Source organism: Convolutriloba macropyga, chromosome 3 (genome assembly GCF_964194025.1).
Source record: "Convolutriloba macropyga chromosome 3, txConMacr16.3, whole genome shotgun sequence".
NCBI classification, from domain to species: Eukaryota; Metazoa; Xenacoelomorpha; order Acoela; family Convolutidae; genus Convolutriloba; species Convolutriloba macropyga.
The window spans coordinates 76,961,602-77,096,650 of record NC_134470.1 but is presented as its reverse complement, the minus strand read 5'-3'; the positions used below and the strand labels follow the sequence as shown (position 1 = coordinate 77,096,650).

The following is a 135,049-nucleotide window of genomic DNA, read 5'->3' as shown; positions in this document are numbered from 1 at the left end:
ATGTGCGAGTTTTTAAGTTAGCAGATCTGAGCAATGCCAGGTTCTAGAACGGCAAAAAATTGTATGGAGGTTATGCGACTTTGAAGCTCATCCCCGTACCCTCTCCACTCGTAATTAAATAGATAAACATATATATATATATATATATATATATATATATATATATATATATATTATATATATAAATTTATATATATATAAATATTCATATATATATATATATATATATATATATATATATAAAATATATAAAATTGCATATATATATATATACAGATATATAAATATATATATATATATATATATATATATATATATATGTATATTTATTAATATTTATATATATATATACACATGTATAAATATATATAAATATATGTATATATATGTATGTATATGTATATATATATATATATATATATATATATATATATATATGTATATATATATATATATATATATATATATACATATATATAAATTTTTATATAAATATATATATATATATATATATAATATATATGTATATGTATATATATATATATATATATATATATATATATTTGTAAAATTATATAAATATATATATATATATATATATATATATATACATGTATATATATATATATATATATATATATATATATATATGTAAATGTATATATATGTATATATATATATATATATATATATATATACATGTATAAATCTTAAAACAGCTAATCTTATCTACTTAACCTTTTTTTGAAAGGAAATAATTACTTCTATGTTTTTTTTATTTTTCTATTTTTCCACTTTTCAGTTTTTGAGGTTTTTTTATGTAGATTTTTTTATTTTAAATTTAATTTTTTTTAAATTTAATTGAATCAATTTTGGTTGAAAAATGTCGTTTTTTACGTAAGGTTTTTGATGAAAAATGCATAATTTGAATTTTTTTTCCATTTGTTAATTTTCGAAAAAAATAGTTTTCATTTTTTTCGAATTTTTGAGTTTAATTTAAAAAAATAATTATTTTTATAGAAATGTTAATTTTTATAGAATATTTTTATTGAAAAAAGTTGTTTTTTACATAAGGTTTATAACAAAAAATGCAGATTTTTATTGTTTTTTTTTATTTTTCTATTTCTCACTTTTCAGTTTTTGAAGTTTTTATGTATACTTTTTTTTTGAAACAAAAAATCGTTTTTCTTAAAACAAATTTCTTTCAAAAATGTCGTTTCTTACATAAAGTGTTGAACAGAAAATGCAAATTTTGCTGTTTTTTTTCTATTTTTCCATTTTTCGAAGTTTTTTGAAGTTTTTTTATGTAAAAGTATTAATTTAAATTTTTGAATAAAACTTTGTTTTACTGAAATCATTTTCAAAATGTCGTTTTTTACATAAGGTTTATAAAAAAAATGCAAATTTTGCTGTTTTTTATTTTTCTATTTTTCCATTTTTCAATTTTTGAATTTTTTTCATGCAAATTTTTATTATTTTTTTTTGAAAAAAATTGTTTTACTTAAAATAAATTTCTTTCAAAAATGTCGTTTTTTACATAAAGTTTTTAGCAAAAAATGCAGATTTTGATGTTATTTATTTTTCTATTTTTTCATTTTTCAGTTTTTGAAGTTTTTTTAATGTAATTTTTTTTTTGAAAAAAAAATTGTTTTACTTAAAATAAATTTCTTTCAAAAATGCCTTTTTTTACATAAAGTTTTTAACAGAAAATGCAAATTTTGCGGTTTTATATTTTTCTATTATTCCATTTTTCAATTTTTGAAGTTTTTTATGTAAACGTTTTATATTAATTTTTTTTGAAGAAAAATGTTGCTTTACTATAATGAATTTTTTAAACCAATCATATCATTTGTATAAACTATCTTAAAAAAACCTAGGACCAAGAAACTCTGTTCATTTTGTGTTTTGTCTCAGTTGAATATCAGTGGTCTTAAAAAATGCAAAATACTCCAACACTTCCTTTACTTCCTTCAACATCTTTTCTTTCGACATTTCATTCTGATTTAGATTTCGTTCCCAACAAAGAGGAGTCGAAATTTAGAACAACAGTAACCGATAACAACATCGAATTATCCTTTGAGGTGGATTGCACAAGAGTAACAATAAAAACGCAGACTACTAGCTTAACACTTCCAAAAGATTTGCGGAGAACTTTAGAGGCTGCTAGAGATAACCTCCACTTAGCCGAAGAAACACTAAACAATTCAGTACTTTCTCTCCCCACTTATTTTCAAGTCTTTGAGCGAATTCGAAAAGAACAAGGATTTCATCCACTGAAAGACTGCAAAGGTATTTTGTTCCCGTACTTTCGTGCTATAAATCACTACGGTATATGATGGGTAGAAGACATGTTCTCCAAACATGCTGATACATGTTCTACAAAATCAGAAATCTTCGATCTAACCAATTTCCAAGACCTCATTCTTCCTCCTATCCAGGAAAATGACAATGATGAGAACCAATTACTTCATCAAAATGTTCTTTTCTCGAACTATAAGTGCTCCCAATATAGGTCTTAACAGTTGCTTGTGTTCAGTGATAAATTCTCCGTCACGTGACATCAATTGTCACGTCACGTGATGTTACTAAAAATAGAAATGACAAAACTATTACGTCATGATGAACACTCAAATCTCATTGGTTACGACTGCTTTTACATGATCTCATTGGTTACGAAGTTGCAATAATTCTTGTTCTTACTAAAATTTTATTGGTTCGATTTATAAAGCTCTTTCTTGAAGATTATTCAATCATTTGTTGCTTTTTGTTTTCAATATTCAGTTACCTTTTCTATTCAATTCTTCCTTTCTTGCTTTAAAAACTCATCTTTTACTTAATTCAAACGGCAAAGATGGATCAAAGTTCAGTCTCAGCTGACAGCAAAAAACCCTACACCTTCCCCTTCCGCAAACGAAACCATAAAGGAAAACCAGTTTTTCCTTCTTCGCAGTTTGATTATCATAATGAAAGCATATATTCATTATCAAGGAAACAACAACCTTTGGTCTTTCCATGAATACAGCAACCAGAAATTTCAAATCAGCATCCCAGAGGAGACTATCAAGACAAGCTCGAATTGGACCCACTTGAAAGTCTTTCGCAAAAAGGTTGAAGGTGAATTTGTTTTACATCAGTTTCTGATGCTGTCGGACTGGGAATTGAAAATTTTCATTCAAAAATTACCTGAGATGTTAAAAGAAGCACTACAATTTGAACCCTCAGAAGTTACTGCAAAGTTGATGATTGACAAAACTTTGTTCCATCCAACTGATGTGGAGGAAAAAGCAAAATTCGATGTGTTCTGGGAATTGAGTGAGACCGCTAGGCGAAAAGTATGTGTGACCAGAACATTTTACCAAGATGATCCGGATCGGTGTTATTTCACCATCAAGCTCTTCACTAGAGTGACTGAAGAGGACAGTTTCAGAAGGAAATGCTTCCTTTCTGTCAGAATTGGGGAGTTGCAGAAAATAAATCGAATGAGCAATGAAATTATTTCAGTGCTGAACAAAGTCAAAGACCAGACAAAATCGCAAAGTGCAAGTAATTGTAAATTTTTATAATGTATGTGATGTCTGTCTTTTTTCATTTTTTGAATTACATTTTTTCAGAACAGTTGCTTGATATGAATATTGAAGAAATTGTAGAGTTCGAAAAAGAAATCAGTCAACTTTTTGTTGGAAATACAAAAAGGAAAAATTATTTTTTGGCTGTCTGTCGAAGTTTTGACAAAAATGTAGATCTAGATAAAATCAACAGAGAAGTTCCCTTTAGAGGACTAATAGGGGTTGGCGATTCAAAGTTAGAAAAACTTTTGAATTGGTCGAAAATTTTTCGTTTACATACCACATTTCATGATTTGATGATGGTTCCATTCCTTAATTCAAAAGTTAACTTTTGTTTCTTGGGACATATAACAGGTCTAGCATATTGTTGTTTTCTGAAATTGTCACCACGATTCCATTCAATCAAAGTGTGAATCATTATTTCCTAAACACGAACAAAAATCAGTTACACTCTAATGACAGATCATAACAACCACGCAGCTGACTTTTTTTTCGATAATAACAATCAGTAGCGACCTCCTTGGAAATTTTATGGACGCACTTGCTCTCGAACAGCTTTTTTGTCAATATTCCAGTGCGTAGTTGTATTAATACTTCTTCATTTTTCAATTATCAACCTTATTTTTGCCAGAACTTGTGACGAACGAACAGTTTGGATTGCTATTCTTTCAAGTGCTGTTGGTTATATACTTCCTAATCCCAGAGCATAAAATGAACAAGATTATATCAACAAAGGAACGCGTTCTGATGTATCTTGTTGGTCCTTCCGGATCTGGGAAAACTGTTTTCATTATTGATATGCTACAAATGAAAACTTTTCAACCCCGGTTTGATCGAATTGTGTACTTTTATAAGCACTTTCAGGCAATTTACGATACAATGATGCAATCAATTGCAGGCATAGAATTCTTTCAGGGTGTTGACTTTGAATTAACTGAGAAATTACCAGCTGACGGCACAAAATATTTAGTTATATTCGATGACTCAATAGAAACTCTTTCCAAGTCGGAAAAATTCAACGAAATTGCGACAACCGGTAGACATCAAAATTTAAATTGTGTTTATATCAAACATAATCTCTTCCACAAAAAAACTGGACGTGATGCCGAGCTTCAGACTACACACCTTGTGTTGTTCAAATCACCCAGAGATGTGCAGCAAATTGATATATTGGGAAGACCACTGGGTCTGGGAAAACAACTAAAACAATGGTATGATGACGCTACACAAGAGCCATATGGGCATCTTATGATTGATTTGAGACCATCTACACCTGATTTTTTAAGATGTTGTTCAAATGTAACTTCATTTTCTTCAGATTTCTTCGTACCGAACAGTCGTGCTCGTATTAGTGATATTAATGATAAACGAACAGAATTATTATACTCTGAAGCTCTTTCGGAATCTCAACAAGAAATTTCAACCAGCTTTCCTTCTACATCGTCCTAAGGAATTCATCAGATTTCTCTGTGATTGTATTGTAAACTTGATTAAAGGAAACCTCACACGATTAAGAAGAAATCAGTTCCCTCGTTTTCAAAAACAACTTAGAAAGCTCACATCAAAATCAACAACCCTAAGTTTCAGAAGACTTATATTGGGCTCAAAAGCTGGAATAACAATATTAAGTTACATATACCAACCTTGTATGAACAAATTTTCAACTTCCTTCAATTAGTGAGGTCAAAAGGTTTGTTCTTGTTCCAAAAGAACTGTGGGGGACCAGAAAAAGGAAACCATCGGAAACCTACAGCGAGATCTATAAAAAAGAAGAAACAGTTTTCCCAGTTATCAAAAAAGTGAAAGAAGAACGTTCCGAAGAAACCAATCGTCCACCTAAAGAACTTAAAACTGACCTGGAATTTCACTATAAGAGCTATCCTGAGACATTGAAAACTTTGAAAGAGATATACGAAAACAAACGGTTGAAAATTTCACTTTCCAAAACAATTATTGTGACAACGTTGACACAGGAGTTGACATAAAAACATTCCTTCATTCAATTAAATTGAAGAACGCTCCAGTTGATCCAAACTATTTCCTAATTCTTAAAGTTCTAAATCTGAGACAACATCTGGTTAGAAACAACATTTTGAGGACACAATATGGCTCAGACTGGTTCAATTACAGTTTCAGAGAGAATCAAAATGCAGAAGTGGTATAACGAGAGGGGACCAGCAGCTTTCGGTTCTATCAACAACCTAATAAAAGCAAGTGGAATCAGTCGCGAGAGAGTTACAGAATTTTTACAGTCAAAATACTCTTATACGAAGTACAAAGGAATCAGAGGAAAATTTCCCCGGCTAAATGAGCATGCTCGCTATATTGATGAGATTTGGTGCTTGGAACTTGCGCAAATGGGTAAACTATCACGATGGAATCGAGGTATCAACTTTTTACTCGTTCCTGTAGATGTTTTTTCTCGATACCTGCGAGTAGAACCACTACGGAGAAAAGGAGCAGAGGCCGTGAAAGCAGCTTTTATCAAAATGTGTTCAAAGAAGAGCGAGCTCAATTTCCCAAAAAAATATGGCTAGATCACGGAAAAGAGTTTTTTGGAGATATGTCCAGTTTCTGCGAGGACGTGGGAATCAAATATTATCACACTTATAGTGAAACGAAAGTAGCTTTTGGCGAGAGAGATATACGAACCCTGAAAAACTTAATTTACCGCTACCTGGAAGAAAACGACACATTAACTTATATCAAAGAACTGCAAACATTTGTTGACGTCATTAACTCAAGAATCAATTAGAATATTGGGTTGGCGCCCAAAGATGTAGTGAATGCTGACTTTTTGACTGTCATGTACAAGCGAATAAAGCTACGAAAAAATACAAAGCCCAAGTTTCAAGTAAGAGATAAAGATAGGTTGGCATTAGCAGAGGGCAAATTTCAGAAAGGATATAAACCTCACTATACACATGAAATTTTCTTAGTTCAAAAATAACACATTAGTGCCCTTCCCGACATATTTTGTTGTTGACCAGAAAGGTTAAAACATTGATGGAATTTTTTACGAACAAGAATTGTCAAAAGTTGCATAATCATATTTCATTTAGTCGCGCTAGAAAATGGACGGTTACAATCTACCTTATTTTAAAGGAGTTCCTCGTCAGAGGGGGCGTGGCTTTGGAGCCTTGGCTAGAACAGTCGCTAAGACAACTCTTCTCATTCTCAAGAAATACTTTTTACCTGCAGCAAAAAAAATTGGACGAGATGTAATCGAGTCAGCAATTCCCAAAATTGGTGGTGATTTATCAGGACAGACTTCAATTAAAAAAGCAGTAAAGAAAACTGCAAAATCAACAATAAGGAAACAATTTGGTGGAGGTATAAAAAGAGGAAAAACACTAGACAAAGTATTACTCGACAAAAAATTCGGAAAGACTTTCTGAAGAACCTTGACTAATCATTTTCCCAAACAAACGTCACACAGAACAGTCAAACATCATGAATTCGTTTTATCTAGAACTGATATCCAACGCTTCCTCTCACGTTTGTCCTCAAAATACAATGGCTTCGTTCATTAATTTTCTTCCAGACAAAAATGAACTGGATGGATCTTGGGAAGTAGCATTAGTCGAAGTATCATATCCCGGTATATGTTATAACATTGAAGGAGGATTGATGACATATCACTATGATGAGAAATTGAAACATGTTTTTTCCATTCAACCAGCAGTTTTTAACTCTATGGATGAATTTGCGAATAATCTTACGGATACACTTCAAAAAGCACGACGTCCCAAAAACTTAGATCCTCAATTTTCTATCGACATCAACAAAAACACTCGAAGGCTAACTTTTTTCAATGGAGGACCTCAAAATGTATCATTCAGCAAAAGTTTGGCTGCTAACTTGGGTGTTGAAGCTGACAAACCTGTTCTGCCTTATTCGAAGGGATCATACAATACTAAAACCTGGGCAACGGCAGATCTCCCTTTTGATATTACTGGAACTCATACAGTTTTACTCTACTTGGATATAGTTGAACCCAATTCAGTCGTTGATGTGAAATGTCCTCTTCTACGCTCCTTTCCATTCAAAAACCGAGATAACGATAAAATTTTTAAGAGATCTCAGCTTCTGAGTTATCGGAGTTTCGAACACTTGAGATTCCACAAAATGATCAAATCAAATTTCCAAAGTATACATGTAGAATTCAGAAACGCAGCTGGACACCTTGTTCCCTTCTCCCCTATTGGTCAAGTTCAGCTAACCTTACTTTTCATGAAAAAATCTTGATCATTTCCTCAATTATCATTATGAAAGACTGTCGGCTAAAATGAATTCCTTGTCTCACTCTATGCTAGACTTTTTTGGGAAAGTTCCAATTTTAGACCCCATTCTTTGGTCCAATGAACAACAAATATTTCCAACAAATTCCTTAAACGAGTCAGCAATCGAATTTCAATTGGATACTGATCGTAATAATTTTACTGACTTGCGATCTACTCGATTATTCATCAGAGGAATGGTTATTAAAGGAGATCGAACACGTTTAGATAATGCCGAAGAAACATTATTGGTAAACAATGCTCTTCATTCTCTGTTCTCTAATTGCGAAGTATATCTAAACAATGAACAAGTTCACAGTGCCAATTCTCTTTATGCTCATCAAGCTTTTGTCTCTGCTGAATTTTCAGGGACAAAAGGAACGAAGGAAAGCTTATCTCAATGCCAAGGATAACGATACGAGAATGAGCAAAACGATTTTACAAAAAGAGCATTAACAGATACTGTTTTTTGAAAGGATAAAGATGATTTTAGTCTTTACGGTCCGTTAGCAATAGGTCTATTTGCTTGTGAAACTTTACTTCTCCCAAATGTCAACCTCAGACTGAAATTGATCCGGTCATCTCCAGCATTCTATATGATCGATACTGGTGGGCTGCACTCTGAGGCTATAATTTTGGAAGCTTGTCTTTTTACTAGACAAGTAGCAATCTCAGATAACTGGATGAGAAGTTTCAAAAGCATACTGCTACGAGAACCTGCCATATTTTACTATAATGAAGAACTTCCAAAAACCTTTATCATTCCCGCTGGACAAAATCAGTTTATACAAGAAAATATATTTTCAAACTAGCCAATTCGAATGGTTGATATTGCTATGAATCTGAATAATGAGTTCAGTGGAACATAAAACACGAATCCGTTCCATTTTCGTAAATTTGATCTTCGACAAAAATTGTGCGTGGGAATCAAACTATAGTTAACTTGCAAACAGAAAATCAAGTGAGAGCTTATGCTGAAACGATGAAAGCACTCAAATTTGATGATGACAGTCCTAACATTCAATACAAGGATTTTGAAAACCATTTTCATATATTTTTCGATCTTACTTCAACACAGGAGGCCAATGTCGAAATGCATTTTCCTGATGTAGTTGGAGCAGGAATTCGTTTAGAGCTTTACTTTGCTAACAAATTGGCTAATACTATAGAATTTTTTGTTAGTTGTGAATGTATAAGTTCAATTGCAATTGACAAAGAGGGATCAGTCACCAAAAAAGGATAATCAACAAATCTTACATGTTGTCAACAGGTTCCCACACATAAAGTTCAAATATCTCGGTTCCTTCCCCGCAGATCTTCGACCAAAAAACTTACCTACAAACACGTTTTGTAAAATCAACACAGATCCAGCTACTCAACCGGGCTCGCACTGAATTTTGCTAGCCAATAAAAATGGAAAGTTGTTCTACGGTGATTCGATGGGAGAAGTTTTGGAAAAATATGGCATCAGGACAAAATCAAACTTTGGTTCATTAGGACAGGAAAAACTCCAAGATTCAGAATTGCGTGGTAAATTTGCTATTTAATTTGCACATGTGTTATTTTCTAAAGTCTCGTCTAAATATTAAAACGATTTTCAAATAGTAAAATTTTTTGCTGATGTTTTGTAAATTTTGACAACCAAAATCTTTTATTGTTTAAACATTAATCCGTAAAATGAAGCAAATGGTTTTCGAAACTTTTTAAAAAAAATTGTAAATTTTATACTTTATTATTTGTATGCGTATTTGTATCTAATTTAGTTATTTTATACAACGATTTTTTTACAAAAGACATTTTGTGAGGTAAACAGTGAATTAAAAAAGATATAAAACAAAAGAAGGCTAAAAATTTACAAAATCTAAAGAAAATGACTTATATATCTAAAGGAGTAGTGTGAATTCCGTCTTCACAGACTTTACGCTTGGGATAAAAGTATGACAGTCCGACTTTTGTGAGTTCGTTGTGCATTTTCTTATTGTAGGCTACGCGAAATCCCCTGTTCGTTGAATATACTCGCTCCTCATCAAACAATACTTTTCTGTATTTGGCTAAGGGTTCCTCGATGTTGTTTTTTGTTGAGCCCCTTACTGGATAATTTTACAGTATCTGATTGCTCATCGTAGCAGCAATAAGTTTTTGAGCACAAAGCAATCATTTCTGAGCATCTAAATTCTTCTTTGAACAAGCCTGAAGCTGAAGTTCTCTTGTCAAAATTCGCATGCTTGTTGCAACATTCACGTGGGAAAAAGTTGCTGCTTGAGTTTGCTGCAAAATTATTACTGCAGTCGCTTTGTCTCATCCAGTACCACAATGTTTGCATTTCTGGTCGAATGATTTTGGCAATTCTTTCCTTACTAAGCGCCATGTACAGACTGTCGGTATCCATTTCAATGAGTTTGTACTTATTTTTGTCGCAAAAAGTGGAGAAGAAATTGTACTTGAGTTGTAACATTGTAAGTTTAGCGTACTGCAGAATAAAAAAGGCAACAATTATTGGTTCCTTGTGCTCGATACGTGTTTTGCTCATTTCTTCCTCATAAATTTCTTCTGGTAGTTCATTTAGGGTCTTGAAAAATCTGTTGTTGATAAACTTATCAACTTGCAGCCCCATGAAATATTTTGTGGTCGTAGGCTCTGGTGCTCGTAGGTCTTGTGGTCGTTGAGTCTTTGTTTCGGTCTCCTTCGCGGCGAGCATCAACAACGTTTTGCACAAAGGACTGGAAGCATTCTCTTGGAGTATACTGTAAAAACCAGAAGACATCTGTTAGGACTAATCCTTTTTCAAGGTAAAACAGTAACAGCGGAGTAATAATTGGTCCTCTGTCGAGCTTGAAACTAGAGATGAGCATTTTTCTTGGTTTTGATAATAACTTGTGTCGCTCAGCAAATTCTTTCAAATGGTGCCCGATGTCGTGTCGTCCAACTTCACAATTCTTAAAAATAGGAGGAAAGTCTTCAAAGTAAGGGTAGGTACAAGTGTTCGCGGACTTCGAGATTGCAATCGACCACACCAAACAAATCTCCTCGTTTTATTTTTCAACAAGAGCATTTTTTGAAAGGGGTGGCTGAAATGGATATTTCTTGTTGACGAACTCTTTTACTCCATCTGTGTTTTCCCTCCTCCACTGTTTCCACTGACACTCCCAAATTTCAACAACCGTGTATCCTAATCCCTGCAGATACTCTCTTCGATAACTATCTCGTTCCCGTGTCTTTAATCCGTTCTCTATATCTTCAAATAACAATAGCTTTTCTTCCTGACACGGACAAAAGTGAAGGTAGCATCCCATTGCCTCAAGCACTGTGTTGCAATGAGAGCAGAAGCCATCGACGAGATAAGTTCCATTTATTTTCTGAACTGAGTTCTTGCGGAAGAGATAAGCCTGAGTTCTTGCGGAACCATAATATAAACGTCTTCCAGTCGATCAAAAATAGTTTCTGCTAATTGAAAAGCTCCTGAGGGATACCTATGTTGTGTGTTTTCGGAACAATTCCTCAGATGGACCATCAAATTGTTTGATCTATCGAAAAAGTGATCACATATGTAGCAGCGGAATTTTTTGAGGAACTTGTTGATGTCCGCTGTCTAACAGATATGATTTTCATATCTCAGCAACGAAGTTGTCTGTGCTCGCTTTAAGCAGGATCGACTAGTTAGTTCAGATTGTTCTTCAAAAAATACTGAATAAAATTGAATATTTCTGTCGGTTATCTCTTCAAGTACAGGAATATGGTCTTCATGTATTCCTGGAAACGTTTCGTCACCTCTCCTTGTCGCTGAGAGTGATGACTGCATCAATTTCAACGTATTTTGTTGTAGCTCATCACTACCGTACAAATCGTAAGCCAAAGCACGGAACATACAGAGGTTGTCTTGATAGGGCTTTATTTCACAATCTGAAACAAAACAATTAACGTAACCGTTCCTGAGCAAAATAGATGGAATATTTTGAGTCATACAGCCTAGAGGAACACCACTGAAAAAAAAATACAAAGAATGTGACATTTGTTACACAATAAAACTTCCATTTCGTGTCTGGACGTTGGTTTATTAGATTGGGTAGAAAATCTTCACTTCTCAACTTCGATTTGATAAAATTGAGATCTGAGTCATCCGAGAGAACCAAAGGATTTAAAAAATGGGGTTGTTATCTTCTGCGTAAAAGTATTGAAATTCGTCCGAGTTATGCACACTTTGAAGAACAAAACCAAAGGAAATGTTAATTTTCGCTGAACTGGGTAAGTCGTTGTAAACGGAATTCAATTTTTTGATCACTGTTTCGTGGCTGGGTTCAACGAACTTGAAGTTATGCACTTTCTTTCGAGACAATTCAAGCACTGAGTCTTGTAAAAGGTGTTGAACTGTTTGAAGTTCACTATGAAGAGCGGTAGAGTCTCCATAGATGAATAAGTCAACGTCCTCGTAGGTGCTAGGAATTGAACGTTGAAGACTGTTTCGTTTGTGACGGAGATGTTGATAATATGTGAAGAAGGATAAGGAACAGCTGCTACAAGAAAACTTTTTCTTGATAAACAGAGACAGTGCATGTACAGAAGCAATGTGTTTCCGCAGTTTCTCGTCGTCCGGAAATGACTGGGTGCAATGTGCGCAAACTTTTGCGTGACGCTTCTGATGTCTACTCATATTGGATTTCAAAATAAACTTATCGCAAGACTTGCAAAGTTCTTTTTGGTCCGACTTTCGAGGCATCTCTGAAAATAAAATAAATTGTAAGATTAGAAGTGAGAAAAAGAGGAGTAAAAAATTGTTAAAATGGAAGTTGCGATGAAATAAAATTTTTATCAGAAGTTGTAGAGATTAGTGTACTCAACTGCACTCAATTCTTTAAATCAGAAAAAAGAAAATAAACGAAATTGAAAAGTTCTTTGTTGAATATGACGTAATTATGACGACAAAATGACGTAATTGTGATGACAGAATGACGTAATTGTGACGTTATTATGACCTAATTATGACAACACTTTGATGTAATTGTGGATTTCTTTGATGTAATTGTACTTTTATGAGTAATTGTGACAATAATATAGTGACTAGTTGTCTAATCACGTGAGAATTTTAGGCACATTAACAGATGACGCAGTAAATTTGTTATTAGGAGAATTCACAAATCAGAGGTCATTTACCTCCAGACAAAATTAATGCGATCACGTGAGAGATTTCGTTATTACAATAAAAATTTTGAAACTTGTAAGGTTCTAAAATTGCGAAATTGTGGGAATAATGGGAAGAAATTCGAACAGTTAAGGAAAAATTTGGGTAAATTGCTTTGAACTTTGAGTAATTTTCTGAAATATGCTGATAAAACTGGGAGTTTTCAGCTCAAACTTGTTAATTTATGGCCACGAATTGGGTATTTTTGGTAGGATTTGGGTTGTTTTTGATAAGAATTGGGTATAATTTGCCACGAATTGGGTATTTTTTGGTAAAAATGGGTGTTTTTTGATAAGAATTGGTAATTTTTGGGAAGAATTGGGTATTTTTTGAGAAGAATTGGGTATTTTTTGGGAGGAATTTTGTTTTTTTTTGCCAGGAATTGGGTATTTTTGCCAAGAGTTGGGTATTTTTTTGTCAGAATTGGTTATTTTTTGGTCAGAATTGGGTATTTTTTGGTCAGAATTGGGTATTTTTTGGGAAGAATTGGGTATTTCTTGCCAAGAATTGGGAATTTTTTGGCCAGAATTGGGTATTTCTGGTATGATTTGGGTATTTTTTGATAAAAATTGGGTATTTTTTGATAAGAATTGGGTATTTTTTGGTTAGAATTGGTAATTTTTTGGAAAGCATTAGGTATTTTTTGGGAAAAATTGTGTATTTTTTGCCAGGAATTGGGTATTTTTGCCAAGAGTTGGCTATTTTTTGGTCAGAATTCGTTATTTTTTGGTCAGAATTGGGTATTTTTTGGTCAGAATTGGGTATTTTTTGGTCAGAATTGAGTATTTTTTGGCCAGAATTGGGTATTTCTGGTATGATTTGGGTATTTTTTGATAAAAATTGGGTATTTTTTGATAAGAGTTGGGTATTTTTGGTTAGAAAAGTTTATTTTTTGGGAAGAATTGGGTATTTTTTGGGAGGAATTGTGTGTTTTTTGCCAGGAATTGGGTATTTTTGCCAGGAGTTGGGTATTTTTTGGACAGAATAATGTTATTTTTTGGTCAGAATTGTGTATTTTTTGGTCAGAATTGGGTATTTTGTGGGAAGAATTGGGTATTTTGTGGGAAGAAATGGGTATTTCTTGCCAAGAATTGGGAATTTTTTGGCCAGAATTTGGTATTTCTGGTATGATTTGGGTATTTTTTGATAAAAATTGGGTATTTTTTGATAAGAATTGGGTATTTTTTGGTTAGAATTGGTTATTTTTTGGGAAGAATTGGGTAATTCTACCAATAATTGGGTATTTTTTGGCAAAAAATGGTAATATTGTCACAATTTACGTTTATCAGCACAAAATCGTGAAAATTCTAGTGAATTACAATGAAAAATGATAAAATAGTATTCTCCTTATGTAAATGAATGAAAAAAAGTTATAGTTGTGATAACTGTGCGCGAATGAATGAAATGAGAAAATGCTTAAAAGTAAAAGTTCCGCAGATATATTTTATTAAGTAGATAAGATTAGCTGAAGTGCATTAGAGCGGATGCATTTCCCTGGGGTAATTAAGATAATTACCCCTGGGTAATTATGATAAGATGACAGGTCTAGTGTTCTCACTCTCTTTTTTAGGTACGTTTTTGGAAAATTGATGAAAATAGGCTATACGTAATCTTTATACATAGGTACGTCCTTTTACCCCCCCCAGGTCTGCTTACATATAACTACTTACATGTATAAATATATATATATATATATATATATATATATGTATATGTATATATCTGTATATATATATATATATATATATATATATTTATATAAATTTTTATATATATATATATATATATATTTATATATATATATATATATATATATATATATATATTCAAATATATATATATATATATATATATATATATATATATATATATATGTGTGTGTATGTGTAGTTGTTTAAACTGCCGATAACATAGTTTAAATGAAAAAAGAGACATCCCAATGCAATGCAATTTCCTCAAACCAGTACACACACTTTTTAGCCGATCATGAGTTATTAAGTTGTTTTCAAATCAAGAAATCAAATTTATAAAATTAGAGTTATTTTCTCAGTTTTGAAGAAGTAAATTTGTCCCAAATATATCATGACAAAAGATTCTATTCAAATTTTTGATACAAAATGTACCTCTTTTTCACTGTGAAAAAGTTCTGCAGGACAACGTACACTTCTGGAGTTTTCAGTTATAGAAAATGTTACAATTGATATTTTGATATTCCAAAGATTCAATATCCAAGCAAAAACTTTTGTGAAACACATATTTCTTCAAATCGGGCAATAATTTGGCAATATAAATCTCTTTTTTTGCCAGAATCATGCAAGATCTGGGAATTTCTGGGAAATTTTTGCTTTGTACGTCAATCAACGTTTATATGTTGGGCTCCGGCTAAAGCTCAATAATTTACAAGCAATCAGAGCCGACTGAAAAATTTAATCGGTTTTTCAAGATACTTTATCTCATGCATAACAGGTGTGTTCCAGAAATAAGCTGATTAGATATCAAAGATAATTACCTGTCAAATAGATACCTCTCAGGAAAAGTCAACTATAAAAGTTGTCTGGCTTTGTCTAGAATTGAAAGAAAGAGACACCCGTTCCCACACAACTTAATTTTCCAAGATATCCGGCAGGAAATGAAGTCACCTGCCATTAAGAGATGAAAGGTGACAAAATGTCGGCACCAGGAAAGTCATTAGTACCTAATGCGATATCATCCCAAAGCTGAATTTCAAAAAAAAAATAAGTCAGCTCCATTACAAGTTTCAACCGGTAAAAAAATTTTTTGTGCAAATTCACAGACTTTCAAAGCTGCTTTTCACTTTTGTCTGCTAATTCAGTGTAAAAGTTGCGCGCGAGTATTCAGCGGGTGTAAGTTGAAAATTTTGTGAGAAGCCGACGAACAAGATAAAAATATGATTTACTGAATGTTTTGAGAGTTCAGACCTCGGTGTTCAATGTGTTGAAAAAAAATATTTTTTCATCTCTTCTATAAATTCCGGTTTTCCAAAATTCCTGAATTGAGCGTTTTCGTAATGATTGCTGACGTAATTTCCTCATATTTTTTAGTCAGTACATTTTTCAGCATACATTTCACATTCTTTTCAAAATTCAGCACATTTAGCGTGTTTTTAACTAACTTTTGCATGCAGTTAAAAAAGATCAGTTCGAGCACTTATTTTCTATAATATCAGCACATCAACAAAAAGATGAAAAATCTACGCTTTCAGCACACTTCTAACCTAATATTCGAAAATTCCACAGAAAAATCTATATGTTTCGGCAAATTTAACACTTCAAGATTTTTACGCTGAAAATTTTTTCAGTGGCTGTGAGTGCATTTCTTATATTTTTTCTGCAAAATCATCCACCGTGGAAGACGAAAGAGCAAAAATAAATATAACTCACATTAAAAAAGTCACTGTAATGAGGAAAATATGTATAAGCATGATCGGTGAGCATATCGAGAAACGTATACAAATTGGCATTATAATTTGGGATCAAGTTTGTTAACTTATCTAGGCTTTAAAAATCCCACAGATATCAGAATAGTTACTCAAAAAATGCCCAACATGTTTTCTCTTTACTAGAAAAATTCTGGTTTGTTTGCTGTAACTTTTAGGCAATAGTGTAGAAATTTAAAGTTCTATTTGCACTAAAGTAGAAAAACTAAACAAATGCTGCTTAAAAATTTTGAATTAATTATCCAAATCCCCGAAAAAAACGGCTAATATAAAAAATAAACATATGAATTAAGAATTCAGAAAAATATGAATTAAATATTTTTTTACTTTATATATATATATATATATATATATATATATATATAATATATTAAATCTTGAAAGTGGTTTTTGTAATTCAAATTTAATTAACAAAACCAGAAAACTTAACCTCAAAACAATACTTAAAACTAGTGAGAACTCCTCTTTGCTCTTCTGTAAACTAAACACCTCTTTGCTCTTCGATTTAATTTATTTACACAAATAGTCGAAACTTATTGTTTTCTTTCTGGAATGTTTGAAAATGATGTAAGGAAGGTGTAAAAAGTGTGAAGGATAGATGATGAAAATGAAAAAGAATCAAGATTTTTTAAATCACGAATAACGTGCAAAATAGATGTTGAAATTTAGAAAAAATTGTGAGACGATATCTGAAACTGTTAAATGTTTGCGAGACATGTGTAGAAATAGTGGAGATTTTGTTGAAATTGCTGAAAGTGTTGAAATTGTTTTCATGAAAACTTCAAAAAAAATTGCACTTGAGCTGAATTTTTGGAAAACAATTGTAAAAATGCTTAAATTTCTGTATGATAGATTTTTTTGTAAGATAGGAGCTGAATGTGTTGAAAATATGGACAAAAATATCTGAAGATGTAGATTTTTTCACTAAGAAATCTAGGAAAATGTGTAAAGAAATTTGCTGAAAATGCTCAACATTTCAGTATAAATATGTGCTGAAATCCAGGAAGATGTGCATAAGAGCTGTTCATTTTGTGGGAAAAAGTATAGGACAATTTCTGAAAGTGTTAAATTTTTGTAAAAAAACTGCTAACAAATTGATAAAAGTAGCTAACTACAACCCTAATGCAAAAAAATAAATCAAAGTTCTTCGTAACTTGTGGAAAAGTGAAGAAAAAGTGTTTCAAAAGTGTCTAAATTAAATAAAATAATCCCTTGAAATGAAAAAATTGTGTCAAATTATTGCTGAAATAGAAAAATTAAGTGCTGAATTTTTGTAAGAAAGGCAAAAAAAGCAGCTGTAAAAATTGTCACAGGAAAATCTTGCAAAATTATACATCTATGAATTCAAAAATATTGAATCTACGTAAGAATTGCCTTGAAAGTTCATCACAATTGCGGAGAACTTTGGATATTTTTAGCTAAAAATTATTGATTTTCAGCTTCTGTCAGCGCATTTCTGACATAATTCTGCAAAAAAGCATCGCCCTGGGTGACAAAACTTACTTATGCTGGAAAATTTTTTAACGATCTGTAAGATATCGCAAGTTCCATCGAAAAAAGAACATTTTTGGGTACCGTTAAGCAGCTATAATCTTAACTAACGATGACTTTCGAGTGAGTAAACAAAAAACCACTGCACAGAACAGTAAAATCAGTCAGGTTTAAGATAACCAATTGTAAAGATATGATAACCCAGGATCAATTCCCAGAGCAAATTTATCTCTGATTTCCGTTCTTAAAAAGTCTGATTTAAGTTACTTTTCCGACAGAAAATTATAAATTTCATTTTTATTATTATCATTTTTGACTTTAATCCTCATCCATGCAGACAAGAAAAAAAATTGAATATTATGCAAGAGTTTTGCAAGTAGAATTGAAATCTTTCAAAATTTTGCGTTCTTCCATCTTCAGGGAGCAGACTGTCTGACATCAAAACAACATCTTATTAAAACAACCCTGAAATTAGCAACCGCTGATCATTAACCTTGAAATATTTGATGTAATGTAAACTTTCTTTATTCTGAATTGTTTTTTCTTTCATTCTTTTAGAGCATTTACGTTTTTTTGTAAAAAAAAATAAAGATTTGTTTGCATTTTCTAATTAACTCCCTAACGGTGCTTTACGATATCGGTTTGAGAGCAAAGTTGTTACACTGCCTCTAACTGTTAGTATCACCACGATCCTTTCACGAAATTCATTGTTCTTTTAAACACTATATCAAGTCCTCACAGTTTTTCTACATTTGGCGGAAATCGGATTCTGCATAAATTTAAACCGAAGTGTGGCTAAAAATTACCAAGGTGTCTCGGAAACCTCATCTGATGAGCCCGAAATTCGCTCCACAAGAGCTTGAGGATGTCATGATAGCAGATATCGTTTTAGGAAGGTTGAATTATAGGTGCAAATTGAAAGACAAATAATTCAAATTTTTCGCTTTTTACAAGCTGCAAGTAAAATTTAGCCCAAGTACAAAAGGTCCACCACTGTCATTGTTTCTTAAAACTATATACAATAAAAATAAGCATAGACCAGAAAAATATAAATTTTTGTAGTTGCAGGAGAGTTAAAATAAAACTTTCCTGATTAACTTTAACCTAGTTGATCCGACCGAACTTTGTGGGGAAGCAACTGTTTTTTTTTGTTTCGTCAATTTTTTCCGATCGATAAATTCTTCGCACACAGTTGTGAGTGCAATTATCAGAAAGCCTCTAGAATTTCAAACTAATAATACTTTTTTCAATTTTTTATTGGCGACCTTTGTTACCTCCGAATATAGTTGGCCTGCAATCACCTCTAAGCAGATTGAACTTCAACTTACTCAAAGCTACGTCATGGCTCTAAGTTGAAAATCAATTCTGATCTAACTGTTAAACGGTAAAAACATTTTGTGCCGTTATAAACGTGAATATAATTTCTGGTCATAAACCAAAGTCTGTTCGCTTAAATCTGTCTTTGATCATCGTGCGTTTGTGGAGTACCAGAACTCTCTTGGCTTTCTACAGTTGCAACTCTTTCTTCTGGCTGTGAAATTTAATAGTACGCCCATGAGTGATTAGGGTCACACCCAACTTCGGTCAGTAAAATCTCCTTTCTTCAAATAAATTAAGGCAATAGATTTTTCTTACAAATATTTAACAGAATTTAATTAAATTTGGTCCTGATTTCTCGATAGAAGTTTTAAAAAGTGATCTCGGTTTCTCGATAGAATGTTTAAAGAGTAGATACAAAATAGTTTAAAATTTTAAAATTCACTGTTTATAAAAACATTATTACTATAATTTACTCAAAGAAAAGTGATTTAATTCACGATTTCCACGTTTTAAAAAGTTGAATAAGGTTACCTCATTTTCAAATATTTAAATTTTTGGAGATGTTATAACCGTATTCAACATAATTACAATCAGGAAATTGTGAACTAAAAGTGTTGTCGGCATTCTTTTGTGGTGCCCATCTTTTGAGCCCAATGGCTGTTGCTCGCCTATCTTCTGTCTCATTGGAAATTTAAAATCAAAACCTACGACAAGATGGCATGCAAGTTTTTTGCTAACTGCTGGACTATGATTTGTCGTCAAATTCAGAAGCAATTATTTTTCAGAAGTAACTTTGCGGCTTTTATGAACCATAAGGGTTCTTTTTCCAAAGGCACGAACTCTTGCATAAAAAACACATTTTGATGAAAAATTAAGCATTTGTTTGTTCTCATGGGTTTTAAAAAATTAAATCAAACCTTAGATGAAACATGAAACATGAAAAATCTTTACCAACATTCGCTTGGACCCTCAACTTTATCAGTGGAAGTCACGTTTTCTTAGAATCAATTTGAAATAATTTAAAAGAAAGCTTAGTTTTTTTTAATATTTCGACATGCAACATCAAATGCTATATCTGAAATTAATCGAGGTTGCACTCCTTGAAAAATTATTTATACTTATTTTATTTCAAACAAAATACAGATTTGTTCAATATATTCTGATTTCAGGAAGAGCAGGTTTTCAATAAATGAGAAATTATATAAAATATTTGCAACAAAAATTTCATTTCAAATTATTAAATTAGCGTGGGAATTCTTTTCAAAAGCTATCCAATCTGTTCACGTTACTTAGATTTTCAATTCACTCCAGTCACTGTTCGAAACTTCTGCTTTTTCGACTCTCTAAACAACAAATCTTGCGAAACAACGATACAAAATGAATGCACCATTTTTTGAGCGAAAACTATGTAATGGGCATCAAGTCAACGTTCAATGAAAAACAAAGTGGCGCGCGCTAATCTACGTTTTCAAACCAAATATGAGTCATTTATTAAATTCAAACTTAGGAAATTGCCTTCGACTTATGTTTTTAATAATTTTGCGCAGCAAGAACTATTTTTGAACTAATTAAAATTGTTCACAATTGGAAAATCATGCTGTTGACTTACATGAAAGAGGTATTTTGCTGAAAGGTCATTGCTCAAACACTGCTCTGCGGTACTCAAAATTTTTTTATAGCTGGTCAGCAAAACTTAAAACTTAAGTTAGTGCTTACTTTTGTTTCAAGAATGTGCGCTTTAGAGGCAGACTTTGAGCAAAAATTTCTGATGAGTACGGTCTCACCAGTAACCACTGATATAAAAAACTGAGAACTTTTTTTAGTATCTAAGCACTATTAACTAGCACATTTAAAGTTTTTGATATTAGTTAGAATGGTAACACAGGGCATTTGGAGGAACTTCATTTTCTGTGTTCATTAAAAAAAAACGAATGTAAAGAACAATCTAATATAAGTTAAAAATTAGATAATTATAACTGTTGACAAAATTCATGATGATTCAGACTATCTTGAAATTTAAGAATAAAATTTATTAACTTTGCTTTCAGCGTCTGTGATAATTGTACTTTATCTACTGAACATAAAATCTAAAGCAAGAACACATGATTTTTTTGCAAAATTGTTCAGAAAATATTTCAACGTGCAAAACACTGTAAGACAAATGGTTACGTTCCAAGATTATCAAAGCAACAGAGACAGCTCAAAGAAATTCAATACAAATTTCCGAATTTTCAAAAAGAAGGTGAGCATTACTAAGAAGTATTAAAGATTTTTTATTAACATCAGAGTTTTTGAAAAGCAAGATGTTGTATCGCAAACCACCTCTATCCCTTCTTGACCATCAGATGTTAAAATGACAAAACTCATGATGATTGTTGAGCGACATTGTAAGACAAATGGTTACGTTTCAAGATTATCACAAAAACAGAGACAGCTCAAAGAAATTCAATACAAATTTCAAAATTTTCAAAAAGAAGGTGAGCATTACTAAGAAGTATTAAAGATTTTTTTTTAACATCAGAGTTTTTGAAAAGCGAGATGTTGTATCGCAAACCACCTCTATCTTTTCTTGACCATCGGATATCAAAATGATCTGCTAATTATAGGGACATTTTAGATGCTGCAGAAACTTAACAACTTGTATTGCATGGAGGCTCATCATAACTAAATAAAGTGTAATTTTGGGTGCTATTATGACACCAATTTATATTCATTTGAAATTTTTTTGACCGGTGCAAAAAAGAAAAAGGGTTTCATTGATTTTGAAATTATCGCAATGTTTAACAATTGGGACACGTGAACCATCTTTGGAGACCCGTGGGAGTCTTTTTTTCTCATTGCAGAAATCTGAAAAAAATATTTTCAGATTTTTATTAGCAACACAAATAACAAAAATAGTGAGGATTATTGATCAAATCTTTAGTCCCCCAAAAGTTGTGAAAAAAAATTAAGTGAGCCATATGGGAACGAGCTGATGTAAAGGCACCGAGCCTCCTGGTAGATAAATTTGAGAAAAAAATTTAAAAAACAAAGCATATGTACATTATGTTCTTGATATCTTAGATAAATAATTTTTTGATTTTGTTAGATTTTGCGTTGTGATGCACAAAATAATTGCATATTCAGATATTGCAATCTTTTCACCGTGTTAAATTTGACTGGAAATTAAAACGTTTTTTCTTCTCTCTGTTGAGTTTTTTAACGGATCTATTATGTCTGCACCCCCCCTCCAGGCTCAGCTTAGTGGGAATACATATTTCATGCCCCCAAGGCACACGTACTATTTTTTACGTAGTATCGTTCTGCATAACAACATATAAATTGTAATTGGGGGCATAAAAAACACGGGGGGGGGGGGTAGATCCACGTTGCTTTTAGAAGACTTGTGAGCGGCGGATGGTTATCTTATATTTAAAATTCGAGAAATTTTCGGGATTTACCAGTTTTACATCTAGCAATGTAGCAAGCTATTCGGAGTTGACTAGTGTTTCATGAAATTGACACACGTCATTTTTATGGTACTGACGTTGTCATCGTCGAATGATTTCAGAAATATTGTCCAAAAATTTGGAACCTTGAACCCAATATGCTTTACTTAATTTTTTATTGAGTACTTCAGACCAGACAAAATAAATTACAATTAGCGCTCGATACTTTGTGACAAAAATCGGGACGTATTCTGTTTTGCCCCCCCCCCCCCCCCCCGCAACTAGCTTAGTGGGCTTATATCCTTTACGCCCCTATGCGCACGTGCTTTTTTTATACATAGTAACGTGCTATATAACAACAAATAATGTTACGGGGGGGGGGCAAAAATACTGGGGGGGGGGGGGCGCAAAAACACTGGGGGGGGGGGCAAAACAGAATTGATCCAAAAATCGTGTTTAAATGTTGCGTTTTCCTCTGATCAAAAACTTGAACCGAATTTTATCTTTTTCACTCTTTTTATATTAACTAAATTCCTTGACCTAAAACCGTTTAAAATCTAAATTTTTAGTTTTTGCAAAAAATGTGAACCAAACAATGTTTTGCACTAGAGCGAAGCCTAATTCCAATTTTTGCGGAAGTTATTCCAATTCATCCACCACAGCGATTTTTTTGTCACATAGTCGTCAAATGACAAAAGATTTAGTTGTAAGTCCTTCAAAACTAGTCACACATTGTTGTTATCGCATCAGTGCGCTTTCAATGAACTCTTCACGCACTATGGTCGGTCGTTCATTCAAAATTGACGGTCAAAGGTTTGAACACAATAAAAAATGAAGAATTTTGTGAGCAAAAAATGTGATTATTGATTCAAAAACGTGAACATTTAAGTACGGCAATCATCAGAATTAAGTTCACGACATTGAATGCGATTAGAATGCATTAACTGTCAAGGATGTCTGCAGTTATTGATGCACAAGTCCGAGAGATTATCTTTTGTGGCAGTTGTAATTTGAGGGGAGGTTGTAGGCACTGGTTGCCTAATAAATTGTGGGTGTGAGAGACATAGTTGACCATATTAGAGGGGCTTAATCTGGTGTTTGAGAACGCCCAAGGCATGGAATGAAAAATAGATGGATGATCGAAAGACCAAAGTGATGAAATTCAAGTGCACAGTTTTGGCTAGATTAGAAAGCTTGAACCAAATAAAAAATTCGATGTAAAAGATTTCCACAAAAAAAGACAGCAGTTACATATATATAGCTGTTATTACATTATACATATATTACAGATATTAAATATTATACAGATATTATACATATTATATTATATTATTGTTCCGACCCCACTTGTGGGGGGGAGGAACTATATACTCAAATGGGTTTTTTTTGTTCAGTCAATTTTGGCCGATCGATATATTAATCGTAGAAAAATGTGAGTGGTATCGTTAAAAAGCTCGTCCAGCGTAGAATTCAAAATTAAAAAGATTTTTTTTAAATTCGTGTTTTTCGAGGAGTTATTGAGGATTGAAGTTTTGTGCGAAAACGGGATAATTAGCATGATTTTGGTCACATTTAGTGTAACTTTTCTTCAAAATAACATCTTTTTAAATAAAAATATTAATTCAAAATTTGATTTCAAGCCAAAAAATCAAAAAATCTCGAGTCCCTAATAGACGAAAGGCGATTAAAAGTCTAGTTATGGTCTCATAGGGAGGTTAACTATCAAAAAAATTCAAATTATTTTTAGAGCTCTTTTTTTTAGAAATTTTTAATATGTTTTTTGTTTTCTTAAGTCACCTAGAGACTTGTCACTTCTCATATCGAGGTTCCGTTAATAACAAATCTGATCTACAGTCTAATGAAGCCCAATGAACAAAAAATTCGTTTTCAGGGAATCGCTCGTGTATTTTTTGGCTTCGACTCATAGTTTTCGTAACTTTAAATGAATTTTTGATTTCCTTTTTGAGGTTTTCTAAACTTTTGGAGTCCTATTGCATAGACTCTTTGACTATAAGTGCAATTCGTTTCGCAAGGAGCAATAATTGAACCTATCTAGAGCTTTGAGTGGACAGCTAACGGCTGTCAAGTCTTTAAATTGATTTTTCGAGAATTTTTTTAACATTAACCGATCCTAAATTTCTTTTCGTGAACTGTATATCAGTCTCAGTAATGAAAGGACCCCCTTCCTTTCTACTGCAAACAATATTAATCTGGTTAGTGGCTCTATTTTCTAACTATTCGTTATATGACTTCAATGCCACAAGATTTCAAAATTAAAAAAAAAAGTTTCGATATTTTGTTATTATTGGTCCCTCTTGAAATTATATAACATTATCCTGATACAGATATCTCCCAGGGGCTTACAGAAAATGTTCAATGGATCAAAATTAACGTTTTTAGAGGAAAGCTTATGGCTTAAATGGCTTCGACACTTTCTTCTCGCACTTTTCTATTGAAATATTGGTTTTTGTCCGTATTTGTTGTTGCTTCCATAGCCATAAGACTTATTGTGATGTCTTATTGATTGCCTATGCACGGCAAATATTCTTGTCCTCCAATTGAGGCATAACTGAGCGTATTTATTAATTTTAGTTCAAAGCTATTGAATTTAATGTCTGTTAAGACTTTTATTTAAATGATTTTTCGGGAAATTTTTTTAACATTAACCAGTCCTAAACTTATTTTCGAGAACTGTAAGTCAGTCTCAGGAATGACCAAAGCCCTTTATTTTCTAAGTCAACTAAAATTAATCTATTTAGCGGTTTTATCTGCTAACTTTTTTTTAGTTTTGATATTTTTTCTTATAATTTTGGTTCCTTATGGAATTTCTTCACATTATCCTATTTCTGATTGTTGCATTGCCTTCGAGAGGACGTTAGAGGGATGATACATAAAAGTTTCAGAGACAAAATTATGCTTTGAACGGCTTCGACACTTTCTTCTCGCACTTTTCTACTTAATTTTTGGATTTTGCCTGTTTTTGTTGGCTTTCATAGTCAATTTTTTATTGTAATGTACTATTGATGATATATGAATGACAATATCCATTTGTCTCTTCACGACTTAACATGGCGTCATTTTTAGCTTCCGTTGAAAGCTATTGATTTTAATTGCGTTGATACTACGGGTATTCTCAAAAATTTCGTGGTTTTAATGTTTTGTTCATGTTTGTTGATTTATTTGAGTCAAATGTTAAAAAGAAGTATCCCGATGCTGTTAAAAAATTATTTGAAAGTAGAAAAGTTTTCACTGAAGAATCATTTCTTAATAGCTTCGACAATTTTCTCGCTCAATTTTTTTTTTGAATTTGCTCTCTTGCCTGTGTTTTTTATTCTTTAGGTTGCCGTTAAGTGTTGACCATTCTCATCAGCTTGTAATTAAAGATCGAAAAAATTATGTTACCCGAAGCAGTTAGTTTATAGTGAATAGTTTTGAAGTTTGTGATATATAAATACTTCGTTTTATAGGATTTGTCATTTTTTTTCAGTTTTTGTCGTTCTTTTCGTCAACTTGTAGCTTTTTCTCATCATTGAGAGGTCCCATACAATTCCTTGTTTTTTTCAAAGTTGACAAGTTTACCGATATTCTTAAATAATGGATGTTTTGTTTATTGGACAAAATGCTTTTTGATAAAAAAAATTATGTGAGTGGTGTATTTGTGTTCCTTTAGCAAAATCGCGTAATAACAGATCCAAATGATTTTCAAATATGACCCAATTGAACTTTTTCATTCCCAAATTTTTCATTCAGTATAATTTTATCTGAGTTAGTAAAATTAGAAACTGAAATAAAAGTGCACAATTATCAGACAATAGCTAATGATTTAAATGGCACCAATAGTTTGTGTTTTCGGAATGTTTGTAAACTGCAGATCGTAATTTTCTTTAGTGTTTCTGCTTCTTTAATCAATTCCGATGGCTCAGTCTAACAAAATCAGGTCCTATTGGTTTTATTATGAATTTTTAGTAAATTTATCAAGAGTTATTTTGTTAAAAGCCATTGTTTTTTAAGACTTTTGAAATTATTTGGTTTAAAAAAATGTTCATTGATTTTTGATTATTGCCTCATTATTTCCTCTGTTTGTCGACTTGTTACCTAGTCTTATTAAGGAAAAATATTATTTGCAGCGTAGTTAGGAAAAATTAAATTTGTGTTGTTAGGGTTTTGTCTGATTGTAATTTGACGTTGATACTAGGTGCTTTTAATTTTAGATGTTGAGTTTTTGCCGTGCAATTTGTTTTTCCTTTTTGTTGTTGTTGTTTTTTCTCGTAGTCTTTTTAATGGCAGATCTCGTTGTAATGAGGCATGGCAATACTTAGTTCAATTATTAGTTTGGTTGTGTAACAATTTGTTTAAACTCAAACATCCATTTTTGTTTATCTGATTGTCAAAAATTTAAGTCAAAAGACAGTTAAGTCAAAAATGTAGATGAGCGCGTGTATGTGTGTGTATGTGTGTGTGTGTATGTATGTGTGTGTGTATGTGTGTGTGCGTGTGTGTGTGTGTGTGTGTGCGCGTGTGTGTGTGTGTTTTATGCATATTATACATAATATACAGATATTACATATATATATATATATATATATATATATATATATATATATATATATATATATATATATATATATATATATATATATATACATTTATATACATATAAAGCATATCTACGTGAAGATAGGAGAATGGCAAACTTTTTCACGACCTTATAACAGAAAAGGATTATTGTAAACCACGGATAAATGGGAAGCACTGTAATCAATTACCTAAATAAAATGTTAAGCTCTTTTGTCAATCAAATAATTGGAGGACATTCATATTACCGATAGCAAAGCTCTGGAACTGAAATTAGAGTTGAACGGACAAGTACTCGACAATGAAAACAACTAAGAAATAGTTCAATTTCATCAATTGGAAAATTTGAATGCTGAGTACATCTTAGCGCTTTCTACCGCAGCACTAACAACAAAATACTAAGTTTTGTTTAAAATTTGAGTTTAACCAGTTTGTTATGAAGCAAAATTGGTCAAATGTGTTTTAAATTGTTCTAGGTTTCGATCAGACTTCTAGTGAGACAATCGAATTAACAATAAAAATAACGTTTTTTTACCCAAGTTGCCCACAGTGATTATGCAATATTGGGTAGCTCAGCTCTAATCAGAACATGAATAGCCTGAATCTAGGTTTACTTAAAATTTTTATCAGTTCTGGTAGAAAAAAAATTCGGTCGGGCATTACACGATAAAGATCCTGAATTGATAGATCTTGCAAACTGAAGGTTTTTACCTTGCCTTAATAATAACCCATACAAAAAATATTTTTTTAAAATCTGATAACACCAGCTGGACATTTTGTTTGTTTTAAAGACATTACAGTTGCTCTCTTAAACAGGCTATAATTTGATATTCAATGCAGTACCGCAAGGAAACTGTTTGAAAATTAAAATCGTTTTTATCAAATACAAAATGTTTTTTAAAAATCTAAACTAAGGGTCCTGTGGTACGCACACACCAGTTAGTATGCTGTACTCACGTATTTTTTCTTTATGTCTACTAATCGATTTCTAGTGGAGCTAATTTATTCTCCTACATATATTCAGAGGGTACGTTAATAATTTGCAACCTTACTGTCCGCTGTCAGACAGGTAGTTATTTTTCTATGTGAGCGATAGAACAAATAACTCGCAGTTCTTAAACTCTGAACAGTACAGAGTTTCATCGGTTATTGTTTTCCTATGACATTAATGTCATCAAATTAGAGCAAGCATAAGTCTGTCTTGTCTATATAAATTCACATCATCAATTATATCTCGTAATTGTCTACAGGGATATTTTTGTTGATTATTTTGACAAAAAAAACCTGTATCACTTATCACTTACAAGATAGCAATTACCCATTGGCAACTCCCCCTATATTTTTTGCATACAAAATTTTCTTATAAGATGTTAGAAGCAAAAGTTTTTTCCGAGCAAACGATCTTGTCAGAGCAAGTGTTGTGAGAATTTTTAAACGAATTGTTTTCATGAGATGTGCACAAGTAACATAGAAAATTCAAGAGTATGATGCAATTGATATATTTACTATAATGTGATGAAAATCATATCAGATATCAAAGAATAAAAGTTCTTCAAGGTGTAGGAACTGATGTTACCTTATATGATAACAGTTTGACATTTGGAATATGGTAACAGTTAGTTTCATGAGACCTTGCACCACAAAAATTCTAGGAGTTGACAAAGTTTTAACAATTTTGAGCTTGCGTTCTTAAAAGATTAATGAAGATAGCAAACGTGCTTAAAATCAAAAAATCCAAGCAAAATAAATATATGTTGTCACCGTCACGTCATAATTTGAAAAAGAATCTTTTTTTAACTTAGTGAAACAGAAATTTTTCCAATTGGATATCTAGGTCTAAAAAGTTCTATGCAACATTTTATGCTAACCCGCTTCCAATTAAATGGTGAAATACTCAAAAAAGCTTCTTAAATATCCCCCGGGCCGCGGAATTTCGCCAAAATTATGTAAGATAAGCTGTACCAAGCGTTGACGAGTCAAAAAATCAATGCAACTTTTTTTTCATAAATTTGCGGTGAATGCCTTTAATTGTGCGTTTGGAAGCATAGATCTTACATAGCTTTGCGTTCTTGAGCGTAGATCTTATAAAATTTTGCGTTAAATATAGCCTATATCTTACAAAAAGTCAACGCTTAGAGCTCTGTATGTGAAACTGGAACCACTGACCTCCTTCGTGCTGGTCGCTTCTTCTACCACTGTGTCACCATACCAAACTTGTCGTACGAAACACATTCTTTAGAAGTTATGTGAAATCAACGCTAATTTCACCGAAAACTATGTAAGATCAACTTTAAATTCAACGCAAAATTATTCAAGATCTGCGCCTAAAATTTCAAACTTATTGAAGATGCAAGCTCAAGCGTAGATTGTTCATCATTTCAAAGCATCCACCGCCAACTTTGAATAATTTTGCTCTGTTAATTTTTTTCGTTAACACCTGGACAGAGGCCAATCTTTCACTGATATGAGGGGTTGATTTTTTTCTAAAGTTAGCTAGCATTTGTAACAGTGGCTGCAGTATCAGTTTATTCAGAGCTTGAGCTGAAATGATTGATTGCAGACAATGTTTGTTGACTTGGGATACTGAAGCAAAAATTTATAGACATTTTTAAAGTTGTTTAGTGCAAGGAAATTGTTGTTAGATGAGAGATAGCAACGTCAAATTGCTTCAATCTGCTCAAAGTAGTTGCAAATTAGTAAATAACTGCAGTGCTACAGGAAAATGGTGGGCGCACTAGCAATACAAATTGACACTCAACTTTTCGTTAATCAAACCAATTTAGATATTGGTGGTTGCCATAGTAGTAATGTGTATATGGTGGCATCCGGGCCCCCGAGACATGGAGACATATACACATATTACTCAAATTTTCCATTTTTCATATTTACCTTATTTTGACTGATATTTACACAAAAATTTTTTTTCTTGTAATTTTTTACTTGATTTAGAAGAAATAATATAAAAAATAATTTAATATATGTTGTCATACAAATATTATAATAATATAATAATTTATTATTTGTTCTCATACCAATATTATAATTCAACGAAGTTCTTTTGCAAATTCACTGATAGAACCTAAACTCACCATTACTATCTTTAATACCTTTATCATCAAATGGATCTATAGCTATTTTATATTCTTCTTTTGTTTCTAAATTATGCCTTTTGCTATCAATAGTATAATTAGTTACATATTTACTTTTACCTTCATATATAGCATTAGTATAATCTTCTAAATTAATTTGGTTTCTAATAGTAGCCTTAGTTATTCCTTTTAATTTTTTCTCTTCTTCTCGTTTAACAGTATTGTAACAATATGCTTTAGCTTTAAGGAAACAAGCTTCCATAACAGTATCATTAGGTATTTCATCTTTCATCTTACCTAATTCATTATTATGCAATATACCTTTTATCTTATTCATTTCTCTTTCTATAGTACTATCCAATGGAACATTTATGTTTATAAATATACTATCAGTATCTGTGTAATGATAACTACAATCTAACTCTTTCTCAAAGTAATCATATATGGCTTTATACATGAATAGTTTAGCTTTTTCTAATATAACAAATCCAATATAATTAAACTTATCTAATTTAACATTACCTCTTGTTTTATGTACAGCTACTAGATCATCATCAAACTCTACAGCATATTTAAAACTAATATTTTCTACTAATTTAATATATCTATCTACATCATTAACTAACTCTACATCTTGTCTATTATATACATTTTCTATTGTTTTTCCATAAAAGGCATTATTCATTAGTTTAAAGAATACATCTACAAATTTATCACCCTTAGCTTTAGCTTCTTTTCTTTTCTGAATATTGAACTCTATATAAGGTTTTAACCATTCACTCTTATTATATTCTAATTTTTGTTTAATTGTAATATCTTCCAATTTTAAGCCATGATCTAAATAACAATCTAACATCTCTCCATCTATTACATAGTTTTCTTTATCTGTTAACTTTAGCATTAACTTCTCATTAGGTTTATATCCTTTCTTTTTATTTTCATTTTGATAATCTGTAAACTGATCAATGTTTGCTTTTGTCTTTTCAGGAAAGAATGGATATTTCTTTGTTTTCTGTCTCAACTCATCATTATACTTTATATCAATTGTATAGATGTATCCAGTATTAGAGCTAGATTTAGTGTATGCCAGATCTTCACATACTCTGATCTCACCAGTAGGTAAAGGTTGTACGATAGCAGAAGCATACAATGAGTTGAAGTCTAAATACTTTGAATAATTCTCTGTCCCTGTATACTCAGGATCTATTTCTTTATTTTTACATTTTACATGACAATTACCTAATACTGAAGCTAACCCACCTCTTATACCGTGTTGTATTGTATCATAAATATTAACTGTATTTTCTTTATAATACTTAAGCCAAACAATAGTATATTTCAACCCACACAACCAGGTTAACCCAGGAGTAGAATAAGTGTAACATGGATCTATTTCATATTATTCTAAACACATAGCTCTAAATTTCTCAAATACATCAACTGATAACAATACATCTGTTTTAAGATATAACATCAAATAATCCTTTATTGTCTCACATTTAGTATCTTTCCAACAATCAATTGCTTGCTTATATTCTTTATCTGTAATATCACTTTGTTTCAACTTAGAATAGAATGCTTCCTTAGGTGGTAGTGCTGTTTCATGTAGTTTATCTATACTATCAAACCATTCATATGGGAATATACCTTTACGTCTTTCTAAGCCACATTTATTTAATGTTATACATTCTTCATTACTCAATGTCTTACTTATGGCATCTAAGCTAAGTGGATGGAAGAACCTAAACATATCTAATGCTTTAACATAACCCATATCAATACTAATATAATTCTCATCAGTTTTAGTTAATACTTTAACTCTGGTCTTCTTTGCTAGTTTAGTTATAAATAGGTGATTATCATAATTAGAAGAATTAAATGCATACATTGGTACAATATTATTCTTAGCTTGGAGGTTACATTTATTGTGAGCATATCCTCTAAATTTACCATTTAGATGATCATGATCTCTAACAACGTCTTCACCCATTTCCTCATTACAATAATAACATATACTATATAACGGAGTAATAGTCTCTTCTTTCATTGGAATATTTATACTAAATATTTCTTTATATAATTTATTGTAATAATCTACTCTTTCTACAAACCATTCAACTACTTTTTCTCCACAATAACATTCATACTTATCTTCTAATATATCAGGATAGTCACTTCTTAAATATAATCCACAAGCAATAGGTAAGTGTTTCCCATTTTTTATTATACATTCAAAATCATAATACATAGCAAATGGTACTCTATTCTTATAATGGAACTTATCAAACTTCAGATATTCATCTTTATGGAATGTTCTTCTTCCAGTATTATTACACATCTCTAAATGTTTATTTAATGCATCTTCTGTTCTAAATGATACACAACACTTCAGACATGGATAACATTTATGTTTAGTTGATTTTCTTAATAGGAATGATACATCTTTACGTAGGAAGTAATGATTATACCAAAATAATATATTACATTCTTTAGAATCATTATGATTGATTAATACAGGATTAATAGTTTTATTTTTAATTAGATTAAATACATTAAATAATACTTTATCTTTATTTAATTCTTGTATTTTCTTTAAATGATAATAATCATATGGAGGTGTAACCCCATTTGGTAATTTTATCTCATCAATATATTCTGGTTTATTATAATTACTAACTCTATAGGAATGATCTTTAGCAGGATGTAGATAAGCAATTAAACACCACAATAGACATTTGTTATCAGTATTCTTTATGTTAAGTATATATCTAGATGTGAATGGTAACTCAGTAGTACATCCGCCAGTAGGATAAAACCTGTGTATACACATAGTTCTTTTGATAAATCTTTGCATACTCCATCCAGATTGATTCATCTCTTGTTCTTGCATTCTAGTCTCTAGTTCACTATTCAACATATCCAAATCATTAGGACCATTATATTGTCTAGTCATTAGTCTAAATGTGAATTCGTTTTCTTCTATTTGATCATCTGTAGGTTTTGTATACTTAACTACATCAAAGGTGTTAAACTTAATATATGGATGTATATTATGCAATGAATCTATTATGTTCAAGAATTTAGGATCTTCATGATCACTACTCGTTATTATTATTTGATTATGCTTCATGTTATGATCTAATCCTAATTCATTTACTTTCTCTCTCCACTTTCTATCAGTAAGCTTTTTCTGTTTAACCTTTTCTTTATGATGCTCTGATTCATTGTGTTCATTTTTATTACCATATCTAGTATTACATATACCACAATAACCTGAACTGTCTCCATCATTATCATTATCTTTAGTTATTCCTACAACATTATCTAGATGCATCTTTGTTTTAAAATGTTGTTCCACACTATATTGACTTAGACTAGTCTTGCATGTTATACAATCAAACTTATCTCCATTTTTTATTATCTCTCCATCATTTAGTCTTACATTATTCTTATGTTTTAATGTTGTCACATGTTTATTATAAGCAGTATTGTTATCAAGATACATATCACAACTATCACAATACTTTATTCCCTCTAGTTCAGAATACTGTTCATTTATCTTTTGCTCTATATCTTCATTAGTAAATTTTATTCCATCCTCATTAGCACTCTCAATAATTTTATTTCTATTGTATAATCGTACATTCTTTTTATGTTTAAGTGATTGAGTGTGTCTATGAGAATTCTTTTGAGTTAACTCTTCATTACATTCTTCACATTTAAACTTATTTGTTTTAGGCTTTTGGACATAGACAAAATCATCAGATGAATCTCTATCTGAATCTCTATCTGAATCTTTAGATTGATCAATGAAACTGTTTCGCAGATCTAAGTCTTTAGACTGATCAGTGAACGAGCTTTGCTCGTGGTTTACCAAACTGCTTCGCAGATCTAAATCTGGATGATATTTAGCCTCAGCCTCAAGCATTAGATTTTTCATATCCTCACTCCTTTGTTTTGTTTTAGCAACCTGTTTATCATGCAACTCTTTTACTTCTTCATTTACCTGATTAAACCTTCTGATTGCTTCTAAACCTTTTTCTGCTTCCCTCTTTTGTTCTTCTTTATCTTCAGGTTTGATTTCTTCCCTTGGTTTGTTTTTGTTTTTTAACATTTGGATAGCTGTACTACTATCACTAGATTGAGTTTGTCCACCACCAAATTGGACTTGTCCATTAGATTGAGCTCGCTCACTTACAGATTGGACTTGCTCACTAGTGGAATGAATGTAACCGGTATAATCTTGTTGATTCATTTTTATATACCAAATTTTGAAATAATATTATTTATATATCTTTTCAATACTATAAAAATGATTAGCATCAAATGTGATAAATGTAAAAATAAGGCATGGTGTTGGTGTTGCGACGATTGTCAGAGTAAACCATTCCAATGTTTTGTATGCAAGGAAATTATAACATATAGAGAGGGACATGATCATTTGAGTAAGCATCATAATGATCCTAATCAATATTTAGTGTGCAGAATGTGTAAAATAAATAAACACATCTCTCAGTATAGATTTAAACATTTCTATTGTAGGTTATGCATATATCTCCATAGATATAGGTTTCATCATACAAAAGAAAGATTCTTAGAACATGCAAAGAAATATAATATCCACGAAGTGGTTTCACCAATCAGCGAAGCTGGTTCCCAGATTGAAGTAAAGCTATAACTAATTATAATAAGTTTATTAAAGAATTAACAATTAATGATGATAGAAAGTTTATTTAAGCCGCTATTAGATTATATAATGCATTGTGATAATTATTTTTATAAAAATGACTAAACTAGAAACACTTATAGAATTAAATTATTTAGAAAAACAAAACAGAAAGAATAGATTAGAAGATAAATTAAAACAAAAAGAATATTATGGTGAAATAGAAGAGTTATTTGATCCTTTAACTAAAACACTAAATGCAAACAATGAAACATGGCTAGCTCATAATGAACAAACATTAAGAGCAATAGATTGGCAAAATCAAGAGTTGGATACACAAACTAAGATGCTCGAACAAGCTGGTTTTCAGATAGGAGAAGCCGCTTCTCAGATGGGTGAAACCGCTTCACGGATCCAGGAAGCTGGTTTTCAGATCAGTGAAAACACTTCCAAGATTAATGAAACGTTAAAGGGGACCATAGAGGAAACTCAAGAAATAGCACCAGTTTTTGTTGATACAAAGATAGCCAAGAATCTTCATAAAATGGGTACTCAAACTAATCCTCAATTAAAATTAAATCTTGTAGATTTGCCTACGAGAAGATACAAAATGAATGGTGTTGATATAACCCTAGAGCAGGGTGCATTTTTAGTTAGGGATAATATATACGAATTCTCAGAAGGATTTATTGAATTTCTCACTAACCCAAAAGTAACATATAACGATGACATCGAAGAAGATGAAAACAAAATTAAAAGGTTTTTAAAGGATATTAGATATGATATAGGAAAAGGGGATAAGAAAAGCGCTAGATATAGAACAATAAAACGTATAATGGAAGTAAGAGATGATATATTTGGCAGAGGGTTAGATACCAACCAGCAAAGTTGTCACCACTACGTGGACCCAAATAATTTAATAGAAAGATTAGAATTATTAATACTAGAAACAAAAGCTGGTCATGACGGATTATATGATGAAATGCTAGATATATCTAAGCAACTATTATCTATGAATATTATTAATCAAGAACAACTAGATAATTTTGTTTTTAACTATGGTAAATGAATAGTGATGGAAAAACAACAACAACATTTATTAGCTAAAGAAATATTCAGCCCTCAAATAACAAAGTTTAGAAGAGAAAGAATAATACCATTATATAAAGACAATGAAACATGGTCAGCTGATTTAATTGATAAGTCATCTCTAAGTAAATACAAAAATAATTATAAGTTTATATTAACAGTTATAGATATATTCACAAAATATGCATGGGCTATTCCATTAAAGAAAAAATCTGGTTTATCTATAACTAATGGCTTTAAATTAGTATTAGGCGAAAATCCACAAGGTGGCTCTGAAAGTAGAGAACCAGAAAAGTTATGGGTAGATAGAGGTAGTGAGTTTTACAATAAAACATTTAAATCCTTACTTAAGGAATATGAAACAGAACTATATTCTACTTATAGTGATTTAAAAGCTGTGTTTATAGAGAGATTCAATAGAACATTATTACACATAATAAATAAACCAATGTTCATCAATGGTGATGGTAATTGGGTAAATATATTAAATGATGCAGTCTTAACAAATAACAATAACATTCATTCAACAATTAATATGACACCAGTTGATGCTTCTAATAATCCTGATAAGGTTAAATACACTTTTAATTTTAAGAATATTAGGCCAAAATTTAAAGTTGGTGATTATGTTAGAAACGCAGATAAACGTAATATCTTCTCTAAAGGTTACACTTCTAATTGGAATAGAGAACTGTTTAAAGTTAATGAAGTTCTAAAAAAACAACCACCAACATATAAAATAGAAGATATTAATGGAGAGATAATAGAAGGTAAATATTACGAACAGGAATTATTAAAATCCGAGTTTGACTTTGAATCTAATAATAAAGTTTTAGAATCATTAAATATAGATATTTCTTAATATAAATAATGACAAGAAATAGATTTAACCAGGCTAAAAATCAATCAGGGAACTCACTTCTCGGATTAACATCAACAAACAACCTAACACTAAGTAAGGCTCGTGGGTTATTCCTAGAAGATAATGATAATATTGACATGAAGGATACCTATAAAATTACAAATGTACATCCTCCGTTAGATGAAAAGGATGTGGTTAATAAAGAGTATTGTGACAATAACTTATTATCCTCTTCTAATAAAATAGAAATTTTAAGTAGAAACATAACTGAACTAAGAAAAGGTGATTTTGATAAAGTTACAACTAAAACATTACAACTATATGAAACACAAGTTAATGAAAATTTAATTAAAGAATTCATTAAATCAGCAAATGAAGTCACAAATACTGTTAATTTTTGTAATAAAGTTGCTGCTGATACTATCTCTAAATATAATCAATTAAAACAAGAATTTGATAATAATAAATTTAATCAAAATATTACTAACATACATTTAGATGATATGTTTACTAATGGTCTAAGGGAAATGAAAGAATACAATAAATCTCTTAGAGGTGTTATAGTACAATATATAATTTCTATACTTTTACGAAGTAAGTTACTTGATAATAAAGAGCAAGATAGACTTGAGATGCATTATGGATTTAAACAAGAAGATATAACGAAAGAAATAGAAAGTTTTTTTACTAATGAAAATGAGTCAGCCAACAGCACCGAGTGAGAACTTATTGTATCCAGATTTATCATCAGTATCAGAACGGTTGATGCGCGAAGCTGCTGCTGTCAATGAACAGCAGATAAATGAAAAGATTCAAGCTAATAATAAACTTAACAACAATATTAACATTATAAAAGACATTAGAAATTATTATGAAACTGAAACTAAAAATTATGATAAGAAGTTAAGTAGATATAAAAATTATATTAACGTAGCTGAGATAACAGAAATACTATTATCATCAATTGCAACAACAGCAACAACAACATCAGTTGCATTAACAGGTATAGCATTACCTTATTCTATACCCACAGCTTTTGCTACAGCAACTGTTTGTGGTTCATTATCAAAAACAATTAATACTAAAATAAGAAATAAAATTATAAAGTATTCACAAATGTATATTCTAGCTAAACAGTTTAGTGATAAATTTAATAAACTATATACTAAATCAATGAATGATAATAAAATAGATAATGATGAATATAATGAATTAGTCAAGGTATATGAGGATTATAAGAAGAACAAGAAAAATAAATTAAGTGTTTTTTTAAACTAAAGTTATTAGTGTTTAGTAATAACAATGTCTTTAGTAATAATAATATTAGTAAAAATATTTACTGATAATCGTAATCATGAACATAAACATAAATATAATCATGATCAAATAATTATCTTTTCTTTGTACCTAAGTATAAACCTCTTCCTTTTTGTACTACCTTTATACCTTCACCAGTAGTTGCAAATTTAATTAAATCAGTTGAGGCTGATAAAGCAGCTCTAGGGTTTCTAGATGCCGCTGCAGTTCCTATTTTACTTGCAATCTCTAATGCTCTTATTGGATTATTAGCAACTTTCTTTCCAAAGTTAACTGTAGCTCTACCAACACTTTTAAAGAAATCTTTCAATCCCTCTGCTTCTATTGTTGCATCAGATACTGTCATTGATTTATTTCTATTACACTTAACACAATTACCTTTTAACATCTTAGTTCCTTTGGCTGAGATCCGTGAAGCGGGTTCCCCGATAACTCCTCTTATGTTATTAGTGCCACTATAATGTCTGCCACCAACACAATATGAATTGGTTTTGAACTTATTTAAAAGACTCATTTCTATATATAAAAAATAATGGAAGTTAAAAAGTATAATCCTTTTGTTGTTAAGACTAAACGGGTTTCACCCGCGAGTTGCGTACGGGTTTCACCCGCGAGCGAAGCTCGAAGACTAAGCCTAAGATTAAACCCAAACCACAAACTAAACTTGAAGCTAGAGGCTTATGGCATAGCATGGACGGAGTCCTATCTCTAGAGAATAAAAAGAAATTAGATACTATTTATGCTAAAGGTTTTGTTAAGACTAGTAGGAAACAATGATAAGGACTTTAACTATAATTACATCTATGATATGATATCAACCATCTTATTACCATCACTACTAACACTAATAACCTTTCTGGTTAATACTAATGCATGACTTATAACATCGGCAACTGCAGCACTAAATTTAAAATTAAGTTGTATTGGTTGTGGACCTATATGATCACTTTGATATCTAGTATCAAATACATATATTCTATAACTACTTTTGAATGTTCTATGATTTATATACGGTTTTATATTATATGGTAGCCCATTATAATCTTTATTAAAGCTAACAATCTCTTTAAAAGCCTCATTATAATTATCAGTGCCATAATTAATATTCATTCTATCTTCGGGATAAAACTCACTACCAATCTTACAATAACGTTCAGTAACATTCATTATATGAAAGGTACTTGCATCATGAGTTTGTTCATTAACATTATTATTTTCAAAACCAACTATTATATATTGTGGTCTTTCCATACCACTTTCCATACCTAGATCAAACAAGAAATTAGTAGCATTAGGTACGTTCTTATAAAATGTTTTTCTTTCATAATAACCGTAGTCTATATTATTCTTTTTGTTTAATCCTTTCTGTACAATAATTCTATTGTCATTACTAGGATCAATACTAGGCACACACCATGATATATCTCTAATTTCTATATTACCATCATTAGCTACTGCATCAGCACCAGCATTAATTCTATATAGAGCTCTATCATTATTATTTCTTTTCAATATTAGTTTTAATCCTAAACCATATATAATCTTTTTTAAATCATTCACAAAACCAAATAGATCACTCATCTTAACCATCATATACATATGACCTCGTTCTGCAGCAATATGGTCACCTTTAAGTTGACTATCTCTATTACCTTGATTTCTTACAAAACCACACTCATATTCATCATCAGTACTAGTTAATAACTTATACATCAATAGATTAGGATGACAATGATCTATATATTCAATGGTCCTACCACCACTAGTTTCAAGTTTAACTGAACTAAACAATGCCATCATACCATAATTAACTAATCTAATATTAGCATTATTAGCAAATACACCCCCAGCATCATCTGATACAACAAACTCTATCTCTAGATATGAATCGTGTATATTTAAATGATTCTCTTCTCTATTGAGTATAATATTAATGTTAGTATTGATTGTATTCATTGTTGCCAGATTATTTGGTTTATACTTTATAATCTTACTTTTGTGTATATCATTATTATAACCATAAGTTGCATCCAAATTAAAATCCATTTTTATAAACCAAAAAGTTTAACTATAATTATCAGGGAACCTGCTTCGCAGATAACTATAGCTATGACTATAACTATGACTATGGGGCTTCACAGATGTTTCACCATAACCAAAGCTATCAGGGAACCTGCTTCGCAGATAATTATAACTAGAAATATAATCTTATATTTGAATATAAAAAAATGACAGACAATTTAATCTTATGGGAACTACAAAAGATACATGAAGCTCTAACTAAAACTAAGGAAGAACACACACTTAACTTTAGAATGATAAAGCCAACAGAAAAGTTTAACTTTAGTTAACCTATACTTAATAAAACAACATTAGGTTTAATTAGATTATCAGTTTATAACTCAGTGTTTAATGTGAATAGAATGAACAATCAACTCATATATGATACCCAAGGTGAAACATGGTCAAATACCCGTCTTTTAGGTATTACACCAGGTGCATATGAATTATATGAAATAGCAGAATTAATAAAAGAAGAAACTAATGGTAATGTTATAATAGAAATTGATAAGAATACAATGAAAAGTTTAATGGAAGTAAAACAAGGTGCAATTAACTTTGACATAGAAAATTCAATAGCCCCATTACTAGGATTTAGAAAAATAGTTTATAATAAAGGTAAAAATACATCTCAGAAAATTGTTGATATTATGGGTTTTAGTAATATTAACATTCATTGTAATGTGATATCTGGTGTTAAAGATAATGGTAAGGATACAGACATATTATATACTTTTAATCTAACTGAACCACCAGGTTACTTGATAAATATTATACCAACTAATATCTTATATCAAAATGTAACTAAAGATAGAATAGAATATATAGAGTTTCAGATTAAAGATGAGCATGGAAGACCTATAGACTTTAATGGTGATGTATTAAGTTTTACTTTACATCTAATAGAGTTAGCAGACCGAAGGTCTGTTTGATTTAGTTACAGACTTAGACTTAGACTTTACTTAGACTTAGGCTTAGACATAGTCATAGATTTAGACTTAGACTTAGACTTACACTTAAACTAAACTACAAAACTCTCCGATCCCAATTAATTCTTAGTTTACCATTAATATTTTTATTTTAGTTATATCAATGACAATGTAATTATAAGGCTCTTTCCATACCTTATTACATATATTAGCAAAATCATTATAACTAAGTTCCACATTATTAAAGAAATCTTGATATATAGATATGAGGGTTTTACCTCTCTGTTCAAATAAAATAAATAGATTACAGTTCTCTCTAACACTCTGCCTATCCAGAGAGAACAGGTTTTGATTAAGATATATCATATTACAATTATTATGTCTACCCCTACAAAAGTATTCATTAATAATTGGTTCTTTGGCTCTAACATCATCGAATATCATTAGTTTCTTTAAATCTTTGGGTAGTTTATCAGGAGATGGTAAATCTTTTATATCTTTAATAAATTCTACATTTGCTTTTGGGTTTATTCTTTCTATACCATGGTACTGATCACCAGTAGTTCCAATGATGTATAGCTTATCAAAATATGTACTAGCTAGAATTAGTTTTTTCAATAAGAATGTCTTACCACATTCACTAGGACCAGATATTATACATCTAAAGTTATCTGGGAATTCAGCTTCAGTAATTATATCATCATCATTTAGCCATGATTGTAGATCATCATTTATGTTTACAGATATATTATTAGTAGGACTATTACTATTGCTATTCCTATAAGATTTACTCCTTTGATATTTTTCATCAAATAGATCTGCAAAGCAGGTCCCCTGATATATAAAATTATCATTATCATTATCCTTATCATTATCATTAACATTATCATTATCATTATCATTATCATTATCATTAACATTATCATCTGTGAAGCAGGTTCCCTGATTAACATTATTAGCAAAGCTACTTTGTAGATCATTAGCATTATCATCAACCTTATTAGCAAAGCTACTTCGTAGATCTTTACTACAACCTAAACAAAAACACTCATTATACATTCCTGGATATTTACATTGATTAACTAGAATATTCAAAGCATTGTTAATTCTAAATCCTCTATCAATAAGATAGATCATGTATAAACAATAAGCCCCACAATAAGATTCATCATATTGTTGTATTCTTTCATTAGAGCCTAGATTGACATACTCTTCTAAGAATAATGGAGGAGTTTCTATACCAAAACTATCAAAGTAATACACTGGACCACCTTCTCTTCTTATAACTAAAACCCAATGTGTACCTTCAGTTGGATGTAAATTTACAATAATGTTGGAGTTGGGTTCACTTATGTTATTTGGAGTGTGATCTCTCATTACAATTTCAATTGGTGTTAGACTTATATCTTTACCTATATCTTTTATTCTGATATCACTCATAGCACTATTATCAATATTAAAATTATTATTGAATTCCTCAAAAGTTAGGATAAGCATTTTCTTATAAATATTATTAATGTTTAATTATAACTCTAATTATTGCGAAGCATCGGTGGAACCGTTACACGGATGGTCGAAGACCCATAAGTCTAATTATAAGTTTAATTATAAGTCTAATTATGGCTAAGCATGGTCGAAGACCCATAAGTCTAATTATAAGTCTAATTATGTCTATATTTATCTATGTTTTCATTTATAAAAATGGAGACAGGTAGCGTGGTTATAATTTTTATTTTCTTAATTATATTTTGTTTTATAGCATATGATTCAATACCGAGTAAATATGCAAAACTAGAAGAAAGCTTTGGTGGATTTATGAATAGGAGTCTAGTTAGATTTGAATATGAAAAGTCACCATTACACACCATTGTCTATGGTGGAACTGGTACGGGTAAAACATATTTTGTTAGACAATACTTAAAATTATACTCAGTCCAAAATCAAGATCCGCGAAGTGGTTACACCGATCAGGATCAAAATCAAAATCAAGATCAAAATCAAGATCAAAATCAAGATCAAGATCAAGATCAAAATCAAAATCAAGATCAAAATCAAGATCAAAAACAAAATCAAAATCAAGATCAAAATATAGTTATAGTGTGTAAAGATGACAGAGACTGGATAAATCCCGAGACTAATAAGTTTTATACTGGATTTAATATATGTGATATGAATATGATCACAAAAAACAATATGCAAAAATTTCGAAATTGTGTAATAGTACTTGATGATATGGGTGATAAGTTAAATAAGGATATAGACTATTATTTTACTGAAGGTAGACATTATAATATTCAAATGATTGTAATGTGTCATAAACCAGCTCAAATAAATAATACAGCAAGAATGAGTTGTAATACTATTTATTTAACAACTTATAATGGATCTGATCTATTTAAAAACTTTAATGAGATATATAAATGTGAACATGACTTTAGTAAAATAATTAATGAGTTAAATAGTAACCATTATAATCGTACAGACGGAATGTCAGATGAACTTCGTTATGGTATAATTAAATATAATAAGAAAGAAAATACTTTTATTATTATTAATAGTAATAGAACAATGATATATGATTCAAGAGTTGGTTTCCTTGATTTAAAAGCTCTCAGTTTAAAAGATGAGTTAGGAAGAGAAGATATAAATAAACTTATAGCATATATGAAACCACTCATGATAAATGCAACAGATAGAAATACTATTAGTCATGATAATTATCTGTTTTATTTTAATAAACTTCTTACATTAAAAGGTATTAAAATACAGAATGATGTTTTAACTCAGGAAGTGGTTAAAGCAAATGGTCTTAGATTATTTTCAACTATTTTAGGTATTATAAGTTCAGGTTTAATTATATATAATTTCATGAGTCCTGATATAACAGTAAGAATTGCCGGACATGTGGCAACTGCAGCGAGTACTATGTTGAATAGGGCAAACACTTTGATTAATGTTGGATTTGGAGAAGATCTGCGTGACCTACAAGAAGAACATATAAATCAGCAAAACAGTTACATTGATCAATGTAACTTTAACTTCGTCAATGAAAAGACGGGGATTTTGAATAAAAGAGGAGGAAGTTTTTTAACCGATCTATATAAAAATAATGAAGAATTTAGAGAAGAGATTATAAACTTTGTTAGAGATAAAAAAGAATTAGACCTTGAATTGATTTTAGATGGAAGATGTAAAACTAATACACTCAATACGTTAGGAAATAAATATTTAGTAGACTGTATCACATCTAAAGATAATACTAAAGATTTAATTGAGATATTGGCTAAATATTTAACTAGTAGTTAGTCAAATATCTACCTATTATAAATGGTTATAAAATGTTTAGAGTGTAACTACAAATGTGGAAACATTGCTTGTTTAAAATATCATTACGAATCATGTCATAAAGATAAAATTGATAAATGTATATGTGGTAATATAAAAATAAGTGCTATTTGTGCTAATGATTTTTCTCCATGGGGTTGTTCTTTAAAAAATGAATCTAGCTCTAGTTCTGGTTCTGGTTCTAGCTCAAATTCTAGCTCTAGCTCTAACTCTAGTTCTGATTCTGGTTCTAGCTCTAGTTCTGGTTCTGGTTCTGATTCTAGTTATAACACCAGTTCTAACTCAGACCCTAACCCTAACTATAACTCAGTCCCTAACCTTAACCCTAACCCTAATCCTAACCCTAACCCTAATCCTAACCCTAACTATAACTCAGAAGTATTAATCAGTGAAAGGGACGAAGTCCTTGGTACCCCAACTGCCCCGCAGATCAGAAATTGTAATAAATGTAATTATATAAAACCACTAACTGATTTTGATGAGAGTAAGTATACATGTAGAAGTTGTACTTCAGCTAAAGTTAATTGTCCATATTGTGCTTCTATTGTGAGATATGATGGGATACGAGCCCATGTAAAGAAACAGCATCCAGGTGTAGAATTAACTAAAGGATTTAGTAGAAATCTAACTGAAAAACAAAATTCTAGAACTGAAAGTACTTTAGCCATTAGACAAAATGAAGAAGACTGCTCATGTAAATATTATGATTTTGTATTATTTCTAATTAATAATGGAATAAATATAGAAAAAGTAAAAGAAAATATAAATTTATTGAAAAGTATAGATAATTTGAAATAAAAGTATAAAAAATATAAAAAAAGGGAATCACTCCTTAAGAGTGAAAAGAGCGATATTCTCTACTGGGGGATCATTCCGAATAAGAGTGAATCGCTCTTAAAGAGTGAAATGTAAATTTTGCTTTAATTTTTTAATTTTTTTATCTTATTTTTAATTTAAATTAATTTCTGATTAATTATTGATCCAATATAGAGAGAATATAGAGAGAATATTCAAGAAGACATTGAAAAAAAAAAACACTTATCACTGTGTTTCTACCGATCTCAGTGTTTTTGACTGTATACCCATCACAGTGTGTCCCATATACAGTCTCACAGCAGGGATCTGCGAAGCAGTTTCACTGATCATCCTTTTTAAGAACTGTGAATTTGGTTTTTTTTTGTTTTTTTTTTATCTCACTTAGTTTCATAGTTTTTTTTTCATCAGAATCCTGAAAGGCGGCATCGCCTATCGGGGGACGTTCACTGGAGTCAGTGAGGAAGGAACCCCAAACCTTCCTTTTGCTAAAGCAACTTAACTAGACTCGATGATTTAACCACTACGCCAAGTGAGACAGGAAGTTTTAGTTTAAGATTGGTTAAATATTGATTAGGGGAATATATGAAAATTTTAATTATTTTAATATTTTCATTTTTTGTTCAAGTTTTTTTTCGCAATTTGGTTTTACGTGCTTCGTAGTTTTATACTAGTACTGGGATACGTCCACCGGAGTCGGTGGGGATCTGCGAAGCAGTTTCACTGATAGAACCCGAACTATCCGTCTGATAATGGTTAATTACCAGCTTAACTCTGTACTAGTGGTTTGCACTAAGTGAGACAAGAATTGATAGTTTTTAATTGTATAAGAAGTGAATATAGAGTGAATATGTAGTAGTGTAAAAAACAGGGAAATTAAATAGCAGACGACTTGGTTTATTTTCCGAATATGTATATGTCTCCATGGCTCGGGGGCCCGGAGGCCACCATATACACATTACTCATAGTGTTTTACTGAACTAACGTGCGGCTTCGGACTCTTAGACTTTAAAGTAGTGCTCACATTTTATTTCAAAATCACACAATTAAAGACAGTGTTTTTGACTACTAATAATTACTGTCCGGCTATCATTAACAGCAAGCTGTCAACAAGGCTTATTTATAATGAAAACCACATTTTAGTTCCGACAAATGGGCTTTGCTCTTTCCAGAAAAACCCGCTGCCCAAATTAATTGTCTTCGTGAATATTGTGCCTTTGAAACGCCTACTAAATTACAGAATGTTTTTTTAAACATTGAAGTCATTCAAACCATCAAATTACTATCTGTTCGCTCTATAAGCTATAAATTTATCCGACTATAACTATATTGTTTTCAACAAGTTTGGGTAGAGACCGTACCGGCCAAGTATTATTTGGCAATAAATTTTCAATTAGCTTTTGTCAACTGCCAAGGTTGGTCTGCCCAGTTCCCTTAACGTCAGGGGTATGTTTCGAATGAACCCGTTCAATCCCCCACTAAGTAATGGGGAAAAGTTACGGAGAGTAGCGAATTGAAGCGGTGATTTGTAATTGAGTAAATATGTCTAAGATCGCAAATACAGATAAAAATGTCAAAATAGTTGAGATATTTACTGCTCCATTTCAATTAAACCCAAAATGGATTGGTTGTTACCTTAAATTTATCCAGATTTAATCCCCACCCCGAATTCAGACATGGCCAAACCTGAATATTTCGAAATGGTATTCGCTTGACACTTTTGGGTTAAAATACTCTGCGAAGTTTGTTGTCAGCAAAAGCGAATGTCAAAATAATCGTGTTTTGATTTCGAGATATAAAACACGTCTTTTCATGCCCTGTTAAATTTCGAATCGCTCAGTGGACTTGAATTGTTCACGCGACTTGTGATCGAAATTGGCATGAATGCTTCTGATCTTGAAGATATGTCATGTCTGTTTAAGATCAACGTTGACACAAGTCAACTGAACAGAATCTCTAATATCTCTGCTACCTTTGATATCTAACTGGTCAGGTAGAAAAGCCCTTCTAGGTGATATCTATCGGTTGTTCTAAGATTGGGTCTTTATTGGGAGATATTTACGGTACTTGGAGGTGGTGGTGGTGGTGGGGGGGGGGGGCAGGAAGGGTTAAGTTAAAAGTTAGGTGGTGTGCGGACGACAATGAAAAAGATCCCTAAATTTTTTCAGTTTATCCCAAAATACCAACCCCCCCCCTCTCCGGCGTAAGTATTCCACAATGTAGGGGCGCTCCAATTTTATTTAAACGATAAAAAGTAAACTGGTGAAAAAATCATCTTTCTAGATGTTTATAGAATCAGATTAAAGTGATGACTGCCCGTGTTGAGGAATTTCGTTTCTCACCTTGTAAGAAATCGTTGTTTTTTAATTTTTTAATTGTTTTTCTTTGACAAAAACGATCAAAGCTCTTGTTTTTGTCGGTTTTTCGTCGTTTTACACTTTTAAAACACGATCGTTTTTTCGTCGTAATTTTTTGTAAGAAATCCTCATTGTTGCAAATCGATTGTCGTTTTTTTTTCGTCGTTTCTTACATGTGGATCGTCGTTTTTTTCGTCGTATCTAAAAACTAGGCTCAAACTCTATCTCAAAACAAAACTGTATATGCAAATAGGAAACTATTTTTCTTACTACAAACTAGCGTACAGACCCCTACCATAATGGGACGGACAATTCGTTCCATTTTACGCATCGTTTATAAGAAAATGCATCTTAAAACAAGTAGAACTGGCTCAAAATGTGAAATAAGGTTACATAGATTTGTGTGGAAAATGTGTCAATTTTTTGTCCCCAAATTCCACAAAAAGGCCAAATTGGCCAATTCAATTTAGATTCCCACTTTAAAATTACAGTATTGCACAGCTTGCGGTATTCAATTTCGACGTCCTTTAGAATCCACAAATAGGCAAGTAGCTAAAATTCGTTAAAGAAGCCACTAACACGACATCAAAGACGCTTTCGAAACAACAAAGCAAGCCGAAAATGCAAAAAATTCAAACTACATAGTGCATAGCTATTAAAACAGCATTATGAGTTAAGCTTTTGTACATTATTCATTTGATTATATAATTTATATTTAGTTTGGAGAATAGCCACATGCGAATAAAATTTTTTACGTTATAAGTAATATCTTTTTTATATATTACAGACATACAAAATTTTATTGATAAAATTTAGACAAATCTGCGATGATATTTTTGTATTTTTTCGGAGCCAATATAAAAAGACCAGCTCGTGATGCTGGCAAAACTAATCCCTACAAGGTAAAATAAGCTGAGCTTTTGTTTTTTGAAAAATGCGAAAAATGTTAATAACGTCTGAGGAATCCCACCCCATGAGGAACGATAAGCACTTAATTTTTTCTGTAAAATCTTTTTGCATAAATGGTGATAAATAATTATGAATTTCACAAGAATCCCATTGTACTAAAAGTAGATCAGTAATTATAACTTTCTGGAGAATTTATCTGCATAAAAAAGTGTAAATCAATTATTAATTTCCAAAAAAAACACTCTGTAAAAAACCTGTAATGTGAAATGAATGATTTCTGAAAAATACCCAATGTTTGATCAGAATTCAATGGTTTTTTCTTTCTCCTACTGTTTTTTCATTTTTTAAATCGAATTGTAATAAACCTTTATGTTGTCAATGTTTACAAATCATTATTGAGAAGAAAATAATCCAATCCGTTCTTCATGTCTTGTTGGAAATTATGTCATCAATTGTTTAAAAAATATGATGAAAAATAATCATATTTTGATTTTTTTGTGAAAATTTTTACAGTTAAAAAATAATTATTTCGTAATTTTTTTTCGAAATTATTTATCCGATTTGGGCAGCAGTTACAACCAGTTTTGAAGATGGATTACTGCCGTTTTGATAAAAACCATCGCAAAATGGAAAACCTTTATTTACCAAAAACATACTCAAGTGCTTAATTGAGGAACTTGGTGTCAATATTTGTCACCATATTCCAAAAACTACCCCAATTTTTGGAATTTGTGTTGATCTTTTTAAAGTTTCTTGTGATATGTGAGAGCGCCAATCTCTAATGATAATCCCTCAAAATTAAAGCATTAAAACGGTTAGTCTTCTTATTTTGCAATAGTTCACAGTAATTAGCACTATTTCGAATCATTATTATTCCCTTCCAATTGAATTGCTTTATCCCGGCCAAATTTTGCCGGGACCAAAAAGTTAATTTTTTCATTATCCCCGCATTTTGGTATCGGTTTTATCTTTTAAAGTTTGTTGCACTCTATATGATAAAAATAGTTGCGAAGAATGCGTTATGTCACAAATCAATTTTCTGCTGGGGTAGTAGTGTCCATATGAGCTGAGCATTAACTACCTAGCTGTCAAAATTGATCAATATAATGCAAATAGCAACATGTTAGTTGTACAATGTAAGTCCTGCGCAGCCAAAAAAAATTGTTTTCCAAGCAACCTAAAACTAGGTCACTGGCGCTATATCAAAATTTTATCTCAAATTTCAAAAACTTCATTTTATTTTTTTTCGGCATTCTTTAATTAAGTAAATGAATTGTTTTTATTAGTTCAACAGGAGATGACAGATATTGCTGTGCAATTTTTTGCAAAAATAAAGCACATAAATTGAAAATTATAGTTTTGTTGCCGTGTAATAATAGTTGAAACTTAGAGACCATCTTATCAGAGGTTTTGAGCAACCCTTTTTACTTATTTTCTAATAAAAAATCTTAAAACCAATACAATTGACAACCAATCTCCAACGATTGACCAGTGACTTCACCATAAAGGTTACTGTGATGCAAAACATGATAAATAAAACAAACTGTACGAGATCAATCAAATATGTCAGTTTTCGCAATTTTTACTCATTTTTGCTCGAATTTCATCATTTAAACTGAACCAAAAATGGCGCCTGAGATTTAGAATTAATTTCTAATGAAGAAATTTATTTATTTAATTATTTTACATACTCTTCTTTTCTGACTCAATCATGCAAACAGAATAAAAATTTAACTGTTTGAATTACCGAATCGGTCATCAGAAGTATTTTCTATTTGCTTTTCACATCTTCCTTCTTGCTTGTTTATTTTGGGTTTCTTTCAGAACTTCAACCTTCTAAGCTGAACAAAATTTGAGCTCTTAAAATTCTCAACACAAGCGTAGAAAAGTGTATTTGCGCTGCATGTACTTGTTTGACTGTATATAGTAGTTTGCTATAGTTTCGGATGTTATTCTAATTCTTTTGTATCTCAATTTCGCCATTTTTAAGCAAACATAGTTTCTGTGTATTCATATAAGATGTCATAAATTTGCATCGCCTACCCTAGACATGGCCAAGGTAATGCGTTTGATAAATAGAACCATAGTTCTAGAATTGTTCACGAAACGCCTAATAACCGTTGATGTACAGTTTAATTTGTAGATGTCACACAAGTTCACAGAAATTGGTAACTTTCTTTGCGTTTGCATTTGTGATCAAAGTATATTTCTGTTGTACGCTTCAACACAGTCAACCAGTTTTGTTAAATATCTCATTCAAAAGATGTTTAAAGTTCATTAAACTTTTTATAACATATTGCATCGTTTCAGAAAATTGGCTCAATCTTTATGCTTTAATTACAACCTGCTTCAATTACCATCACATAATTCAGCATAGAATTAATAATTGTAAGTCCATCTTCACCATAGAGTCACAACTGGTTGTACATTTCAATTGGCTTTCAAATTTCGAACTTTCATAAAAGATTTGTGCTCCAAGCTGGGCTGCATTGAATATTTTTTGTTATCATTAGTTAGAGCGTAACGATATAAGGGTTGTGTGGTAAAATTTGATTATGTATAATATTTTTATGACTTCAAGGAAGTCATACAAATCATATATGACCTATAGTATGTGTTCAAGGTCAAAAGAACTTTCAAGGTCTCAACAAAATTGTAACCAAGAATTACCACGTGCTTTAACAAAGTCACAAGAATTGTAACTTTCACATCGACAAGTTTGTTTCCGTTTGGATTCAAAAAGCTATACATAAGCAAAAAAAGCGTTGAAGCAGAGCTTCACTAGTAATCAAAAATATTGAAATGAACTTGTATTCATTTCTGGTCCGCCGAACAAAATCATAGGATATACCTTAGAATTAGAGTGAGCAAACGCACGCGGGTTAGGAACAGCTCACATTAGACATTAGATTCTCTATCGGGGGAGGTACATAAGACTAAGATAGGCTAAGTTGGGGTATCAAAAATAAGCTAATCATCAACAAAAAAAGCGGACAACCACTAGATAACCATCCCCCCTCAGTTCATTTAAGTTGATTAACTTAAATTTACTGACAGGTTGATTAACCTGGGTCTCGGAACAAGAGTTATCTAGTGGGGGAACAAATATATACCAAGTGTTTTTTGAGTCATTTTTTTGAAAACCAAGGAGGGTGAAACCGTCAAACTAGGTAGCATTAATCGTCCCCTCTGCGGTTCTAAGACTAAGTGTAACGTTTTTTGTGTGTTTTTCGGTTGTCTTATTGGTCGGGGGGACAGATAGCTGGGGATTTTTTGGGTTTTTCTTTTGTTTACATCTAGCAACAGTCATCTGAACCAAAGACACCCAAACCAAAGACCAACACAGCAAAGACAAAGACACAGCAAAGACCAACACAGCAAAGACAAAGACACAGCAAAGACCAACACCTCAAAGGCAACGAGACAGCAAAGAAAAAGCAGCTAATTAGTTAACAAATCCACAGACAAACAACAAAGCACCAAACAAAAGTCTTCAACAATGACAGAAAACCTTGAGAGATTGAAAAAGTCAAGAACAGCCCACCGCACTGTTGCAACCAGATTAAACAACGAAGCCAAAACAATTACAGATAGACCTGGACAAAATGTCAGTGAAGAGGAGCTCATACGGCTGGAACAAATCTCGGCATTGTTGACAAAAAAACAGTTGTACCTGTCAGACATGAATCAGAAAGTTCAAAACCTGATCGATGACACCGACAGACTCGACGAAGAAATCGAAGAATCAGAAGATTACGACGACAAGATAGGACAACATGTTGACCTAATTAACCGCTTTGTCATGTACAAAAGAACCCCACCTAGAAATTCAACACCACGATTAGCAACTGGACCGGCCATCACCAATGTAAAACTGCCCAAGCTGGAATTGCCAACTTTTTGTGGAGACTACAAGGATTGGACGTCCTTCTTCGACCAATTCAACGGAGCAGTGACAAGCAACAGCCAGATAACAGACAGTCAAAAATTGCAGTATCTAAAAACATCAGTGAAAGGAGATGCCGCAAAGCTTTTGACCTCTCTCCAAATCACAGATGCAAACTTCAGTACAGCTTGCGACATCCTGAGGAACAGATACGACAACAAACGTCTGATTTTGCGAGCCCATGTTCACGCAATAGTTTCACAGAAACCGGTAACAATTGAAAACCCAAAGGCACTTCGAGATCTCATGGAGACAGTCGAAGAACACAGATTAGCACTTAGGAACCTTGGACAGCCCGTGGACGATCAGGACATCTTTTTCGTGTACCTCATTGCAGAGAAATTGCCCGCCGAAACGAGAAAATGTTGGGAACTTTCATCACCAGGAAGAAATCCCCAACGCTATCAAGATATGAAAGACTTCATGGAAGAAAGAACACGCGCCCTTGAAGCAGCCACACACCAGTCAGCATCAGCCATCGACAAGAAGCCCACAAGCAGCCCACAACTTCGAAAATTTCATTCACATATAGCCACATCAGCGACCACAACGTGTGAATGTTGCGACGAAAACCATAAAATTTATCAATGCCAAAGTTTCAAAGCACTTTCAGTACAGGACCGAGCTCAGTTGATCAAGACAAAGGGACTTTGCTTCAACTGCCTACGCCCTGGACATCGAAGTGAACAATGCAACGGTTCAACTTGTAAGAAATGCAAACGAAAGCACAACAGTCTTTTGCATTTGGAAGCCAATAACAACTCGAGGACAACTTCAACAGCGCCAACAGTGACAACTAGCAGCACGGCACCACAAGAAGCAAGCAATCAAGCATCGAGAACAGTCAACAAAAGCAAAGAAAAATTTACAGCCGCAGCACAGTCGCAGAATGAAGAAGAAGAAGAGGTATTTCTTCCCACCGCAATCGTTTCAGTTGACAACAACGGAAAAACAACTGATATTAGAGCAATTTTAGACTCAGGATCCCAAAGCAACCTCATCACGGAAGATGCAGTACAACGCCTTGGATTGAAAAAAGAAAAAGCCGACGGCCGAGTTTTTGGACTCGGAGTTCAAGAAGTCAACAACAGCAAAGGATCAGTAAACTTGATTCTGAAAACGACGGACGAAGAGTTCATCAACATCAGAGCAACCGTCTTAGCCAAATTGACCAGCAATCTGCCTTCACATCATGTGAATGTCAGCGGTTGGACAAAACTTCAGGACCTCAGTCTTGCGGACCCAAACTTCAATCAGCCATCCACCGTTGATTTGATAATTGGAGCAGGACACTATGAAGAACTGATGATTGGAGACAACAGAATCAAGGAGTCTCAAAAACCAATTACCTACCGACTATCTTGTTTTGGTTGGCTCGTGATTGGACGTGAGAGCCAAATTGAAAAAACGAGTAGTCAACTTCAGTCTTTCTTCATTTGTTCTGAGCCAGACAATTTACAGCGATTCTGGGAGATTGAAGAAATTCCGACAGCAACACAGTGGACATCAGAAGAACAGAAATGCGAAGATCACTTCAAAAGTACCACCCGACGCAACTCAGAGGGAAGATTTGTTGTGAAACTCCCTTTCAAAGAAGACGCCAAACCCCTGGGCGACTCGTATCATCAAGCGAAAAGAAGACTACGCAGCCTCATCTTCCGACTAGAGAAACAACCAGACATATACAACAGATATAGTCAGTTCATTCAGGAATTCATTCAACTTGGACACATGGAAGAAGTTCCCAGAAAAAGAATTCATATGCCTGCAACAAACTGTTTCTACTTGCCACATCATTGTGTCATCAAAGACGCTAGCAGCACAACTAAACTAAGAGTCGTATTCGATGCCTCAGCTAAATCAGCTAGCGGAGTATCTTTAAACGACCGTCTAATGGTTGGACCGCAACTTCAAAAGGATCTGTTTGGAATTCTGATTCGTTTTCGGTTTCATCAGGTAGCACTATCTGCAGACATTGCCAAGATGTACCGACAAGTTCAACTTGACGATGAAGACAAGGATTTTCACAGGGTTCTGTGGAAAAATCCAAATGACACAGAACTGAAAACATACAGAATGACAAGAGTGACCTATGGAATAGCATCATCTTCGTACCACTCAATTAGACCTCTCAAAGCCTTAGCAGACAGTTGCACCAACAGCAACCTTCGCCTTGCAATCAATAACGACATGTATGTGGACGATTTGCTAACAGGAGCCTCAGATGTTGAGCACGCCACTCAATTGCAGGACGAAATCATCGCGACACTGAAAACAGCTTGTTTTGATATACGAAAATGGACATCAAGTGTTTCGTCACTTGTTGAGCGATTGCCTTCCAGTTTTCGCGAAACCTCCGACGAAATGATAATCAACAGCGATGACTACACAGTCAAAACCCTTGGAATAAAGTGGAGCCCTGTTCCAGATCATTTCACCTTCACAGTTTGCCTGGACAAAGAATTTCCCAACACAAAGAGGAAAATATTATCGGAAGTCACAAAGTTGTTTGACCCACTCGGATGGTTGTCACCAACAACAATTCAGTTGAAATCCTTCTTGCAAATTCTTTGGATGGACAAGTTGACCTGGGACGAAACCCTATCGTTAAACATCCTGGAACAATACGGAAGATTTCGACATCAACTCAAGGAACTGGAGAAGATCAAACTTGAACGACGAGTTTTTGCAGCACCTTTTTCGTCATCTTTGGAGCTTCATGTGTTTTGTGACGCCTCAACCACAGCCTATGCCGCAGTTGTCTACGTGCGAGAACAAATGGATGACCGAGTGCACACACAAATGCTGACAGCTAAAACACGCGTTGCCCCAATCAAAACTTTATGTGTTCCTCGTTTAGAACTCTGTGCAGCACTTCTCGGAGCACAATTGTCTCTAGCAGTTAAAGAAGCCATCAATGACAGCCGTTTTCCCAACCCCAAAGTCTTTGCTTGGACGGATTCACAAGTGACCCTCGCCTGGATTAAAGACATCCCAAGGAAATGGAAGACTTTTGTTGCTAACCGAGTTGCCAAGATTCAGAGCATCATTCCTTCAGAAAATTGGAAGTTTGTACCGACAGAAGACAATCCAGCTGATTGCGCATCGCGAGGAATTTCAGCCGACAAACTTCTTAATCATCAACTTTGGTGGAAAGGACCCAATTGGTTGCGTCAAGACGAGCAGTTTTGGCCTTCATTGGATGCTACACCTCTCTATGACGCCTCAACTGACGCTTTAGCCGAAGTAAACTCATCAGCCCAACTATCTCTAGTAATGCAGCATCAGCAGCAAGACAACAGGATATTAGATCTTATCAGCCGACAGTCGTCAATGCATCGACTTGTAAGAGTCTTCGCTTACGTCAAACTATTCACTCAACGACTACAAGCAAGAATAAATAGAAGGTCAAGCAACAACTACAGTCAGTCGCAACCTGCAATTGATCATTCAAATACGTATGAAAAACCAAAACCAAAATCAGTTTCCGACAGGGAACAGCACGGGAATGTTCAACTAAAGTGTTCTGACAACGACCAAGATCATCAACATCTACAACACACGATGAAACCCCGAGACCAATCTTCAAACGATTTCACAGAAAAGTTGTTCGTAACCAACCAGCAGGAAAACCCATGCGAAGATTCTGGTTTATTCAGCAACAATCCGGACGCACGTCATCTGCAGAATATCCACAGCCCATGTCAACCACAGCCCATTTTTCAGAGCAGCCATAAAGACCAATCCCTACAGCCAAACATTCATCACCGCAGCCAAGAAGCAGATTTGTGCCCGCAGCCCCCTCTCTCCTTCGAGCACGCAGAGCCAAAGGAAGAGAAATCTACGGAACGTATGAACGGACTTCAGCAAACAACCACTGAAATCCAGTCAACACCGACAGACTCGGTTCCACAATCCAGCAATTTTCTTTCAACACCAGAAGATTATCATGAACTGCACACCTTTATTAACCCGAATAAACAGCATCCGCAATTCAATAATCAACGTCTAAATGAAACGAAACAAAAACAATACAAATCAATGGAACAACAATCACAGAACGAATCTGTTTATGAGCTACAGACGGATTTATCAGCAAGTGTTTCATCGCCGCCAACAAGCCTTCTATCAACAGGTAAGAAGAAGAAGCAACACATGACAGCAAAAAGACAAATTGGTGTTTGTCATCAACTTTCCCCATTGGATCTCCGTTCAGCCAGAATAGCCCTTTACAGCATCATCCAACAACTCTTTCTGCCGGAATTCAAGTATATAAAAGGATCAACAATACCAGAAGACTCAACTTCAAACCTACCAGTTGAATCATCCAGTAAGCGTATCAAGAAGAACAGTCATCTACTCAGCCTCTCCCCATTCTTTGACGAAGACAACAACGTCATCCGCGTTGGTGGTCGTCTTGCAAATTCGCCGTATAGCGTGGACAAAAAGTTCCCCATAATAATTCCAAAAACATCTCCACTAGCCGAGTTACTCATTCGAGAAAGTCATTCGAGAAACCTTCACAGTGGACCCCAGATGACCCTTTTTGCCCTCCGACAAACAGTTTGGATTCTTGGAGGAATCGCCAGTGTTAAGAAGGTTATTCACAACTGCAAGCCCTGCATACGATTTGACGCCCGCATACGCCAGCCATTAATGGGAGATCTGCCAGCAGAACGGATAGTTGAATCTTTTGCCTTCCAGTTCACTGGGATGGACTATTGTGGACCGTTTTACACCAAAGATTCTTCACAGAAACTGCAAAAGTCATACGCAGCTATATTCATTTGTTTCACCACAAAGGCAATACACTTAGAGCCAGTGGAAAATCTAACCAAAGAAGATTGCCTCGATACCCTCAAGAGATTCACCGGAAGACGCGGTACTCCCCAAGCAATCTACAGTGATAATTCGACAACATTCATAGGAGCCCGAGGAGAACTCGAATTCAGGCGACTTCTTCGTGATGAAGAGTTCAAGGACCTCATTAATAATTTTGCGAGCCAAAATCACATTGATTGGTTTACAATACCACCCAGGACGCCGCATTTTGGAGGACTGTGGGAAGCAGCTGTTAAGTCTATGAAGCGCCATCTCTACAGAACAGTTGGATCGACTAAGTTATCAACCAGTGCTTTCACAACTCTCCTGACCCAAATTGAGGCCATCCTCAATTCTCGCCCTTTAACAGCGCCATCAACCGACATCAACGATCCCCTAGCTTTAACCCCTGGACATTTCATCATCGGAAGACCCATCACAGCAATACCCGAGCCATCTTCACCAAAGAACAACACCTTGTCACGACATTGGAGAAACATAGACAAAATGATTCGTCAGTTCTGGAAGAAATGGAGTGTCGAATACTTATCTTCATTGCAGCAGCGGAACAAATGGAGGACAGAAAACGTACAACCAGCAGTGGACGATATTGTGATCATCAAAGAAGACAACACTCCCCCAATGTGTTGGCCGCTTGCTCGTATAGTACAGACTTTCGACGGTAATGACAACATTGTTCGTGTTGTTCAAGTGAAGACACAAACTGGAGTTTACATCAGACCAGTCAGTCGCCTCATACCCCTTCATCGAGAAGAACCAAAAGATCGTGAAGCAGATTAAATCAATAAACTTTGAGAAAAACCCAAAAATTCTCAATTGGTTTCATCACAGCTTCGACAACATGTACCAAATCAGTTTTATATGAAATTGATAACATTTCTGATGATTTTCACAAAAACCAAGTTGTCAGTTTCAACAAAATCATCTTTGTACCCTCAACTGTACTCGCAGGATAACAACAAAGGAAGCCCACAGATGTCACAATTGAACGAGTTCAAGGAGGCCGGGAAATGTTCAAGGTCAAAAGAACTTTCAAGGTCTCAACAAAATTGTAACCAAGAATTACCACGTGCTTTAACAAAGTCACAAGAATTGTAACTTTCACATCGACAAGTTTGTTTCCGTTTGGATTCAAAAAGCTATACATAAGCAAAAAAAGCGTTGAAGCAGAGCTTCACTAGTAATCAAAAATATTGAAATGAACTTGTATTCAGTATGGTTACCACGAGTCAAATAAACCTACCCTAATAAGACCTAATCGCATGTTTTAATTGACCCAGACATGCATGTCGACCCGGGTTTGGATTTTTTTTCATACCTTCAACCCTCTAAACTGAACCAAAGTTGATTTCGATCTCGAATTTTGCAACACAAGAGTAGAAAAGTTTCTTTGCGCTGTGTACTAGTTTGAATGTATTGTAGTTTACTCGTTTCGGATGTTATTCTAGATATTTTGTATCTCAATTTCGCCAGTTTTAAGCAAACATAGTTTCTGTGTATCCATATCCATCTGAAGGTCTTAAATCTGAATCGCCTACTATAGACATGGCCAAATTAATGCGTTTGACAAACAGAACCATAGTTCTAGAATTGATTCATGAAACGCCTGATAACCATTAATTTGGTGTTTTATTTGTTGATGTCACACGACAAAATTCAAATGTTAATCTCAGTGAGTTCACAGAAATTGGTAACTTTCTGTGCGTTTGCAAGTATATTTCTGTTGTGCGCTTCGACATAATCTAGCAGTTTGGTAAGTTCATTAAAATTATTATAACATATTGTTGTTGCATCGTTTCTGAAAAATCGGCTCAAATCTTTATACTTCAACAAGGCGGCTCGTTAATGTGCGTTCGCACATGATGTTCCGACCCGAGCTCATCTACATTTTTGACTAAAATGTCAACCAAATCAAGAGATAACAAAAATAGATGTTTGAGTTTAAAACAATCGTTACACATTCTATCTACTAATTGAATTACTAATGCCATGCTTCATTACAGCACCAACGTGACCTGACATTGAAGAGACTAGAAAAAAATAGCACCAACAAAATTTTGGCGGCAAAAAATGAATATCTAAATTTAAAAGCACCTGGTAACAACGTCAAAATGCAGTCAGATAAAACCTTAACTACACAAGTTTACCTTTTACTAACTATACAGCAGATGAAAAGTTTTCTTAACGAGACTAGGTAACAAGCCGACAAAAAGAACGAACAGTGAGGCGAAACTTAAAAATTAATCAACATTTTTTGCACCAAGAAAATTCAAAAATCTTAAAAAACCTTGGTTTTTAATAAAAAAAATCCTTGATAAATTACTAAAAAGTCATTACAAAACCAAAAGCACCCGTCTGTGGTCAGACTATGCCATAGAAACAAACTAAAGAGAAACTCAAAAAATTACAAACGATTTGCGAAAACACAAACCTTTGCTACCATTAAAATCAATACCTATCATCTGAATATGTATTTTTAATTCAGTTGTTATTTCTGCTATTTCAGTTGAAGGATTTATACTGAAAGATTAAATAAGTTTACTTGGGCCACATTTAAAAACCATTGGGATCTGTTATTACGCGATTGTTCTGAAGGAAGAGAAAAAGAAACGCAAAAAATGGCCATTCAATAAACGTTCAGAAAAACGAAACAACAGTGGCACATAATATCAATATATATGTTATTTCTTGAAATACACGAAATTCGATGGGACATCTGATTGATGAATAGAAGTTAAATTTGACGAAAGGAACCTATTCGCTATATACTGAATGTTTCGAGCAACATCATTCATTCAGTCCTCAATTACAAGCCTATGAGATCTGTGAGCAATTTACGGCTACCTAAAGAACAAAAACAGCGAATTCAGGAAAAAAAATTGAGCGACAAAAGGGTCGAAGGCATTAAAAAAATGAACTTTTCACTAAACACTCTTCAATTTTAAATTAATTTTTCAGGAGCAATGGGAAAACCTTTTTTATCAATATAATTTCAAAAAATCAACAAATATAAACAAATACATTAGACGCACGAAAATTGCGGGAAAACACGTATTATCAACGCCATTAAATTCATTAGCCTTCAACGGAAGCCAGTATATACAATAAATGATGCCTCGAGGGGACAATAAGTTTTTTTGCCAATCGTATTTCATCAATAAGACCTTACAACAAGTTAATGTCTATGAAAACAACAACAGAGAGAGGCAAAAACCACAAATTCAGTAGAAAAGTGCCTGAAGAAAATGTCGAAGCAACTCAAATCATAAGCTCTTCCCTGAAAACTTTATTTATGATCCGTTGAACTTCTTCCCTAAACCAATAGGGACTCTCAGCAGTAAGATGATGTGATAAGATTTCAAATGGATCGAAAAACAAAATAAAGTACCCAAAAAAAATATGAATTCTCGTGGCATTGATGTTTTAAAACTAATAGGTAGAAGATAAAACCGCTAACCAGATTAATTTTGGCTATAGTAGAACGGAAATGGATTCTGTTAGAACCAACAATGACCAAGAGTATTCACGAAAAAAAATTAGGAATGGTTGAATTTCAAAAAAGTTTCGAAAAATTATTTTTAAACCCTTAACAGCCAGTAAACTCAATCTTTCATCGGAGCTCAATGAAGATGCTCAGATATAACCCATAGGGAGGAAAATGATGTCTGTCATGCATAGATAGTTAAAAAGACATCACAATAAGTCTTATGACAGAAAACAATAACAAAAACAGCAAAAACTAAAATTCAGTAGAAAAATGCGAGAAGAAAGTGTCGAAGACAATTAAACCATTAGCTATTCTCTGAAAACTTTCTCTGTGATCCACTGAACGTCCTCTCTAAGCCAATTGGATTACAATAATCTTTGGATAATGTGATAAAGAGTTCAAAAGTGACCAATAATTCAAAAAATCCAAAAAAAAAATTTAAAAAAATTGAAATCTTTGTCATTGAAGTCATATAACCAATAGCTAGAAGATAAAACAGCTAAACAGAATATTTTTAGTCGCAGTAAAAAGCAAGTGGGTCCAGTCAATACTGAAACTCACTAACAGTTCAAGAAAAATTTAGGAATTGTTATTGTTCAAATAAAATTTTCGAAAAATGATTTTTATTTTAACAGACATTAAATTCAATAGCTTTCAACGGAAGTCAATAAAAACGCTCAAAGATGCCCCGGTGGCAGTACATTTATGTTTGTCATGCATAGGTTTTCATTATGAGATCACAGTAAGTATAATGACTATTAAAACAACAAAAAAAAACAGGAGAAAACCAAAAAATCAGTAGAAAAGTGCAAGAAGAACGTGTCGAAGCCATTTAAACCATAAATTTTTGTTTAAAATTTTTATTGGTGATCCACAGAACATCGTTTTTAAGCTAATGGGAACTGTCAATATTTGGATAATGTGATAAGATTTCAAAAGTAACCAATAATACGTAAAAATCCAAAAAAATTTTTAAAAAATTGAAATTTTTTGTCATTGAAGTCATATAACCAATAGATAGAAGATAAAACCGCTAACCAGTTTAATTTTGTTTGCAGTAGGAAGGAAGAGGGTGCTCTCACCCCTGGACTGACTTACAATTCACTATAATAAGATTATGATTCTTTAATATTCAAAAAAAAATTCGAAAAATTATTTTTTAAGTCTTAACAGCCATTAGCCGCCCCCTCAATGAAATAGACATGTTCACTTAATGCTCATTATGGAACATATTGCACTGTTAGTCAAGGAATCCCTACCATAGGACTCCAAAAAAAATACTAAAACTTCAAAAAGAAATTCAAAATTTCATTCAAAATTACGAAAACTCAGAATCGAAGCCAAAAAAAACATGAGCAATTCCTTGAAAACGACGTTTTTTGTTCATTGCGCTTCATTCGACTATAAAGGAGTTTTGTCATTAATAGAACGTCGATATAAAATGTGACTTGTCTCTAGGTGACTTAAAAAAGCAAAAAAGAGAAAAGTTTTATTAAAAAAAGGGCTCTCAATTAGAGTTCGATTTTTTTTTGATAGTGAACTTCCCTATGAGACCAGAACTAGTCTTTCTATCGCCTTGCATTCAACTTTTACGAACTCAAAATTTATTCTTTTTATAGAAATTTGAATTAATGTTTTCGTAAAAAAGATCTTAGTTTGAAGAAAATTGTACTAAAAGTGAACAATCATGCTAAAGATCCCATTGTTCACACAAAACTTCAATCCTCGATAACTCCTCGAAAAAAACGAAATTCAAAAAAATCTTTTTACTTTTGAATTCTACGCTGGACCAGCTTTTTAATGATACCACTCACATTTCTCTACGACGAATATATCGATCGGCCAAAATTCACTGAACAAAAAAAAACCCATTTGAGTATATAGTTCCTTCCCCCACAAGTGGGGTCGGAACAATTAACACTGATAACGCTTGCTTACTCAATAGATGTTTTTCATAATCCAGCAAAGAATTCGTAATCGTAAGTCTATCTTCACCATAGAGTCACAATTCTGACCTGGTTGTACGTTCCAATTGCCTTACAAATCTCAAAACTTCAACAATTTTATCCTCCAAGTAGAGCTGCATTGACTAGATTTTGTTATCAGTAGTTAGAGCGTAACGACATAAGGGTTGTGTGGTAAAATTTGATTTTTGTATGATATTTTTTTCAAGGAAGTCATATATGTCCTAGTATGGTTACCACTAGTATAATACGACCTACCCTAATCAGACCTAATTATATGATTTAATTGACCCAGACATGCATGTCAAACCCTCATTTTGCCGAAAAACAAAACAAAATTACATGCAAATCTTTCCCCTGTTGAGCTGACCGATCAAAAACGATCAAATTAGTGTGGGAAATGACCCTTTTTGGTTGGTGATTATAGGAAATGGTTGTTTTTGATTGCCTTCGATCATTTTTAATCGGAAAATCTAGGAAATGATTGCTTTTGATCGTTTTTTAGGATATTATCGTTTCTGATAGTTTTTTTAGGAAAATACCGTTTTTGAACGTTTTTGACAGTATTTTTGTTTTATATCAACGAACGAAAACGTCCGCGTACAAAATCACCACAGGGATTATGTAACCAGAGTTAAGGTAATTCAATCAAGGTTAACCTTTTTTTTAACTGATTCTTTATTTAATTGCTCAAACGAAGTTTGTAGCAATTATATAAGTCCTGTTGTCTTTTCTTTTTAAGCAATTTTTTGCTTGACTAATTTTGCGTCCGATCAATTAGACTTTTGTCCTGAAAAACGGGATGAACTGTTAACACCCGAAAAGTATTAAGCACTCTTAGAACCTTTAAGCTTACTAGACTAAGTATACAACTCAACGAAACTGTTTTGGAAACATAAATTTGTGGTTTGAAGGGCGGTTCTTACAGTTGTACTCCTCTCACTGGAGTCCCTCCCCCTCACAATAGCCTCCCGAATCTCCCTGCAGAGCGCTCAAAACCACATCTAACAAAACAAACCACTCGTTAGTTATTTCAGAGCAATTCGCTCGACGCTTATGTTTGTTGAGATTCTCTGGAGCGGAGCTATTTGAATATGTTCAATTGCTGCTCCCTGCCTCGTATCTGGTTTGCTGTTCTATGGTGGCACTCATGGCAAGATCATGCAAGGAACTTTCTTTACGGCCTGTATGGAACAATATATGGTTCTTGGATATGGTTGCTAAAAAAGTTCAAACCGGGGGTGTGCGTAAACGCTGCGACTCATCCAGATCAATTTACGTCATGATCACATTCATCCATACCAAATTCAGCCATGATCGGAATTTGGGTCGTTAATGACTCGACTTGAGCGCGTTCAAAATTTTCGCTCTTTTGGACTCGTTTTAGAGCAGAACCATCCAGACCAAAATGTGTCATTCTGGTTTTAACTTTAGCTCGTTTTTATTGAGACATTAGCTCGTTTTAAGCAGTGTTGTACTTGTTTACTTTTATGTACTTGATTTTGAGTTTTCACCACGTCGCGTTTTCATTTTTAGGGTTTTGCTTCGTTGCGTACTAAATTTTCGTTCGAAGAATTCAACTCGTTTTTAAATTGATTTCAAAATTTTGCTTGTTTTTGTTCACCCTTCGAGACCACGATCAGAATCGAGTCAAGATCATGGTTAGATTTTAGCACAGAAACCAGGGTGTGATATGATAACGCCATGATTCCGCTGGTCCGCATTGGGAAGGGTGATAGGTCGTTATCTGTCTTGAGTCTTAGCTTTAAGTTTCAATTAGTTTGATTGCTCATGTTTTGTTTCAGTTTACACAATTCAAGCAAGGGTATCATTTCCGGTTTTTGCAACATTTCATCATCATGACTTTTCTCGTTACAACTTTTGGAAAACAAATCAACTTACAAAAGGCGGTAAAACACAATAAACGTAAGAAGTTAATCTCTAGCATAAACATGATATTCGAATTGGTTTAACACATCCAGATTTAGTCTTATCAGGTAATTTGGAAAATTTATATATATGTATATATATATATATATATATATATATATATATATATATATATATATTTATATATATATATATATATATATATATATATATATATATACTGATTTAAAACAGACTGTGATTCAAACAAAGACTATGAAAGAAAACTCTGCGGGGCTATGTTTTCCTATAAATAACAAACTGGCATCATTTAGTTTTGCACAGTTTTGCCAGTTTTGCCCATATCAAGTTCTAAGTTACTTTTTGAGTATCAATTTTTGATTGTTAATTTTTTGTAAAAGGTTTAGTATTAAAACTAAAATTTTTCAAAAATTCCAAAATGCAACCGAACTGGGCATATTGAATGCAAATAGTTTTTTCTTTGTTTTATGGCTTTTATCAAGCCAAAAAAGAATTTTTTCAGTCAAAAAAAAAAGAATTGAATGTCTTAAAATTGTCTTAATGTCCAAAAAACCTAAGCAAACTCAGTTTTTGATCGAATATGAGTATCATCAAAAACAATACCGAAAATTTATTTTATTGTCAAAAAAACTTATTATTGAAAACCAAACATTGAAAACATGTGTTCAAAAAATTGACACTTTAAAAGTTTCGTTTAAATCGGAAAGAATTTAACACTTTTGAATTCGGTTTTCTCACTTAGAGTCTTCGCCAGAGGCTTATGCTATATTTTTAAGTTCATAGTAGACATGTCATCGATTCGTAGTCATCAAAAGCAATTACAACAATAACCAATTTCTTTTTGAAGCTTAAGAATGATACTAACGTACACAATTGAACATGTTTGTTATAGTGAATTTGGCTAGTGTTGCGAGGGGGAATTACTGGGGCAGACATTCCATTATTTGTGATAATTTTTGATTCTCCTCTCTATATAATTGTTGAGCCGTACAGTACATTTGGATTAAAGCAATGAAAAGAAACAACCTGAAACAACTATTTTTAAAATAGATTTCTCGTCTGCAAAACTTGTTCTGATTCGTTCAAACTATGTATTTTTTTTTGCTAAACGTCATGTTTTTAAAGTGTTTTTCCAAATGTTGATTTTCAATCAGAACAATCCGAAACAAAACAATTGCTTGCAATTCTGGAAAAGAATTTCTAAAATTATTTAGGCAACCTAAAAAACAAATTTGGAATTAAGATATTTATTTTGTTAATCGTCGAGTTTCTCCTGTAGAATTTCTGTTAAATATCGAAAAGAAATTTGACATATTCCTTCATTATAAAAAATATATACAGTTTTCTTATATATAATAACTTTTCATTCTTCGATTTTCAAAAAAAATGACAACATAGTTAACTGGCGAAAAACAAATCTTTTTTTTTATAAAAAACAACCATAAAAATGATAGGCTATCAATACCTATTTTTCAAAAAAATTTTGCGTAGCTGAACAAAAAGCGAACACCATCACTTTGTTTTTTTTCTTTCACAATCTTTCACCAATAATAGTTTTTTCCTAGAATAGATGTCAACAAAACAGTTCACAACATATAAATTAAAGATTTTTTAAGCCTAGGAAAGTGGCAAAGGACATAATAAAAACGTTTATAAGGGTTTGTTAAGACAAAAAAAAACAAAAGTGCGGTACTTACATTTAGAGAAAACAGTTTTGGCACAATGGTCTTTTGACCTTCGCAGTTTATTTTCAAATGAGTTTTTGATATCTTATCCTTTCCTTTGTGTATGGGTTGCGATATTGAGGAAAATGTCGTCAACGATTCCATCATCAATGAAGGTTGGTTGATTAGACGTTCCATCTTATGTGGTTATTCCTGATTTTGCTGTCGACGTACCCGCTCAGTTGTACAACAAAAAAAGACAATTTTAAGTATAAACCAAGGTTTCTTTTCCCCTTTTTTTCTTTTGTCGAGAACATCAAGAACCAGTATATTCCGACATTTTTATTTCCGAACTCTTCCGTTAAATCTTGTACTGATTGATTTGAACGTAGCAAGCTGTTGTCATTACAGTTGTGTATGACAATATTCAAACATCACACAATTTTCTTGTGCCATTGCAGTAGAACTGAGGCTTGTCATTAACAGGGGCTTGTCCTTGGTGGTAATTGTTGAGCTGCCGTTTCTGAAGAAGAGTTTTTGCTATATATCAACGGGCACTCTGTAGCGAAATCTTTGCTGTTTGCTCTTTCCAAAATATTGACTATAAATACCGCTGTTTTGCAGGGGAAACCCCATATCTGTAATTTCATCGAGCAAAACAACACAAAAGTTTGTCCCGACTTAGAATTTGTAGTTAAAAAGTTAGTTTCGAAGGAGTCTGTCAGATGTGTTGAGTAAATTCAAAATGTTCATACAATGGATATCAATGCTATGTGATTGAGGATCTAGAAGATAGTTAAAATTTGTGTGTCAGTGCTGGTAGATGATTTTTTGATCGGATAAATCTAACAAATTGGCAAGACTGACAAAAAATGGGAAAAATTTAGCAAATGACAAAACTGAAGAACTGAAAACAAATGATGATAGCTGATTCTGGTGTTTTTTATATAATCTAAATCACAAAATCAGAACACAATTACCAAAGGTGACGAAAAATAAATTACCGTTCACCTCATGATGAGACACGGACTTCTAATCTACGTGTCGCAGCTAGCAAGTTTTTTTGGGACTTGCACAATGTATTCATTCGGTTAAGGTATTGATTCTTTCTTTCCAAAAAAAGTACTTTTTTGAAATCTTTTTGATTCTCTCCTACTCCTAGAGGATTTCAGCTCCAAATACAAAAAAGTGATTGCGTAATTTTAGACTATGCGAAAAATTAAAACTTTGAGTCAAGATGAACTCGTAAATAACAAAAAGTACTGGAGTGTGAGAAGACTCCTGTAATTTTAGAAAAAATTCAAATTTCTTAGATATAAGTGAACTTCAAGTTGTCGATTCCTTCTTTTATGCAGACCTTAAAAATTCACAATTGTAATCTATATATTAATTCTAACTCGAATGCTATGTCACCATGTTTAAGCTCCTAATCTTCACAAGTTTTAGCGTCCCTTAAACATGCAGCCTAGCGTTTGCATGCATTTTGAGCGCTGCGAGGTGGATTCGAACCGGTGTCTGTTGAGTTCGATCAGGGTATAAAAATTTTCGCTAATCACTAGGCTAAATCCCTTGCTGTGAAGCATCTCTATCACCATCTTTAAGCTCCTAATCTTCACATGTTGTAAGGCCCCTGAGGCATGCGCCACATCGTTTTGCATGCATTTTGAAAAAGGTCAATGACCGAAAACTTGCCATTGCCAGAATAGTCTTTGACCGAAAGGCTATCTATGCAGTAAAGGTCAATGACTGATCAGCCGTGGATGCAAAAATAGGTCGTGGGCCGAAAGTCTATCAATGTCCGAAAAGCTGCATGTGCCAAAAAGGCCGAAGACCGAAAAACTGCTGATGCAAGAATAGGTCAATGACTGAAAAGCTACCTATGCCGTAAAGGTCAATGAATGATTAGCCGTGGATGCAAAAATAGGGCAATTACCGAATAGCTGCCAATGTCCGAAAACCTGCCTGTGCCAAAAGGGTAAACGACCAAAAAACTGCGGATGCAAAAAGAGGTCAATGACTAAAAACCTGCTTATAAAAAATTATCCCATCGCCGAAAAATTTGTCACACAAAATTTCTTTGGTCTTTGTTTGGTCTTGTTCTCTTCCGTCTTTCTTTGCTCGCTTTCGTTTCTGTTCTTTTTTATGCCTTTCTCATTCGTTCTGCCTTCTCTCTCGTTCCTCTTTTCAGTTTCTCGTTCTTTCTGATTTTTCTCGCTTCTCTCCTTTCTGTCTTTCGTCTCTGTCTCTTTTTTTCTTTCTTTTCTGTCCTTCTTTTCTGCCTTTCGTTTTTTGGTTCTTTCTTTTCTTGCTTTTTTTTGTCTCATTCTTTTCCCTTTTTCGTCTCTTTTCTGTTCTTTTTTATCTCTTCTTCTGCCTTCTTTTATCTCTCTTGTTTTTTCTCGCTCTCATTTCTGTTTGTCTATTTTTTCTGCCTTTCTTCTGCTTTTTCTTTTCTTGCTTTTCTCTTTCTTCTTAATCTTTCGTTTCTTTTTCTTTTCTCTGTGTTGTTTATTTTTCTCTTGCTTTTCTGGATTTTTCTCTTTCCATTTGTATCCTGCTTTTCTCTTCTTTTGTTCTTTTCTGATTTGCTTTTTTCGCTTTCTTTTCTCTCCTTTTCTTCTTTTTGTTTAGTTTCTGTCTTTTCTCTCTTTTCTGTCTTTTTCTGTATTTTTTCTCTACTCTCTCGTTCTTTTCTCTCTTTTTTATCTGGCTTCTTTCTTTCTGTTTGCTTTCTTTTCTCTTTCCTTACGGTCTATCTGTTCCTTATCTCTTCCTCTCTTTTCTCTATTGTTTCTTTTCCCTTTTCTGTTCTTTTTTCTGCCGTTCTTTTCTTTTTTTTCTTTGTTTTTTTTTCCTTGTGTTTTTTTTCTATCCTTTTTGTGCCTTTTTTCTGATCCTTCTCTCTTGTTCCTTCTATTGCTTTTTTCTTCCTGTTCTGACTCTCTTCTGCCCTTTTTTTTCTCTTTCTTCTTTGTCTTTCGTTTCTGTCTCTTTTCTCAGTATCGTTTCTTTTTCTCTTTCTTTTGTCTTTCTTTTCTTTTTTCCTCTCTCTTTTCTTTTTTTCAGTTTTATGTCTGTCATTTCTCATCTTTCCTTTCTCTCTTTCGTTTATCTCTTGCTTTTCTGTCTTGCTTTTCTCTCTTTTCCGTATTTCCTGTCTTTCTTTCTTGTGACTTTGTTTTGTCTTGTTCTCTTCCGTCTTTCTTTTCTAGCTTTGTTTTTCTTTTTTCTGCTTTTTTTCATTCTTTTTGCCCTCTTTTGTTCTCTCTCGTTTCTCGCTTCAGTTTCTCGTTCTTTCTCATTTTTCTCTCTTCTCTTGGCTTCTCTCTTTCGTTTGGTCACTTCTCTCTTTCTTTTGCTCTTTCTCTTTTTTCCTGTCCTTCTTTTCTGCCTTTCCTTTCTTTTGCTTCTTTCTTTTTTCTCGTGCTTTTCTCTCTTTCTTTTCTCTCTACTTTTTCTCTCTTGCTTTTCTTTCTTTTCTGTTTTTTGTAGCTTTTTTTCTGTTTTTTTTCTCTTCTTCTGCCTTTCTTTCATCTCTTTCTTCTTTTTTTCTCGCTCTCAATTCTGTTTTTCTTCTTTTTTCTGCCTTTCTTCTGCTTTTAGTTTCTTCGCTTTGCTCCTCTTTCTCTATCTTTAGTTTCTCTCTCTTTTCTCTGTAATGTTTCTTTTTCTCTTTTTTTGTCTTTCTCACCATTTGTATCCTGCTTTTCTCTTCTCTTTCTTTTATCCTTTTCTGATTTGTTTTTCTCGCTTTGTTTTCTCTCTTTGTCTTCTTTGTATGTTTTTTTTAGTTCTTATCTTTTTTTTCTGTTTTTTTTCTGTTTTTTCTCTCCTCGCTCTTGTTCCTTTTTCATTCTTTTCTGTCTCTAGCTTTTGCTTCTTTCTTTCTTTTCGCTTTTTTTCTCTTTGCTTTCTGTCTTTCTCTTTATCTCTTTCTGTTCTCTTCTTTTCTTTTCTTTTTTGTTTCTTTTCTCTTTTCTGATCTTTCTCTTTCTCTTCTGTCTTTTATCTCTTCCTTTTTCTTGCTTTTCTCTTTCTTCTTTGTCTATTCTCTTCCTTTCTCATTTGCTTTTCTCGCTTTTTTACTCTCTTTATCTTTGTATTTTCTTTTGTTTCGCTGCCTTTCTTTTCTGTCTTTTTTCTCTCCTTTTCTCTTTTTTTCCGCTTTCTTTTCTCTTTCGTTTTTGGCTATCTTTTTATCTTCTTCTTTGCTCTTTCTTTGCTGTCTTGACTTTCTTTTTCCTGTCTTTCGTTGCTGTATTTCTTTGCTCTTCTGTTTCTTTTTCATCTTTATTTTGTGTTCTTTTTGCTTTTGCTTTTCTTCTTTAGCTGCCTTTCTTCTTTTTGTTTGTTTACTTTCTCTTTTTTCACCGTCTATTCTATGTTTTTCTTTTTGTTCTATATCTTTCTCTCCGATTCGTCTTTTTCGTTCCTCTTTTAGGTTTTCTTTTGTTTTTTATTGTTCTTTTCTCTTTCCCTTCTGTTTTTTCTTTATCTCTTGCATTTCTCTTTCTTTTCTGCCCTCCTTCTTCGTTTTCTCTCTTTTCTGTCTTGCTTGTCACTGTCTTTTCTGTCCTTTGCTTCCGTCCTTCCTTTCTCTTTCTTTTTGTTCTTTTAAGCCTTTCTTTTTTCTATTGTTTCCTTTTTTTTCTCTCTTTTTTTCTGCCTTTCTTTTTCTTTTCTTTCTTTCATTTCTCTCCTGCTTTTCTCCTTTCTTTTCTTTTCAGAATTGCTTTTCGCTTCCATTTCTCCGTTTCTCGTCATTTTAGTATTTTCTTTTTCATTATCTGTCTGCTTTTACTTTTGTGTCTTTTTTCTTTCCTTTTCTCACTTGTTTTTTCTCTTTCCTTTCGGTCTTACTTTTCAGTCCCTTTTCTATTTTGTTTCTCTCCTTAATTCGCTTCCTTTTCTCTTTTCTTTCTATCTTTTATGTCTTGCTTTTGTACTTCTTTTCTGTCTTTATTCTCTCACTTGCTTTTCTCTTTCATCGCTTTTCTCTTTTTGTGCCTTTTGTTAGTCTTTTCTTTTTTCCCCCTCTCTTTTCTGCTCTTTTCTCCTTACTTTTCTCTTTCGTTTCTTCTACTTTTTTCTTTTCTTTTTTCTGCCCTTCTCTTTTTCGTTTCTTTTTCTCAATTTCTTCATTCTTCTCTTTTTCTCTTCTGTTCTTTTTTGCCTTTCTTCTCATTCTTCTCTCTTTTGTTCCTCTGTTTCGTTTTTTCTTTAGGTTTTTGTTCTTTTATTTTTCTGTTTTTCGTTTCTCTAACGTTTTTTTTTGTTTTCTGCCTTTATTCTTTCTTTTCTCGCTCTGTTTTCTGTCTTGCTTTTCCCTCTTTTCTCTCTGTCGTTTTCGTCTCTTTTGACTCTCTTTCTTTCCTCTTTTTTCTGTTCTTCTTTTCTGCTTTTCTTTTTTTCTGTTGTTTCTTTTATCTCTTTCTCTTTTCTCTTCTTTTTCTTCTGCCTTCCGTTTTCTTTAATTCTTCTTTCTTTCGTTTCTTTCGCTTTCCTCTGTATCGTTTCTTTTCTGTTTCTTTCTTATCCTTTTTCGTCTTTTTCTCTTTTCTCTCTTTCTTCTCTTTTTTTTTGGCTTTTTTCTTCTTTTCTTTATTGCGTTTCTCTGTGCCTTTTCTATTTTGTTTCGATTTCTTTTCTCTCTTTTCTCCTGTTTTTTTCTGCATTTTTTTCCTGTTTTCTCTCCTTTTCTGTCGCTTTTCTCTATTTTCTCCTTTGCTTTTCTCTTTTTTGCTTTTCTTTTTTTTCATGTCTCTTGCGTTTTTTGATTTCTTTTCTCTCTTTCCTCTTCCTTTACTCTTTCTTTTCTCTTTTTCTTTTCTGTCTTGGTTTTCTTTTGTTTTCGTTTCTTTTTCTCGTTTCCCACGTTCATTTGTCTTTTTTGTGTTTCTTTTCTCCGTCTTATCTCTTATGTTCTGTTTTTCTATTTTTTCTCTCCTTTTCTCTCTTTGGTTTATGTCTTTTGTGTTTTTTTTTGTTTTTCTCTCTTTCCTCTGTCCCCAGGTGGTGCAAAAAAAATGATTTTTTAACCTTCTATTTTTTCTTTTAAATGATTTTCTTTTGATGCTTTTGCGGGCCTAGTAGTTTCTATGATTTTGATATCGGAAGGAATTAATGGTCATAAAAAAATTCGGTACGTTTCTAAACTTCAATTGTTTTTTGAGATTATTCAATGTCTAAAGTACAATTAAAGAACAAAGTATGATGAAACGGTTACTTTTTGCATCTTGCTCTGTCGCATACTCAGATATCATGGAAGTAAAAAGTTTCTTTGTCTAAACCGTGACATTTAGACACACACACACACACACACACACACACACACACACAGAGAGAGAGAGAGAGAGAGAGAGACAGACAGACAGACAGACAGACAGACAGACAGACAGACAGACAGACAGACAGACAGACAGACAGACAGACAGACAGACAGACAGACAGACAGACAGACAGACAGACAGACAGACAGACAGAGAGAAAGTGTTGCCTTCCGTCTAATGGTTTTTGCGGAATGAGTTTTTTTCCTGGTTCATTTTTAGCCATCCCTTTTTAATTTTGCAAATTTTGTTAGCTGATATCTGTATATGTCCTTAACTATCAGGTTTCTAATCCAGTTTTTATCCAATCCTAAATCAGAATTAAAAATATGTAAAATGAAATGAACGCTAATCTCACTGCTTCATTTTTCTTTTGAAGTTTTGCATATTGCAGCCTTAAACCATTTTCTACATTTTAAATTAAATATATATTTTACAAGCTAGCCAATCTAATTTTCGCATCTTAAAACAAGAAAAACAAACTTGATATCATGATATAAATGTGGTGTTTATAACCAACCTGGTAACCATAAAGCTAAAGAAAAATACATAGTTTGTTGATTCTTTAACCTTAGTAGCGTAATTACTAAAATTTTTCAACAGTTTTTTCTGCTTTTTTGGAGTTTCGTTGAAATAGAGAAACGTAACAGTTTTTTCAACGAACCTCAACCTCACGAAAAAAGATTCAATGTGTTATAAAGAATATACACGGCTGAAAAGTGGTGAATAATGAGAAAAAGGACAGCTGAGAACAGGCTACTGTAGGCTTAATGCTGATCCGATGCGACAACGCAAGAACCACAATTAATTATTAATTATTATGATTTGAATGCTGTCTGTACACAGCCGTGTTTTAATTTTTTTTAAATGATTTTTGTTTCACAAAATTTTACATCGACTATTTTCAACTTTGATCCAGTCAAATCATTTGCGCTCAATTGACGTCTGAGATAAATCGAACACTATGACAATGAAAAACGTAGCGAAAGAACATTTATTTATATTTTGTGTTTTCCAAAGCCTGAATATTAAAAAACAGCAAAGGTATTTCAATCTATCAGTACCTAAATCATGCGACCAGCTTGCTGCCTTTTCATTATTCTCGTCAGATAAAAGTTTCCTTTTCTTAGAGTTTTTTTGAGAAAGTATTTTTCTTTAAAAATGGTATAACCTACCGAAAACAAACAAAATTTAGGTTCTACATTTACCGTTTTTCTGCACTGTCCTCAATTTTTATGGTAGTCGACTCTCCGGAATTTGAAGAAAATTTTGGTATATTTGAGGCCTAAATTTGGGTTCAAACCTTTCGTTACCTTAATTTTGACAAGACAGAGCAGGGAATTAGTTCTTTTGAAACAACAACTGAAGAGGTTTCCTCCTGAATTAAAGTTTTTCTGAACTGGTATTGTTTAATGAGCACGTTTCACATGAGTTCCTTTTATCTGATGGTTGACTAAAAATCATAGCCGTCTCTGATCCAATAGATATCTAATTCACCTTTATATCAATATCTGTTATCGTATTATTTCCTCTATTTAAAGTTAGAAAAGAAAGTCAATCATTAAGTCGTTTTTTGCATTGCAAGTACATTTCATCAGATATTATCTTCTCTGTTTTTGCACTATTTTTTCTGATAATTCTGTAGCTCTGTCAAATTTGCAACATAATTGGAATGTAATTCAGCAAATGCAAAAATCTACAACTAAAATCCTCGCAAAGAAATCAAGAAACTGCTTTAAATTTTCATCTTTTCTGGCATTGAAAATCCCATTAACCAAAAATTCTTTGCACGATTTTTCCTTTCAATAAAAGTTTTTTGTTGTTATTCTAAATGTGTACAATTTTGTAAGAACTTCAGTATCTCTGAATTTAATTTTTTAGAAAATCCTTTCATAACAAAATTGAATTTTGGTTTTACCATTAGAACTCCAAGGCAGAATGTATGTCTCAGAATACTCTTTTTAGTTCTTTATGAAAATGTTTCGAATTTCTACACTTTCCTACATTTTTTGCCTGTTGACCCTGTAATTTAACGAACTTTTGTTGTCTTTCTTAAAATAATTCGGTTAGTTTTATCAGTTTCGGTGTCATATTTTCAACATTTCTGCTAGCAGAATATAATCAAGAAATATTTTCAGAAAAGAAACAGTGTGAAATTTCTTTAGTTTCAAATCCTAACGGAATATATCGGTACGATCTCAACTTAAGCGTGCTCCTTCTTCAATTTTAACCGATCAATCTCAATATAGATGACCAATAAAAAAGACTGTATTTAATCGAATGCTCTAGATACTTGGGCCTCATGAAGATTCTATGCCAATTCTCTACCAAATGCATTAGATTGTGCATTAGTTTGCGCATTAGAAATGCATTAGATTGTTTCATTACAAAAGCTCTGGTAGGCAAGGTGTAATTTCAGTAGATTTTTGATGTGTATATGATTTTTTAAATTTTTATGCTGGTAGAATTTGTGCAAGTTGATGCAGATTTAGCTAAATTTGGACTAAAATTTCGGGAAGTGGAATAGAAAATTTTTGTTATATCCAGTGACACTTTTAGTAAAAGTTGAAATAAATGATAAGCTTCAACAAAATTTGGCCAATTTTGTGTTTCCCATTGAATTTAAACAAAATTGATGTTTAAATATGAAATGTAAAAGCTGAATTTTATTTTTATAAGATGATTTTTTACGGACAGAATGCAATATTTTTCTATTTTCTGTAAAGGTAAAAATCCCTAAAATTTTTTCAAACTTAATTCCGGGTGAAAATTAGCTGGAGTCATCATTCTCTAAGTAGTCACAAAAGTTCATTTGATTTTGTCAAATAATGGACTTTAGGGATCTTTTCCGTTTGTGCTCCCAGTACGTAATGCACCCCCTCCCGTTACGGAGCACGTTCCATTACATGGTAAATGTAAATCATCATGTAAAAACATGGCACGTGCGTCTGGGGGTGCAAATAATGTGCGCTCACTAACCTGGGGGCACAAACGGAAAAGATCCATTTTTTTTCCTATCTATTTTGCAACTTTATTTGTATAGATTTGTCAGATGTTACTCTTATAGAGTCCCACCTTTGTTCTGTTTTATACAAAACTGAGGCGCTCAGAAGACCTTATTAAGCTATTTGTAATCTCTCGGAACATTTTATGTCTGACAATTTGTCTGCTTTTTAGTAGGCACACAATTGATTTCGAAAATGCAATTTTAAATTTGTCTTACATTTTTTGTTCCGATAATCGAAAATCAATTGATCAGATAGAATAATAATTCCCGCAATCTCAAAGTAGATACCCTAAAGAATCTTCAGTTTTTTAGTTTTTATTGAAAACGGATTTTCTTGTTATTTATCTCTCAGTTGCTTGCTCTGCAATTTGATACGTTCTTCTATAACGGAGAAAAAAATGTGGGTAAACAGATTATATATTAGCAGTTTCGGTACGGTTAGTCAAAGTTCAACAAAATTGATTATTGACTCTAATGACATAGTATCTTCCTTGAATAACAAGATCTGCCGGGAATCGACTCTCTTAGTTACTTGGCTAAGATTATTTATATGCACATCGCACACTCATGGGTTTTTTAAACAATGAATTCAGTAGTGGATAAAACGGTAGTTACAGCCACCAGCCCAATTTGACTCACTCGGGGAAATGAGCCAAATTGTACTGGTAACTGTAACCCCCGTTTTATCCACTGCTCTGTGTTCCCTTTCTTATGCAATTAAGAACTATAATTTCCTGTCTCACTTAGTGCAATCCACTAATATCGAGTTAAGCTGGTAATTATCCATTATCAGACGGATAGTTCGGGTTCTATCCCCACCGGTGGACGTATCCCAGATACTAGTGTAACTAGTGAGGCCGTGTAACAAGCACGTAAAACCAACTTGCGAAAATAACTTAAATAAAAAACCAGCTTAACTCTGCTATAAATTTTAAATTTTGCTAATATTTATATATAATAACTCTACTTGTGCTTATCTTATATACCAAGGGCAGAGCCCCTGGCTTCGTCGATCGGGGAACCCGCTTCACCGGTATTATATTTATAAACATGCTCTCTGAACTGATTTCTAGTATGGGTGAAACTATATCTATTAAGATCGATGCACAATCTACATCTTCCATTCCTAAACCTAGAGAAAGAAACATGCTTATAAACTTTACAAACATTACACTCTAGATATTGATTTGAATTAACATAATTTTCTTTTAAATGTTTGATATAATCTTTCACTTTAACTATATCCTTGCATATATAACAACAATATTCTAACTCTTTGCAATCATTACAACATTCTTTCCAATACTTATTTTTACACTTATCGCACTTCATTTTCCATTTTTGAAAAATTATCTTTTCCAAAATTTTCCCTAATAAAATACACCATGTCTCACCTAACTAACCGCAATGTGAACTTCTGCGATGTCTGTAATTTATCCTTTGAAACAAAGAAGGGTTTATACAGGCATCAATCATATGATTCTAAACATAAATAATTGTTAGAGAAAACGTTTGGTTCTGATGATGAAGCCCCAATCAATGTTAAGCCTAAAGCTGAAAGGGCTCGCCGTCACCCCAACCTAAAGCTGAAACTAGAATTAAACCCATACCTGAAGACATGGAGAGAATATATGACCCGGATGAAGATGAGTACTTTCGCATTCCTAAAGGGGGCTTCGTCCTTGGTCCCCCGAACTAAAACAAAAGATAACACCAAAGATATTAGTAAACCTAAACCCGAACCCCAATCTAAACCTAAAGATAATATCTACACCAGAATTCAGGTGAATGCAAAGAAGGTCATACAGAATTTAGAAATAAAATAGCCCTCACTACTCACTGATGTAGTCATAATCGTAAGTATCTAGAAAACACAGAATACTTTGATATAGAATCTAGACAGAACATGAAAGAATTTTATATTAGTGATAAAACCGGAAATTAAATTGAAGATATAGATGAAGCTATCAATGACTCTTTAGAAGAAATTAAAGACTGTTACCAATTTCGTAAAGTTAAGAGTTTTAAATATAAGATCACAGCCGAGTGTGAAAACAAGAAGAGAACCAAAGAAGAAGTTAAAACCACTAAAATATTTTTCGACACCGACTATATTATTAATAACGCAATATATGAAAATGGAGACTACTCACAATGGCCAAACTTTGAAAAAGAAATATACGAGGGTTATGGCTACGACTTATGGCTCAATATTAAATATACGCAATTCCAAATGCAACTGCTTACAACTAACTATTACTCCATGGCTACATCCCGCTATGGACCATGCCACACGCGAGATTAAATATGTAAATAATCTAATTGAACAAAGAAAACAACATGAAATGATAAAAATAAGAATATATAATGAGAAAACAGAAAATGTACAAGATTAATACTTGTGTATACACACCTCTTGGTGAGGGCAAAGTAGAATTGTTTAAACCAGTGGATGGTTTTGATAAAGATAGAAATGATGTCAGAATATTAGTTTGGGAAAATGCTGGAGTAGAACACTGCGCTCTAATTAAAACAATAGAAACCTTGAAAGAAAGATCGAATAAGAGCCAACACAACTTCTAATACTATGATAATTGTACACATTGGTTTAACTCTCAAATCAAGTATGTGGCCACTCTTTCAAACCAGAGATTATTTGTCCTAAGAAAAAAAAACATTTTGCTTTTATTAACGAACATAAACGTCAGAATATAAAAAATATTATTACTGCCGATATATAATGTTGTGTTGTTAACGTCTCAGCTAATGACTGCAAAAATGTAATAGCTGAACAAATACCAATAAATGTGGGTTACATCTGGCAAAGTAATTTCGATTACTACTTTGGTTTGAACTGTATCAAAATATTTGCTAGAGATCTATTAGAAATAGAAACAGAGAATAATATCAAGCTTAATGAAAAGATGATATTTAATAAAGAAGATAAACTACATCATAAAGGCAATGAAAATTTTCATATATGCGGCAAAACATGTATTAGTAAAGTTAGAGATCACTGTCGTGAAACTGGTAGAAATAGAGGACCAGCATGTAAAATGTGTAATCTAAGATACTCCTCAGAACTTCATTCCATAATGGTAGTGGTTATGATTTCAATCTACCATATAGTGAACTCTTTTAAAATAATAATGATAAAAGAAAAGAACATAGCATACCTCTAGTTGATGGTAAGTCTAAGATGTTTAGTGTTGGTTGTCTGAAATTCTTAGATAGATATATCTTCTTAGCTATGTCTCTAGATCAAATGGCAAAAATATATGTGTGTAAAACCAAAACATTACATCCATATGAACACTTTTGTGTGTTTCATTAGATACATTACAAGATTAAAAATGGTAGATGATTTCATTGAAGAAAAGAGAGGTGGTATATGTGGTATAATAGGTGATTTGCTAGCAAGACTAATAACAAGACTATTTGGTACATAGACGTAAACATTCTATATGGCTATGCAATGATGCAAAATTTACCTTATAGGGACTTCAACTACTCAGACATATCTCTAGATACTATTTTCAATACTCCAGCTGATAGTGATCATGGTTACTATATAGTTTATGATATTAACTATACTAACAGTTGTAAAGATAGAACAGAGCAACTAGCATTAATGCCTAATTTAAAAAATAATAAATGATAATGAATTAGGTCATATAGAAAGAGAGAGAGAGAGAGAGAGAGAGAGTAGAGCGAGAACAGAGAAATTAATCTTAGATCAAAACAACAAAACAGAATATATGGTTCATTATAGGATGATAAACTCTATGTTAAATTCTAACTAAATTTCATAGAGTAATTAAATTTAAACAAGATTACATATGTAGAGACTATATTCAAAATATTACTAATAAAATAGCAACAGCTAAAACTGAAGCCGAAAAGGATGTAAGGAAATTAATGAACAGCTCACTATATGGAAGAATGTGCATGAATCCTCTAAACTTCATTCAATGTAAGTTCTTAAACGATGAAGAAAAATAATGAAAAGTATAAGTAAACCAACATTTAAGAATATAACCAGATATAAGAATTATAGCCAAATTGAATACATAAAGAAAAAAACAACATGATTCTCCAGTATATGTAGGTGTTACTATTTTAGAATTAAGTAAATTACACAAGTATGATGTTTTCTATAATATTCTTCAACCATCTCTCAAAGATCTACAACTCCATTTTATGGATACTGATAGTTTTGTATTAAGTTATACTGAGGGTAACGTTGACAATAAACATATGGATCTGTCCAATCTAGAACTACCGATCAAAACTAACAATAAAGTTCCAGGTAAATTCAAACATGAATCAGGAAGTAGAACAATAGAAGAGTTTATAGCCCTGTCACCAAAACATATGGCTTTACAGAATACCCAAATTAAACTAAGGAGGAAGGAATAAAGAATTGTAACAATGCTAAACATGAAGACTTTCATAATGCATTATTGTATAACACTCAGAGAACTGTAGATGAATGTAGAATACCAAAACTTGGTGATAACATGACAACACCAAAAACAAGTAAGATTAGTCTAAACACATTTAAAACACATGATAAAAATTTCAATTTAAAAACAATATTAAAAACTATCCTCATGATGACAATCTGTATCTATTCAAAAGAGATCTAGTAAATCTAGGTTTAGATAAAAACCAATGGTTTAATAATATTCGAGTACTAACCATTAATGATGATAGAAATTTAATTGAAGCTGCTATTAAATTTTATAAAGATATGTGAATATAAGTATGAATATGAATATAAATATAAAAATTAATATGAATATGAACATGAATACAAAAATAATTAGTGGTTATTAGTTAGTATTTATATATAATTATCTCTCCCATAGTACATATTATTTTTTTATAAAAAAATAATTATTATTACTTTATATATAAAAAATGACTAAGCTAAATAAACTTATAGAATTAAAAAGTCTAGAAAAAAATAGAAGAAATCGATTAGAATATAAATGAAAACAACAAGAATATTATGGAGAAATAAAAGAGTAATTTGATCATCCAACTAAAACTCTAAATACCCATAATTAACAGAATCTAGCATTGGGTGAACAAACATTAAGAGCAATAGATTGGCAAAATCAGGAGTTAGATAAGCAAACTAAAGCTATCGAGGAAGCTGGTTCCCAAATCGGTGAAACTGCTTCGCAGATCCAGAAAGCCCGTTCCCAAATCAGTGAAAAGGCCCCCAAGATTATTGAAACGTTAATAGAAACCAAAAAAAAACTCAAGATATAGCACCAGTTTTTGTTGATACAATCACAGCCAATATTCTTCATTTAATGGGGGCTACAAAATAATCCTCACTTAAAATTAAATCTCGAAGACTTACCTTCTCGGAGATATAAAATGAATGGTGTTAAAATAACTCTAGAGCAGGGTGCTTTTTGGTTATGAATAATATATTAGAATTTTCAGATGGATTTATTCACATTCTTACAAAACCAACTGTAACATATGATTATAATATCTAAGATGATGAAAACAAAATTAAAAGGTTTTTGCAAGATATTGGATATGATTTAGGAAAAGGTGATAAGAAAAGAAGTAGATATAGAACAACAAAACGTATACTGGGGTAAAATATGATGTATCTGGTAAGGGTTTAAATAGTTTAGACATCCGTGGGGTGGGTTCCCCGATTAATCCAAATAATTTAATAGAAAAATTAGAACTATTTATACCAGAAACAAAAGCTGGCCATCATGGATTATTTGATGAAATGTTAAATATATCTAAACAACTATTATCTTTGAATATTATTAATCAAAACCAACTAGACAATTTTGTTTTTAATTATGGTCAATAAATAATGGTGGAAAAACAACAACAAGACACAATTAAAACTAAACAACAACCACTAGCTAAAGAAGTATTTAGTCCCCAAGTCACAAAGTTTAGAAGAGAGAGATTAATACTATTATAAAAAGATGAAAAAAGGTCGGCTGAATTAATATTGATAAGTCATCTCTAAGTAAATACAATAATAATTATAGATTTATATTAACAGTTATAGATATATTCACAAAATTTGCTTGTGCTATTCCATTGAAGAATAAATCTGGTTTATCTATAACTAGTGGTTTTAAAATAGTATAAGGTGAACATAGAAAACCAGAAACTTTATGGGTAGATAGAGGTAGTGAGTTTTACAATTAAACATTTGAATCTTTACTTAAAGAATATGAGACAGAACTACATTCTACTTATAGTGATTCAAAGGCTGTGTTTATGGAGAGATTTAATAGAACGTTAATACACATAATAAATAAACCAATGTTCATCAATAGGGATGGTAATTGGGTAAATATATTAAATGATGCTGTTGTAGCATATAACAAAAACATTCACTCTACTATTTATATGACACCCGTTGATGCTTCTAATAATCCTGATAAAATTAAATACTATGTTAGTTCTACCAAAGCAACACCCAAACTTAAAGTTGGTGATTTTGTTAGGAATGCTGACAAACGCAACATTTAGAATTATTTAAAGTTATGAAGTTCTATAAACCCAACCACTAAAATTTAAGATAGAAGATAATAATGGTGAACTAATAGACGTTAAATACTATAAACAGGAATTATTAAAATTCGAGTTTGATTTTGAATCTAATAATAAGGTTTTGGAATCTTTTGATATAAATCTTACTGTAAGCAAATACAAGGATGACAAGAAATAGATTCAATCAAGCTAAACAGCAAGGGGCCTCATCAAATTACTTAACACTAAGTAAAGCTCGTGATTTATTCCTAGAAGATAATGATAACATTGACATTAAGGATACTTATAAAATTACAAATGTACACCCCCTCATAGATGAAAGAGATGTTGTTAAAAAAGATGATGTTTTTAATTGAATATGCTTGTATAATGAGTTTCTTCATTAACATTTTTAATTTCAAAACCAAATTATTATATTTTGTTGTCTTTCCATACCACTTTCGATATCTAGATCAAATAAGAAGTTAATGGCATTTGGCACATTCTTTTGAAATTTCTTTCTCTCATAATAACTGAAGTCTATATTATTCTTTTTATTTAATACTTTCTGTACAATAATTCTATTGTCATTACTAGGATCAATACTGGGCACACACCATGATATATCTCTAATTTCTATATTACCATAATTAGCTACCGCACCAGCGCCAGCATCAACTCTAAATAGAGCTCTATCATTATTTTTTCTTTTTAATATTAGTTTAAATCTTAACCCATATATAATCTTTTCTAAATCATTTACAAAACCAAATAGATCTCTCATCTTAACCATCATAAAAATATTACCTACTTGTGCAGCAGCATGATCACTTTTGAGTTGAATATCTCTATAACCTTGATTTCTAACAAAACCACTCTCATATTCATCATCAGTACTAGTTAATATCTTATACATTAATAGATTAGGATGACGATGATCTATATATTCAATAGTCCTACCACCACTTAGTTTCAAGCTTAACTGAACTAAATGATGCCAAGATACCACAATTAACTAATCTGATATTAGCATCATTAGCAAATACACCACCTGCATTATCTGATACAACAAACTCTATCTCTAGATATGAATCATGTATATTCAAATTATTCTCTTCTCTATTGAGAATGATATTAATGTTAGTATTAACCGTATTCATTGTTGCCAGATTATTTGGTTTATTCTTGATGTTCTTGTTTCGTTTATATCTTTATTATATTCCTAAGTAGTATCCAAATAAGAGTCCATTTTTAAAAGAAAAAAAGTTTTAGAAATTAAGATTTTAACTATAACCATAAATATAACGATGACTATGACTATAACTATAGCTAGAACTATGACTATAAAAATAGCTATAAACATAGCTAAAAATATAATCTAATTTATGAATAATAAAAATGTCAGACAACTTACTCTTATGGGAACTACAAAAGATACATGAAGCTCTAACTAAAACTAAAGGAGAACACACACTTAACTCTAGAATGATACGGTCAACAGAAATGTTTAACTTTACTGAACCAATACTTAATACAACAAAGTTAGGTTTATTTAGATTATCAGTTTATAACTCGGTGTTTATTGTGAATAGAAGGAACAATCAATTTTAGGAACAATCACAACCGTTTTAGACGACGACGACGACGACGATGATGATGATGATGATGACGATGATGATGATGATGATGATGATGATGATGATGATGATGATGATGATGATGATGATGATGATGATGATGATTGTGGTGAAACATGGGCGAAGTCCCATGCTTTAGCAGAGTCTCTTAGCTCTAACTCAAACACTAACACTAACTCTAGCCCCAGCTCTAACATTACATCTCTCCCTAATTATAATTATAAAGGAATCCCACTGTTATATTCAACTATTACACCAGGTGCATATGAATTAACTGAAATAGCAGAATTAATAAAAGAAGAACCTGAGGGTAATGTTATAATAGAACCTGATAAGAATACAATGAAATGTATAAAGGAAATAAAACAAGATGCACTTTGCTTTGACGTAGAAAACTCAATAGCTTCATTACTAGGATTTAGAAAAAATAGTTTATAAACAAGATAATTATACATCTCAAAAGAATTTTGATGTTATGGGTTTCAGTACTATAAACTTTCACTGTAATGTGATATCTTGTGTTAAATATAATGGTAACGACATATTATATACTTTTACTCTAACAGAACCACGGGATAGAACAGAATAGGTTGAAATTCATTTTAAAGATGAGCATGGAGGACCAATTGATTTCAATTGCGATGTGTTGAATTTTACTTTACATTTGATTTAGCTATAGACTTATACTTATAGACTATACAAGATAGTTATGTGGCTCTTCCCATGCCTTAGTAGTTATAGAATCAAAATCTATATTATCAATTTCAGTTTCTTTAAAGAAGTCATTATATAATGTATCAAGTACATTACCTGCTTATTCAAATAAAACAAATATATTACATTTCTATAACACCTTGTCTATCTAATGAAAATAGATTTTGATTAAGATATATCATATTACAATTATTATGTCTACCTCTACAGAAGTATTTTCTAATAATTGGTTCTCTAGGTTCAACATCATCAAATATCATGAGTTTCTTTATATCTTCTGGCAGTTCTTCAGGTGGTACTAATTTTTTATATCTTTAATAAACATGATATTTTTATACTTTAATTCATCAAACTGATTACCAGTAGAACCAACGACGTATAGTCTATCAGATTGTATACTATTTAAAAATAAATGCTTTAATAAGAATGCCTTTCCACATTCACTAGGACCTGATAATACACATCTGAAGTTTTCTGGGAACATAGCATCGACAATTATAATATCGTCATCTATCCATGAAAGAAAACTTTTTTTAATATCAATCCATAAATTAGATTCCCCTTTGATTATTGTAAGGGATTTCACCCTTGACTTGTCGTCAACACTGCTTTGCCTGCCACATTTACATTGTGGGTTGGGTTTATATCTTTTTGTTTGGTTTTACTAAATATTATATCATCATCACTATGGGTCACCGCCCATGCTACACCGTCATCTGACAATGGGGTCCACTGTTTGCTATTTCCATTACTATTACCATTGCCATTGCTATTGCCTTTATCATTACCATTGCCATTGCTATTGCCATTACCATTACCATTAGCCATAACATTGCCATTGTCATTAACATTAACATTATCATTACCATTGTCATTAACATTACCATTACCATTGTCATTATCAATGACATTGTCATTGACATTGTCATTAACATTGACATTGCCATTGACATTATCATTAACATTTCTATTGTCATTAACATTGACATTATGGGTCTCCGACCATGCTTCGCCATCTTCAAATTCAACTTTAACTTCATGGGTCTCCGACCATGCTGGGGGACCAGGGCCGAAGGCTCCTTCTCCAACTTTATTTTTACAACACAAACACCAGCACTTTTTGTACCCACCTGGACATTTGACTTGATCAACTAGGGTATTCAAAGCACCCTTTATTCTAAATCCTTTATCAATAAGATAGATCAAATATAAACAATAAGCACCACAATAAGATTCATCATATTCCTGCATTCTTTCATTAGAGCCTAGATGAACATAATCTTTCATGAATAATGGTGGAATTTCAACACCAAACTATCAAAGTAATAGACAGGGCCATCTTATCTTCTTATAACTAAAACCCAATGGGTACCCTCAGATGGATGCAAATTTATAATAATGTTGGGTTCCTTGATGCAATCAGGTGTCTGGTCTCTCATTACTATTTCTATTGGTGCCATACTTTATGCTATATCTTTATACATTTGTACATTATGTATAAAGATATTATATCTTTATAATTATATCTTTATACATTGTACATCTTTATACATTATGCTATATCTTTATACTTTATTGGTGCTATATCTTTACCTATATCTTCTATTTTGATTTTACTCAAAGCTTTACTGTCAAAACCAAATTCATTATTGAATTCCTCAAAAAGTTAAGATAAGCATTTTTATATTATAAAAAAATATATAAATATTCAAATAAATTTTCATCATTTTATAAGTCTAAGTCTAAGTCTAAGTCTAATTATAGGTCTGTATTTCATATATAAAAACGGATACGGGTTTAATAGTTTTTATACTTGTGTTAAAAGCCGTGTTTTGTTATATAGTATATAATGACATGCCGAGTAAATATACCAAACCAGTCTGGTTAGATTTGAATTTGAAAACTCACTATTACACTTTTACATACTATTGTTTATGTTGGAACTGGTACAGGCAAGACTTATTTTGTTAGACAATACTTGAAGTTGTATCAGGAGCAGGATCAGGAACAAGATAATACGCAAATGGAGGAACAAGATAATAAGCAAGATCAGGAACAAGATAATAGGGATATAGCGGAACAAGATAATAAGGAGGAGCAGGCACAAGATAATAAGGATATGATGAATGGAGAAGCATGGTCGGAGACCCATCAGGAGCAAAAGCCAATAATCATAGTATGTAAAGATGAAAGAGATTGGATCAATCCAGAAACTGGCAAACTTTATAGTGATTTCATTATGTGTGGTATTAAAATGATTACATCAAAAAATATACACAATTTCAAAGATAGTGTTATTGTTCTTGATGATATGGGCGATAAGTTAAATAAGGATATAGCTTATTTTTTTTACAGAAGGGAAACATTATAATATTCAAATGATTGTAAGGTGTCATAAACATGCTCAATTAAATAATTTAGCAAGAATGATTTGTGATACTACTTATGTAACAGCTTATAATGGGGCAGATCTATTTAAAAATTTAAATATGACAATTAATTGTAATCATGGTTTCCATGGCATAATTAGTGACTTAAATAGTAGCTATTTTAATCGCACAGTTGGACTGGCTGATGAGCTTCGTTATGGCATGATTAAGTATAACAGAAAAGAGAAAACTTTTACTATTATTGATGGAATTAGAACTATGATATATGACTCAAGAGTTGGACTCATAGACCTTAAAGCTCTTAGTTTGAAAGATGAACTAGAGAGTACTGAGATAAATAAATTTTAGCCTGTATTAAACCACTAATAAATAGTGCTACAGATAGAAATACTATTAATACAGATAACTATCAGTTCTATTTTAGTAAACTTCTAACTTCGAGAGGTATTAAGATTCAGAATGATGTTCTAACTAAAAAAAAGGTTGCTGCTAATTTTATAAAGTATATACGAAGTATAACAGTGATTGTGGGTTTACTCTTGTTGATATATATACTATAAAACCCGATACAACAGTAAAAACTGCAGCACAAGTAGCGACACAAGCAAGTCATTTGCTAAATAGAACAGGTTCATTAGTGAACATTGCTTATGGTGAGGATTTGGAACAGTATCAAGGAACCTGCTTCGCAGATGAGCAAAGCTATGACTACGTCCATCAGGAACCTGCTTGGCAGATCAAGATCAGGAGCATGAACGGGAAAGCCATCTACTCATACAAGAAGAATATATTGATAAAAAGGCCGAGGTTTTAAACGAAAAGGCTAGAGGTGATTTACTTGATCTTTTAAAAAATAATCAAAAATTTAGAGATGAAATTATATATTTTGTGGGAGATAAAACTGGATTGAAAAGTGAAAATATTTTAGATTAAAAGGTATAAATTTATTACTCTTAAAAGGCTAGGTAAGGAAATTTTAGCTAAATTTGTCTGGTCTAGAGATTATACTACAAGTTTAATTGAAGTTTTAGCTAGTTATAATTTATTGATTATATATGATTAGTTATCAATAAGTTTAACTAGTTATGAGAGTTTATGATTAATTATATATATTTAAATTTTTGTTTGCTTATAAATGATGCCTATAAAATGTTAAGAGTGTAATTATACATGTGGATCCCCTTTGAATTTACCTATTCATTATAAAATAGAAAATAAGGATAAAATTAGTAAGTGTGCAAGTGGAGATGAATTTTTGAGTGGCATTTGCATTGGTGAAGCCTGTTCAAAGATAAGGGGAATTGTTTCAAAATGTTTTAGCTTAAGCTCTAGCTCTAGCTTTAACACTTACTCTTGCTCTAGCTCTAGCTCTAGTTTTATTTTTAATCTTAGCTTCAGCTCTAGCTCTAATACTATTTCTAATTCTAATTCTAGCTCTAGCTCTAACTCTAACCCAAGACCTACTTTTAACTCAAGCTCTACTTCCAACTCAAGCCGTACTTCTAACTCTAATCCCACTTCTAACTCTACCCCTACTTCTAACTCTACCTCTACTTCTAATTCTAATCCTAATCCTTCTTCTAATCCCAATCCTACTTCCAACTCAAGCCTTACTTCAAACTCAAGCCTTACTTCCAACTCTAGCCTTACTTCTAACACAGCCCCCATTCCTAACTCTAGCCCCAGTCCTATCCCCTCTTCTAACTCTTGCTCTACTTCTAACTCGGGCCCTACTTCTAGTTTTACTAATATCAAATTTGATATAACAAATAAAATTTGTAATAAATGTAGAGTTATAAAGCAGATAACATGTTTTGATAAAAAGAATTCAATATGTAAAGAATGAAATTCAACTAAAGTTAAGTCTGAATATTGCCCTTCTATTATTAGCCTTAGTGGGTTAGGAAGCAAAAGAAAGAATTCTCATAAAGATATAGATCTAGCTAAGGGTATTGATATATCTAAGGGTATTAATAAAGAAATAAAAGAAGAGCCAGAGTATTATAAATATTATCTTATAGTTTGTAAATTAAAAACCAAAGGTATAGATATAGATAAAATATTGGAAGAATAGATTACTAAATATTTTTATGTAGTTATTAATAATATTATGAGCCTTATCATTATTAAATTATAAGAATTGTCATTAATAGTATTATAAGCCTTATCATTAATAATATCATAGACCTTATCATTAATAATACTATAAACTATATCATTAGTAAAATTATAAGCTATATCTTTAATAATATCATAGGCCTTATCATTATTAATATTATAAGCCTTATCATTAATAATTTTATAAGTATGACGAATCTCTGATTCGCAGAATCCTAAATATGCTTTGATGCTTATAAAATTCATATTTGATATGTATTGAAATTGATATAAAGCAGTATAATTTTCAACCAATCAAAATGCAGTATAATTATATCTAAAAGTCTGGAAAAAGAATAATTAATAAAAGAGAGAGAGATACTAGAAAGGGGATAATAATATAGTTGCCTTTCAAAACTCTGTTTTCCTGGTCGATTAAATTTGGGGATTTGTAGGCTAGAACCCGCATCCGCTGGCTGAAGCAAGAAACTTGGTCTACCGACATTATTTAGCGACAAGGGCTTAGAGTCTACCCAAATAATTTCGACATTTATTGAACAACGAATTTTCAATCAATCAGATTAAAGAAACCATTATTTTTGTTGGGTCTTTCAATAGAACAGCTTATCAAATTTCCTTGAAGAATATTGTCGAAGTTCTTTGAAATAAGCGATTAAAAAAAGCAAAATTTTTTTGAGATTTAATAAAAAACCACTGATAATGAAGATCATTTGTTTAAATTAATGTTATTCAGCAATTAGAAAGCAATTGATTAAATCCACATTCTTCGGTTTAGTGGTTCAACAAAGTTGGCTGACCAAAATCATCCAGTAAAGAAAATTTCTTTTTTTTGTTGGAGAATTATGTCCACAAAAAACTTTACTTCTTCAATGCCGATACAGGACAAACGAATGATTTTAACAACTCAGTGATTTCTCCGTGCGTGGTATCTTGCACTCAATTTCTCTATTTTGACGTGGCTAGACCAACATTCAATTACACAGAAATCTTGTTAATCAAAGGAACTGGGACAGAGACAAATAGATGTTGGAATGATCTGACTACAAAACAACACTGAGAAAATGTGATTGAAAACAAATTAAATCAAATGGTGCTAAGCTTTAACTTTGGCCCCCTCCCGCAACAGTGCTATTCTTTTTACCACTTACTAGTGCTTTTTGTTTTTAATGATAACGTACTCTTTGATTAACCTCTGAAAATCGAGTTAAAATAAGCCTCGCAAACCTGCACTCCTTAACCCCTAGGGAACCAAATGGAAAATAGTTTCTCTAAAGACCCAAAGATGGCCTTACAACTAGTTCTTAAAATACACATCTTAACAGGGAACTCAAATGGATATTTTGATGAATTTGAAAGTCTGCTTCGAGCAGGCATTGCGGTTGACGCAATTGCTGAGACTCAGCAACCAGCATTTTTAACGCTCAGCCTATCTGGAGGCGCTTTGCACCTCTATAGAGGACTAGCCGATGCTACACGCAACGACCTCGATAACGCCTTAACAGCACTGAGGTACCGTTATAATCAAACCGCAAATCAGGAGTTTCAAAGAATTAAGTTTCATCAACGCAAATTCGACTCTGCCAAAGAGTCTCCAGAAGACTACATTGTCGAATTACAACGACTTGCACTGAGAGCGTTCCCTAACGTTGCTGCAGGAGCACATGGCGCAGCCATTGATTGTGCAGATGAACGAACTCCAAGAGTGAAGGAAGTTTTCATCCAGGGAATGCCAATAAAAGTCAAAAGCAATTTTCTGAAAGAACCACAAGAGCGAACTGTTCAGGAACTTGGCAGACAAATCAAAAGAGAGCTGTGGATTATGAACGCTTACCCAGACGATTCATAACCAGGAACTTTCCAACAACTGGGTTATTCGGGTGACAACACTGTCCAATTAAATTTGATACAAAATTACCAAGTGAAAATGCATGACGAACTCAGCAAGAAGCTGGACAACATGACATCTCAGCTAGAAAACAGTATTCATAATTCTAATTCCAACCGTAGACGCGGATATTTCAGAGGCTACAACAGTTGAGGAAGATCAAACTGGTGAGGAAAACTAGGAGAGGTTACTGGCAAAAACAATTCAAGCAATTATTATAACACAGGAAATTATGGTAACCAGGGCAACCGAGGTTCACCTCATCCTAACAGGAAATTGTTTCGCAGACGATGCGGAAAAAACGGACACACACAAAGTAACTGCTGGAGTGTTCCACAGACTAGGAACATAGGCCAGTCTGTTCCATTCGACCACAATGAAAAAGGCTAAATAAACCACACAAAAACCACACACACGTAACATGTATTCTCTCATTGAACATAACATGTAACCTTTTGATTTTTATGGAGAACATGTAGTCTTTTTGTATTCACATGAAAGATCAGAAGGCTGTTGCCCACTCAACATGAGCGTAAGAGCAGGACCTCTGACGCTTCCCAGCTTGATTGACACCGGTGCTTTTACAATTGCTCCGTCAATAGATGTTTTTAAGCAGATTGAGCTTCAGTCAGCATCCTCCATTAGAAACAAAACTTCCAAACCAGATTTTAAAGTATGTGTAGCATCCAACGACCCCGTCGACGTCCATTTCTGTTGTGAAATCGAGTTTGATCTACCCGTAGGCTCCTTCATTAAAAATTTCCTCGTGCTTCCTAAAATGAAGGACACATTACTTGAAATATCTTTTTGCACAAAAAATGACCTCGTAAACGACTTTCAAAAAAAAACTTATGAAATTACCTGATTTCAGTGTTCAATTTAACAGGTTAAAAAAATCAGATGAAGTAACCGAGAGACTAAACAATAGAAGACAAATTGATTTGTTCCTTAATCATTGCGAACAACTCAGCCCATTTGAAAAAAAGTTGTCTGTGCCTCTGCCCAACTTCCAGTCTGCATAAAATCTACAACAGGCATAGTTGAGCCAATGAACTTTGTTGCACAAGAACATGAAATTTGCTTAACCAGCTCACTAGACGCTTTTAACAGCGATAATGAGGTCTACCTTGGGATAATTAACGCTTCGCCTAATCTAGTACTCCTACCAGAGGACCTTAAAATTGCTAAGTTTTCCATTCTCACCCCAGAACAAGCCAATTACCTTCTACCTGTTGAACCAGCAATCCTGGCTCAGCAGAAATTCCATAAACACAATTCGCAGCTTCTGAAAGATAACAACTATAATAGACAACATAGAGTAAAAGCACAACAAAGTGAGACATTTTGGTTACCCACAACAGAGACACGTGAACGCCCAGATAAGTTAAATGGTATAGAAAAAACCACTTTTCTTCAACTTCAAGAAATCCGCGAAAAGGAGAAGCTAAAACATTTCTCATCTAACGAAGATAGAGTAAAATTCTTGAAACAAATTTTGTGGGAATCAACTTTGCTAACAATAGAGGAAAAGACTCAGGTTGAGGAAGTCCTTGTAGAGTACCATGACATTTTTGCCAGACATCGTCTCGATGTCGGTCGAAATGACGTCTTCAAAGTGAAGTTCACTCCAGAACACGAAAGGCCAGTATACACTCAAAGCCCGCCAACTCCAATTAATATTAGAGATGTCATAAAAACCCTTCCATTTTCAAAATATTTGTCACCAATCTTTGCTCAGATGAAAGCATCAGGCAAGTTACGTCCTCTGATAGACCTAAGAAATATCAATCACTTAATTGGGCACGATTACGACGCCAATAATTTTCCCTCTTTCAGACGCTGGTGCCCACCTAGCAGGAAAAAAATAATTCTGCAAATTGGATTGCTCGCAAGCCCACTTTATTTTGCAAATGGCAGATCCACAGTCCATTCAAATGCTGGCATTTGATTTGGCCTCTCGAACCTATGCGTTTACGCGACTAGCACAAGGCCTCAGTAGAGCAGTAAGTGCATTCTCATCGTTCATGCGGCAACATTTAGATAAATGTATCCTTAATGACAAATGTTTCCAATATGTCGATGATGTTGGAACTGCGGCAACAGACGCCAAAGAAATGATAGCAAACCTCAAATAAATTTGCGAATGCATACGCAAAAGCGGACTTAAACTTTCACCACAGAAATGTTAATTCGATAAGGGTTCTGTTACTTTTCTCGGAAGCAAAATCACATCTAGCGGAATGGCGCCAATCATCAAAAAAGTAGACAAATTTCTTCATTCCCTAAAACCCCCGCGTACATTGAAACAAGTCAGGAGATTGAGATTTATTGGGTTTTGTCAACTCTACAAAGCGTTTATACCTAGACTAGCTGAGAAGCTCCTACCATTTTACCATTTACCTAAAAGTGAGAATGAATTTGTAATCAACTGTGACAACATCTCAACAATAGAACAGATGAAAAAAGAACTCAAAGCAATCTGCGATATTAGTCATTGTTTACCAAAGAAAGGACTACAATATGTAATCCTGGCAGATGCTTCATTCTACGCTGCAGGATATGTTTTGATGGTCGAAGACTACACGATAACACAAAATAATGAGACAAAACAGTGTGCTCCAGTTTGTTTTGGATCTAGAGTCTTTCAACCGGCACAAATGAAACTGTCAATTTACGCAAAAAAATTGCTAGCAGTACATTTTGTATCGGACAATTTTGCTTATCTTGTTTGGGGAGCATAAAAACCTTTAACCATTCTCACAGACAACAAAAGCCTGACTAGATTCTTCCAAGCATAAAAGGCTCCAGCATCATTATGGACCGCCGTAGTCCATGTTTTATCATTCCGATTTGTACTTGGTCACATACTTGGGAGAGCAAACCTGGCTGCAGATTATCTATTGCGATTGCCGATTGAAAATTCGGATAAACTGACAATACTCCTCCGAGATCGAATACCAACTATGGATGTATGTGTGGAACTTGAAGCAAAGACACCAGAATTGGACTCAAAGGAGGAAGAAACTGATCATCTAGAAGACGAACATCAAAATTTGTACTCCTTTACGGAACTCGCATGAACACAACTCGCATGAACTCACAAGTTTAACCAAGTTATTTTACACCATTGTCTATTCTCTCATTGAACATAACATGTAACCTTTCGATTTTTATACAGAACATGTAGTCTTTTTGTATTCACTTGAAAGATCAGAAGGCTATTGCCCACTCACCATGAGCGTAAGCGTTGGACCTCTGACGCTTCCCATCATGATTGACACCGGTGCTTTTACAATTGCTCCGTCAATAGATGTTTTTAAGCAGATTGAGCTTCAGTCACCATCCTCCATTAGAAACAAAACTCCCAAACCAGATTTTATAGTATGTGTAGCATCCAACGACCCCGTCGACGTCCATTTCTGTTGTGAAATCGAGTTTGATCTACCCGTAGTCTCCTTCATTAAAAATTTCCTCGTGCTTCCTAAAATGAAGGACACATTGATTGAAATATCTTTTTGCACAAAAAATAACCTCGTAAACGACTTTCAAAAAAAAAATTCGGGAATTACCTAATTTCAGTGTTCAATTTAACAGGTTAAAAAAATCAGATGAAGTAACCGAGAGACTAAACAATAGAAGACAATTTGATTTGTTCCTTAATAATTGCGAACAACTCAGCCCATTTGAAGAAAAGTTGTCTGTGTCTCTGCCCAACTTCCAGTCAGCATACAATCTAAAACAGGCATAGTTGAGCCAATGAACTTTGTTGCACAAGAACATGAAATTTGCTTAACCAGCTCACTAGACACTTTTAACAGCGATAATGAGGTCTACCTTAGGATAATTAACGCTTCGCGCAATCTAGTACTACTACCAAAGGACCCTGAAATTGCTAAGTTTTCCATTCCCAGCCCAGAACAAACCAATTACCTTTTACCTGTTGAACCAGCAATCCTGGCTCAGCAGAAATTCCATAAACACACTTCGCAGCTTCTGAAAGATAACAACTATAATAGACAACATAGAGTAAAAGCACAACAAAGTGAGACATTTTGGTTACCCACAACAGAGACACGTGAACGCCCAGATAAGTTAAATGGCATAGAAAAAACCACTTTTCTTCAACTTCAAGAAAACCGCGAAAAGGAGAAGCTAAAACATTTCTCATCTAACGAAGATAGAGTAAAATTCTTGAAACAAATTTTGTGGGAATCAACTTTGCTAACAATAGAGGAAAAGACTCAGGTTGAGGAATTCCTTGTAGAGTACCATGACATTTTTGCCAGGCATCGTCTCGATGTCGGTCGAAATGACGTCTTCAAAGTGAAGTTCACTCCAGAATACGAAAGGCCAGTATACACTCAAAGCCCACCAACTCCAATTCATATTAGAGATGAGTTACAGATAGAATTGGCTCTCCTTCAACATTTCGGAATCATAAAAACCCTTCCATTTTCACAATTTTTGTCACCAATCTTTGCTCATATGAAAGCATCAGGTAAATTACGTCCTCTGATAGACCTAAGAAATATCAATCACTTAATTCGGCACGATTACGACGCCAATAATTTTCCCTCTTTCAGACGCTGGTGCCCACCTAGCAGGAAAAGAATATTTCTGCAAATTGGATTGCTCGCAAGCCCACTTTATTCTGCAGATGGCAGATCCACAGTCCATTCAAATGCTGGCATTTGATTTGGCCTCTCGAACCTATGCGTTTACGCGACTAGCACAAGGCCTCAGTAGAGCAGTAAGTGCATTCTCATCGTTCATGCGGCAACATTTAGACAAATGTATCCTTAATGACAAATGTTTCCAATATATCGATGATGTTGGAACTGCGGCAACAGACGCCAAAGAAATGATAGCAAACCTCAAAGAAATTTTCGAATGCATACGCAAAAGTGGACGTAAACTTTTACCACAGAAATGTTAATTCGATAAGGGTTCTGTTACTTTTTTTGGAAGCAAAATCACATCTAGCGGAATGGCAACAATCATCCAAAAAATAGACAAATTTCTTCATTTCCTAAAACCCCCGCGTACATTGAAACAAGTAAGGAGATTGAGATCTATCGGATTTTGTCAATTCCACAAAGCGTTTATACCTAGACTAGCTGAGAAGCTCCTACCATTTTACCAATTACTTAAAAGTGACAATGAATTTGTAATCAACTGTGACAACATCTCAACAATAGAACAGATGAAAAAAGAACTCAAAGCAATCTGCGATAGTAGTCTTTGTTTACCAAAGAAAGGACTACAATATGTAATCCTGGCAGATGCTTCATTCTACGCTGCAGGATATGTTCTGATGGTCGAAGACTACACGATAACACAAATTAATGAGACAAAACAGTGTGCTCAAGTTTGTTTTGGATCTAGAGTCTTTCAACCGGCACAAATGAAACTGTCAATTTACGCAAAAGAATTGCTAGCAGTACATTTTGTATTGGACAATTTTGCTCATCTTGTTTGGGGAGCAGAAAAACCTTTACCTATTCTCACAGACAACAAAAGCCTGACTAGATTCTTCAAAGCATAAAAGGCTCCAGCATCATTATGGACCACCGTAGTCCATGTTTTATCATTCCGATTTGTACTTGGTCACATACCAGGGAGAACAAACCTGGCTGCGGATTATCTATCGCGATTGCCGATTGAAAATTCGGATAAACTGACATTACTCCTCCGAGATCGAATACCAACTATTGATGTATGAGTGGAACCTAAAGCAGAGACACCAGAATTGGACCCAAAGGAGGAAGAAACTGATCATCTAGAAGACGAACATCAAAAATTGTACTCATTTACGGAACTCGGCTAACACAACTCGCATGAACTCACAAATCTAACCAAGTTCTATTACACCACTCAACTTAGCGCCTTAGCACTTTCAAATCCTTTAGATACCGTGGACTTGTTGGACAGTGTGGCTCCGCTAAACAAATCCCAGGAGCAGAACACAGATGAAACAATTTCCCCCGTTAAGAGATGGCTTCTTAATGAGGCCCCAATAAATACTCTACACTCAAAACAAGATACAAAGAAATACAATCAGCAGTTACCACGAGTTCTGCTTCAGAATAATGTACTTTACAGAAAAGTGTTTGATCAAACAGCTGCCAGTTTTTTTCTTCAAATTTGTCTTCCAAAACACTTACAACGGGAAATTATCTTCCGTTCACACAAAACAAACTTTAGAAGCCACAACGAAATTGCGAAAACTCTTCAGGATTTTCGACTCAAATTTTATTTTCCAGGGTATCATGAATTCATTGTTGACTACATTAAAAACTGCTTAACATGCTTACATGCAAAATCAGTGAATATCGAAACAATTACTCCACCACTGCAACCAGTTGCATCTGAACAAAATTTTCCCTCGGACATGTTAAAAATCGACAGTTGCCCACTTCTCAAAACTTCAAATATATATTAACTGCAATCAACATCTTCAGTCGATACCTTTTTGCAAAACCAATGACTAACCAAGGGGCAGAAACTACTGCAAAAGCATTAGTCTCAATATTCATGCGACTTTCCTATTTGCCCAAAATCATTCCTTCTAATCTGGCGACAGCTTTTACAAGCAATCTACTGGCAGAACTAGCACAACTACTCCAAATAAGACTCAAACACGCAACTTTAAAACACGCTCAAACTATTGGATTATTAGACCGAGGCCATGCAGCCTTAAAAAGGGTACTCAAACTCAATGAAAATGAATGGTCGTCTGACTGGAACAAATATGTTGACATCGGTTGTATTGTGCATAACACGTCATATCACTCTGCTATTCAGTGTTAACCATCTGTTCTCTCTCATGGACGAGAACCCATTACAACAATCGACCTACGATTCCAAACTTCAACCAAGAGTTTACCATCAAGCAATTACCACTATATTACTACACTCCACTCAAAAATGTCTGAATTTTTCAGCTCAGCACGCAAAAATGTGGTGAGATCTTATCGGAAATATAAAGCGTACTATGATTTAAAATGTGAAGCAACTCCATTAGATGTTCATTCATTTTCTCTTCTACTGGATCCAAAAATTACAAAGCCTAACCAGCGCTTTGAAAAGCAAAAACAAAGTGGCTACCATTGTACCGCGCTGAGGCGAGAATTACAAACAATAATTAAATCGCGAGAACAACTAAAATCAAATTCACACAATGTGTACACCGCATTCTATTACGACCTATCAAACCAAAGTACGAAGTTCAAGACTTGGAAAGCATAGATCTAGTTGAATTTGTTCAAGATCCAACCATTGAAGAAACACAACAGGAACCTTGAAAAAATGTTAGACTACGACCAAAATGCAATTATCAAATCCCATCAGCCAAAAGTTTCAATCAAAGAGAGTGACAATACCACAGTAACGATACCTCTACCTGAAACCCAATCCGAACAACGGCCAATGAACAAGGATGACGACGCATTCACAGTTGTGGGGCACACATTGCCTACGCCAACTCATATTGGACACTCCGCCGACTATAAAGAAGCGCCGCCTCACATTGAAGCAGCATGTACCCGACAGAAAGAACGCCTCCATCCCCGATACAATTTCAGAAAAAGTGATCGAATGACCACCGTTCGAACACAGTGCTCAGAACAGCTAAACGAAAGACCTTTACAAACAATTTCATTGAAAAGTGAAACCAAGGAAGCAGAAAGCTGAATTAAATTTTACTCTGTCCCAAACCAGGAAGAACGCGACGAAAGCGAAGGCGGAAATAGTGATAACGGAATGGAGACCAACGATAGCAGTTATTACGCACACTCACAAAATCAAGAAGACTGAAGTGACGTTGGTAATAACAATGATGGTGAAAGAGGTTCTTCAGATAGAACGACAGTTTTCACTAAAGACAATGACATGGTTGGTCTTAAAGAATCTGACATGACCAGCAACTTGTTTATTGATGATGAACCAATTGCGTTGGGCCTTCCATTTGCAGACGAAGGTGAGAGTTTTACAATCTCCTTTTCACCAGACATACCTTAGCCACTCGATGATGAAGTACTGGACACTGCACTTTTTTCCACAATTACATAACCACCTAATAATGCAAACACAACAGATCGCTCGATTTTCGTCAGATGAGGTAGAAGTCAATACACCTAGAAGTCAGTATGAACAATTACGGCGCAACCAACGCTCAATGCTGAATATCTGAGTCACTCTACTCCTCTCCCTACACGACGAGAACAGCAGAATCGACAAACAACTGACGCAGAGAGATCAGATATGACTACGCCGAATGTCAACACGTTACGTCGGAGACATAGATTAAGCGCAAACTGGAAAGACCTAAAAATGAAAGGTTTGAGACAACAGAATAGCAACAGTGAGCTTGAAAATTTCTTAACTTTGCGTCCTAGGACACCTGACAGAGAATAGTAAAGCAACCAAGCAGATGAATTCACCAGCAATTGAAGCACAGGTTACCTTCTGCAGACAACTGTTATCAGGGATTCCGTCGTAAAAACCGTGCACTGCTTCAGCAAAAAAAAATTACTTAAAACTACAGGGTCACTACTGTAGATATTCGGGTCTTTTTTTACCTGGACATCCTTCCGACCTTCTCAATGCTTTCGGATCTACACTTGACAAACATAACAAAATCTGTACCTCGTAGTACAAGTCTGCAATGCCAATGCTTTGAGCAAGTTTATTTTAAACCTTCGGAAACGATGATTCCGGAATGTTTTAAAAATCTAACTCAAACATAATTAAATGTTGCGACAAAAAAACAAATAACAGAAACTCAAGCATGCTTAAATTGTTCAAAAACGCACGGAACTGATCACTCCTAGCTCTTGAACAACAATCTATAAAAACTACTAAAGCAAAATAAGAATGTATCTGCCAGAACACGCTGATAACGCTTCACTAATAACTCGAAACAGGAGTCAAGACCATTATTTAACCATTAGATCTAAGGTTACGACAACTACCTCGTCGAAATCTGTTAACACACGTTCCCTCTTCTCTCATATAAGCAGCATTGCTTGAGATTTGAGTAGCAAAAGTATTTTTGAACTCGAACACTTACAGCAAAATTGGAAAAAAAACATACCGAGAAAAACATCGTCATAAAGCCAAATGAAATAAAACCAAATAAAATTTAATTGGCCCTCATGTAAGCTTAAAGTAGCTTAAAAGTCAATTCAGAGTGAGATAACCTTTTATTGAAACTTTAGACCAGCTATCGAAGACCAAAATTCTGAAAATTGACTAAGAAGGGACATAGAATAAAAAAATGCCACACAACAACATCAATAAAACCGCACATATATTGGTAAAAAATTAAAGTTTTGCCGCGCAAATACAACCACACGTCCAGAAAGAACGACTGCAAAACTACCTTACTATGTCGACACTTAGAAGCCGGTGCGAACAAGCAAAACTTAGAAAAATCATAAATTCAGTCTGTGACACCCAAACGCCATTAAAAAAATCGTTATAACTCCTCAACCACTCAACCGAACAACCTGGATTTGACAAATGGATACTACATTTACTAGTACTAACTGCAGAAGCAATTAGTTTGAAGTTTGCACAAACTTTTTTTGGGATACTTTCTGTGCGACACTTCGATTCCCCCAGTACTACCTGTTAGTTTCCGACCAATTAAACCAAGTTTCATCTTCAATACTAGGTTGAAGCTCAATCACTTCAGGCCTTTAGACTGTCATACGGTTGTTACTTTATGTTTTCCTATCGAAACAATTGATTTTAAGTATGTTTTATACTGAGAATCATACTGAAAATATAACATTTTTAAACCAAATATGGTGAAAAACAACAAAAAATGTATACTTTACCATAACTTCTCCAGTATTTGGCATCACTTCAGTTGTTGAACCTTCCTTAGAGGTTCCTCGCACTCCATTAAGCATCCTGGACCCAGATACGATGCGTCATTTCTGAACAAGAGTAAGTTTTATTGAACTTTAGCAGACAAAAATACTCATAATTTTTCCAGTTGAAACAATTGAGCCTTTCAGAATAGCTGCTAACCCATCAAGGGGCAGTTCAAGCAGCGGCTCACAATGCTGGGAAATCAGATTCTTAAGTTTCTGCCACACAACGTGTACAACAAAGGCAGGTCCATATTTTGCACCTTCCTTGTGCGGATGGTGCACCCAAGCTCCACCTTCAAGATACTGCCAGTAGACAATTACGTCTACCCCAAGAGCAACGGCAGCGCTCAAATACTAAGCAATGCAGTAATCATGTGAGAACATCTTCAGATTTTAGATTTAGTAGTACACTCAAGCAACCGTTTTTACCCATTGCTCAGTAAGTCCATATATCCTGCCTTTCTTTTCCTCGTGAACGAGAAAAACATTGACGCTTTGCTTCATTGTCTGAAAGCAGTACTTTGGGAAGTTGTCCGTTTTCTTTTCTGAGCCATTTGCTAGCCGTAGGTTCTTGCAACTACGGTCCTTTCGCTTTCTGTCCACATAAATAAATGAGTTTTAAAATTATTTAAGTGAGTTATGAACTAAGTGAAAGAGGCAAACTGCAGATAGAAGAATACTTCACTTGATTTATAACCAGTCAGATGAAAGAAGAGGGATGAGACTAGACGCTCCCCCTTTCCTTCTGCATTCTTCAATCTGATATTCTGCCGTTCTGGCACTCCCAGTGTGACACGATATCTCTGCTCTTCTACAGAGCAGCGACAGGACTGGTAGCCCAAAGACTTGCAGAGATCTTTCCGCAACTGAACTGGTATACCCGTACACTTGGGCTTGTAATGCTCGTTTTTCGCCAGAAAACAGGGTACACAGTGATGGTATAGCTACAAAAGAAAATCAATTTGAGAAAATCTAAATCGAGATTACATCTACGTGTGTTTTACCTTTCAACCGCAATTACAAGACCACCCCAAGCTCTGGGAAGCCTGATGCCGCTCCTCCGGAGCGCATTCATGAGCGCTTTCACGGAAGTACAATGACTTCCGTCAACCGGTTTGTGCAACTCCTGAATTGCACGCTCAAACTCTGTATTCAGAGGAACCAGAGCGTTTTCGTAATGTAGTGCACCGTTTATTAACTTAAACTTTCTGAGACGTCCTAGAAAATTTTACGCAACGCGCTTGAATCAAGCGCTTCGCGGTTTTGTCAGATTTCTGTCCTCTAGCTGGCTCATTATATTCATGTAGAGATTGAAGTCCATTACTAATTATATACAACACATAAAACGGAAATTTGCAAACACATTGTAATTTAATTTAAAAAAAAGATTATATTAATAAAGTCAACAACCGATTTTAATTCATATCATTTTTTTTGCCCCAAAAACTAAAGTAATTGCTTTTTTGTAATCGCCAATGAACACCTTAACTACAATAAAACACCTTTAAATCCAATTGAACTCCCGATATAAAACGGAGTCCCTTCCCAAACTGAACACAATATTTGTCTTTAAAAAAAACTTGTTTTGTTTTTTTTACACACCTGCTCTTGTAGAAATTGCTACACTTTCTGTTGATTGTCCGCCTGCTACCACAAGACCAAGCAGTACAATATTGTGTAAACCATATAATCTGAAATAATTCAATGGTCTTCATTTCATTGTCTTCAGTTCGTTTAAAGATATATAACAAAAGCGCAAAGTTCATTTTTGTTAACCTAAATTCACTCAGAAAAGAGGGAAAGCCCGAATTCAATTGACAAGTTGCACTAAAACAAAGAGAAAATTCAAGTATAGTACGAGTGAAGTGTAAAATTTAAGCCACTCTAAATAAAAACCAAGTCACAAAGAGTCAGTCACAGTAACCAAAATTGCTTAGCTAACAGTATTGTAACGAAACAGTATTGTAAGCATATCTAAGCATACTGTTTTGGAGCTCTCAATTGAGCCCAACACTTCTTAACTTTCTTGTACACAACAATAGCCAACACACAGACATTACAAACGGCAAGCGCAATAAACAGCCCGAACAACATATCACACCGCTGGCTGCTGCCTTTCACAAATAAATTTTCTACTTCTCGAACTGGACAATCAGTTGCACGTCCTGGAACTTGTGATAAAAAGACACCCTTTTCCGTGTAATAGGTTGCATCTTTGCATCAAAACTTTTGAATACCACCATTTTTCATAATTTCATTACAGTTTTCCATTTTCAATCTAAAAATGCACTCGGTTAGTCCACTTAAAAATTACTATGTTTTTTTACCTCAAAAAATATTGGGCATAAATTGACCCCTATTGCTTATACTTAGAAAGCAAACTGGCCAGGCGTCCGGTACGATCCTAACTTGCACCACACAATCCTCAACAACAACACCGTTGCGATGCAACGGGGCAACACCGGCCAGCAAAAAAAAAGAGAAAAAAGAAACAGAAAGGAAAAACAAAAAAAAATAAAAACCAGCGAAAAAGGAAAAAGGTAGCGGAACGAAAATGGAAGGAAACATTACAAAGAAACAAAAAAACTGCTTTTGTGTTTAGAGACATCATTATGAACGATCAGTACGTGGACTTTATGATATCTCCTCGTTCAGAATTACCCTTTTTTACACAGTTTCAAGCAAATAAATTTGTTTTGGCCTTTACTGAACAGAATTCACTTCAAATCCTAACATCTTTCTATTTCGAGGATCTTTTATTTTACATCTTAATAGTTACACCCGGCTTCGAGGAACGAGTCATACTGTTACTTTCCCTTGAAAGTCTTGACCAACTTTTAATTCTAAAGTCCAGTATCAAATTTGGCAAACACATTCATCTTGATTTGCTGGAAATACCTTATCAAGGAATAATGTGACCTTTTATTCTTTAATAGCTTGTTTTCAAAATAAATTTACTTAAATACTTCATTTTTCATGCTCCGTGACGCACTTTCTAATATGATAGCAACTGCTGTCGTGATTTCTTCCACGTCATTGTTTGTCCGAGCAACCAAAAAAATACGGCACCACCTGCTGCAAATTAATCCTTTTTTAATAACTAAAGGGCAATTTTGTGAGGTCGAGAATTCCCATAATCAGCTTAAGTACATAGGCAGGTGCTACCAATTTTAACAATTTCTTTTGTTTACGTTGTTACACCTGCATCTACGTCAGCAACCGTAAACAAAACGAACCGCGATACCGTTGCGACAACAAATGAACAACCATTGCAAAAATTATACCTAGCGCTGGTAATTAGGAACACCTGCCATACTTTCCGCACAAACGGATTAAGAAAAAACAATAGAAATAATCTCAAAACTTTGTGCCGCGATTGGATCCCCTGAATACGCAACAGCACGCTTATTCCTACACCACAATTCGATTGAGGAGTTTGAGTACTCTACTAAACAGACAAAAACAAATTCGAGTAAATAAAAGATTGCTTAATTGTTATTTTGGATCAGCACTTTGATTTGAAAATTCGTTCGCACGCAAAAGCACAAAGAAAAAAGCAAAATTGATTATTATTATTAGCTTGAAGCATCCCTTAATTCGATTTCATTCCCAACAACCCGATTAACGATGCAAAACGCAGAACTTTTTCATCTTAAACTTAAATTCGAAAGCGAGATTTATGAGATTAAGCATTTTTTCTACCCCAATTCAAAGAATATCAATTTGATTAACCTCGAGAAAGATTTCGAGCCCAGCATTCTTGTGTTCTGGACACACAAATACAGCTTCAATTACTTCAAAGATCTACTAGACCGTTCTATGGAAAGGTTACAAATTGACTCGATGTCTATGCCTCCCTATATGCACCTCCATTGAAAGAAAAATGCGTCTAGAAAAAAATGATCGAGTTTGAGCATTGTCACAAGCCCAACTGGTCCCATCTGGTGCAGCTATAATAGTTAATTTTGGTGACCGCTCAAGAGGATATTTCATACATATAACGGATGAACTCTACCCAAAATTCCGGAGGTTTAATAATAGTACAAAAACTCTGAATGTTACTTTCAACAATCCAACCAGTAATTTCAACCAACATCACATAATGATCGAAGATTATAATTACTACAAACCCACACATCCCTCCACTTTCCGAACTCTAAGAATCGAAAAAACCCAAACGATGAAACTCATTGCCTTTACGCACCTGATGGCCAGCATCGCTGCAGTCAGAGACTCCCAACGAGGAATCCTATTCAAATTTGACAGGGAAATTCTCCCAGCAGAGCGCTATATCAACGCGGAGTTTGTTCTACCGTTTCCTTCTCTGAAAGCTTCGTTGCAAAACCAACTGGATAAAGTCGCCGCCACACTTGATGAACTGTCGAAAGTTGATGCAAAATTATGTCAACTCAATTTCACAAGAATGAGCAAAAAAATGAGCAAAAATAACAATTGAGTGGACACTCAAACAAACCCGATACAAGCTGCATCTGGCAAATAGTGACTTATCAGAGCTGATCAAGTCCGCGCAAACTCATTTAACCCCAGCAGACACAAAACGTACTTCATTTGACAGGGCAACACGAGTATCGCCAATTACTTTCGCTGCATGGACAGGTCTGTTCGGCGTCGGACTTAGTAGTGGCTCAACCTTGTCATGTGAGCTGACATCAATCCTGGGTTCATGCTCAACAGGAGACAGTAATCTGAAACAAACGGTCAACCACGTGAATAAATGCAGAAGCGGTGGTCGCAAGGCCAATATAGAAACAATCAAAGACTATTCGTGTTAGCTTCGACTCTGACACATGTGGGACGACAACAAGACGAGATTACGAATATTCAGAACGATAATAACAAGCAAATAGAAGAGCAAATGAAAATTTTTAATGCAAATATCCTTAAATATAGAAGCTGCCATCACTACTTCCATACAAGAACGTCGCTGAACCACAGCCTATAATCTCTACAAGTCATTTTGTGCACACTACACACTTTTGCGAAGAGTTTTCGCGTAACTTTGTACACATATCAGTCAAACCTGTTCCAGAACTTGGGTCATATGGCGAACGGATTTCTCCCATTGGCACTCTTCCCAAAAGAACACCTTACCGAAGTTCTTGAAGCCATTGGAAGACAACAATTGCACTCCACGGATATGCTCTCGTTGACTATTCCGATTTCTAAAGTTTTACCTTATTACGAAATTCCGCTGCTTAAAAGCGTATTGAGTAATGAAATCGGGATCAATTTCACATTAGCGATACCTATGGCGACGAAATCTACATTGCTGAATGTTTACAATGCTAAAACGATTCCAATGCCCACAAATGGTAGCCACACCATACGTTGGGAAATTGAGAGCGAGTATATTGCAGTTACTGAGAACCGCCACTTCGCTGCGATTTTGACTCCGAGAGATCTTGAGAACTGTATTGGATCAGTTAGCTACAGCGTCTGCCAAAAGGGATTCTCTTTGCAAAAAAAACAAGGATTCATGCATTGCCAACTTTCTCTTTCAAGACGAGTACGAGGCCTTGGAAAACTGTAGGGTGAAAAGCATCAAATTGCTTCGGAAGGAGAAGGCCGAAAATGTTGGATATGGACGCTGGCTAATCACAAGTGCAAATCCAAATTTCCAGATGACGGAGAGGCCTTCCAATTCAACAGGCTTGGCTGATGTTAAACATCAACAAGGAAGCAGTGCGTGCGTAATAGCATTAAAAGGTGGAAATGAGCTCGAAGGAAACAACATTTCATCAAATCGGATTTCGCCTACTATAAAACGACAGGTGCAGTGAGGCTCAATATCGAGTTATCACCACCACTAAGCAAGTTATTTCAGCGATGCCGCCGTTGCCAGAGCTCCCGAACAGTAATGACTTGGTTCAGGCCCATGAAAATTTATTGGAAGAGTTTCAGCTAAACCTGGAAAAAATCCCAACGAATTACAGATGAAATCAGCAAAAACTAGACGAGCTTGCGAAACCCATCGTTTTTAAAATGAGGGAACTCAAGCCACGTCTTAACAACCGTTTTTTTTCTTTTAATGATTGGAAGATTTCGATTGGACTCGGTGCAGCCCCTTTCTGCATATCTCAGCTGCTTCATTTCGGCTATGTATACTTACAGCATCGTTTCATTAAAGTTAACAGGCGTTTTCCATTCAGACTGAGAGTCGGGGAAAGACGAATAAAAATTAAGCCAGCCTCACCAGTCAGTACCGAGGACTACCGTTATATACAGCAACGCCCCGAGCACATTATTCTCAAATGTGCGATAGTACTCCCAATTCACGAGAGTGGTATCATCAGATTTGAGCCACCAGAGCACATTTACGCGCAACCATTGCTAAGCGCAGCACCAGAAGCTCCTGCAAGATCATTCTACCCCACATTTCCACCAGCTCTGCCCGAGCGAACTGAAGTGTACTCCAACAGAGGCGAGTGCACCACCCGCATGATTTGAAAATTTTTTAAACGCTCACATGTAAATTTTGTATGGCTGTGTGTTGGGTTTTGGAAGACTCGTGACATAAAAGGGAAACAATTCATTTGCAAAAGCAAAACTCGTACGAGGTAACCATTGTCACGCAGTAGCATAGCATAAACTGATTACGTTATCTTCATGAGTTTTACGTGCAGCAGAAATATTAGACATCAGCTACTTTATGGATAGATGTTCTCAGCAATTTTATGCTTGCTTGTTGATGATAGCAGTGTTACTAATATAGAGTTGTTCTAATGTAAATAACATGTGAATTATGTTTCATTGTTCTGTATTTAAATAGATTTCAATTGACTTAACTTGTACTAGGTGCCGAAAAGGCAGAAAAATAACAAAAAAATACAGAAAAGTTAAAAAAGTGAAAAAAGACAAAAAAAAAGTTGTTGTTGTGAGAAAAAGAGCTGCAACCATACTAAATTATTCACAGCTGAAAGATGCTTTCTGATTTAGTATTATCTGTTTCACAATAAAATTGCGTGCTAAAAGGGAAAAAAAGCTGGCCAGTATGACGAACCTCTGATTCGCCGAATCCTAAATATCCTTTGATGCTTATAAAAATCATAATTGATATGTATTTAAGTTGATATAAAGCAGTATATTTTTTAACCAATCAGAATGCAGTATAATTATATCTAAAAGTGCTGGAAAAAAAATAATATAAGAGAGAGACTAGAAACTGGATAATAATATAATTGCATTCCAAGACTCTGTTTTCCTAGTCGATTACATTTGGGGATTTGTAGGCTAGAACTGAACTCGTATCCGCTATCTAAAACAAGAAACTTGGTCTACCGACATTGTAAGAAGCCTTATCATTAGTAATATTATAAGCCTTATCCATTAATAATATCATTAGCCTTATCATTAGCCTTATCATTAGCCTTATCATTAGCCTTGTCATTAGTAAAATTATAAGCCAAAAGTATAATTATAATAAAATTTTGAAAAAATTAATAGATATGAGCATGACCGCATGATTGCGCATAGTTCTGACTAGGGAGAGCGTGCGCAACTGTGCGTTTGCGCATTGTGTGCGCAAGTGTGCTGGTTGGGGCCTATTTTTGATTAATTTTTGTTTTGATTACGAATATAGTAGTGGATAAAACGGGGGTTCCAGTCGACAGAACGGTTTGTCCCATTTCCCCGAATTCTTGAGCGGGGATGTGCCAAATCGGGTTGGTGGCACAAGTAGAGTTTTTTTATATAGATATAAGCTAAATTTATAAAAGAGTTAAGCTGGATTTTTTTATTCAAGTTATTTTCGCAAGTTGCTTTTACGTGCTTGTTACACGGCCTCACTAGTTACACTATTATCTGGGATACGTCCACCGGTGGGGATAGAACCCGAACTATCCATCTGATAGTGGATAATTACCAGCTTTTTATTCGCTATTCCATATTTTTTTACAAGCTACTCGATATTAGTGGATTGCACTAAGTGAGACAGGAAATGATAGTTTTTAATTGTATAAGAATGGTGTAGTGACCCTACAAACATGCTAACGAATTTTTTAATGCGGAAGCTTCCAAAAATTACATTTTAAAGGCTGCAAACAAAAAACATTTGAAAACGACAGCTAATCACGCTGATTTATGGCTTATTATTTATGAGACAGTATCTGTAACCAATTGTCATAAAGATTTATGGTTCAAACATTAGAATTGAGATTGTGTCAGAGATTAAATATGATGTTCAACGCTATCGTTGGACCAAACACTGCGTTTGGGAAAAACAAACAGAGCAAGAACTCTGGAACCAAGTTATCTTGGTAAATGCAAATATAGATAAAACCGGGTTCTAAACGGTTAAATTCGAGAATCGAGATTCATAATAACTTCGAACGCAATTTCTGAAGCTGTTTTACCTACATTTCAATTTTATAAACGTTAACTTGTATTAATTCTTTTTTGAGCTGAAATTTGCCTTCAATTTCTGAATTCAATGAGTTCCACCATTTCAAATTTTTCACAAGAATTCGGAGGACTCTTTAGAATCTAAGTTAATCCGAAGGGATTCTATATTGGCGACAGAGATATAGAAGCCGGAACAAAACCCAGTGTTTCGATTATCGGCACGGCCAGTGATAGTGTGGAACAGGTAACAAAAGTGTTGTCAACACGGCTATTGTTGCTGCGAGAAAGGAAACACACTTTCTCGGATCAAGGATTTGACTGAAAGAGGCATACTCAGCGGCAGTGACACAAAAGGACATTGCAGATAAAATACAGTAATACAGTGAGTGCTGGGAGTGAACCATTAATCAAGAGAAGGGAAGTCACAGCAAGTCACTGGGAGTGTCTGAGCAGTCAGTGGACTTTCTTTGGTCAGTGATAGTGGGCTGCTTCTTTTGGGTGAAAGATCTAGAAGAAGCGAATGCGCAGATTTTCAAGGGCGGAGAGCTGCACTGAATTACCACAAACAACAGGTTAGTTCTCAACAAAGGTGCTATTTGTGTCATTTTTATTTGTTGTAATGTAAAAACCGGAAACTGGGGCAAAGATTTGCATTCCTGAACGAAATAAGGTCAGTATCAAAACTTATTACAGTTTCCGGTTCAAATGATTTAAGAACCCATTAGACTTTGCACTTTTCAATTTCGTAAATATTTTATTGTAATAACCGGAAACTGGGGCAAAGATTTGCATTTCTGAACGGAAAAAGGTAGGTATCAAAAATTGTTACAGTTTCCGGTTCAAATGATTTAGCGAACTATTAATATTTGCAATTTCCAGTTTCGTAAGTATTAGATTGTCTTATTCGGCTACCTCAAACATTAAAATGAAAATTTTACCCAGTAAAACGGATAAATTCTTTAGAATTTAAAACTGCTCCGACCTTAAAAAGGTATAAATTTATATACAAGTATATAACAGTACTAAGACATAACTGTAAACTAAAGGAAGTATCCTAGTAATTTGAGTCAAAATGGCAGCGGGTTCCGTATCGAAAATGTTATTGCCGGAGGCTTTCACCGGTTCAAATAATTTCGAGAGCTACTTGACACATTTTGAGCTATTGGCGGAGCTGCAAAAATTCAAACGTACAGAACTTGCAAGCTCTGGTGGAGCAGCTCTCGAAATAGATGAGCGGCTGCACTATTTTGCCCTCCGCTTACAGAAGTCAGCAATTGAATTCTATCGAACCTTACCGCAGAACGTGAGAGATAGCTACGATGAAACTGTTAAGTCTTTTTGAAATCACTACAGCGAAAAACCGGTTGTTTTCCGGGGACGGCTAGGGCGTCGTGTTCAGCACCCAGGCGAAAAACTAACGCATTTTCTGGGAGATTTAAAGCACTTAGATCACAAAGCATACCCAGAGAAGTCACAAGATATCCGTGACCACTTAGTGCTCCGGGGTTTTCTGGGGGGAATACATCACAGTCAGGTTAGGTTAGACCTAAGAAAAACATTAGAAGACAAAGATATGACTGTGGACAAAGCGCAAGAAAGAGCGTTACGTCTGGAAGCTGGGACAAGGATAGAAGAAGAGGAACAAGTGCCTCAAATTGCTGCCATTAGACAATATGACTCAAACAAATCCCTAATCGAGGCGGTTAATGGTTTGGTTCAGAAGTTATCGGGAAGTGCTGATGGCGATTCCAGGGAAAGTGGCAGTAAGAGCCAAGGCTGGGTTAACACACGACGCGGGTATCAGGGACAGAATAACTTCAACCAAAACCAGGGCAAACCCAATTTGCTAGAAAATGAAAAAAGTGGATTCCCCAATATTGATAAAAATTTTAGTAGAAACTCCAACGATACACGTACTGGATGCGGACAAAAGGGACATAGAATTAAATAATGTCGGAACTGTTTTTATTGCGGGAGTTCCCAAAACATAAAACGGTATTGTGCTAACAGAAAAACCAAGCAAACAACAGAATCTGCAAATGTTATCAAAGTCTGTTCAACCAGCACAACAAAATGCTTCAGTATTCAAATACTCATACAAGGGCAAAGGAAAGTGGGTCTGGTTGATAGCGGCAGTAGTGTATCCCTCATCAGCATCGAACTGCTGAAAGCCATAGGAGACACCTAAAGGAATAGACACATACAAAAACAGGGTCTTAGCTGATAATAACACCTCAGTGAAAATCTTATGAAAAGTTGAACTTTTAGTTTAAATGAAACCCAAACAACCCAAGTTTTTGCATGAGTTTTTAGTCACTCAAGAAAATCATATCTCGCTTCTACTAGGTTTGGACATTCTTACTGATCAAAAGTGTATACTTGATATAAACGAAAAGATATTACTTTTTGGTCGAGACAAATTCACTATTCCGCTTATTGTCAGAACTTAAACAACGTTAATTCATTTACTCTTCTGTTGGAAACGCTCATAATACCGGCAAGACACGAAGACTGGATAGACGTAATTGTGATAAATGAGAACGCTGATGTGATAAAGAAAAGTAAAGGCCTAGTTGAATGCCTCAAGGACTTTGAAAGTCGCACTGGTATTTTATGGCTGACTGTCTGATATCTGTAAACGACTCAAAGAGCCAATTGAGGGTTGTTAACCTCTCTGATAATGATATCAAGTTATTTCAAAATACTACAATTGGAGAGTTTTTCAGCAACGACGACAGCATACAAATAAATGGTTTGTTCACAAGCAAGAGCAAGCCAAAACATCCGGAAGCTTTCCAGATGGGGACTCATGCAACATTAGATGGGACAGATTTGAGTAGAAATCAGTTCAGCCAAGTAGTTGCAATGTTCAAGAGGCACAATCAAGTATTCTCCAGAAACTCAAATGACTTGGGTTTCTGTGATAAAATTAAACATAAAATAAAACTAGAAAAAGATGCAAAACCATTCGGACGGGACTACGGCAGTATGAGTTTTGAAAACCGGAAAGCAATAAAAAAAGTGGAAGACCTAGAGGAAGCCAACTTTGTAGACCCAACTCATTCATACTGGGCAGCACGGTCCATACTAGTCAAAAAGAAAGCCGGAAGATTCGGATTAGTAGTAGACTACAGAGGTCTAAATAAACAAATTGAAAAAACAAGCTGGCCATTGCCAAGAATTAATGATGTAATAGTTTTGTTGGATGGAAACGTTTATTTTCCGAACATTGACCTAACTTCGGGCTATTTCCAAATGGCCTTAGAGGAGGAATAACAAATCTTGACTGCTTTCATCACTCCTATGGGTCTGTTTAAATGGAAGAGGTTATCAATGGGTTTATTTTCAGCGCCAGGAGCGTTCCAAAATATGGTGGAACTAATCCTGGCGGGACTTTCAAACGAAGTAGCCTTAATACATCTTGATGGCATAAAATTTTTTGGGAAGTCATTTGGGGAACATTTATCTCGACTTGAGCTTGTGTTTTGTCGTATAAAGGAAGCCGGTTTAAAAATCAAACGCTCAAAATGTATATGGGAACCCAAAAATGAAGTTCCTATTTTTAAGGGGGTTTTCGATGGTTTATTCACGGAGAAGCAGCTAGAAGAAAGTCGTCTAGCTCAAATGTATAGACACAGTAGAAAAACGATAACAAGAAGAGAAGTTTTCTTAGGACAAAATGGAAAGTATTCACATGAACAACTATTAGACTTCAACACATACAAAAGTGATTCGAATTGGCATCAAGTTTTTTGGATTAAACCCATAGGAAAAAACATTTTGAAAGTTTGGCATTTAGTAAGAGAACTGACCTTGACGCTAATGACATTATTTTTGATTGCAAAAATTCTAGTAATTTGTTTAAGAACAATTTTATCAACTACGTTATTTTTGAAAGGTGCTCAACCAAGATTGGCACTACAGCCAATTAACCCGTTAATGGAACCTAATTATATAACAGTTCTGAAAAACCAACAGTTGAAACAAAAACAAGTCTCAAAAAAGGTTGTTAAAACAAAAGTAAGCGATTTGTTGGGTACCGACAAAACGGTTTTCGAGCCGGGGGCTGTAATCCAGGAAAAAACATATCTATTTCAGTTGGAAAACTTTTCAACGTTCATGCTCTTAAACATGTCTAATATTGATTTTGTTTAAAGAGGGAAATGGAACCAGAAGTGGGAGATTATGTATATTATCTGCCGCAACTGTACGAAGTAAAAGCAGTTGTCCTACGAGGAGTCTATAGAATCTGCGGGGTCAAAACCCGTTTTAGAACGGTCGTGGCCCTGGATGAATTATACCCAACAACCTTAACCCAGAGACCGCCTATTACTCTGCAGGAGTTGAGTCGCATGAAAGTCCGATTAGAAAACAGCAAAAAGCTGGAAGTTGCTTCCTTGTAATTACAGGAGCAACTTAAAAGTGTACAACAGGAAAACAGTATGCTACAATGGCAAGTTGATGAGTTAAAGCAACAACTAATCGTTGCCGAACAGCAACGGGAGCACTTTGGTGCTAGAACCGAAGCTAATAATAGTTTAGTTGAGTTGGAATGCCAACTCCAGCAAATGCGGCTCGACTGCAAGTCAGCAGGAACTGAATCAGACGTTTTGTCTGGGGAGCTAACATCAGCTCTTAAAAAACTCGTTGAATACGAGGGGGAGCTTGAAGTAGCTCGGAAAAAAAGCTTCAAAAACAGCTTCAAGTGTCAGAAAATTAGAGTTAAATTTAGAGGCGGAGATAAACGCCAAAGAGCTCACTACACGACGACTACAAGAGATTGAGAACAAGTTACCCGGTACAGGAGCATTGTCAATGTATGATCTACTTTGGATTTGGCCCACTGCGATGATTGAGGAACTCAAACGGCAATTAAGACATCTGTCTCTATTGATACACCCCAATAAAGGAGGCCCAACAGAGAGATTCCATTTATTAAATAAAATAAGATGCGTGCTTATGGATGAAGGTGCACGTAATATATACAAAACTCATGGATGGAAGTTCGCTGTCGAGTTTTTGAATTAATAATGAGTGGAGCATTATTCTTCCATAGGGGAAGGCAGTGTAGTGTCCCTACAAACATGCTCACGAATTTTTCAATGCGGAAGCTTTCGAAAATTACATTTTAAAGGCTGCAAACAAAAAAAACACTTGAAAGTGACAGCTGAACACTCTGATTTATGGCTTATTATTTATGAGACAGTATCTGTAACCAATTGTCATAAGGATTTATGGTTCAAACATTAGAATCGAGATTGTGTCAGAGAATAAATATGATGTTCAACGCTATCGTTTGGACCAAACACTGCGTTTGGGAAAAACAAACAGAGCAAGGACTCTGGGACCAAGTTATCTTGGTAAATGCAAATATAGATAAAACCGGGGTCTAAACGGTTAAATTCGAGAATCACGGTTCATAATAACTTTGAACGCAATTTCTGAAGCTGCTTTCCCTATATTTCAATTTTATAAACGTTAATTTGTATTAAATCTTCTTTGAGCTGAAATTTGCCTTTAATTTCTGAATTCAATTAGTTCCACCATTTCGATTTTTTCACAAGAATTCGGAGGACACTTTAGAATCTAAGTTAATCCGAAGGGATTCTATAATGGGAATATAGAGTTGTGGATAAAACGGGGGTTACAGTTGACAGTACAATTTGGCTCATTTCCCCGAATGCGGCTAGCATGAGGGGATTGAGTCAAATTGGGCTGCTGGCTGTAACCCCCTGGTTTTTTTGAACAATTCATTCGTCATTCTCGGTCTGTAAAATTTTCAATTCGTTCTTTTTATTTCTGTTGTCTTAAGATATATGTAACTGATTTCTGGACCTTTTAAGATAATCGCTTACCATTATTGAGAAATCGATTAAATGTCTCATTCCTTTTTTTTAAAAATGATTACTAAATTTAGTGATAAAAAGCGGTTGATAAAATTAAAGAATGTTTCTGTTCTTTTAAAATCTGGCGTCTGATTGCAAATTGTTTCAACACAATCTTAATTAAAGATGTCATAAACGTTGCAGAATAACATTCTCGAAGTGATGAAACTAACGAGCACGTGCTTACTAATTATAAATCAACTTTTATGATTTTTGAGAAATAACTATTCATGAGATGCAATTGAAATACATAAAAATAACAATTATATTGAAAGAGAACAAATGAATTCCAAGAAATTGTTGACATATTTTGTACATCATTGTTGTGTTTGCTCTTGAACGCAGTTCATAGCAATTATTGTAAACGTGTGTCTTTTTTATGCAAATTTTTCGCTTGATAATTTTGACTTCTCGAGTGACTTTTACACCCTTGACTTTTTGCGTTTCGCGTGATCTAAAATTCTCTCTCAATCACAATTTCAAGCAGCTGAACTCAGTTGGTGGCAATTTAATACTAAAAGGCGAGTGAAAAGTGCGCCGAACCTGGTGCCATTTTTTACTTTAAATCTTAAGAGTGGTATATGTTACTCTCTAAGTGGTTATTTGAAGCCATTTATTGAACTTCTTAGTCCCATTTAGGCTCCCTCCCCCCACCGACTGAAGCAGGCTGTAATTGATTAGAGCTCCCACTAGTTCGAGAGCAATTCTTCCTACGTTTAGTCGGTTATGTTTAATTGAGGAAATCAAATCATCAAATATCTCGAAACCGCCGTTTCGGTTGTTGCGATTTGCAACAGCTCTTTTCGTTTCTATTATGTATGTCAAGTTTTCATTTCAAATTGGAATAAATACTCTTTGCAAGTTATTTCGGTTTTGACTGGTCGATCTTAAGCAGGGACCAAAACTTTAGCTTACTTGTTCAAAAAACGTATTGTTTTCATTGTTGCTCTTCACTTTTCAAGCTAAAGGCGCATGCCCATTCTTTGTTGCTATATAGTAAGTCCCATAAAGTTGCAACGCAAGCGAACGTTCCAAAAGCTCGGGGCATGCAAATGGTCAGTGATTTGCTAGATATCTGCATATCAAAGTTTAAAAGGTCAAAGTTTAAATTTAAAACATGCAGATATAGTCAGTCCCATAAAGTTGCAACGCTATCGAACGTTTCAAAGGTCAAAGTTCAAATTTAATACATGTAGAGATTACAACTTTGTTGTTCCTTTGCATGTTGAAAAATTTTCGAACGTTCGCTTGCGTTGCAACTTTATGGTACTTACTATAGTCTGTCCCATAAAGTTGAAATAAGCGAAAGTTCGAAAAACGCTAAAAACGTGCAATTGAGCATCAATGTGCTCATTTGAATGTCAACGTTTTCTCCATTAACTTTTCATTCAGCAATTTTTTCTACATGTTTTAGCTTTGACCTTTGAACTCTAACCTGCGGTTTTTGAAACCTTCGCTTATTTCAACTTTATGGGACACGCTAAACAAGAGCAGCGATTAAACGGCAGTTTCTACTCTCACAATTGGAAAGTTTATTGTTTTCCCATCTTTTCCCATTGTGCTTTTCCTGTGTTGATTTCAGTTCAAACTTGCAAATTTTCCTCAACATGAGCGATATGAACGGAAAGAACAACTGCGACATTTGTACGATCGAATCGAACGAGTTTTTCTTCTGCAGCAGCTCTCATGACAAAATTGATGAAACTCCCTTCGATAAAAAGCGCATTTGCAGAATTTGCATTGGATCCCATCTTCTGCGAAACCACGAAGTAACAAATCAGAAGGGATTAAAACCATTGGTTTGCAAGATACATAAATTGTTACAACTCGAATTTTGTCGCACTTGTGATGAGGTTTTTTGTTGGGGCTGCATGTCCAAACACAGCAAACATGAATTTGGTTCACTGGACGACAGAGCTTCAGAAGTCAGGAAAAAAGTGTGCGAATCTTTGAGCGAGTTCGAAAATGAAGAAAAACTGATGAACGCCGTAAAAGCGGAAATTGGTGAGAAAATCGAAAAACACGAAGAGGAACAGAAAAATCTTCGTGAAAAATTCTTGGCTGAAGTTGAAAAATTAAAGCAGACAGGATTGAAAACAATTGATGACAATTGCAGAATGATGAAGGAGCATTTGAAAGCTGTTGATGACGTTGTCGAAATACAGCAGAAACTGCGTGACTTGCTCTCTGTATCAAATGATCATTTAGTGAATGAATTCAGAGAAATTGACAAAGAGCTGAAACAGCTGCGAATTGCGAGTGGAAAAATGAAGGAAGAGAACGCGTCCATAATCACGTGTGACGTTGATCGTGTTGTCGCAAAAGTAGAACAATTGCAGAATTCAATTGCAACAGATTTGAGATCAGTACTATTTGATAACAGTTATTTTTGTTGGGATCAAAACGGCAAAGGCTACAGGGTTACTTTTCAAAAAAGAGAATTTTTGGTGGAAGATGTCACAATTGAGAATTCTGGAAGTGTCGCATACACAAACTGCAAAACTCAAGTTCTCAATGAAAAAGTCACTAACTGCTTCTCTATTGTCGACACTTCTAACAAATTCACGATCCTTCTTATCACGAACAACAAAGCCTACCTTTTTGACCCCTCAGAGGCCAATATGACACTTTCGACTGTTCCATGTCCCGCCAAAGCACATTTTTTGTGGCCTTATTATGTATATAATCAGAATAATTTTCCCCAACCTCATTGGTCTTATTGGGAAGGAGGAGCGATTAAGTTCACACATAATGCTTCTTTCACTGTTCAGTGTGCAGCAATTCCATCAGTTAGAATGGGACAACATTTCGGGTGTTGGCTATACTTTATCTCATCTGACAACACTGTCTTACTGGCAGACGTTTACAGGAACAAACATACTCGATTCCCAATTTCTGATATTGAAAGCATCGGTTGTGTATCATATAAAAATGATGTAGTCTTCATTATCTCTGCAGATGGCACCTGTTTTTATACTGTGTACTGGCTAGAAGACTTCAAATTCAGTGAGCCTGTGAAACACAACTGGAACAATCAATCAAATGTTATTACTGTCAGTGTTAACAATTGCAATTATTCGATAACTAAAGCAAAAACTAATTCGTCAGATTCTCAATATCCTCATTTATTCAAAGTGACAAGAGTATAAACGAGAAAAACAACTGTAATAAGTTGCATTACAATTCAACTGCACGTACACGATTAGTAAAAGTGAAAAAATTTTCTGTTCTTTAAACTCAATAACTTCTGATTTCAAATTATTTCAATACAATCTCAATTTAAAATGTTCCAGAATTACATTCTCGAAGTGATAACACTAACTAATGACCGCGTGCTTCCTAATTGTAAAGCACCTTTTAAGCTTTTTTGGGAACTAACTATTCATAAAAGAAAAAAAAAACGAAATTCATAGAAGAACAATTGAATTCTATCATTTTGTTTTTTTAAGTAAACTTGGAAATTATTCTGGCTATATAACCCTTGGGTTAAATATCCACATGCCTGCGTAATTTTTGGATATTTCTGCGTAATCGTAGTGGAGCAGCATTAGGCTTTTAGTTTATTCATTAGGCTGCTGCAGTGCATTAACAGCAGCCTGCCCACAGCTGTCTTTTTTCTATTCCAATAATTTGTTGACATATTTCGTACATCATTGTTGCATTTAATTGAGGAAATCAAATCATCAAATATCTCAAAAGCGTTGTTTTGGTTTTTAATAGGATTTGCGAAAGTTTGGCAACAGATCATTGCGTTTCTATAAATAAATGAATCCTCCATCTCTTAATGATGGACATTTGCAAATAAGTTGCAATTTTTCAGGTGGAAAACATAAAAGTATTTCCAAGGAAATGTTGAAGAAAAACTTACGTCGTTTGCTAGATGATTCCTAATCTTGTTCTGAAAAATTTATACCTAAAAATGGGAAGATAGTTGTCAGTTTTAATCGTTAGAACCATGAAAACTGTTGAAACAAATCGAAACGAAGTAAATATAGAGGATAAATATAAAAAAAAAATGAATAAGCAAATTAAAAAACGATCAAAAATTGAAAAAGTATGTGATCGAAATTACAAATAAACAGTCTCTTCTCCCCTGCGATGCAAAATATTTTGTAAATGTAAAGTTATCACCAAAATATCAAATATTCAAGCTGTGGCCTTAGGCCCAAAGTCGACATGTCCAGAAACTTGCGGACGGAACATTGGGCCTCCGCTTCTGGCCAGCTTTTTTCGTTTTCTTTTGTATTTTCTCGAGACAAATCTAGAGTCTGATGGCTCATCAGGAACCAAAGGGGTCCAGCTGAGAGCAAATGCCGGTCACCTTAAAAAGAAATTTTGATTAACTGAAGACCACGAAATTTTTTATGAAAAGCTGTCTAATTTGAGTCATCCATTGAGTCAAATATGCACTAATGGTATGCCCATTAAATTTTTTCCTCAGCAGTTGGGTTTCATTTCCATTAGTATAACTTTTCGAGTTGGCTTTTACTAAGATGAAATTAATACTGCAAACATCAATTTTGATTAAAAAAATGAATGTATTATAGCAAAATTGAAGATTCGTTCATAGTGAAAACTATTCACTGATCACACTATTTCGAGCGCAATTGAGTCTCATCAGAGGCAATTTCGAGCTCCCAATAGTCTGATCTAGAGTGTTCGAGCGCACAATAGTCTGATCACAAGTAATTTTGAGCGCAAAATCGTGTGGACAATGGTCTGAGTTTGGTCTGGGCTATTGTCACACAATCGTCTGGACAATGGTCTAATTACGGTCGGATCAGAGGTCATTTTCGTCTGACAAGGTCTCATCAGAGACAAGTTTGAGCTCAATCCGGGCGCACACGGTGTTTCGGGTGCAGTTCAGAGGTTACGTTCGTCTGGCACGGTCTGATCAGAGGTCACTTCCGGATTGCATCTTAACCTGGGCGACTGTCCACACCATCCCAGACCAAAGTGATTGCTTATTAGACTGTTGAGTGCCCAAATTAAGTGTGCACCCGAAGCCACCGGTCAGATGATATCAAAACAAAGTGATTTCTGATCAACACAGTTGCAGATTGTTGTCCAAAATTTCTTGCAACCAATGTCCAGCCAAGTTCAAGACCATAGTTCTGATTCCTCTCCGGTCAATCTTACAAATTTTTAGATTACCAACAAATTGAATTTTTGTATAAAATGCGCTTTTGTGATAAATTGTTGTGACGATGCACTCGTTTTAAGATCAAATTTTGTGCGATTGAAACCGATTCTAGTCAAATCTATATGAAAATGATAAGCTGGACTCCACGTATGATCTTGACTCCACTTAGGTCCATTTGAAACCACCTATGGTCAGACATTCGAGCGCTTGAAGCTTGCTACGATCATATTTTTTGCACGCTAGAAGACTCCCAGTGCATACGAGCACATAAAACGAAAGTGTGCGCTTGATGATTTGATCGGATTTCACTACTATCTAGGCACCTCAATCGGATTTTCTTGCGTTTGAAACTTTTCATGCGTTCTCTGTACCAACCAGAATTGGCTATTTCCATAGTTTGATGTGTTCACCAGACATGTGCTGATCAAATTTTTGTGCATTCACTGGAATTCGTGGGTTCAAATATTTGTGTGCATTTTTCGTGCGTTAAAAAGTGGATATGTTCAGACTAGCTTGTGTTCATATAAGTGAGCACTCTAGTAAGAGTGCTGAATCAACCATAAACTCAATTTATTTTTCTTAATTCGAAATAAGTTTTGCGCTCGCGGGTCGCTATGTTCAGACTTTTATGCTTTCATAACGGCATAAGTCAAGTCTAATATGCAATTATTTGTGTTTCGCGACCGTGCTATTTTGGACAACTTTGTTGTGCGTTTTTTGCTCTGGAAATATTGACTTTTACTCTGGAACATCAGCTTGGGTACAATGTGATCAACTGTCCAATAGTTGATTTGGCCTCGTAAGAAATAGTTGTTTTCGGGCTATCGCGCTTCTTGGTATTCCTTCTTATAATGGATGCAATTGTGCATCTATGACATCTGAGTTTGAAAGTAAACTTCGTTGAAGCGGAGAATGTGTCTCAGTTTGTTGAGCGGGTCCCTGGAAGTGAAATAGAGTGCGTAGAAGAAGAGCGCTTTGAAAATCTGGCTGTTCATACCACTATGTACGAACAGAAAACTTCATAGAAAAATTAAATATATAGAGCTGAATTTTGGCGAGCGCTGAAAAAGTTTCGATTGTCCACCGCAAAGGGGAAAGGCGTTCAAAGTTTTTCAATACCCAGTAAGTAAGTAAACCGTTAATTACAAGGAGGCTCGGTAATGTGCTATTGCACATAAGGTTCCCACCCAGCTCATCCACAATTTTGGCATAATTGTCTACCAAATGAGGAACAGAAAGGAAACCCCAAAAGTTCAACTATTTTTTAAAAAAATGGTGTATGAACCAAAAGATAGCCTCCAAAGCAAAAAACTCCGTGGAGTAGAAAATGACGCATTAGATTAATGAGACCTGCCAATATTAAGAAAGCGAGTCAAGGCGTACAGCCAAATCAAACAAACATTAATTACATCCAAAACTATGTCCATTTTAAAAAACAAAATTAATAACAGAGTCAAAAAAGCGTCGTATAGAAATGAAACTAAACAAAAAACTTGTACCTTACTAGCAAAGATTTGCAGAATTGTGTGGGACTAGTATATAATAAGGCTCAAGAACAATTAGAAAAAAAACAAGAAAATTAAAAAATTGGCTTACATTTTTTAAAAACAATTAATTTCAAAAAAATGAAAACCAATAGAAATCAACTGAAAGCATCCCACAGGTTTAGAATTATCTATGTTTTCATGGGAGAGCATTAAGACTTGTCATTATCCAATTTTTTCGATGCGTTTACTAAAAAAACAACAAATACACAAACAAAAATTCAAGTAAAACTTGACAGAAGACGCTGTTGAAGCCGTAAAACCATATTTGGCCCCTTAAAATATGTTTGATTGCACTTATTTGAACACTAATAATTTTATGTGTGAATTCTCATTATTGAGACTAGGTAATAACTAGACAAAAAATAAATAGGATCTTTTATTTGTCCAAGAGAAGCCTTCAAGACCTGCAATCATCCAGAATATGTCTTACGTCTACAATAGAACGTCAAATGTGACGAAAAAATCAGAGAAGAATTTACTTTTTGTTATGAAAAACCTGTGTTGAAGCTAACAAATTCATATCGAATTCTTTAAAAACATTAGATTTTGTGAGACCAACTCATTGTAGAACTTTCCGTTGACACCAATATTAACATAGATGACCTATAATCAACGGGAGTAGGTAACGAATAGACAATAAACTGTCAACAATTTGATATGTGAACAGTCAGAATTGTGATAATGAAAGAAACCGTGAAAAATGATCGATTGCCTAAAAATTTAGAAATTGTGAAATCTAGTATTATCAAAGCCAAAAAACAAGGCATTAAAAACAAAACTTAGAGCGTTAAACCGCAATAAAGATTGAAGTTAAATTTAGTTTAAAAAAGAAGAATTCTGTCTTTGCTCACACTAAGCTACAAGTTGACCCAACTAAGAAAACAATGGAGGCAACGTTCAATAAGCCACTATTTATTTAAAAATCAAATATTTTTAAGTGACAGAACGACCATAAGTCTTATAGGTGAAAAACTAGATATTTTGTTTTGCAGTTGTTTAGGAAGCCAATTGTATCTATCACTAGTGAGCTCGGATTTGATATGTTCTATTCTTTTAATTAATATAATAAGATCAATTTTTTTTAAAAAGACCCACTGATTACAATCTTAATTTTTTTGGATTGTATCAGTCCAAGATTGGTCCAAAATTAGACTGTGAATGCTGTGCATCCATTATGAACACTTATTTATTCGAATGTTATATATATATATATATATATATATATATATAAATTGTTAGTTAAAGAACTCAAAAAAAATTAGTGGGGTTTTGATAATCAACGAGTAAAGTTAGCAAAAAGCGGCAAAACTTTCATTACAGAGCACTCTCAATGGAAGTTGAAGTCGAAATGTTTTGCTTTTGAGTCTACAATGATAGTCTTAGTGGTTTTTGATTGTGTGATGCCGGTAAATTTGTTCAAATTGGACTGAAAAAAAAGCTTTTATTTCGTGTTATTTTTGATGTAAAAAAGCTGAACTTTGAAGTTTTCAGCAAAGTTTTGCCAAAAAGTTATCTACAAATAGTCAACAAAACTTTTTTGTCTTCAAAAATAAAATCAATAACACTACTCTTGAAAATTTTTAAAATTTCTAGCATAATTGACGAAATATTAGGCAAAATTTCCGGAAAATGTGAATAAAAATAAGGCAAATCGGTCTAATCTTCACAAAAATTTAAACGACGATAATCGCTCTAGACAACAAAGTTCAAGGAAATCTTTTCAGTTTCATGTTCTACACTGAACGGGTTTTTATAATGATACCACTCGCAGCTCTCTACGATGAATATATCGATCGGTCAAAATTGACTCAACAAAAAAATACCATTTGAGTATAGAGTCCCCCCCCAAGAGGGGTCGGAACAGTCATCCAGCAAGTTGTTCACTTGTGTATATTCTACTACGGTTAATGAACAAAGTACCTACCGTAAACCCATTTCCAAATAAACTTAATACTTCTGGTGTTATCTCTGTCTATCCAGTTGGGGTGCAGACAACTTCTATCGGAGGATCAACGCAAATTCATCATACAAATTCTAAAATATATTAAAACATCACAAAACTGTGGAACACTTCTGCATCAATTGTAGAATATCTATAAAATACCTATTATTATGCTGTTAAAAACGGAGAATTCTTATTGTTCCGGCCCATTTTATTGGGGGAGGAACTATATAAACAAATGGGATGTTTTTGTGCAGTCAATTTTCGCCGCCCAATATATTCAACGTACAGGATTGTCTGTGGTATCATTAGAAAGCTCGCCCTGCGTAGAATATATAATTGAGACGATTTTTGTTGAATTTTGATTTTTGTCTGCACGGAGGTATTGAGGTTTAAAAGTTTGTGAACATTTGTTCACCTTTTTAGTTACTGTTCACATTTTCTGTTTTTTATAAATTTTTATTTGCCAATTTTCCAAAAATATGTTAAAATTGGTGTTAAAAGCTGGTAAAGAGAGTTTTGATTTTACTTCTAAAACGAAAAAAAGTGTTGTTCAACTTTTTGATACAATTTTTTGGCTAAAACTACTGCTAAATTTTTCGAAAATCAGACTATTTTATCAAAAAGGTATGAAATAAACGCTTTAGATCGATTTTTTTCAATCTGCCCAATAAACAGACCTAAAAACTGCTGACTCAGTCTTTGTGAACTCTAAATGGGGCAAGTTAAAATGTGCATCATTTGGGAGTAATTGTTAATTAAAATTTTTGCCGATCTTTTGCAAATTTAACTCGATAATGATGCAAAAAGCATCCTTGATTTTTGATATATTGACTTTTGTGGAATTATTCGTACTGATAATATTCGGCAGACCAATTTCGTGTTCCTAATCAACGAAAGGTAGAAGCAAGGTCAGATAAATTCTTTATATTGATTTTTAAATCCTAAAAAAGTTTGGATTGTAATCAGTCGATCAGTTTCTAAAATATTTTTTCTTCTTTTTTGCTTATTACGTTAAATCCAAAAAACAACAATTCAAATCAAGGCTGCATTTTAGAGGGTTTTAAGGAACACATCCAAGTTTTTAGTCGAAAGCTTATGGTTGTTTTGATTATTAAAAAAAGATATGTTTTAAGGAAAAAAACAGTGGATTATTGAGTTCTGCGACATTTCTTTTTCAATGGTTCAAAGTTTGGCTACGGTCACCAAAGACCAGTCAGACCATTTTTTCTATTGCGAGAAAGTTTAATTTTAGGTGCTGTTTTAGGTTTAAATAATGGTTTTTCTGCTTTGATGCTACAAGTTTTCACTAACAAATTTTGGTTGTTGGACATGTATTTTCAGATCTTGTTTCTTGTCTTGTTTCAAAATTGACAGGTCAAATATGACATTGTAGGGGTTTCAAAAAACACTATTGAATATATCAATTTGATCGAATTGATTATAGTTTTAACTGCTTCAACACAGTCTTTTGTCAAACTTTAAATTAATTTCTTATTTGTCTTTGTGTGTTATCTTTCTGTAGTCCTATGATAACCTTTGGATCATTGCTAGTTATGGCGGCTGTTTGTGGATGAACAAGGGTAATTATTTAGTGATTTCAGTTGACAGAAAAAGCTTTTTTTGAGGTCAAATGATTTTATAAATTATTTTGACGTAATTTCTAAATTTGCAATTTGGGGTTTTTTGTGTGCTCGTTACCCTAATCTCAGTAACAGTAATTACAGGCCATATATCAAACTATGGGAGTTGAAGCGGTCCACAATTGAACAGTCTTAAGGTTTTTATTCCATTGCTCATTGTTCTAAATGCTACGATACCGGCTGTTCGCAAAATATTAACACAAATTTTGAGTTTTGTCTTTTTATCATTCTTTTTGTAGACGTATGACACATTTTGAACAAAAACAAATCTCAAAGTTTTTTTGGAAAACATTATCTAATGATTTCTGTAGACAGCTATAGTTTCTTTGATTTTCAAATCAATTATTTTCGAAAAGGACAAATGTTTTCCAATTTCGTTCCAATTTCCAATTAAAGTTTTCCAATTTCGTTCTTTTTTTAGTACTGGTTACCTAGTTTCGTCCAAAGAAGTCATTCATCTCATTGTTGTTCAAAAAAATGGGTTTATTTATGGATAGGTTTTGATTATTACAGCTTCGACATCTTCCTGTCAAAATAGTGGTATTTTTGGTTTTCATTTAATTTGTCATTTGTGTTTGTAGACGTACGACACATTCTGGATATTGAAAGCTCTCAATGTCTCTATTTTAAAGATTTAGAGTGTGAGTGAACATTAATCTATATAAACGTTTATTTGATATCTAAAGGTCAGCACTAATTAAATTGTTTTGTTTGTTTTCAAACAAAAACAAAAGTTTATTTAATTTTCAAGTTGTTCTTTTTTACTACTTGTTACCTATTCGGAGATCCTATTTCCCATTATGGGTACTCAAACATATTCCAATTATTTATCTTAAATTTTTTGGAATAGAATATGGTTTTAACGGCTTTGACACTGTTTTCTTTTGAAATATAGTGGAGTTCTTGTTTTTTGTCTAAGTTTGTCAATTGTTTTTGTACGTAACTTTTTTCTTTGCCCTCTCTGTTCTTTTTTCTGCTTGTTGCCCAGTTTCATTAAGCAATTGTCTCTTGTTTTTTTAATGAGATATCTGATATAAATTTTGTTTCAAAATATCGCTTAAGACTCACTCAAATACTTTTTTTGGAAAATTTGCGCTCAGTGAGCGATAATGCTTCTGTAACAGCTGATAAAGAAAGAACCCAGCCAGTACAAGCTGCCAAGAATCTTGCCAGATAATCAAAGTTTTGCAAGAATCTAGCAAGATTATCATCTATTATCGACTGAGGTACAATTATCTTTAAAAATAAAAAGGAGGCTCGGTAATGCGCGTTAGCACATGATGTTTCGACACCACTCACGTGCATTTTTGGCACTTATATTAAACAAATGATTTTGTACATCATTCAAAAAAACAAGAGACAATTGCTTAATGAAACTGGGCAACAAGCAGAAAAAAGAACAGAGAGGGCAAAGAAAAAAATTACGTACAAAAACAAACGACAAACTTAGACAAAAAACAAGAACTCCACTATATTTCAAAAGAAAACAGTGTCAAAGCCGTTAAAACCATATTCTATTCCAAAAAATTTAAGATAAATAATTGGAATATGTTTGAGTACCCATAATGGGAAATAGGATCTCCGAAAAGGTAACAAGTAGTAAAAAAAGAACAACTTGAAAATTAAATAAACTTTTGTTTTTGTTTGAAAACAAACAAAACAATTTGATTAGTGCTGACCTTTAGATATCAAATAAACGTTTATATAGATTAATGTTCACTCACACTTGCAAAACTTTGATTATCTGGCAAGATTCTTGGCAGCTTGTACTGGCTGGGTTCTTTCTTTATCAGCTGTTACAGAAGCATTATCGTTCACTGAGCGCAAATTTTCCAAAAAAAGTATTTGAGTGAGTCTTAAGCGATATTTTGAAACAAAATTTATATCAGATATCTTTGTTTTAGTAAAGTACAACAAAATTTCAGTTGAGTCAAACCTAATTTTTGATTTCATTTATATCATTTTAAGCTGGCACAGAAAAAAATTGGTGCTATCTTGGTTGTGATTGTTTACCATGAGACAAATTCTTATTTACAAGGAGACAAAATGATGATAAATATCATTTTCGTCTCGTCATTCTGGTGTCGCTCCATCATGTTCCAATTAAGTATGTGTTTGTAAGATCAATGGCTCTCTAGCAAGATTCTTGCAAGACAAATGCTTATCTTAAAATCTTGCAAAGTTTCGAAAAAAAACTTACTTATGAAAAGACTGTGGAAAGACCGTTGGTCGACTTATGAAAAGCCTTTAGGTCGACCCTTGATAGGAGGTTGACCGTGCATTTAAGATGTGGAAAATACCTTATTTTCCCTACCTTAAATAGGGAAAATAAGTTATTTTCCCTACCTTAAGTACCATATAAGTATTTCCCCCCAGGTCGACTTTATAAGTCTTTTCATAAAATCGACCTCTCAACTAGGGGGGCTTAATCAACAGGCCAGAGAAGACAAGCTTAAAAGTTTAGTATCAGTAATTCCACCGAAATCATATAAAAATTATTTTCATCCTGAGGAACTTGCAATAAAATCATTATAGTTTCCATGAATTTTCTTTGTTAATTGTAAATTAATAATTAAGCGCAGTGTCTTCATCGATTAACCTCTGTTAAATTACGATTATCCATTTTTGGCAATCTATGAGTCCCAAGCCCTGATATTTTGCTAACCAATTGTTTTCGAAAATGCTCTTTTTCTAACACTAAATCAGCTTTTCGTTTCTGTTGCTGGTTGAAAACAATGACGTACACTATTTAATCTTTATCGATTTCGGGAATTGTTAAAAAATATAGCGGATCAATTTACAATTATTCAATAGCCATTTTGATAATACGGCTTGAATCTAAAACAGTCGATAAAAGTTTCTATATAGAAATGTGCAATTTAACTACCAATATTCATAATACAATAAAAAAATTCAAAGTTTTTGCGACTATTAAATTGGATAGCTAAATTTATATCTCTATTTAGCGTACACGTTAAACCTCCGAGTAACGGAAGCGGGTCGCAACGGCACTCGTACGAACGGAACTTCAGCTTTCGGATAGCGAGGACTGGGAAAGATTCCTTGAGAGCCCACATAAGGCGCAATCGAGTTGTCGTACATAGCTGCCCGAGAGTCGGATTCCAGCTCGTCAAACCTCAAGTCGGCTCTGTTGATTTTGGTATTGATGTGGTCGTTTGTCTGGTCGACTCCGGAACCGATGCTGCGGAACATGTTGTCCATCTGAGAGGCAAATTCGTCCACATTTCGAGGGTTCAGGTTCCAAAAGGCACCAAATGACAGCTGAAATAATTGACGGAAAATAGAGACACCTGTTTAGAGTCAGAAAATTATGGATAATGTCAGGATAATAGATGCCTTCTTCGAAACGATACCTACTGTGAAGATATCTACTAAATACTGAGTTCGAGGTGCCCATACAGAAGTGATCTCTGATCACATTATCTTTCAGCATGAAAATCTGAACAGTGGTCTGGAAATTTTCTGACCAGAGGTCAATTTTGTCTGGAATGGTCTGATTAGAGGTGATTTTGGTCTGGGTCAACCTGGGTCACACTGCCCAGAATGAGTTCAAACGCAGCTGTTGGCCAGCATGACTTAGGAAGTAGAGAGTTGGGTTCGGAGCGACCCAAGTTAAATGTTGGGACAAAATTTCAGTTGTAGCTTCTGTCTGGCCAATTCTTTGGGTCCGGGACCTCTTCCTCAAAGCTATCTACAGTAACAAATTTTAAAACGTTCTTAACTTTACTTTTTGGCCCCTTGTTATGTGAACAATACAGCACCAATATAACTTTGAGGCTTAGCGACGAATAAAAGTTAGTTCAATCAAAATTGCGGCAAAAAGATGAATAGATTCAAAAGCGGAGTCTTTACCATTATCGCCAAACAGACAAGAGGGCGTAAAGCGTGCAAACCCCTTCAATCGCCGTAAAAGTACCATAACTGGGGGGTTCTAATTGGGAAGACATTAAGATCTATGCAAACGAAGAGAGCACAACCAAGTTTAAAGCTCATTATCAGATCTTTCCACATCAAATAAAGCGTATGCTCAAACCCTCCCAAACAAAAATAAAAAACGATTAGGCTAAATTTTTCTTCGTTGAATTATTTGGTGCTTTTTGCCTCAATCATAGGTGAATATACAATTTTTGGCTTGCTAAATTTGATTTATTTGTTTTTAATGGTTCATGTTGACATGTAATTAAACATTGTTTTGCTCATTCATTATCAGATTTCACGTGTTGAGAATTTTTTTGGATTCAAACATAAGAAATCGTCGGTTTTCGTCGGTTTTACTTCGCCAAAGCCGATCAAAACCCTTACGGTTTTTTTTTCGTCGTTTTGATCGGTTTTCGTATTTAAACGTAAGAATCGTCGGTTTTCGTCGGTTTTAAACGTAAGAAACGTCGGTTTTCGTCGGATTCAAACGTAGGAAACGTCGGTTTTCGCCGGTTTCAAACGTAAGAAACGTCGGTTTTCGCCGGTTTCAAACGTAAGAATCGTCGGCTTTCGTCGGTTTCAAACGTAAGAAACGTCGGTTTTCGTCGGTTTCAAACGTAAGAATCGTCGGCTTTCGTCGATTTTAAACGTAAGAAACGTCGGTTTTTTTCGGTTTTAAACGTAAGAAACGTCGGTTTTCGCCGGTTTTGAACGTAATAAGCTTCAAGTTAGAGATGCTGGTTCGAATTCAGTATGGGTCCATTTTCAATTTGCACCTCCAGAAGGGTTTGATCGAAGTCTAAGGAATTTAATATAAAGATACTGAAAGAAACACCCATGAATAGCACTATTTTTGGCAGACTGATTGCAAATGGATCTGATCAGAGACCATTGCGAGCGCAGGCTAGTCTAGTCAGAGAGCATTTCCAGAGCGCAATTGAGTCGGTTTGAGCGCATTGGATCTGATCAGAATTCATTTCGAGCGCACTTCGAGTGGAGATAAATTTATCTCCACTCGAGGTAGGCTCGAATTCTGATCAGATCCCGTGCGCTCGAACCGAATCACTTGCGCTCTGGAGATATTTTCTGACTAGACTAGCCTGCGGTTAAAATTGTCTCTCATCAGACCATTTTGCAATCAGTATGCCAAAAATAGTGCTAATGAAGGGTGATTACTGCAGTGGCAACTACTGTGAAAATGGACCCTACTGGATTCGAATCAGCATCTCTTACTTGCAAGCCTAGTGTGCTACCAATTTACACCAACTAGTCTTAGGCTCTCCAACTAGGGCATCTCTTATAACCCGTTCTCATGTTGTTTCTTATTCCTCAAGGCTTCATTTCTCTAGCCAAGTATGCGCTGAACAAGTAGATTTTCTTGTCAAGCTATGTCAAGCTTATCTTATGCAAAATTCACATTAGGTTGTTTTCTCTCAACCTTCTAACGCGGGATGAATTTTTCCTGCAAAACAGTGGTTTTAAGTTCCACCCAATCAAAAAGTGCCTACTATAAATCCAAAATTCGAAACGCTGCACTTTTAGTTTCTGTATAGATGGTTGTCCGCAGAGTCAACAAAAAATTAGCTAAGAAGTTTTGCTCTAATTAAAATTGTTTTGGCTTCAACTATTTGCGCCCGAAACTGTCTCTGACAAGACCCATAGGCGCTAGAGATCGGCTTGCGTCAGACCCATTTGCGTTCGAATGCGCCTTCGATCAAAATCTCCTGAGTCTCTGAGGTCGTCAACCCCGTGTAATTTTGAGCCATGAAATAACAGATCTGCGCTCGAATGAGTCAATTCATAACCGTAGCCTGTGCACAACCCCCCCCCCCCTCCCCCCCGCATGGGGTACCCTTCACCAGACAACAAAGCGCCCAATCAAGGTTTAATATACCGTGAATACTGTAATTATAATAACCTATTTTTACTTAAAAGAGTTTGCCAAATAATCTCCTTTGCTAAAATCAATCAGCACTTTTTTCCCAATTAAAATGAGTGCTACTATAGAAATGCGCCATTTTTCTCTGAAAATAAATTAAAATAACGTAAATTTTTAATTGCATTTAATTTATAAATTTTGCGGATCTGCGGAGTAAAATATTTTTCTTTTTGGAATTATAGAAAGAATTGACTTGTTAGAGAATAAAAGCTGGTGGCAGTACTTAATCCGTGCTGGTTGTCATATATAAACAGTAAATTTTAAAACATAATTTATCTATTTATTAGCATAAACTCACATTACAAATAATTAACCTTTAAGTTACTCAGATCCTAGATCAATTGATCGGAGAACATGTAAATAATTAACCACGTGGCTCTATTTTCTAAATCAACATGTATGGAATCCAAAAAAAAATCTTAGGAATGATACTTTCTTTCTTTTTTAATATGAGGAGTAGGCTGAACGTACACTATTATCGTTGAAATCTCCAGGAAATTTTCCACCACCAGGTTGCAAACCAAAGGCTCCTGGTTGCAAACTACTTTTTCCAGAATTCACGTTATCACCACCAGAAGGCAAATGTGACCATGGAGCGCTCGGGGGGTATCCTAGAAACAGCAAAATTTTCTAATGCCTCTGAAGCAAAAAAATCAGCGCAAACTACAAAAAAAGCCATTGTAGAAACGATAAATTCCAAATTTTTGACAAAGTTAATCAAAATTTATTTACTACAGAGGGTTTCTTTAAAAAAAATAAAAATTACTTAATGTCTTATTGATCCGTGACAAGGAAATTAGTTTCATTCATCACAATATTAAAATAAAGTATTTTCATCTACCTGCACTGGGTAATTGTATCCACAGTCATCGTATGACAAAGTTATTGATTTAAGACAAACAAGGTAAGAGCAGTATAAAATATACGGGAGACCAATTAAAAAAACAGGTAATTCTTAACTGTATTTAACGTCAGTTGCTGAACTGTTTCTATCAGATTGTATAAAAAACAAGGATGTTCGTTAATGTGCGTTCGGACATGATGTTCCCACCCGAACTTATTGACATTTTTGACTTAATTATCAACCAAATGAAGAGATAATCAAAAATAGATATTTGAGTTTTAAAAATTGTTACACGAACAAACTACTAATTAAATTACATAACGCCATGCCTCACTACAGCGCTCACGAGATCTTCCAATAAAAAGAATACGAAAAAAACACAAACGACAAAATAAGCAAAACAAAAATTTCACGGCAAAAAGTAAATATCTAAATTTAAATGCACCTAGTAACAACGTCAAAGTGCAATTGGATAACAACGTTCACTGCACAAGTGTACTTTTTTACAACCTACAGAGCAAATGGGAATCATTAGCTTTTAACAACATTAATCTCAAAAAGTTTACTAAAAATTCATTACAAAAACAAAAGACCTGTGTAACTACGCCAAAGAAAAGGACTAAAAGAAAACTACAAAAAATTTGCGAAAACACAAATTATTGTTGCAGCCATTAAAATCATTAGCTTTCATCTGAAAAATATGTAATTTTAGTTCATTTATTTTTCATACTTAGTCAACAAAAATGAAACTTAAAGATTAATTAAGCCCACTTATGCCAAATTTGACAATTTTTGGGATCCTTTATTACGCGAATGTGTTAAAGGAAAAAGAAACACAAATATTGACAACTTACGAAATTTCTATCAAAACGCATATTGTCGAACAAACAAAACATCAGTTACAACATAATATCAAAAAACATAATGTTTTGTGATTTACAAATAAGCGGGGATGGGACCTCTTAGTGATGAGAATAAGCTATAAGTTTACGAAAAGAGCCAGAAAAACTGAAATAATTAAATCCTTGAAAACGTATGTCATAAAATTTAAGACTATTCTCTATAAACCGAATGCATTGAGTAACATCACTCGTTAAATCTTCAATTAGAATCTTATGAGACGGGTCAGCATTTTACGGCTATATGAAGAATAAAATAAACAGGCAAAAACAGCAAATTCTAAAAATTTTGATCGAGAGAAGTGACGAAGTCTTTGAAAAACGAATTTTTCAGTTAAAATTATTCTATTTCCAATTAATTTAAATAGCAATTGGATTCTTCTGTTTTTAACAATATGACTGCAACAAAAATCAACAAATAGGGACAAATATTTTAAAATAACGAAATTATTGAGAAAACGCTTAGCATCAACGCAATTAAATTCTATAGCTTTTAATGGAAACTTTAAGTTTTTCTCTGAAAACTTTATCTATGATCCAATGAACTACTTCTGTAAGCCAATGGGAACTATCAGTATTATGACAATGTGACAACATTTCTAAAGGAACCAGAATTACAAAAAAAACAACCTATTTTTTAAAAAAATTAAAACTCGGTGGCATCGAAGTCAAAAAACCAATAGTGAGAAGATAAAATCGCTAACCAGATTATATTTGATTGCAGTAGCAAAAAGTAGGATTCAGTCATTATTGAGACTGACTTGCAGTTCAAAAAAGAAGTTAATGATCGGTTATTCATCAAACAAAAATTGAATTTTTTTATCTTAACAGACATTAAAATCAATAGCTTTCAACGGACGTCATTAAATACACTAAGCTATTGCACGAAGAAAAGACAAGCAAGTCTTTCATACACAAGTAATAAATAAGACCTCGCAATGAGTCTGATGGCTTAGAAACCAACAACAAATGCACGCAAAAACCAAAAATTCAGTAGAAAACTGCGAGAAGAAGGTGTCGAAGCCATTTAAACGATAATTTTTTTTCTCAAAACTTTATGTATGCTCCATTGAACGTGTTCTCTAAACCAATGGGAACTATCTGTAAAACGATAATATGGAATGATTTCAAAGAAACCAAAATTTCGAAAAATTATCAAAAAAAATATTATAATTGAAAACTCGTGGCCTCGAAGTCATAAAGCTAATAAAACCACCGACCAGATTAATTTTGGTTGCCGTGGAAAGAAGTGGAGTCCTGTCATCATTGCAACTGACTCAGAGTTTTCGAAAAACGTTTAAGATCGGTTACTGTTGAAAAAAATTTCGAATAGTTATTTTTAAAGTCTTAACAGCCATTAGCTGTCCACTCAAAGCATTAGACAGGTTAAGTTAATGCTCACTAGGAAATCTCAAAAAAAGAATATCATAATTTCGTTACAAATTACGAAAACAAGAGTCGAAGCCACAAAAAGATGACCGAATCCTTTAAAACGAACTTTTAGTCCCTTGGTCATCATTTAACAGTAAATGAGGTTTGTCATGAACGGAACATTGATATGAAAAGTGACTAGTCTCTAGGTGACCAAAAAAATCTGGAAACTTTTATTAAAAAAATCTCTCAAATTGAATTTGAACGTTTTTAGTAAACTTCCTTATCTGACCAAAACCAGCCTTTTTATCGCCTTTCATCTATTGGCAGTTCAAAATTGACTCATTTTATAGCGTGAAGTGTAATTTTGAATTAACATTTCTATAGAAAAAAATATTTTGAACAAAAATTACGCTAAAGGGGAACATAACCATATGAAGTGTCTATTGTACCCCCAAAAATTTAAAAGTCGATAACTCCTCGAAAAAACGTAATTCAAAAAAATC

The 135,049-nt window shown here is 33.8% G+C and overlaps 3 protein-coding genes across 5 annotated transcripts in view; 2 read left to right on the top strand and 1 right to left on the bottom strand.

The window, feature by feature from the left end:
• The first annotated feature begins 50,904 nt into the window (after window positions 1-50,904).
• Window positions 50,905-118,574, top strand: LOC142336473 (uncharacterized). 3 transcript variants are annotated; one of them, XM_075385342.1, is made up of 2 exons: window positions 50,905-51,118; window positions 116,859-118,574. In XM_075385342.1, exon 2 carries the CDS (start codon window positions 116,884-116,886, stop codon window positions 118,423-118,425), a length of 1,542 nt encoding a protein of 513 aa, XP_075241457.1. In that variant the 5' UTR covers window positions 50,905-51,118; window positions 116,859-116,883; the 3' UTR covers window positions 118,426-118,574. The 3 variants fall into 3 exon arrangements, with proteins under 3 accessions (XP_075241457.1, XP_075241456.1, XP_075241458.1); XM_075385341.1 differs by having other exon boundaries at window positions 116,691-118,574; XM_075385343.1 differs by lacking the exon at window positions 50,905-51,118 and adding an exon at window positions 59,130-59,271.
• Window positions 52,230-58,298, top strand: LOC142336748 (uncharacterized). The gene has a single exon (XM_075385656.1). It carries the CDS (start codon window positions 52,230-52,232, stop codon window positions 58,296-58,298), a length of 6,069 nt encoding a protein of 2,022 aa, XP_075241771.1.
• A 9,713-nt stretch (window positions 118,575-128,287) lies between the features above and the next one.
• Window positions 128,288-135,049, bottom strand: part of LOC142337294 (uncharacterized) — a 43,572-nt gene continuing 36,810 nt past the window's right edge. Inside the window, exons 6-7 of the mRNA XM_075386481.1 lie at window positions 131,901-132,040; window positions 128,288-128,833 (exon numbers count right to left, since the gene is read on the bottom strand). Coding sequence (XP_075242596.1) covers window positions 128,510-128,833; window positions 131,901-132,040 — 464 coding nt within the window. The 3' untranslated portion in view covers window positions 128,288-128,509. The remainder of the gene's footprint in view (window positions 128,834-131,900; window positions 132,041-135,049) is intronic.

Excerpts from the sequence above, each read along its gene's own strand:
- LOC142336748 (XM_075385656.1), top strand. The coding sequence starts at position 52,230 with ATGACAGAAAACCTTGAGAGATTGAAAAAGTCAAGAACAGCCCACCGC.
- LOC142336473 (XM_075385342.1), top strand. The coding sequence starts at position 116,884 with ATGAGCGATATGAACGGAAAGAACAACTGCGACATTTGTACGATCGAA.